The sequence below is a fragment of the Salmo trutta genome, chromosome 19 (assembly GCF_901001165.1).
Source record: "Salmo trutta chromosome 19, fSalTru1.1, whole genome shotgun sequence".
Taxonomy (NCBI): domain Eukaryota; kingdom Metazoa; phylum Chordata; class Actinopteri; order Salmoniformes; family Salmonidae; genus Salmo; species Salmo trutta.
The window spans coordinates 3,087,276-3,222,422 of NC_042975.1; the positions used below are offsets into that span (position 1 = coordinate 3,087,276).

Sequence of the window (135,147 nt, forward strand, 5' to 3'; positions counted from 1 at the left end):
CCATACCCTGACCCATACCCTGATCCATACCCTGATCTATACCCTGACCCATACCCTGACCTATACCCTGACCCATACCCTGACCCATACCCTGACCCATACCCTGACCCATACCCTGAAACATACCCTGACCCATACCCTGACCCATACCATGACCCATACCCTGAACCATACCCTGACGTATACCCTGATCCATACCCTGATCCATACCATGACCTATACCCTGACCCATACCCCGACCCATACCCTGACCTACACCCTGACCCATACCCTGACCCATACCCTGACCTATACCCTGACCTATACCTATACCCTGACCCATACCCTGACCCATACCCTGACCCATACCCTGACCTATACCCTGACCCATACCCTGTCCCATACCCTGACCCATACCCTGTCCCATACCCTGACCCATACCCTGACCCATACCCTGACCTATACCCTGAACCATACCCTGAACCATACCCTGACCCATACCCTGAAATATACCCTGAACCATACCCTGATCCATACCCTGACCCATACCCTGACCTATACCCTGACCCATACCCTGATCCATACTCAATTTAGACTACCTGAAAGCTAGTCCTTGTTTACAATGATCAGAAGTGCAATTCTCACAGTGAGGTTCAAACACATAATTGGACAGGTTTCACAACAACAAAAAACATATTAAATAATTTATCAAACAAACAAAACAATCACGGCAGCAGGTTGTGAAATACAGATGTCATTTAACTTCACCCTGAACCATACCCTGACCTATACCCTGACCCATACCCTGACCCATACCCTGACCCATACCCTGACCTATACCCTGACCCATACCCTGACCTATACCCTGACCCATACCCTGACCCATACCCTGACCCATACCCTGATCCATACCCTGACCTATACCCTGACCCATACCCTGACCCATACCCTGATCTATACCCTGACCCATACCCTGACCTATACCCTGAGCCTATCCCTGATCTATACCCTGATCCACGCCCTGACCCATACCCTGACCCATACCCTGATCCATACCCTGTCCTATACCCTGACCTATAGCTATACCCTGATCCATACCCTGACCTATACCTATACCCTGACCAATACCCTTACCCATACCCTGACCCATACCTATACCTTGACCCATACCCTGACCTATACCCTGTCCCATACCCTGACCCATAACTATACCCTGAACCATACCCTGACCTATACCCTGACCTATACCCTGACCCATACACTGACCCATACCCTGACACATACCTATACCCTGACCTATACCCTGACCCATACCCTGACCCATACCCTCTACCGTACCCTGACCTATACCCTGAACCATACCCTGACCTATATCCTGACCTATACCCTAACCTATACCCTGACCCATACACTGACCCATACCTATACCCTGACCTATACCCTAACCCATACCTATACCCTGACCTATACCCTGACCCATACCCTGAACCATACCCTGACCCGTACCCTGACCTATATCCTGAACCATACCCTGACCTATACCCTAACCCAAACCTATACCCTGACCTATACCCTAACCCATACCCTGACCCATACCCTGACCCATACCCTGAAATATACCCTGACCCATACCCTGTCCCATACCCTGACCCATACCCTGATCCATACCCTGACCTATACCCTGACCCATACCCTGACCCATACACTGACCTATACCCTGACCCATACCCTGACCCATACCCTGACACATACCCTGACCTATACCCTGACCCATACCCTGACCTATACCCTGACCCATACCTTGACCCATACCCTGACTCATACCCTGAACCATACCCTGACCTATACCCTGAGCCATACCCTGAACCATACCCTGACCTATACCCTGACCCATTCCCAGATCCATACCCTGATCTATACCCTGACCCATACCTTGACCTATACCCTGAGCCATACCCTGATCTATACCCTGATCCACACCCTGACCCATACCCTGACTCATACCCTGTCCTATACCCTGAACTATACCTATACCCTGATCCATACCCTGACCTATACCTATACCCTGACCCATACCCTTACCCATACCCTGACCCATACCTATACCCTGACACATACCCTGAACCATACCCTGACCTATACCCTGACCCATACCCTGACCCATACCTATACCCTGCCCCATACCCATACCTATACCCTGACACATACCCTGAACCATACCCTGACCTATACCCTGACCCATACACTGACCCATACCCTGACCCATACCTATACCCTGACCTATACCCTGACCCATACCTATACCCTGACCCATACGCTGCCCATACCCTGACCCATACCCTGACCCATACCCTGACCTATACCCTGACCTATACCCTGACCCTGTCCCATACCCTGACCCATACCCTGACCTATACCTTGATCCATACCCTGACCTATACCCCGACCTATACCATGACCATTACCCTGACCTATACCCTGACCCATACCCTGACCATACCCTGACCTACACCTTGATCCATACCCTGACCTATACCCTGACCTATACCCTGACCATTACCCTGACCTATACCCTGACCCATACCCTGACCCATACCCTGACCCATACCCTGACCTATACCCTGACCTATACCCTGACCCATACCCTGACCCATACCCTGACCTATACCCTGACCCATACCCTGACCCATACCCTGACCTATACCCTGACCTATACCCTGACCCATACCCTGAACCATACCCTGACCTATACCCTGACCCATACCCTGACCCATACCCTGACCTACACCCTGACCCATACCCTGACCCATACCCTGACCTATACCCTGACCTATACCTATACTCTGACCCATACCCTGACCCATACCCTGACCCATACCCTGACCCATACCCTGACCTATACCCTGACCCATACCCTGACCCATACCCTGACCCATACCCTGACCCATACCCTGACCTATACCCTGACCTATACCTATACCCTGAGACATACCCTGACCCATACCCTGAAATATACCCTGACCCATACCCTGACCCATACCCTAACCCATACCCTGACCTATACCCTGACCCATACCCTGACCCATACCCTGAACCATACCTGACCTATACCCTGAGCCCATACCCTGATCCATACCCTGACACATACCCTGACCTATACACTGACCCATACCCTGACCTATACCCTGACCCATACCCTGACACATACCCTGAACCATACCCTGACCTATACCCTGACCCATACCCTGATCCATACCCTGACCTATACCCTGACCCATACCCTGATCTATACCCTGACCCATACCCTGACCTATACCCTGAGCCTATCCCTGATCTATACCCTGACCCATACCCTGAGCCATACCCTGACCTATACCCTGACCCATACCCTGACCCATACCCTGACCCATACCCTGACCTATACCCTGACCCATACCCTGACCCATACCCTGACCCATACCCTGACCCATACCCTGACCTATACCCTGACCTATACCCTGACCCATACCCTGACCCATACAATGACCCATACCCTGAACCATACCCTGACCTATACCCTGACCCATACCCTGACCCATACCCTGCCCCATACCCTGACCTATACCCTGACCTATACCCTGACCTATACCCTGACTCATACCCTGACCTATACCCTGACCCATACCCTGACCCATACCCTGACCCATACCCTGACCTATACCCTGACCTATACCTATACCCTGATCCATACCCTGACCCATACCCTGACCAATACCCTGACCCATACCCTGACCCATACCCTGACCCATACCCTGTCCCATACCCTGACCCATACCCTGACCCATACCTATACCCTGACCTATACCCTGACCCATACCCTGACCCATACCCTGACCCATACCCTGACCTATACCCTGACCTATACCTATACCCTGATCCATACCCTGACCCATACCCTGACCAATACCCTGACCCATACCCTGACCCATACCCTGTCCCATACCCTGACCCATACCCTGACCCATACCTATACCCTGACCTATACCCTGACCCATACCCTGACCCATACCCTGACCCATACCCTGACCTATACCCTGACCCATACCCTGACCCATACCCTGATCCATACCCTGACCCATACCCTGACCTATACCCTGACCCATACCCTGACCCATACCCTGACCTATACCCTGACCCATACCCTGACCTATACTCTGACCCATACCTATACCCTGACCCATACCCTGAACAATACCCTGACCTATACCCTGACCTATACCTATACCCTGACCCATACCCTGACCCATACCCTGAAATATACCCTGACCCATACCCTGACCCATACCCTGATCCATACCCTGATCTATACCCTGACCCATACCCTGACCTATACCCTGACCCATACCCTGACCCATACCCTGACCCATACCCTGACCCATACCCTGAAACATACCTTGACCTATACCCTGACCCATACCCTGTCCCATACCCTGACCCATACCCTGACCCATACCATGACCCATACCCTGAACCATACCCTGACGTATACCCTGATCCATACCCTGATCCATACCATGACCTATACCCTGACCCATACCCCGACCCATACCCTGACCTACACCCTGACCCATACCCTGACCCATACCCTGTCCCATACCCTGACCCATACCCTGTCCCATACCCTGACCCATACCCTGACCCATACCCTGACCTATACCCTGAACCATACCCTGAACCATACCCTGACCCATACCCTGAAATATACCCTGAACCATACCCTGATCCATACCCTGACCCATACCCTGACCTATACCCTGACCCATACCCTGATCCATACTCAATTTAGACTACCTGAAAGCTAGTCCTTGTTTACAATGATCAGAAGTGCAATTCTCACAGTGAGGTTCAAACACATAATTGGACAGGTTTCACAACAACAAAAAACATATTAAATAATTTATCAAACAAACAAAACAATCACGGCAGCAGGTTGTGAAATACAGATGTCATTTAACTTCACCCTGAACCATACCCTGACCTATACCCTGACCCATACCCTGACCCATACCCTGACACATACCCTGACCTATACCCTGACCCATACCCTGACCTATACCCTGACCCATACCCTGACCCATACCCTGACCCATACCCTGATCCATACCCTGACCTATACCCTGACCCATACCCTGACCCATACCCTGATCTATACCCTGACCCATACCCTGACCTATACCCTGAGCCTATCCCTGATCTATACCCTGATCCACGCCCTGACCCATACCCTGACCCATACCCTGATCCATACCCTGTCCTATACCCTGACCTATAGCTATACCCTGATCCATACCCTGACCTATACCTATACCCTGACCAATACCCTTACCCATACCCTGACCCATACCTATACCTTGACCCATACCCTGACCTATACCCTGTCCCATACCCTGACCCATAACTATACCCTGAACCATACCCTGACCTATACCCTGACCTATACCCTGACCCATACACTGACCCATACCCTGACACATACCTATACCCTGACCTATACCCTGACCCATACCCTGACCCATACCCTCTACCGTACCCTGACCTATACCCTGAACCATACCCTGACCTATATCCTGACCTATACCCTAACCTATACCCTGACCCATACACTGACCCATACCTATACCCTGACCTATACCCTAACCCATACCTATACCCTGACCTATACCCTGACCCATACCCTGAACCATACCCTGACCCGTACCCTGACCTATATCCTGAACCATACCCTGACCTATACCCTAACACAAACCTATACCCTGACCTATACCCTAACCATACCCTGACCCATACCCTGACCCATACCCTGAAATATACCCTGACCCATACCCTGTCCCATACCCTGACCCATACCCTGATCCATACCCTGACCTATACCCTGACCCATACCCTGACCCATACACTGACCTATACCCTGACCCATACCCTGACCCATACCCTGACACATACCCTGACCTATACCCTGACCCATACCCTGACTTAATCCCTGACCCATACCTTGACCCATACCCTGACTCATACCCTGAACCATACCCTGACCTATACCCTGAGCCATACCCTGAACCATACCCTGACCTATACCCTGACCCATTCCCAGATCCATACCCTGATCTATACCCTGACCCATACCTTGACCTATACCCTGAGCCATACCCTGATCTATACCCTGATCCACACCCTGACCCATACCCTGACTCATACCCTGTCCTATACCCTGAACTATACCTATACCCTGATCCATACCCTGACCTATACCTATACCCTGACCCATACCCTTACCCATACCCTGACCCATACCTATACCCTGACACATACCCTGAACCATACCCTGACCTATACCCTGACCCATACCCTGACCCATACCTATACCCTGCCCCATACCCATACCTATACCCTGACACATACCCTGAACCATACCCTGACCTATACCCTGACCCATACACTGACCCATACCCTGACCCATACCTATACCCTGACCTATACCCTGACCCATACCTATACCCTGACCCATACGCTGACCCATACCCTGACCCATACCCTGACCCATACCCTGACCTATACCCTGACCTATACCCTGACCCTGACCCATACCCTGACCCATACCCTGACCTATACCTTGATCCATACCCTGACCTATACCCCGACCTATACCATGACCATTACCCTGACCTATACCCTGACCCATACCCTGACCATACCCTGACCTACACCTTGATCCATACCCTGACCTATACCCTGACCTATACCCTGACCATTACCCTGACCTATACCCTGACCCATACCCTGACCCATACCCTGACCCATACCCTGACCTATACCCTGACTTATACCCTGACCCATACCCTGACCCATACCCTGACCTATACCCTGACCCATACCCTGACCCATACCCTGACCTATACCCTGACCTATACCCTGACCCATACCCTGAACCATACCCTGACCTATACCCTGACCCATACCCTGACCCATACCCTGACCTACACCCTGACCCATACCCTGACCCATACCCTGACCTATACCCTGACCTATACCTATACCCTGACCCATACCCTGACCCATACCCTGACCCATACCCTGACCCATACCCTGACCTATACCCTGACCCATACCCTGACCCATACCCTGACCCATACCCTGACCCATACCCTGACCCATACCCTGACCTATACCCTGACCTATACCTATACCCTGAGACATACCCTGACCCATACCCTGAAATATACCCTGACCCATACCCTGACCCATACCCTAACCCATACCCTGACCTATACCCTGACCCATACCCTGACCCATACCCTGAACCATACCCTGACCTATACCCTGAGCCCATACCCTGATCCATACCCTGACACATACCCTGACCTATACACTGACCCATACCCTGACCTATACCCTGACCCATACCCTGACACATACCCTGAACCATACCCTGACCTATACCCTGACCCATACCCTGATCCATACCCTGACCTATACCCTGACCCATACCCTGATCTATACCCTGACCCATACCCTGACCTATACCCTGAGCCTATCCCTGATCTATACCCTGACCCATACCCTGAGCCATACCCTGACCTATACCCTGACCCATACCCTGACCCATACCCTGAAATATACCCTGATCCATACCCTGATCCATACCCTGACTCATACCCTGATCTATACCCTGTCCCTTACCCTGACCCATACCCTGACCTATACCCTGACCCATACCCTGACCCATACCCTGACCTATACCCTGATCCATACCCTGACCTATACCCTGACCCATTCCCTGACCCATACCCTGATCTATACCCTGATCCATACCTTGACCTATACCCTGAGCCATACCCTGATCTATACCCTGATCCACACCCTGACCCATACCCTGACCCATACCCTGATTCATACCCTGTCCTATACCCTGACCTATACCCTGATCCATACCCTGACCTATACCTATACCCTGACCCATACCCTTACCCATACCCTGTCCCATACCTATACCCTGACACATACCCTGACCTATACCCTGACCCATACCCTGACCCATACCTATACCCTGACCCATACCCTGATCTATACCCTGACCTATACCCTGACCCATACACTGACCCATACCCTGACCCATACCTATACCCTGACCTATACCCTGACCCATACCTATACCCTGACCCATACCCTGACCCATACCCTGACCCATACCATGACCTATACCCTGATCCATACCCTGACCTATACCCTGACCTATACCCTGACCCTGACCTACACCCTGATCCATACCCTGACCTATACCCTGACCCTGACCCATACCCTGACCCATACCCTGACCTATACCCTGACCTATACCCTGACCCATACCCTGATCCATACCCTGAACCATACTCTGACCTATACCCTGACCCATACCCTGACCCATACCCTGACCCTGACCTATACCCTGACCCATACCCTGACCCATACCATGACCTATACCCTGACCCTGACCTATACCCTGACCCATACCCTGACCCATACCCTGACCTACACCCTGACCTATACCCTGATCCATACCCTGACCCATACCCTGACCCACACTCTGACCCATACCCTGACCCATACCCTGACCCATACCCTGACCCATACCCTGACCCATACCCTGACCCATACCCTGACCTATACCCTGACCCATACCCTGACCCATACCCTGACCAATACCCTGACCTATACACTGACCCATACCCTGACCTATACCCTGACCCATACCCTGACCCATACCCTGACCTATAACCTGACCCATACCCTGTCCTATACCCTGACCCATACCCTGACCCATACCCTGATCTATACCCTGACCCATACCCTGACCTATACCCTGACCCATACCTATACCCTGACCTATAACCTGCCCCATACCCTGACCCATACCCTGATCCATACCCTGACCCATACCCTGACCTATACCCTGACCCATACCTATACCCTGACCTATACCCTGACCCATACCCTGACCCATACCCTGAACCATACCCTGACCTATACCATGAACCATACCCTGATCCATACCCTGACCTATAACCTGACCCATACCCTGACCCATACCCTGACCCATACCCTGACCTATACCCTGACCTATACCCTGAACCATACCCTGACCCATACCCTGACCTATACCCTGACCTATACCCTGATCCATACCCTGACCCATGCCCTGACCTATACCCTGACCCATACCCTGCCCCATACCCTGCCCCATACCCTGACCCAGCTTTCCATTATATAAGCCTGGGACCTCAAACAAAAAAATATCCGTTTGGTTTTTCTTCTGATTTTTACATGTGGCCTCTACTTTAGCTCCAATATGTGGCCTCTACTTCAGCTCCAATATGTGGCCTCTACTTCAGCACCAATATGTGGCCTCTACTTCAGCTCCAATATGTGGCCTCTACTTCAGCTCCAATATGTGGCCTCTACTTCAGCTCCAATATGTGGCTTCTACTTCAGCTCCAATATGTGGCCTCTACTTTAGCACCAATATGTGGCCTCTACTTTAGCACCAATTTGTGGCCTCTACTTCAGCTCCAATATGTGGCCTCTACTTCAGCTCCAATATGTGGCCTCTACTTCAGCTCCAATATGTGACCTCTACTTTAGCACCAATATGTGGCCTCTGCTTTAGCTCCAATATGTGGTCTCTACTTCAGCTCCAATATGTGGCCTCTACTTCAGCTCCAATATGTGGCCTCTACTTCAGCTCCAATATGTGACCTCTGCTTTAGCTCCAATATTTAGCACTAAAACCAAGCAGTCATTGTGAACAGGTACTGTGTATTATAAGTACTATGTACTACATGACAACAATGCGTGCTTATACTGTACTTACATTGAAACTATCATCCTATACAGAACAATTATGTCTTGGAATATATTTCAATACAATTAAAATATATTGGCAAAATAGATTTATTAAATATATTAACAAATAAAATAGACACATTCACACCTCACAACCTTCTCTAGCCAATGTTAATGTTGAGTCTCTTCATTATGTTCTTGGATTCCCAAAGTGGTGTTTTGCAAAAGTTGAATCATTGAAACTGCAGCTATTGAGGTACATTGCCTTCAGTAAGTTTTCCCAGCCCTTTTCTTCTTCAACATGTTGGTGTGTTACAAGATGTGATTCAAATGGGTTTAATTGTCATTATTTGTCAACAATCTACACAAAATACTCTAAAATGTAAAAAAAAAATCTAACATTTGTAAAAAATGATATAAGTATTCAACCCACTGAGTGAATGCACATTGGTGACACACCCTGATCTGTTTCACCTGCCTTGTTCTTGTCTCCACCCCCCACCAGGTGTCTCACCCTGATCTGTTTCACCTGTCTTGTTCTTGTCTCCACCCCCCTCCAGGTGTCTCACCCTGATCTGTTTCACCTGCCTTGTTCTTGTCTCCCCCCCCTCCAGGTGTCTCCTATTTTCCCCATTATCCCCTGTGTATTTATACCTGTGTTTTCGGGGTTGTCTGTTGCCAGTTCGTTTTGTTTTGCCAGGTCTTACCAGTGTTTTTCCTGTTTTACCAGTTCTCAAGTTATTGTGGAAAAGGTCAAGGGTTCTGAATACTTTTAGAATGCACTGTTTACAACAACACCTCCCCCATAAGCATTCCTGTCTCTTCTATAGATGTTACAGTGGGGGAAAAAAGTAGTTGATCCCCTGCTGATTTTGTATGTTTGCCCACTGATAAAGAAAGGATCATTCTATAATTTTAATGATAGGTTTATTTGAACAGTGAGAGACAGAATAACAACAAAAAAATCCAGAAAAACGCATGTCAAAAATGTTATAAATTGATTTGCATTTTAATGAGGGAAATAAGTATTTGACCCCCTCTCAATCAGAAAGATTTCTGGCTCCCAGGTGTCTTTTATACAGGCAACGAGCTGAGATTAGGAGCACACTCTTAAAGGGAGTGCTCCAAACCGCAGCTTGTTACCTGTAAAAAAGACACCTGTCCACAGAAGCAATCAATCAATCAGAATCCAAACTCTCCACCATGGCCAAGACCAAAGAGCTCTCCAAGGATGTCAGGGACAAGATTGTAGACCTACACAAGGCTGGAATGGGCTACAAGACCATCGCCAAGCAGCTTGGTGAGAAGGTGACAACATTTGGTGTGATTATTCGTAAATGGAAGAAACACAAAATAATTGTAAATATCCCTCGGCCTGTGGCGCCATGCAAGATCTCACCTCGTAGGGTTGCAATGATCATGAGAACGGTGAGGAATCAGCCCAGAACTACACGGGAGGATCTTGTCAATGATCTCAAGGCAGCTGGGACCATAGTCACCAAGAAAACAATTGGTAACACACTACGCTGTGAAGGACTGAAATCCTGCAGCGCCCGCAAGGTCCCCCTGCTCAAGAATACATATACATGCCGGTCTGAAGTTTGCCAATGAACATCTGAATGATTCAGAAGACAACTGGTGAAAGTGTTGTGGTCAGATGAGACGACAATGGAGCTCTTTGGCATCAACTCAACTCGCCGTGTTTGGAGGAGGAGGAATGCTGCCTATGACCCCAAGAACACCATCTCCACCATCAAACATGGAGGTTGGGTGAGAACATCCTTCCCTCAGCCAGGCTCATTGAAAATGGGTCGTGGATGGGTATTCCAGCATGACAATGACCCAAAACACACGGTCAAGGCAACAAAGGAGTGGCTCAAGAAGAAGCACATTAAGGTCCTGGAGTGGCCTAGCCAGTCTCCAGACCTTAATCCCATAGAAAATCTGTGGAGGGAGCTGAAGATTCGAGTTGCCAAATGTCAGCCTCGAAACCTTAATGACTTGGAGAAGATCTGCAAAGAGGAGTGGGACAAAATCCCTCCTGGGATGTGTGCAAACCTGGTGGCAAACTACAAGAAACGTCTGACCTCTGATTGCCAACAAGGGTTTTGCCACCAAGTACTAAGTCATGTTTTGCAGAGGGGTCAAATACTTATTTCCCTCATTAAAATGCAAATCATTTTATAACATTTTTGACATGCGTTTTTCTGGATGTTTTTGTTGTTATTCTGTCTCTCACTGTTCAAATAAACCTACCATTAAAATTATAGACTGATCATTTATTTGTAAGTGGGCAAACATACAAAATCAGCAGGGGATCAAGTACTTTTTTCCCCCACTGTATAACCTTGTATTGCTACTGATGTATCATCAAATTAATTATCCAAGTGAGTCTCAGAAATGGCTAGTATATGAATGTTATCTGATGTTAGCAAGTTATTCATTTCATGAACCTTATTTCTAAGGCTACATATATTAATATGGGCTATTTTCATCCCTTTCCTGGGTAGCTTATCAGAGATAGACACTATATGGAAAATAACAAACAAGCAAGAGAAAAAATATATACATTCAGCAGTCTATTAATCAATTGGTGTGTGTGTGTGTGTGTGTGTGTGTGTGTGTGTGTGTGTGTGTGTGTGTGTGTGTGTGTGTGTGTGTGTGTGTGTGTGTTTGTGCTGAGGGGTTGAAGCTACGAACCAAAAGGCTTGGCTCTCTCATCCCTTCCAGGCTTCTGGGAGGGAGGGTGAACAATGAGCCTGTCATAGCAGATGTAAGCAATGTCCCCACGAGCTCTGGCAGCTTTCATGTCTGGGATCAGTTCTTTCCTCTTCTGGCTCACAGCTTCAGGATAGTCCTCATTGAGGAAGATATACGTTCCTCTCAAGTTCTTGGCTCTTTCCAGAACAGCTACCTTGTCATTGAACCTCATAAACTCAACCACTATCTGCCTGGGCCTGTCACCTGGGCCGGTGGTGGGTTTTCCAGTCAATTCCAACACACCACCTTACTTGACAAAGTGATGTCAATACAATATCTGTTAGTCTTTTGTTTCCTGCACAGAGCAACAAGATGGGTAACAGCCAGCACATGGAGAAGGGGCTGGGGTGGAGCTTCTCTGCCCTGGAGGAGGTGGAGTTATGGAGAAGGGGCTGGGGCGGAGCCTCTCTGCCCTGGAGGAGGTGGAGTCATGGAGAAGGGGCTGGAGCGGAGCCTCTCTGCCCTGGAGGAGGTGGAGTCATGGAGAAGGGGCTGGGGCGGAGCCTCTCTGCCCTGGAGGAGGTGGAGTCATGGAGAAGGGGCTGGGGCGGAGCCTCTCTGCCCTGGAGGAGGTGGAGTCATGGAGAAGGGGCTGGGGAGGAGCCTCTCTGCCGTGGAGGAGAAACGGGGGTCAAGATTCACAACAGTCACAGATCAACATCCTTCCATCCAAATGTTCCTGAGGGAGGAGAAGACTATTATTCAACATTTCTAAGATACAGGGCATGTCGCTAAGATACAGGGCATGTCGCTAAGATACAGGGCATGTCGCTAAGATACAGGGCATGTCGCTAAGATACAGGGCATGTCGCTAAGATACAGGGCATGTCGCTAAGATACAGGGCATGTCGCTAAGATACAGGGCATGTCGCTAAGATACAGGGCATGTCGCTAAGATACAGGGCATGTTGCTAAGATACAGGGCATGTCGCTAAGATACAGGGCATGTTGCTAAGATACAGGGCATGTCGCTAAGATACAGGGCATGTCGCTAAGATACAGGGCATGTCGCTAAGATACAGGGCATGTCGCTAAGATACAGGGCATGTCGCTAAGATACAGGGCATGTTGCTAAGATACAGGGCTTGTTGCTAAGATACAGGCCATGTTACTAAGATACAGGGCATGTTGCTAAGATACAGGGCTTGTTGCTAAGATACAGGGCATGTTGTTAAGATACAGGCCATGTTGCTAAAGGTGTGTAGTTAGTTGCTAATATTGTCTTCACATTCATGTAATTGTTCAGATATTACTGTTATGTACATTTTATAATTTGTAAACATTCCTCAGTCAGTTGATCTTCTCAGGGCTTGGAAAGACAATAGATGCCCTGGCTAAATGGAAGACCTGTGAGCTAGTCGGACCCTGGAGGTGGAGAATACTGAACCACTTGTACTGGGCAACCTCAAACTGGACCTCAAACCCCTGGAGAGGAGAAAGTGACCAAAAGGACGTCTGTGACCAACCATGTGCAGGATGTCCCCACACGATGGTGATGAGTTCCCCAACCGCCAGCATCAACCCCTTCATCGATGAAGAGGTCGGGGTTTAAGTAAGCAGATTTCTGTACTTCTTCTTCTTCTCTTTGTTCATTTGATGCATCACTGAATGTTGAGTCATCGCTGTACATTTCTATTCTATAGGCACTATTGCATGTGAAAAACTGAGACTGGTCAAGGATGTGGACAAGTTTAGTCACTAATACCAAATGTTCTGCATCATAACATTCCACAGTCTGATACTCAAGATTCCAACAAAGAATGTGGTCTACTCATCCCCTGGAATGTTATGCAGGTATGTACCTGGAACGTTATGCAGGTGTGTACCTGGAATGTTATGCAGGTATGTTATTGGAATGTTATGCAGGTATGTACCTGGAATGTTATGCAGGTATGTTATTGGAATGTTATGCAGGTGTGTACCTGGAATGTTATGCAGGTGTGTACCTGGAATGTTATGCAGGTATGTTATTGGAATGTTATGCAGGTATGTACCTGGAATGTTATGCAGGTATGTTATTGGAATGTTATGCAGGTGTGTACCTGGAATGTTATGCAGGTGTGTACCTGGAATGTTATGCAGGTATGTTATTGGAATGTTATGCAGGTGTGTACCTGGAATGTTATGCAGGTATGTACCTGGAATGTTATGCAGGTATGTACCTGGAATGTTATGCAGGTATGTACCTGGAATGTTATGCAGGTATGTGCCTGGAATGTTATGCAGGTATGTACCTGGAATGTTATGCAGGTATGTTATTGGAAGGTTATGCAGGTATGTACCTGGAATGTTATGCAGGTATGTTATTGGAATGTTATGCAGGTATGTACCTGGAATGTTATTGGAATGTTATGCAGGTATGTTATTGGAATGTTATGCAGGTGTACACCTGGAATGTTATGCAGGTATGTACCTGGAATGTTATGCAGGTATGTTATTGGGATGTTATGCAGGTATGTTATTTTCAGTTGTATGGCTTTGTCATTTAGGTACTACAGTGCTTCTTCTCCTTGAATTACCATGCATATTACATACTTCTGTAACATTGCTGACTCCTCACAGCAATGCATTACAATGAGAATGTCAACTGAGCCCAAGCGACCACCGTTACAGGGGTGGCAACGATACTTTGTCTGGTCGTCCAAGTACAAGAGAGAACAATACCCGGTGGGGGAAAACTGATCCTACTTATGGTAAGATTACTGTTGATACAAATCTGTCAACTACAAGGAGTAGGCTATGTGCTAAGTGCTTGTTTTTTGGTCTTGACAGTGTCAAGGACACACCCCAAAAAACCACTCATATCAAACCTCACATCAAAACCAACTTACGTTTTGCTTCTGTCATGACTACCAGCATGTCATTTTATTATTATTTATGTAACTTTTATTTAACCAGGTAGGACCAGTTTAACCCGGTAGGACCAGTTGAACCAGGTAGGGCCAGTTTAACCAGGTAGGACAGTTGAACCAGGTAGGACCAGTTTAACCCGGTAGGACCAGTTTAACCCGGTAGGACCAGTTTAACCCGGTAGGACCAGTTGAACCAGGTAGGCCAGTTTAACCCGGTAGGACCAGTTGAACCAGGTAGGGCCAGTTGAACCAGGTAGGCCAGTTTAACCAGGTAGGACCAGTTTAACCAGGTAGGACCAGTTGAACCAGGTAGGGCCAGTTGAACCAGGTAGGCCAGTTTAACCAGGTAGGACCAGTTTAACCCGGTAGGACCAGTTTAACCCGGTAGGCCAGTTGAACCAGGTAGGCCAGTTGAACCAGGTGGGCCAGTTTAACCAGGTAAGCCAGAACAAGTTCTCATTTACAACTGAGACCTGGCCAAGATAAAGCAAAGCAGTGCGACACAAACAACAACATAGAGTTACACATGGAATAAACAAACGTACAGTCAATAATACAATATGAAAAGTCTATATATAGTGTGTGCAAATGAGGTAAGATAAGGGAGGTAAGGCAATAAATAGGCCGTAGTTGCGAAGTAATTACAATTTATCAATTAAACACTGGAGTGATAGATGTGCAGAAGATGAATGTGCAAGTAGAGACACGGGTGCAAAAGAGCAAAAAATAAATAAAAAATAACAGTATGGGGATGAGGTAGTTGGATGGGCTATTTACAGATGGTCTATGTACAGGTGCAGTGATCTGTGAGCTGCTCTGACAGCTGGTGCTTAAAGCTAGTGAGGGAGATATGAGTCTCCAGCTTCGTTCCAGTCATTGGCAGCAGAGAACTGGAAGGAAAGGTGGCCGAAGGAGGAATTGGGTTTGGGGATGACCAGTGAAATATACCTGCTGGAGCGCGTGCTACAGGTGGGTGTTGCTATGGTGACCAGTGAGCTGAGCTAAGGCGGGGCTTTATTCAGTCCCATTCAAAATCCTATTTTCCTTAACCCCTAATCCGTAACCTAACCAAAAAACCTAACCTTAATCCTAACCCTAAAACCTAGCCTTAACTCTAAACCTAACCTTAACCCTTAAACCTAACCTTAACCCTAAAACCTAGCCTTAACCCTAAAACCTAGCCTTAACCCTAAAACCTAACCTTAACTCTAAACCTAACCTTAACCCTAAACCTAACCTTAACCCTAAAACCTAACCTTAACCCTAAAACCTAACCTTAACCCTAAAACCTAACCTTAACCCTAAAACCTAACCTTAACCCTAAAACCTAACCTTAACCATAAAACCTAGCCTTAACCCTAAAACCTAACCTTAACCCTAATACCTAACTTTAACCCTAAAACCTAGCCTTAACCCTAAAACCTAACCTTAACCCTAATACCTAACCTTAACCCTAAAACCTAACCTTAACCCTAATACCAACCGTAACACTAACTCTAATCTTAGCCCTAAACCTCCTAGAAATAGTTTTTGACCTTGTGGGGACCAACAAAATGTCCCCACTTGGTCAAATTTTTGTTTGTTTATGTGCACAAACACACGCACACACTAACTGTTGCCCTGTATAGCCAGAGACTAATCAGATGAACTGGCGATATGTCGACGTGTGTGTGTAGAATACTGTGTGTGTGTGTGTGTAGTATACTGTGTGTGTGTGTGTGGTATACTGTGTGTGTGTGTGTGTGTGGTATACTGTGTGTGTGTGTGTGTGTGTGTGTAGTATACTGTGTGTGTGTGTGTGGTATACTGTGTGTGTGTGTGTGTGTGTGTGTGGTATACTGTGTGTGTGTGAGTAACCATAAGGCCTTTCAGAAGGTGATTATAGATTAGTGGGTGCTAATACTGACCACTATTAGTCTTATTCTCATCAACGTGACACTGTTTTCTCAACAGAGAGAACAATAAACAAAGAAACAAATGGATAAACAGAGCTGCTGGTACTCACTCTAAACAGATCAACAACACACAGACAGGGAGGAGAAGGGGAGAGGGAGAGAAACAGAGAGAGAAACAGACCAACAGGGAGATCGAGGGGAGGAGAAGGGGAGAGGGAGAGAGAGAGAGAGAAACAGAGAAAGAGAAACTGAAAGAGAGACACAGAGAAACAGAGATAGAGAAACAGAGACCGACAGGGAGAGGGAGGAGGAGAGGGAGGAGGAGAGAAACAGAGGGAGAAACACAGAGACAGACAGACTGACAGGGAGAGAAACAGAGAGAGAGAGAAACAGAAAGAGAGACAGAGAGAGACAGAGATAGAGAAACAGAGACCTGCCCTCCTCTTCGATCCTCAGTCTGCAGTATGCAGCTGACCCCTGCAGCGCTGCCTTCTCATTGGTCAGAATGTTCAGCATCTGCCTCAGTGCATTCTGGCAAATAGAGTCAGACACACGATGACCACCACCTGAACAGGAACAACTCACGGCCCAGATAGAACCAGATCCACAGGGCCCAGATAGAACTAGAACCACAGGGCCCAGATAGAACTAGACCTACAGGACCCAGATAGAACTAGACCCACAGGGCCCAGATAGAACTAGACTGACAGGGCCCAGATAGAACCAGATCCACAGGGCCCAGATAGAACTAGAACCACAGGGCCCAGATAGAACCAGATCCACAGGGCCCAGATAGAACTAGAACCACAGGGCCCAGATAGAACTAGACCTACAGGGCCCAGATAGAACTAGACTGACAGGGCCCAGATAGAACTAGACTGACAGGGCCCAGATAGAACTAGACCTACAGGACCCAGATAGAACTAGACCCACAGGGCCCAGATAGAACTAGACTGTTAGGGCCCAGATAGAACTAGACTGACAGGGCCCAGATAGAACTAGACCCACAGGGCCCAGATAGAACTAGACTGACAGGGCCCATATAAAACTAGACCGACAGGGCCCAGATAGAACTAGACTGACAGGGCCCAGATAAAACTAGACCTACAGGGCCCAGATAGAACTAGACTGACAGGGCCCAGGTAGAACTAGACTGACAGGGCCCATATAGAACTAGACCGACAGGGCCCAGATAGAACTAGACTGACAGGGCCCAGATAAAACTAGACCTACAGGGCCCAGATAGAACTAGACTGACAGGGCCCAGATAGAACTAGACCTGCAGGACCTAGATAGAATGTACTCCACCCTACCTAGGTATGTACTCCACCCTACCTAGGTATGTACTCCACCCTACCTAGGTCCTGGAGAAGGGAAAAGGTAGATCTGCCCATGGGTGTACATTCCCACGTAGATAACCCATTGTTTTATACACTAGGTTAGCTGGGCGGGTGTCACCCTTGTATTTTCTTGGAACCAGGTAGGACAGTGGGTTAGGGTTTAGAGTGTGTTAGGAAGGATTAGGTGTGTAGAAAAGGGTGACCTTTTGCTTATTTTCATTACTTGGACCCCGATCCCAAACATTCCCTTCTCTTACCTTCCCTTGTTGTTTTCTTACTGGTTCTTTATGGGTGTTTGATATTGCTTGTTTAATTGCTTAACTAAACATCCCCTGAGGGATAACATTGAGTTCTGGTTATTTTTGCTCATTACACCCCACATTTCTTCCCCTTTCATCTGTATTACCTGGTGTGTTTAGGCCCAGGCATTTACGTCTCCTCCTCAGACCAGCTACACCCGAGGGGAGAACGTAACAGTCCCTAAAGCGAACAAATCCCTGGGTCGCTCCTCTTTTCAGTTCGCTGCAGCTAGCGACTGGAACGAGCTGCAACAAACACTCAAACTGGACAGTTTTATCTCCATCTCTTCATTCAAAGACTTAATCATGGACACTCTTACTGACAGTTGTGGCTGCTTTGTGTGATGTATTGTTGTCTCTACCTTCTTGCCCTTTGTTCTGTTGTCTGTACCCAATAAAGTTTGTACCATGTTTTGTTATTACCATATTGTTGTCATGTTGTGTTGCTACCATGCTGTGTTGTCATGTGTTACTGCCTTGCTATGGTGTTGTCTTAGGTCTCTCTTTATGTAGTGCTGTGTTGTCTCTCTTGTTGTGATGTGTGTTTTGTCCTATCTACATATATATATATTTTTTTATCTTAGCCCCCGTCCTCGCAGGAGGCCTTTTGCCTTTTGGTAGGCCGTCATTGTAAATAATAATTTGTTCTTAAACTGACTTGCCAAGTTAAATAAAGGTCAAATACAAGAATAAAAAATAAAAGAACAGAAAGAGGTCACTGAGGTTAGACGACAGAAAGAGGTCACTGAGGTTAGACGACAGAAAGAGGTCACTGAGGTTAGACGACAGAAAGAGGTCACTGAGGTTAGACGACAGAAAGAGGTCACTGAGGTTAGACGACAGAAAGAGGTCACTGAGGTTAGACGACAGAAAGAGGCCACTGAGGTTAGACGACAGAAAGAGGCCACTGAGGTTAGACGACAGAAAGAGGCCACTGAGGTTAGACGACAGAAAGAGGTCACTGAGGTTAGACGACAGAAAGAGGCCACTGAGGTTAGACGACAGAAAGAGGCCACTGAGGTTAGACGACAGAAAGAGGCCACTGAGGTTAGACGACAGAAAGAGGCCACTGAGGTTAGACGACAGAAAGAGGCCACTGAGGTTAGACGACAGAAAGAGGCCACTGAGGTTAGACGACAGAAAGAGGCCACTGAGGTTAGACGACAGAAAGAGGCCACTGAGGTTAGACGACAGAAAGAGGCCACTGAGGTTAGACGACAGAAAGAGGTCACTGAGGTTAGACGACAGAAAGAGGCCACTGAGGTTAGACGACAGAAAGAGGTCACTGAGGTTAGACGACAGAAAGAGGCCACTGAGGTTAGACGACAGAAAGAGGCCACTGAGGTTAGACGACAGAAAGAGGCCACTGAGGTTAGACGACAGAAAGAGGTCACTGAGGTTAGACGACAGAAAGAGGCCACTGAGGTTAGACGACAGAAAGAGGACAGTGAAGCTAGACGACAGAAAGAGCAGGTATTGCCTCTCACTCTCTCTCTCTCACACACACACACACACACACACACACACACACACACACACACAGACACACACACACAGACACACACACACACACACACACACACACACACACACACACACACACACACACACACACACACACACACACACACACACACAGTAATCAGTGTATGGTTGAGCGTGTAATCCAGTGATTAGGATATCTGGAGAGTGTGAGTTTTAAATCAGAGCATGTACAGACCAGCTGGCTGGAGTGTTTGTGGACATTTTCAAATCTGTCTTTATCCCAGTCTGTTGTCCCCACTTGCTTTAAGGATGTCCACCATTGTTCCAGTACGCAAGAAAGAGAAGGTAACAGAACTAAATGACTCATGAAGAGCTTTGAGAGACTGGTCAAGGACCATATCAACTCCACCTTACCCGACTGCCTAGACCCATTACAATTTGTATACTGCACCAACAGATCCACAGATGATCCAATCTCTATTGCACTGCACACTTTCCCAACTGGACAAAAGGAACACCTATGTAAGAATTATGTTAATTGACTACAGCTCAGACTTCAACACCATAGTGCCCTCCAAGCTCATCACTAAGCTAAGGACCTTGTATGGCTATGCACGTCTCCAACTCAATCATCAAGTTTACGACACAACAGTGGTAGGCTTGATTACCAACAATGACAAGAGCCTACAGGGAGGAGGTTAGAGTCATGGCAGAGTGTTGCCAGGAAAATAACCTCTCTCTCTCTCTCTCTCAACGTCAACAAAACAAAAGAGCTGATTGTGGACTACAGGAGACAGCAGAAGGAGTATGCCCCCATCCACATCGACGGGCTTCAAGTTCCTAGGCGTGTACATCCCACCACACCGCTTCTTCAACCTCAGGCGGATGAAGAAATTCAACTTTCTACCGATGTACTGCTGGGACCATTCTGTTGGGCATCGCCGCCTGGTACGGCGACTGTACTGCCCTCAACAGCATGTCTCTCACCTGGAGCACGCTGCCTGTCTTCCAGGACATCTACCACACTCGGTGTCACAGGAAGGACAAGAAAATCATCAAGGACCTCAGCCACCCCGAGCCACGACCTGTTCACCATGCTACCAAGCACTTGCGTCTGTGTCTTGGGGTCAGAAAGGACTTTCTTATGGAAACCCTCCCAAAGAGCCTGTGGTTGTGGAGGTGACGTCTGATGGTGCTTTTTTGGGGGGGATTTTGTTGCTTCTCTCACCATCCTCCTCCCTATCCTGGGGAGCAAAATGCATTTGCGTCCTGTACCCATGAGGTTTTCAACTGTTCCATAACTTTTGAATGTTTTAATAATTGGTATAGTGGTATATTCAATCGTTTGTGGATCTTCTTGTAGCCATCACCAGATTTATGAAGGTCTACAACCATCTGTCCCTTTTGAACTGCCAGTTCTTTTCTTCATGGTGTTGGATGACAAAGGGATATTGAATGAGTGTTACCTCATTTTTATACCCTAGTGAAACAGGAAGTGATGTAATGGCTCAATATAGTTCCTTAAGACTTAGATAAACTTAAATAAGTGGAATTTAATTCCTGGTTTAATTTTGGTAGATGTTATTTACAATAATCTGTAAAAGTGTCATTAAATGTGAAACCTTGATTTGGAGGACATTGATTTTAATTAAATCAATAAATTATTTTGGTGGGTTCCATTGCAACATTAATAAAGTACAGTATTTCTCACGTGTTGGTATTTTGAGTTTATCTCTATAATTATATTGTTTATAATGTTTAAAGTGTTGTTTGTGCATTGCCAGTCAGGGGTGCGAGTAATTTTGGAGCCCTACTGTATATACTTTATATATTCTCAAAATAGCTCATACATACCTACTGCTGTGTATATACACCTTCTCCTTTTATATATACTGCCTATATATACTGAGTATACCAAACACGCACACACACACACACACACACACACACACACACACACACACACACACACACACACACACACACACACACACACACACACACACACACACACACGGTGACAGGATCTGGTCTAAAGACATAACCTCATCTGGAACACTAGGGATATACTGTACACATTTATTGGAACTCATTCAATCCTTTTTTTTATCCCAGAGAGTTAAACCAGATACTAACATACAGATGCCATATCTTAATTTGATACAGTTTCACACAGCAGTAAATAATCCTACAGCAAGAGGAAATGTGCATTGTTATGTGGATTTTTTTTTTATAAGTGTTGATACATTTTTCATTACAAACTTTAGAATCCTTTTTTTAAACCTTAAATCAACTATACATTTGCATTTTCTGCTGTTGTCAAGTCCTGGCCAGTATATAAGGTTAATTGTTTTGTAGTTTGGTCAGGGCGTGACAGAGGGTATTTGTTTTATGTGGTTCAGGGTGGTGTGTTTGTTCAAAGGGGGGTTTGATTTAGTATTTCCGGGGTTTTGGTTTATAGTCTATGTTTATGTATTTCTATGTCTAATCTGGTGAGTGTGTTTCTATGTTGGTTAATTGGGGTTGGGACTCTCAGTTGAAGGCAGGTGTTGTCTATCTGCCTTTGATTGAGAGTCCCATATATAAGGGTGTGTTTGTGATTTGTGGGTGATTGTTCTGTGTTCAGCCCTAGGCTTTGCCAGACTGTTTTGTTGTTCGTTCGTTTTCGTGTTTTGTTGTTTTTGGAGTGTTCTTTTGATAATTAAATAAAAGTCAAAATGAGTATAGACGTACCTGCTGCATTTTGGTCCTCTTTCACCGACGACAACCGTGACAGCTGTGCTGGAAAATTTGTGCAACAACAGGATGATCAAATTAAGATACAGCATCTGTAGGAGTAAAAAATCACTAGCCCCCTTTTTCCACTGTGGGCTAAACCTGGTGCTTGTTGGTTCCAGAGTTCCTATAGTCCATTTCCATTGTGTTGTCCTAGGCCATAATAACAGGGTTTATCCAATATCTCTAGTCTAGACCAAGTGCTTAAGTTCCAGGCTGAATGGTTTGGGCGGTATACCGTATATACAGTACCGTATACCGGGGTATCTGGAAATAACCACGGGATGGTTTTTCAAAATTATAAATACCGTTGAAACTATTTATTTCGAAGTTTTTCAATACATTTTAATATTTGTAGCTACTTTTTAAGTAAATATCTGCAGTCAACGTGTGCAATACGTTAGGAGATAAAGCAGATCTCCTTGGCTGGATGTCCTTTGGGTTTGTGGAACATTCTTGATACACACAGGAAACTGTTGAGCATGAAAAACCAAAGGCACTTAAAAATGTTGTCTTGCTCATTCACCCTCTGAATGGTACACAAACACAATCCATGTCTCAACTGTCTCAAGGCTTAAATATCCTTCTTTAACCTGTCTCCTTCCCTTCATCTACACAGTCTGATGGCTTGGGGGTAGAAGCTGTTCAGCAGTCTTATGGCTTGATTTCCGGTTTGGAGCGAGCAGTCGCACTACGCTTCACTCCACAGGTAATATTACACTTCACTACATTACAACGGTTTGATTTGTTTGATCCGAGCAATTCCTTTCTTAGCTAGCTACATAGCCGTCTTTGTATCAAAGATAATCGTGTAGCTTAGAGTAATTATCGAAGTTAGCTATCTTCGTCCTCCTAACGTAGTCATCACTGCTAGCTAGCTAGTCAACACTGCTAGCTAGCCAACTTCCACCGACTAGCAGCACTGTAGAATCTATTACATTACAACGGAACGACTTGACTAGTGTAGTGTTAGTGAGCCAGCTAGTTGTCTTTGCATCTAAGATAATTGTGTAATTTAGAGTAATTATTAGTAACTAGCCAGCCGCGACGCCAGACTTAGTCAACACACCTAGTCTTCATTAACCCACTGCTAGCTAGCTAGCCAACCGTTACCGACTAGCAGCGCTCTAGACACTAATACTTTACAACGGAACGACTTGATTAGTGTAGTGTTAGTGAGCCAGCTACATAGTTGTCTTTGCTGTCTTTGCATCTAAGATAATTGTGTAATTATTAGTAACAAGCCAGCCGCGACGCCAGACGTAGTCAACACACCTAGTCATCATTAACCCACTGCTAGCTAGCTAGCCAACAGCTAGCCAACCGTTACCGACTAGCAGCGCTGTAGATACCAATACTTTACAACGGAACGATTTGACTAGTGCAGTGTTGGCTGGCTAGCTACATAGTTGTCTTTGTCATAGCTTGATAATTGTGTAGTTTAGTAATTACCGAGGTTAGCTAGCCAGCTATTGCAGTCCCCCGCGACGCCATTTTTCCAAACCCAGCCAACTAGTAACACTGTAGAAACTAAATACATTACAAAGGAACGTCTTGATTAGTGTTATGTTAGCTAGCTACAAAGTTGCTTTTGTATCATGATAAGGTGAAGTACTGAAACTGTCGAGGACACCTAGCCAGCTACACCTAGCCAGCTACACGGTCAAACAAAGTCAACAACGCAGCCACTGCTAGCTAGCCTACTCCACCAGCCAGCAGTACTGTATCATTTTTGTCATTTTAGTCAATAAGATTTTTGCAACGTAAGCTTAACTTTCTGAACATTCGAGACGTGTAGTCCACTTGTCATTCCAATCTCCTTTGCATTAGCGTAGCCTCTTCTGTAGCTTGTCAACTATGTGTCTGTCTATCCCTGTTCTCTCCCCTCTGCACAGGCCATACAAACGCTTCACACCGCGTGGCCGCTGCCACTCTAACCTGGTGGTCCCAGCGCGCACCACCCACGTGGAGTTCCAGGTCTCCGGCAGCCTCTGGAACTGCCGGTCTGCGGCCAACAAGGCTGAGTTCATCTCAGCCTATGCTACCCTCCAGTCCCTAGACTTCCTGGCGCTGACGGAAACATGGATCACCACAGATAACACTGCTACTCCTACTGCTCTCTCCTCGTCTGCCCACGTGTTCTCGCATACCCCTAGAGCATCGAGCCAGCGGGGTGGTGGCACTGGAATCCTCATCTCTCCCAAGTGGACATTCTCTCTTTCTCCCCTGACCCATCTGTCTATCTCCTCATTTGAATTCCATGCTGTCACAGTTACCAGCCCTTTCAAGCTTAACATCCTCATCATTTATCGCCCTCCAGGTTCCCTTGGAGAGTTCATCAATGAGCTTGACGCCTTGATAAGTTCCTTCCCTGAGGATGGCTCACCTCTCACAGTTCTGGGTGACTTTAACCTCCCCACGTCTACCTTCGACTCATTCCTCTCTGCCTTCTTTTTTCCACTCCTCGCCTCTTTTGACCTCACCCTCTCACCTTCCCCCCCTACTCACAAGGCAGGCAATACGCTTGACCTCATCTTTACTAGATGCTGTTCTTCCACTAATCTCATTGCAACTCCTCTCCAAGTCTCGGACCACTACCTTGTATCCTTTTCCCTCTCGCTCTCATCAAAAACTTCTCACTCTACCCCTACTCGGATGGTATTGCGCCGTCCCAACCTTCGCTCTCTCTCTCCTGCTACTCTCTCCTCTTCCATCCTATCATCTCTTCCCTCTGCTCAAACCTTCTCCAACCTATCTCCTGATTTTGCCTCCTCAACCCTCCTCTCCTCCCTCTCTGCATCCTTTGATTTTCTCTGTCCCCTATCCTCCAGGCCGGCTCGGTCCTCCCCTCCTGCTCCGTGGCTCGACGACTCACTGCGAGCTCACAGAACAGGGCTCCAGGCAGCCGAGCGGAAATGGAGGAAAACTCACCTCCCTGCGGACCTCGTATCCTTTCACTCCCTCCTCTCTACATTTTCCTCTTCTGTCTCTGCTGCTAAAGCCACTTTCTACCACTCTAAATTCCAAGCATCTGCCTCTAACCCTAGGAAGCTTTTTGCTACCTTCTCCTCCCTCCTGAATCCTCCTCCCCCTCCCCCCCCCTCCTCCCTCACTGCGGATGACTTCGTCAACCATTTTGAAAAGAAGGTTGACGACATCCGATCCTCGTTTGCTAAGTCAAGCGACACCGCTGGTCCTGCTCACACTGCCCTACCCTGTGCTTTGACCTCTTTCTCCCCTCTCTCTCCAGATGAAATCTCGCGTCTTGTGACGGCCGGCCGCCCAACAACCTGCCCACTTGACCCTATCCCCTCTCTTCTCCAGACCATTTCCGGAGACCTTCTCCCCTACCTCACCTCGCTCATCAACTCATCCTTGACCGCTGGCTACGTCCCTTCCGTCTTCAAGAGAGCGAGAGTTGCACCCCTCCTGAAAAAACCTACACTCGATCCCTCCGATGTCAACAACTACAGACCAGTATCCCTTCTTTCTTTTCTCTCCAAAACTCTTGAACGTGCCGTCCTTGGCCAGCTCTCCTGCTATCTCTCTCAGAACGACCTTCTTGATCCTAATCAGTCAGGTTTCAAGACTGGGCATTCAACTGAGACTGCTCTTCTCTGTGTCACGGAGGCTCTCCGCACTGCTAAAGCTAACTCTCTCTCCTCTGCTCTCATCCTTCTAGACCTATCTGCTGCCTTTGATACTGTGAACCATCAGATCCTCCTCTCCACCCTCTCCGAGCTGGGCATCTCCGGCGCGGCCCATGCTTGGATTGCGTCCTACCTGACAGGTCGCTCCTACCAGGTGGCGTGGCGAGAATCTGTCTCCGCACCACGTGCTCTCACCACTGGTGTCCCCCAGGGCTCTGTTCTAGGCCCTCTCCTATTCTCGCTATACACCAAGTCACTTGGCTCTGTCATATCCTCACACGGTCTCTCCTATCATTGCTATGCAGACGACACACAATTAATCTTCTCCTTCCACCTTCTGTCAACCAGGTGGCGAATCGCATCTCTGCATGTCTGGCAGACATATCAGTGTGGATGACGGATCACCACCTCAAGCTGAACCTCGGCAAGACGGAGCTGCTCTTCCTCCCGGGGAAGGACTGCCCGTTCCATGATCTCGCCATCACGGTTGACAACTCCCTTGTGTCCTCCTCCCAGAGTGCTAAGAACCTTGGCATGATCCTGGACAACACCCTGTCGTTCTCCACTAACATCAAGGCGGTGACCCGATCCTGTAGGTTCATGCTCTACAACATTCGCAGAGTACGACCCTGCCTCACACAGGAAGCGGCGCAGGTCCTAATCCAGGCACTTGTCATCTCCCGTCTGGATTACTGCAACTCGCTGTTGGCTGGGCTCCCTGCCTGTGCCATCAAACCCCAACAACTCATCCAGAACGCCGCAGCCCGTCTGGTGTTCAACCTTCCCAAGTTCTCTCACGTCACCCCGCTCCTCCGCTCTCTCCACTGGCTTCCAGTTGAAGCTCGCATCCGCTACAATCAAATCAAATCAAATCAAATGTATTTATATAGCCCTTCGTACATCAGCTGAAATCTCATAGTGCTGTACAGAAACCCAGCCTAAAACCCCAAACAGCAAGCAATGCATGTGAAAGAAGCACGGTGGCTGGGAAAAACTCCCTAGGAAAAACTCCTGAGAAAGGCCAAAAACCTAGGAAGAAACCTAGAGAGGAACCAGGCTATGAGGGGTGGCCAGTCCTCTTCTGGCTGTGCCGGGTGGATATTATAACAGAACATGGTCAAGATGTTAAAATGTTCGTAAATGACCAGCATGGTCAAATAATAATAATCATAGTAATTGTCGAGGGTGCAACAAGCACGTCCGGTGAACAGGTCAGGGTTCCGTAGCCGCAGGCAGAACAGTTGAAACTGGAGCAGCAGCATGGCCAGGTGGACTGGGGACAGCAAGGAGTCATCATGCCAGGTAGTCCTGAGGCATGGTCCTAGGGCTCAGGTCCTCCGAGAGAAAGAGAGAATTAGAGAGAGCATATTTACATTCACACAGGACACCGGACCATGGTGCTTGCCTACGGAGCTGTGAGGGGAACGGCACCTCCGTACCTTCAGGCTCTGATCAGGCCCTACACCCAAACAAGGGCACTGCGTTCATCCACCTCTGGCCTGCTCGCCTCCCTACCTCTGAGGAAGCACAGTTCCCGCTCAGCCCAGTCAAAACTGTTCGCCGCTCTGGCACCCCAATGGTGGAACAATCTCCCTCACGATGCCAGGACAGCGGAGTCAATCACCACCTTCCGGAGACACCTGAAACCCCACCTCTTTAAGGAATACCTGGGATAGGATAAAGTAATCCTTCTAACCCCCCCCCCCTTTAAAAGATTTAGATGCACTATTGTAAAGTGGTTGTTCTACTGGATATTATAGTGGAAAACAGTATTTTTTTTCAAACTGACATTTCAGTGTTTGGAAATATGAACAATTCCACCACACTGGAGCATTTCCAGATCCTGATAACAAGAGCGGAACTATTACCACTCTGTTCACCAGCTACAACACATTAGTATACATCGTCTTGGCCTATTTATTGCCTTACCTTCCTAATCTTACTACATTTCCACAAACTGTATATAGACTTTTCTATTGTGTTATTGACTATACGTTTGTTTATTCCATGTGTAACTCTGTGTTGTTGTTTTTGTCGCACTGCTTTGCTTTATCTTGGCCAGGTCGCAGTTGTAAATGAGAACGTGTTTTCAACTGGCCTACCTAGTTAAATAAAGGTGAAATAAATAAATGTAAAAAAATCTTCACTGTACATATTATACAGATAAACACTGCACCCTAGTGGACAGTTACACCCTTTAAATAGTTCTAGTCTACTTCAGAAAGTTTTCCTAGCCCTCAACTTATTCCACATTTTGTTGTGTTACAGTCAGAATAAAAAATGGATGTTTCTCACCCATCTACAGACAATACACCATAATGTCAAAGTGGACATTTTTTTGTAAATGTATTGAATTGAAATACAGTATTGTGTCAGTCATCTTGGGTATGTCTATCAGCTTTGTCATCTTGGGTATGTCTGTATCAGCTTTGAGGCGTCTTGGGTATGTCTGTACCAGCTTTGAGGCGTCTTGGGTATGTCTGTCAGCTTTGAGTCATCTTGGGTATGTCTGTACCAGCTTTGAGGCGTCTTGGATATGTCTGTCAGCTTTGAGTCATCTTGGGTATGTCTGTACCAGCTTTGAGGCGTCTTGGGTATGTCTGTACCAGCTTTGAGTCGTCTTGGGTATGTCTATCAGCTTTGAGTCGTCTTGGGTATGTCTGTATCAGCTTTGAGTCGTCTTGGGTATGTCTGTATCAGCTTTGAGTCGTCTTGGGTATGTCTATTAGCTTCGCACATCTGGATTTAGGGATTTTTACTCATTCTTCCTTTGCAGATTTTCTCAAGCTCTGTTAAGTTAGATGGGGAGCGGCGGTGAACAGCAATTTTCAAGTCTTTCCACAGATTCTCAGTGGGATTCAAGTCAGGGCTTTGGCTGGGCCACTTAACAACTTTCACGTTCTTGTTCTGAAGCCATTCCAGCGTTGCATTGGCTGTATGCTTGGGGTCATTGTTCTGAAGCCATTCCAGCGTTGCTTTGGCTGTATGCTCGGGGTCATTGTTCTGAAGCCATTCCAGCGTTGCTTTGGCTGTATGCTTGGGGTCATTGTTCTGAAGCCATTCCAGCGTTGCTTTGGCTGTATGCTTGGAGTCATTGTCCTGTTGGAACGTAAATCTTCGCCCCCAGTCTAAGGTTGATCCCATTCTGAAGCAGGTTCTCATCAAGGATTTGCCTGTATTTGTCTCCATTCATTGTTCCCTCTATCCTTACCAGTCTCCCAGTACCTGAAAAGCATCCCCATAGCATGATGCTGCCACCACCATGCCTCACGACAGGGATGGTGTTAGTGGGGTGATGAGCTGTGCCTGGTTCTCCAGATATGGTGCTTTGCATTCAGGCCAAAGAGTTATATTTTTTGTCTCATCAGACCACAGACTATTGTGCGTTATGATCTCAGTCTTTCGCCTTTTACAAACTACAGACGTGCTGTCATGTGCCTTTTTCTCAGGAGTGGTTTCCGTCTGGACACTCTCTCATAAAGCACAGATTGGGGAAGTGAGGTAGAGACTGTTGTCCTTCTGGCAGGTTCTCCCATCTCAGCAAAGGAAATCTGTTGTTCTGTCAGAGTGGTCATTGGGTTCTTGGTCACCTTCTTGACCAAGGTCCTTCTTGCCCGGTTGTTCAGTTTGGTCGGACGGACAGCTCTAGGGAGTCTGGGTAGTTCCATATTTTTTTTCCATTTCCTGATAATGGAGAGCACTGTGCGCTTGGAAATTGGATGTACCTGAGCACAATTTGGAGTGTCTTAGCAAAGGGGTGTGAATACTTAGGTAAATGACATATCTGTATTTCATTTTTAAAAAATGTGCAAATATTTCTAAAAACAATGTTTTCGCTTTGTCGTTATGGGGTAGATGGTGAGAATTTTTGAATTCAGACTAACACAACAAAATGTGGAATAAGTCAAAAGGTGTGAGTACTTTCTGAAAACTCTGTAACTGCAGAGGTGGGACCAAGTCTCTATTATTAAAGGTATGAGTACTTTCTGAAGGCTTTGTAACTGCAGAGGTGGGACCAAGTCTCTATTATTAAAGGTATGAGTACTTTCTGAAGGCTCTGTAACTGCAGAGGTGGGACCAAGTCTCTATTATTCCAGTCACAAGCAAGTCTCAAGGTCCAAATCTCGAGTCCCAGGTAGAACGCGTTGAGTATATATATATATATATGCAATGACTTGTTCAACTATAAATCTTTGTCTATTTTATTGAGGCCACCAGACCTTTTCAATATTTTGTCTACAACATATTTTCATAATGTAATAATGAATTTTAACAAATTCCGAATGCAGGCTTCATAAGTAAATGATCAATTTCAAGCAATTTGGAGCAGTAGGCCTATGATGGGAACTGTTGCTTGTTGCCCCATTGCTGGTCAGCTTGCAAAGTAAACAGTTCATATACTTGTTCACCAAACCATTTTTGGAGCTGCATATGTATTTATTTTTTATGTGTGTGCTACACCCGTTCCTAGAGCTGTTCAGCAAATCAGGGATCTGATCACTAGCTCACCCGACCTGTGTTGATTGACAGTTTGCTGGCCCAATCAGAGAACTGAGTATGCGTTTCACTAACCAATCTGTTGCACGTTGCAAGTGTGACGCTGCGACTACTGTCTCTGGCTGCGTGGAGAATAATCCAGAGACTCTGGATGCGTGGAGAATAATCCAGAGACTCTGGCTGAGTGGAGAATAATCCAGAGACTCTGGCTGCATGGAGAATAATCCTGTCACGATTCCCACCGACGGTGGCGCCCCCTCCTGCTCGGGTGGCGCTCGGCGGTCGTCGTCACCGGCCTATTAGCTGCCACCGATTCCCTTTTGCTTTTCCCTTTTTTTATTTTGTGACACCTGTGGTCAATTAGCCATTAGAGGGGCTATTTAGTTTAGCTGGCCCGCTCCTGTTCGCGCGGGATTAATGATTGTTTCTTTGACAGACGGCTTATGTTCGTGTCGACGTTGTTTTGACGCCGTATGTACTTTCTCCCCTGTGTGTGGGAACATTTGTTTTTTGTGTGAGTGTATATTAAAAACACCACTACCCTGTGTTCGCTGCTTCCTGCGCCTCATTCCTCCTCCACGACTACCAAGCCGTAACAGAATCCAGAGACTCTGGCTGAGTGGAGAATAATCCAGAGACTCTGGCTGAGTGGAGAATAATCCAGAGACTCTGGCTGAGTGGAGAATAATCCAGAGACTGGCTGAGTGGAGAATAATCCAGAGACTCTGGATGCGTGGAGAATAATCCAGAGACTCTGGCTGAGAGGAGAATAATCCAGAGACTCTGGCTGAGTGGAGAATAATCCAGAGACTCTGGCTGCGTGGAGAATAATCCAGAGATTCTGTGCCACAAAATGAGGGACAAAAAGTTAAACAACCTGGCTAGATCATTTCAAGTCAAAGTCCAGTCCCGAGTCTTGAGGCTCCAGGTCCAAGTCTCAAGTCATTCAATCAAGTGACTCGAGTCCTCACCTCTACTTAACTGGATGTCTCTCCCCATAGATACCCATACAATAGCAGCTGGGTCTGATCCACTGAGTTCATGGACTTTCATTGATTCAGAAAAAAAGCAGCGAGTGCAGCGTCTTCAGTCTTTGTGTTACGTATTTAGGAGACTTTCCTTGATCATGTGACCCACCTATCCTGGGCCCGTATCCATAAAGCAGGGATGGGCAACTACAGTTCTCAGGGGCCTGATTGGTGACACACAGTTTTGCCCCCAGCCACAGCTAACACACCTGACTCCATTAATCAACGAATCATGATCCTTAGTTTAGAATACAATTAGTTGAATAAGCTGCGCTAGCGAGGGCTGAGGGGGGGGGGGAGTATGACACCAATCAGGAGTTACCCATCCCTGGCATAAAGCTTCTTGGAGAAGGCCTAATCTAGGATCAGTTTAGACTTTTAAATCATAATAAACATTACAGGGGGACCTGATCCTAGATCAGCACTCCTACTGAGACTCTATGTGAATATGGGCCCAGGTAAAACTGCAGTTATCATTCCCAGCCCAGCTAGTTGCACCGGTATTTGTCATTAGAGCCACCTCATCCAGCCTGGACACATTCCAGTGATCTGTAGACTACTGTAGCTGAGCTGAGCAGGACTAGTATGTTTCCACCCACAATAACAACAAAAATGTTCAACTGTTCAGCTTCTAAAAACAACCATGCTGCTATTCAGGTGGTGAGAAAGAAACACACTACGCCTGTAGGCCAATGTAGGGGACAGGAGTCCCAGGGGGGACCCGGGTTCATATCCCGTCCATGACACCTACAGTACCTGCTACTATATATATGGGTGGTTAGACAAGGGGGGCCCGGGTTCATATCCCGTCCATGACATCTACAGTACCTGCTACTCTATGGGTGGTTAGACAGGGGGGACCCGGGTTTATATCCCATTCATGACATCTACAGTACCTGCTACTCTATGGGTGGTTAGACAGGGGGGACCCGGGTTCATATCCCATCCATGACACCTACAGTACCTGTTAGACAGGGGGGACCCGGGTTCATATCCCATCCATGACACCTACAGTACCTGTTAGACAGGGGGACCCGGGTTCATGGCCCATCCATGACATCTACAGTACCTGCTATGGGTGGTTAGACAGGGGGGACCCGGGTTCATATCCCATCCATGACACCTACAGTACCTGTTAGACAGGGGGACCCGGGTTCATGGCCCATCCATGTCATCTACAGTACCTGCTATGGGTGGTTAGACAGGGGGGACCCGGGTTCATATCCCGTCCATGACACCTACAGTACCTGCTACTCTATGTGTGGTTAGACAGGGGGGACCCGGGTTCATATCCCATCCATGACACCTACAGTACCTGTTAGACAGGGGGACCCGGGTTCATATCCCATCCATGACATCTACAGTACCTGCTACTCTATGTGTGGTTAGACAGGGGGGACCCGGGTTCATATCCCGTCCATGACACCTACAGTACCTGTTAGACAGGGGGACCCGGGTTCATATCCCTTCCATGACACCTACAGTACCTGCTACTCTATGGGTGGTTAGATGATGAGCCATGGTCGGAATTCAAAGCAAACTTGCATTAATGCAGTAGCCATTTTGTCCTCATGTTCACAAAAGGGTTTTGGTTACAATAAAAACACAATGTAAAACGTGTGTGTGTGTGTGTGTGTGTACGACTTCACAGTAATTTGTGAACAAATAGTGCATAACATGGCTAATATGGTGGGTTCTGTTTAAATCCTGTGTGGAGGGACATTGAGGACACTGCCCCTACGGACTCCAGCCAGCCCTAGTCACCACCTGTACAGTGTTGTAGGTCAGTGTACAGTCTTCACCACCAGTACAGTGGGCCCCTGTCGGGCGGGGGGGGGGGGGGTCCATGGTGGTGCCTGTAGCCCTGGCAGGGATGCTGTCTGTGGGGGTAGCCCTAAGTGAGATGGATCAGGGGGTTGGAGGAACCAGGCTGCAGCACCGGTGACACCAACGGCCCCGAGGTGGGGTAGAGGCACTGGGCAGAGAGATCCACCAGCGCTGGGCCTCTGGCCCCACCCCTGCTGCCTCCAGGTTAGCGAACCAGGTGATGTTAGTAAGTCTCATCTTCTGCTGAAGCTGCATGGCCGTGTCCCAGGGGGCTCCCTGGTGACCTGAACCCCGGGAAGGGACCTCCAGGCCCAGGGGGCTCCCTGGTGACCTGAACCCCGGGAAGGGACCTCCAGGCCCAGGGTAAGGTGCTGCCAGACCCTTCTGTACAGTTCTGTGGCCACAATCCGGCCTGGTAGGCCACCAGACCCCTGGTCAGACATGACAACGCACGGTCGTACTGGTCCCTTATCAGCAGCAACTACTGGCTCTGCCAAAGATATGCCTCACTGCAGGCTGGAGATCTAGACAGAAGAGAGAGAAGGAGAGAGAAGTAGAGTTGAAGGGGAGAGAAGTAGAGTTGAAGGGTTTGTGTATGACTTGTGTAGGACTGTTGTAACTGAAACCTGTAGTTAATATACACTACCAAAGAGAATGACATGGTGCTATTTTAAACCACAAGATTCAAATCTCTAATTTGATATTAAAATATCAACACGTAACTCAGGCTACCTACAGCTAGACTTAGGTTAACAGTTTGGGAAGTAAGCTAATCATGAGGCTCCCCATTCAGACAACTGACGAAAGTATCTTGTAGCCCGGGGGAGATCTAACACCTGCTTTAACCATGAACACGCATTACCTGCTGTACTGGTTTGTTAACATAACCAACATATCTTTCATACCAGCGAGAAATAATTAATGCAAACCCAAGGTTAAATTATTACAGACCTATATACGTTTCGGGTTCACAGACATATTGCATGTTTACAGCACTTGTTTACAGAAAACAGATGGAAGACGTCGGACAACCTTAAACCAATACCTGCGCTTGAGGAAACCAGGAAGAGATCTCAACACCCAGAATCCTTCAATTCAAAGTCCGATTAACAAGCTCTGCAAACAGTCAAAATACATTTGGTACCAAAAAAATAGTTTTGCAAAACCACCGTCGTTTTGCCGTTATGCACTTCCAAACAGAAGTTCAGCTTTGAAACCGTAAAGTTCTGGTTGCTTAAAGTGAACTGGTTTTAACGCATTGACCCTGCTATGTATTATAGCCCTCTGGAGGGTAGCACAAGGCTAATCGTCTGAATCCATTTCTTCCCTTCAAATACTCCGTAGAGTAGTGGAACGACCTTTCCATATCTTTACAAGTCTAATACAGAAGGGAAGTATGGGCAAATCAAACATCAATGCTGTGTTTCCAGTGTGAACAGTGACGGCACTATCCAATAAGCAACCACCTATTTGTAAGCGCCAGGACATGAAATGCTGTAGTCCATACAGGACTGGAATATCTGTTTATTTATGTAACCCCTCCACACACACACCAAGTTGGAGAGTAGAGTACACAAGGTGCAATGTGTTTATTCATCAGCTCCTCCTAGTCACTGCCCATGTCTCTTCACTTGGCTAGTAATCTATAACATGTTATCTAAACCTTGAAGTAATCATGGTACTCATGCCCTCGTTGTTAGTCACACCCACTCAGATATCTTATGAACATGGCAAATATGTAAAGGTGAAGGAATTAGCTTTAATTGCCCCATGGAAAAGTGTGTAGAATCACATGAAATTCATTTGAAAACTGCAAATGTTTATCTGCCCCGTGTGGAAAAATGTCAACATTCTATACTGCATTACAAAGTGTGTAGAACTGCAGGACATTAAATACTTAGCCCCCGCTAAGAGGCCAAATACAGGTGACTAGTTTCCTTTAAATCACATGATGCAAACATACACGGTGTAACCGGAGGGCCATGATTGTATGGCAGTGACAGCCAAAACAACTTGGTACAGTGAACAAAATGAATCCATACCGGTTTTAAAATGTCTTGTACAGACATGAGTCAAGTCATGAACTTCAACGAACACTACTACATTTATAAGTATTCATTCAAGAGTTTGAAGTCAAGAAACAAGTTATTGTCATGTTGCTTATGTGACAGCTACCTACACAGACAACTAGCTACCTACACAGACAACTAGCTACCTACACAGACAACCAGCTACCTACACAGACAACTAGCTACCTACACAGACAACCAGCTACCTACACAGACAACTAGCTACCTACACAGACAACCAGCTACCTACACAGACAACTAGCTACCTACACAGACAACCAGCTACCTACACAGACAACTAGCTACCTAGGATGCGTCATTTACAAGATTTAAAATGTATAAAAAATATAAGTCATTGGTTGACCAGTAAGCATCTACAGAGGAAGCTGAGCGCTGTGTTGGTCATTTCCCAGCAGCTTCAGTCTCAGGTGGACAGAGACACGTTGAAAAACCTGCAGAGAGGAGAGATCGTCAGCGTCAGCCGATTCTGTTATAAAAACGTTTTTATTTTTTTTAAACAGAAGGATCTACACAAATTTGTCAAATAGAAACTTGTGGACTAATGATTACACCCAAGGGTAGCAGTCATTTGTACACACCGCATCAAAATGTTTTGCAATTGAAAACAAGTGCATCTAATAAGTTTACATTTTCCATAATCATGTCTCAGCCACAACAGCAATATGGTTAGACACTATGGCAATATTTGAGAAATTATGGTAAATAAAAAAAGTACAGATTCCCAACTCACTTTGAGCTCTTGTACTTCTCCCTGATGGCCTGCTGGGAGCAATGAGATACATATTGTGGAGGTCCTTGATGCAGGGTGCGATCTCTGCCAGGGTGTAACCTGTGAAGATGCACAATGCCTCAGGCTTGGACAACAGAAGCCACAATTAGCTGGGAGAGTCAGAAACCGGTCTAAAAGCGCACTGAAACAAATTACGCCTGAGGGGAAATGTCACCGATTATCAGCATTTAGCAAAATAGAAAAGAGCATAAGAGTCCATTAGAGAGATATTAGTATTCTTGATTTAAGTTCCCTGATTGTTTACAGCAGTCAGCACAGGATGTCTAGCCTCCCTGGGCAAGGTGGGATGCTTGCCCAGGGAGGCTAGTCAACAGCCAGTGGAATCGCGTGGCGCAAAATACAAATACCTAAAAAATGCTATAACTTCAATTTCTCAAACATATGACTATTTTACACCATTTGAAAGACAAAACTCTCGTTAATCCAAACACATTGTCCGATTTCAAAAAGGCTTTACAGCGAAAGCAAAACATTAGATTATGTCAGGAGAGTACCCTGCCAAAAATAATCACACAGCCATTTTCAAAGCAAGCATATATGTCACAAAAACCAAAACCACAGCTAAATGCCACAGCTAAATGCAGCACTAACCTTTGATGATCTTCATCAGATGACACTCCTAGGACATTATGTTATACAATACATGCATGTTTTGTTCAATCAAGTTCATATTTATATCAAAAACCAGCTTTTTACATTAGCATGTGATGTTCAGAACTAGCATACCCACCGAAAACTTCCGGTGAATTTACTAAATTACTCATGATTAACGTTCACAAAATACATAACAATTATTTTAAGAATTATAGATACAGAACTCCTTTATGCAATCGCGGTGTCAGATTTTAAAATAGCTTTTCGGCGAAAGCACATTTTGCAATATTCTGACAACATAGCCCGGCCATCACGGCTAGCTAATTTGACACCCACCAAGTTTGGCCCTCACCAAACTCAGATTTACTATAAGAAAAATTGGATTACCTTTGCCTTTCTTCGTCAGAATGCACTCCCAGGACTTCTACTTCAACAACAAATGTTGGTTTGGTTCCAAATAATCCATAGTTATATTCAAATACCTCCGTTTTGTTCGTACGTTCAGGTCAGTATGCGAAGGGTGACACGCGAGCGCATTTCGTGACAAAATAATTCTAAATATTCCATTACCGTCCTTCAATGCATGTCAAACGCTGTTTAAAATCAATTTTTATGCTTTTTTTCTCGTAAAATAGCGATAATATTCCAACCGGGCGACATTGTATTAATTCAAAGGCTGAAAGAAACAAATTTAAAATTCTCATGAATGCGCTTCTCAGTCTCACTGTTCCTGACCACTCAAAAAATCTCCTGCTGTTCTTCGCCCAGAGACAAGAGACACGTCATTCCACTTTCTGGCGCCTTCTGAGAGCCAATGGAAGCCTTAGAAAATGTCACGTTACAGCAGAGATGCTGTATTTTTGATAGAGATGCAACAGAAGGAGAACAAATTGTCAGACAGGGCACTTCCTGTATGGAATCTTCTCAGGTTTTGGCCTGCCATATGAGTTCTGTTATACTCACAGACACCACTCAAACAGTTTTACAAACTTTAGAGTGTTTTCTATCCAAATCTAATAAGTATATGCATATTCTCATTTCTGGGCAAGAGTAGTAAACAGTTTAAATCGGGTACGTTTTTTATCCAGCCGTGCAAATACTGCCCCCTAGCCCCAACAGGCTAGAGTACAGCAGAAAGACAGGCTCGTCTTACCCAGAGAGCCATGTTGAGGGTATAGTTGGCCAGGCAAAGCTACAGCTGCCACCATAGATGGGATGTACTGCAGGAATGGCGCCACTTTCAACATGCTGAGCTCTGCCACATACTGAGAGTACAATTAGTCAACAGAAGACGCTAGTTGGTCAACTGGTGCAACAAAACACCACTGCACAATAAATTCATGTTTGATTTATTTAAAAAAATATCAATCATTTAGCCAGCATTTTTAACCTTTTAATTTAACCAGGTCAGTTACTGAGAACACATTTTACAATAATGGCTGTGGACCCCAGGGCAACTCAGTTTCTACCTCATTCTATGGGCAGTGTGCACATAACTTGGCATCTCAGTGCTAGAGGCGTCACTACAGACCCTGGTTTGATTCCAGGCTGTATCACAACCGGTCATGATTGGGAGTCCCATAGAGGGTCCCATATGGTGGCGCACATTGTAAATAAGAATTTGTTCTGACTTGCCTAATTAAATAAAGGTTAAATAAAATAAATAAAAATCTTGTCTTCTCTTGAGAGCCAAGTCTGCCTACGACAGCCTTTCTCAATAGCAAGGCTATGCTCACTGAGCCTGAACATAGTCAAAGCTTTCCTTAATTTTGGTCAGTCACAGTGGTCAGGTATTCTGCCACTGTGTACTCTCTGTTTAGGGCCAAATAGGCACTCTAGTTTGCTTTGTTTTTTTGTTAATTCTTTCCAATGTGTCAAGTAATTTTCTTTTTGTTTTCTCATGATTTGGTTGGGTCTAATTGTGTTGCTGTCCTGGGGCTCTGTGGGGTCTGTTTGTGTTTGTGAACAGAGCCCCAGGACCAGCTTGCTTAGGGGACTCTTCTCCAGTTTCATCTCTCTGTAGGTGATGGCTTAATTATGGAAGGTTTGGGAATCGCTTCCTTTTAAGTGGTTGTAGAATTTAACGTCTCTTTTCTGGATTTTAAATATTAGCGGGTATCAGCCTAATTCTGCTCTGCATGCATTATTTGGTGTTTTACGTTGTACACAGAGGATACTTTTGCAGAATTCTGCATGCAGAGTCTCAATTTTGTGTTTGTCCCATTTTGTGAATTCTTGGTTGGTGAGCGGACCCCAGACCTCCCAACCATAAAAGGCAATGGGTTCTATTTCTGATTCAAGTATTTTTAGCTAGATCCTAATTGAGATGTCAAATTGTATGTTCCTTTTGATGGCGTAGAAGACCCTTCTTGCCTTGTCGCTCAGATTGTTTACAGCTTTGTGGAAGTTACTTGTGGTGCTGATGTTTAGGCCAAGGTACATTTGACTACAGATTCTAGTAGGGTGAGGCCAGGGGCTGCAGACTGTTCTAGTGCCCTCGCCAATTTGTTGATATATTTGCTGAAGAGGGTGGGTCTTAAGCTGCATCCCTGTCTCACCCCATGGTCCTGTGGAAAGAAATGTGTGTTTTTCGCCAATTTTAACCGCACACTTGTTGTTTGTGTCCATGGATTTTATAATGTCATATGTTTTTCCCCCAACACTACTTTCCATCAATTTAGATAGCAGATCATCTCTCATCCTCCAACACTTAGAGATAAAGCTCTCCAACTACAACCAGGATCAAGTTTGCTGTCATGTTTGTTTATCAAACAGCTTTGTTCTATCCCCTTCCCCTCTTATTTCTAGACCCCACAGTTGTTTTGAATTACTCTAACTTTCTACATTATATTTTAGTCATTTAGCAGAGACTCTTATCCAGAGAGACTTACAGTTAGTGCATTCATGTTAAGATAGCTAGGTGGGACAACCACATATTACAGTTATGGTACATTGTTCCTCAATAAAGTCGCTATCAGCCAAGTCAGAGCTAGTAAAAAAGAAAAGGGAGGGGCAGTTCCTCTTGCTGCTCTGTAGGTAACCACCATGGTCTTTTAGTGGATGAGAGCTTAGCCTGGAAGCCAGTGGGGTTTGCAGAGGAGCGTGGTGACATGAGAGAACTTGAGAAGGGTGAAAACAAGGCGGGCTGCAGAATTCTGGATAAGTTGCTAGGGGGGACCTGGGGGACCCAGCCAAGAGCAAGTTGCAGTAGTCCAGACGGGAGAGGACAAGTGCCTGGGACTAGGACCTGTGCCACTTCCTGTGTGAGGTAGGGTCGTACTCTACGGATGTTGAAGAGCATAAACCTGCAGGAGCGAGTCACTGCTCTGATGTTGGCAGAGAATGACAGGGTGTTGTCCAGGGTCACGCCAAGGTCTTTGCACTCTGGGAAGGGGACACCGTGGAGTTGTCAACCATGATGGAGAGGTCTTGGAGCGGTTAGGCCTTCTCTGGGAGGAAGAGCAGCCCCGTCATGTCGAGGTTGAGCTTGAGGTGGTGGGCCGACATCCAAACTGAGATTTCTGCCAGGAATGCGTTTTGCCACCTGAGTGTCAGAAAAGGGGAAGGAGAAAGTAGTTGAGTCTTATCCGATGTCTGCTACTGTCTGCTACTGTCTGCTGTACGGTATTGGTCAGATGTTGACTTTTAACAATCTTCCCTGTACATGTAACATTGTAAGATGTTACGTACAGTGGCTTGAGAAAGTATTCACCCCCTTGGCATTTTTCCCATTTGTTGTTTTACAACCTGCAATTAAAATTGATTTTTGGGGGGTTTATATCATTTGATTTACATAACATGCCTCTTTGAAGATGCAAAATATTTTTTATTGTGAAACAAACAAGAAATAAGACAAAGCAAACTTCAGCGTGCATAACTATTCAGCCCCCCAAAGTCAATACTTTGTAGAGCCACCTTTTGCTGTAATTACAGCTACAAGTCTCTTCGGGTATGTCTCTATAAGCTTGGCACATCTAGCCACTGGGATTTTTGCCAATTCTTCAAGGCAAAACTGCTCCAGCTCCTTCAAGTTGGATGGGTTCCGCTGGTGTACAGCAATCTTTAAGGCTTTGACTAGGCCATTCCAAGGCATTTAAATGTTTCCCTTTAAACCACTCAAGTGTTGCTTTAGCAATATGCTTAGGGTCATTGTCCTGCTGGAAGGTGAACCTCCGCTCAGTCTCAAATTTCTGCAAGACTGCAACAGGTTTCCCTCAAGAATTTCCCTGTATTTAACTCCATCCATCATTTCTTCAATTCTGACCAGTTTCCCAGTCCCTGCCGATGGAAAAACATCCCCAAAGCATGATGCTGCCACTACCATGCTTCACTGTGGGGATGGGGTTCTCAGGGTGATGATAGGTGTTGGGTTTGCACCAGACATAGCGTTTTCCTTGATAGACAAAAATCTAAGAAGCACCTTCTTCCATATTTTTGGGGAGTCTCCCACATGCCTTTTGGTGAACACCAAACATGTTTGCTTATTTTTTTCTGGCCACTCTTCCGTAAAGCCCAGCTCTGTGGAATGTACGGCTTAAAGTGGTCCTATGGGCAAATACTCCAGTCTCCACTGTGGAGCTTTGCAGCTCCTTCAGGTTTATCTTTGTCTCTTTGTTGCCTCTCTGATTAATGCCCTCCTTGCCTGGTCCGTGAGTTTTGGTGGGCGGCCCTCTCTTGGCAGGTTTGTTGTGGTGCCATATTCTTTCCATTTTTTAATAATGGATTTAATGGTGCTCCATGGAATGTTCAAAGTTTTGGATATTTTTTTATAACCCAACCCTGATCTGTACTTCTCCAGAACCTTGTCCCTGACCTGTTTGGAGAGCTCCTTGGTCTTCATGGTGCCACTTGCTTGTTGGTGTTGCAGACTCTGGGGCCTTTCAGAACAGGTGTATATACTGAGATCATGTGACAGATCATGTGACACTTATATTGCACAGAAGTGGACTTTATTTAACTAGTTATGTGACTTCTGAAGATACTTGGTTGCACCATATCTTGTTCAGGGGCTTCATAGCAAAGGGGGTGAACGCACCACTTTTACGTTTTAAATTTTTTTAGAATTTTTTTAAACAAGTTTTTTTTTTTATTACACTTCACCAATTTGGACTATTTTGTGTGGGTCCATTACATGAAATCCAAATAAAAATCAATTTATATGACAGGTTGTAAGTCAACAAAATAGGAAAAACGCCAAGGGTGTTGAATACTTTTGCAAGGCACTGTAAGTTGTTTATTATTGTAATGATCTGTTTTTTTATGTTGTGTTTGTGATGAATCTATGTAATGCAAAGTTTGCAACAAAATAAAGTGTATTTTTTATGGAATTCCTGACTGTGTTCCAGGACCCTGCCACCTCCCACTGGGCACAGACGTCAATTCAAAGTCGTTTCATTGAACCAATGTGGAAACAACGATGATTCAACCGGTGTATTCCCAGTGGGCTGCCAGGATACCTTCAAGGAATCCTGCCTTGAATCTGACTCATCATTTCACTTTTCAAGTGACAAACAACAATCTTTACCAGACCGGGATTCCATTGTCTGTCTGGTGATTAAAACAGGTTAGTGTACTTCTGAGTGTGACTCATAACGCGCAGTGGGAGATGCTTCTGTAAATATGTGTGTGTGTGTGTGTGTATATGTGTTTGTACATAACTACAGGTGTGTAGATGGGTGCATGTGTGTGTCAGAGCAGGCTGGTGGGAGGAACTATAGGAGGACTGGCTGGAATGGAATAGATGGAAAAGACTCACTGTGGTTTCCATGGATACCATATGTTTGATGTTTTTCATACCATTCCATTAATTCCATTCCAGACATTAAAATGAGCCCGTCCTTCTAGCTCCTCCCACCAGCCTCCACTGGCAGGTGTGTGTGTGTGTGCTAACGTTCTTACATGCGTGTGTGTGTGGAGGCAGTTCAGTGTGCTTGCAGGTTAATGTGCGCATGTGCCTCTACTGTACATGTGTCTATTAAAGCAGAGTCAGTTGTCAGAGACAGACAGAGAGACAGAGAAAGAGACAGCTTGAAAAAGAGCCTGGGAGACAGACAGACAGACAGACAGACAGACAGACAGACAGACAGACAGACAGACAGACAGACAGACAGACAGACAGACAGACAGACAGACAGACAGACAGACAGACAGACAGACAGACAGACAGACAGACAGACAGACACCATGTTTCCCTCCCAGTCCTCACTACTGCTACTGCTGCTGATGGTCTCCTGCTCCTGGGCCTCCCACTTCTTAGGAGGAACCATGACCTTCATCCCCAGAGGGACCAACCCAGATGGAACCTACAGGGTAAGACCAATGACAATGATGATGCTTCCTATTAAAGCTGCACTATGCAGAAATCACTCTGTCATTTCCTGGTTGCTACAATTCTAATAGTTTGTCTAATTTCAGTTTGTGACAAAACAAGCATGTATAGTGTAGATCTAAACTGCTGTGAAATATATTTTCAATAACCAACAATATAGTATTTTCAGCTATTTGAAGCTGGTGTACAAAACAGAAAGTAAAAGACACAAAAAGACAGATCTTTAACTATAACTCCCAGTAAACCACCAGAATGTACCAGTTAACTACCAGAATGTACCAGTTAACTACCAGAATGTACCAGTAAACCACCAGAATGTACCAGTAAGCTACCAGAATGTACCAGTAAACCACCAGAATGTACCAGTTAACTACCAGATTGTACCAGTAAACTACCGGAATGTACCAGTAAATCACCAGAATGTACCAGTTAACTACCAGAATGTACCAGTAAACTACCAGAATGTACCAGTTAACTACCAGAATGTACCAGTAAACCACCAGAATGTACCAGTAAGCTACCAGAATGTACCAGTAAACCACCAGAATGTACCAGTTAACTACCAGATTGTACCAGTAAACTACCGGAATGTACCAGTAAACCACCAGAATGTACCAGTTAACTACCAGAATGTACCAGTAAACTACCAGAATGTACCAGTTAACTACCAGAATGTACCAGTAAACTAGTTTACAGATAGATAAATAGATCTAAACGGCTGTGAAATATCTTTTCAATAACCAAAAATATGATATTTCAGCTGTTTGAAGCTTATGGATCCAAGATGGCGCAGCAGTCGGACGTGTGTTTTTCTTGTCCTGTGTAAATAGTCTGCTTTCCATTTCTTTCGCATATATTGTAATCTCACTTTCCATCTACGAACTAATTAAGCTTTCCTGCAACCCGCCTCACTCAATGTGGTATCTTCATCTTTAGCTCAGACACCAGCCAGCTTTAGCTCGGACAATACCTTCCAGTCTGCACAGCGCGATATCAACCCAGAGCATATCGGAGTGCTTTTCTCTACCACATCACCGGACTCCTGCCGCAAGCTCTGGACCATTACTCTGGATCATCACAGCTTGCTAGCTCCAACCGAGTGGCTATTGTACCCTTATCCTACTCCTCTGTTCCTCTGGTGATGTAGAGGCTAACCCAGGCCCTGTAGCCCCAGTACTAGACCTATTCCCCTGGCGCTGTCACGACTTCCGCCGAAGTCGGTCCCTCTCCTTGTTCGGGCGGCATTCAGCGGTCGACGTCACCGGCCTTCTAGCCATCGCCAATCCACTTTTCATTTTCCATTTGTTTTGTCTTTGTCTTACACACCTGGTTTCAATTCCCCAATTACTCTGTTCCCCCATGTTTGTTTGTGAGTAATTGTTTATTGTATTGCTGTCCATATCGTGTGGCCTTGTATTTATAATACGTGTATTGTGTTTATATTGAGTAAATTGCTTTCTTTACTCATAAATCTCCTGGTAAACGCAGCACTTCCCAGGAGTCACGTGTATCCTCTGTCACAGGAGGAGACGGGGGCTATGGAAACATATGTCTCCGAATCCCTGGGGCTGGGATACATTTGGCCCTCCACTTCACCTGCCTCCTTGAGTTTCTTTTATGTGAAGAAGAAGGATGGAGGTCTGCGCCCATGTATTGACTATTGGGGTATCAATCAGATCACTGTGAGGTACAGCTACCCACTGTCTCTTATCGCCAGTGCGATCGAGTCAATGTACGGGGCGCGCTTCTTCACAAAATTGGATCTCAGGAGCGCTTACAACCTGGTACGTATCCGGGAGGGGGACGAGTGGAAGACGACATTTAGTACCACCTCAGGGCAATATGAGTAACTCGTCATGCCGCACGGGTTGATGAATGCTCCATCAGTCTTCTAGGCTTTGTTGACGAGATTTTCCGGGACCTGGACGGGCAGGGTGTAGTGGTGTATATCGACGACATTCTGATATACTCCGCTACACACGCCGAGCATGTGTCCCTGGTGCACAGGGTGCTTGGTGGACTTCCTGACCTGTACGTCAAGGCTGAGAAATGTCTGTTCTTCCAACAGTCCATCTCCTTCCTAGGGTATTGCATTTCCTCTTCAGGGGTGGAGATGGAGAGTGACCCCATTACAGCCATGCGTAATTGGCCGACTCCCACCACGGTAAAGGAAGTGCAGCGGTTTCTAGGGTTTGCCAACTACTACCGGAGGTTTATCCGGGGTTTTGGTCAGGTAGCGGCTCCCATTACCTCACTGCCGAAGGAGGGACAGGTGCGGCTGCAGTGGTCGGCTGAGGCGGACAGGGCTTTTGATCATCTGAAGGCTGTTTACCTCGGCTACCATGCTGGCCCATCCGGATCCCTCTTTGGCGTTCATAGTGGAGGTGGACGCTTCTGAGGCTGGGATAGGAGCCGTGCTCTCTCAGCGCTCGGGCATGCCACCAAAGCTCCGCCCCTGTGCTTTCTTTTCGAAGAAGCTCAGCCTGGCAGAGCGAAACTATGATGTGGGGGACTGGGAGCTGTTGGCTGTTGTCAAGGCTCTGAAGGCGTGGAGACATTGGCTTGAGGGGGCTAAACACCCTTTCCTCATCTGGACTGACCACCGCAATCTGGGATACATCCGGGCGGCGAGGAGACTGAACCCTCGCCAGGCAAGGTGGGCCATGTACTTTACCCATTTTGTTTTCACTCTGTCTTACAGACCAGGTTCCCAGAACGCTAAGGCAGACACACTGTCCCAGATGTATGACACAGAGGAGCCATACTTCCGGCCTCTTGCCTAGTGCCTAGTGGTACCGGTGGTGTGGGAGCTGGACGCGGACATTGAGCGGGCGTTACGCACAGAGCCCACTCCCCCCCAGTGTCCAGCTGGGCGCCTGTACGTTCCGTCTGCTGTCCGCGACCATTTGATCTATTGGGCCACAACACGTCACCCTCTGTTCACCATGCCATTGGTCGGACGGTGCGTTGCCTTAGTGGGAAGTACTGTTGGCCCACCTTGGAAGGACGTGAGGGTTTATGTTTCCTCCTGCTCGGTGTGCGCCCAGTGCAAGGCTCCCAGGCACCTACCCAGAGGGGAGTTACAACCCCTACTCATTCCACAATGCCCGTGGTTGCACCTGTCGGTGGACTTCCTGATGGATCTTCCTCCCTCACAGGGTAACACCGCGATCCTGGTCATTGTGGATCGGTTTTCTAAGTCTTGCCGTCTCCTCCCTTTGCCCGGTCTCCCTACGGCCCTACAGACTGCGGAGGCCCTGTTCCCTCACATCTTCTGGCACTACGGGGTGCCTGAGGACATAGTCTCTGATCGGGGTCCCCAGTTCACGTCCAGGGTCTGGAGAGCGTTCATGGAACGTCTGGTGGTCTCGGTCAGCCTCACCTCAGGTTTTTACCCCGAGAGTAACGGGCAAGTGGAGAGAGTAAACCAGGATGTGGGTAGGTTTCTGCAGTCATATTGCCAGGACGGGCCGGGGGAGTGGGCAGCATTCATCCCCTGGGCAGAGATGGCCCAAAACTCACTCTGCCACTCCTCCACTAACCTCTTTCCCTTCCAGTGCGTCCTGGGGTATCAGCCTGTTCTGGCACCTTGGCATCAGAGCCAGATCGAAGCTCCTGCGGTGGACGAATGGTTTAAGCACCGCAGTGAGGCGCCGGTGTTCACGTATTAGGGTACCTAATGTTTGATTATAAACGGTGTTTGACTGGTTTGGAAAAGTTTATTAGTAAAGTTTGGGATTCATTTTGTATGCATTTTGATGGAGGGAAACTGGGTGGATTATTGACTGAAGCGCGCCAGCTAAACTGAGTTTTTATGGATATAAAGAAGGACATTATCGAACAAAAGGACCATTTGTGATGTATCTGGGACCTTTTGGAGTGCCAACAGAAGAAGATCATCAAAGGTAAGGCATTTATAATATCGCTATTTCTGACTTTAGTGGTGCACCTGCCTGGTTGAAATATGTTTTTCATGCTTTTGTATGCGGGGCGCTGTCCTCAGATAATCGCATGGTGTGCTTTCGCCGTAAATACTTTTTGAAATTTGACACAGTGACTGGATTAACAAGAAGTTAAGCTTTATTTTGATGTATTACACTTGTGATTTCATAAAAGTTAAATATTTACAATTCTGTAGTTTGAATTTCACGCTCTGCAATTTCACGCTACTGTCCCACCTGCCCATAAGAAGTTAACCATTTCCGTCCGTGTATCCAATTCTCCACGTGATTAGGAATTCAACAACCATTACAACCTTAGCTTATACTGACTTTAAAGGTAATACAATTCTCTCACTTTAACATCATTACATCATTTCACAAACTCATTCATTTTATACAATAATTAGATGCAAACCTCATAACGGAGGCTCCTGTATAAACAGAGTTATGGTAATGTGGTTGTATTGTCTTTCATGAGGTCACAAACATGAAACAAAACGGACCGGGTCGTAGCTGGCTTCTCCACCGACCGTTTACACATTCTCCAAAACATGGATATTGTTCAGTTCTCAAGTTCTATGTGTCTCTTTCTGCATGGCCAGGGGGATAGGGTCTCCTCCAGGAATTTATGACCTGAGATTACAGAACCTGGGTGTAGGAGAGGGAGAGAGGAATGCAACGATCTATACCCAGAAAGGGCCACGTCATTTTAACTGCTTTAGCACACTCCGCCAACCCGGACGTCCTAGCCGTGTCTGATTCCTGGCTTAGGAAGGCCACCAAAAATTCTGAAATTTCCATCCCCAACTACAACATTTTCCTCAAAGATAGAACTGCCAAAAGGGGTGGAGTTGCAATCTACTGCAGAGATTGTCTGCAGAGTTCTGTCATGCTATCCAGGTCTATGCCCAAACAGTTCCAGCTTCTACTTTTAAAAATACACCTTTCCAGAAATAAGTCTCTCACTGTTGCTGCCTATTATAGACCCCCCTCAGCCCCCAGCTGTGCCCTGGACACCATATTTGAATTAATTGCCTCCATTTATCTTCAGTTTGTACAGTTAGGTGACCTAAACTGGGATATGCTTAACACCCTGGTCGTCCTACAATCTAAGCTAGATGCCCTCAATCTCACACAAATTATCAATATTAATAAATCCGTAAACATGGGCACCATTATAGATATCATCCTGACCAACCTGCCCTCTAAATACACCTCTACTGTCTTCAACCAGGATCTCAGTGATCACTGCCTCATTGCCTGCATCCGTAATTGGTCCAGGGTCAAACGACCACCCCTCATCACTGTCAAACGCTCCCTAAAACACTTCAGCGAGCAGGCCTTTCTAATCGACCTGGCCTGGGTATCCTGGAAGGATACTGACCTTATCCCGTCAGTAGAGGATGCCTGGTTGTTTTTTAAAATACCATCTTAAATAAGCATGCCCCATTCAAAACATTTTGAACTAAGAACAGATATAGCCCTTGCTTCACTCCAGACCTGACTGCCCTTGACCAGCACAAAAATATCCTGTGGCATTCTGCATTAGCATCGAATAACCCCTGTGATATGCAACTTTTCAGGTAAGTCAGGAACTAATATGCACAGGCAGTTAGGAAAGCAAAGGTTAGCTTTTTCAAACAGAAATTTGCATCCTGAAGCACTAACTCCAAAAGGTTTTGGGACACTGTAAAGTCCATGGAGAATAAGAGCACTGCTTCCCAGCTGCCCACTGCACTGAGGCTAGGAAACACTGTCGATAAATCTACGATAATCGATCATTTCAATAAGCATTTTTTCTACGGCTGCTTTCCACCTGGCTACCCCAACCCCAGCCAACAGCTCCGCACCCCTCACAGCAACTTGCTCAAGTCCCCCCCCTCCCCCCGCTTCTCCTTCACCCAAATCCAGACAGCTGATGTTCTGAAAGAGCTGCAAAATCTGGACCCCTACTAATCAGCTGACCTAGACAATCTGGACCCTCTCTTTCTAAAATTATCTTCCGCAATTCTTGCAATCCCTATTACTAGCCTGTTCAAACTCTCTTTCATATCGTCTGAGATACCTAAAGATTGGAAAGCTTCCGCGGTCATCCCCCTCTTCAAAGCGGGAGACACTCTAGACCCAAACTGTTACAGCCCTATATCCATCCTGCCCTGCCTTTCTAAAGTCTTCGAAAGCCAAGTTAACAAACAGATCACCGACCATTTTGAATCCCACCGTATCATCTCCACTATGCAATCTGGTTTCCGAGCTGGTCATGGGTGCATCTCAGCCATGCTCAAGGTCCTAAAAGATATCATAACTGCCATCGATAAAAGACAATACTGTGCAGCTGTCTTCATTGACCTGGCCAAGGCTTTCGACTCTGTCAATCACAGCATTCTTATCGGCAGACTCAATAGCCTTGGTTTCTCAAATGATTGCCTTGCCAGGTTCACCAAGTACTTCTCAGATAGAGTTCAGTGTGTCAAATCGGAGGGCCTGTTGTCCGGACCTCTGGCAGTCTCTATGGGGGTGCCACAGGGATCAATTCTTGGGCCGACTCTCTTCTCTGTATACATCAATGATGTCGCTCTTGCTGCTGGTGATTCTCTGATCCACCTCTACGCAGACGACACCATTCTGTATACATCTGGCCCTTCTTGGACACTGTGTTAACTAACCTCCAGACAAGCTTCAATGCCAAACAACACTCCTTCCGTGGCCTCCAATTGCTCTTAAACGCTAGTAAAACAAAATGCATGCTCTTCATCCGATCGCTGCTTGCACCCGCCAGCCCGACTAGCATCACTACTCTGGAAGGCTCTGACTTAGAATATCTGGACAACTACAAATACCTAGGTGTCTGGTTAGACTGTAAACTCTCCTTCCAGACTCACATTAAGCATCTCCAATCCAAAATTAAATCTAGAATTGACTTCCTATTTTGCAACAAAGCCTCCTTCACTCATGCTGCCAAACATACCCTCGTAAAACTGACCATCCTACCGATCCTTGACTTCGGCGATGTCATTTACAAAATAGCCTCCAACACTCTACTCAGCAAATTGGATGTAGTGTATCACAGTGCCATCCGTTTTGTCACCAAAGCCCCATATACTACCCACCACTGCGACCTGTATGCTCTTGTTGGCTGGCCTTCGCTACATATTCGTTGCCAAACCCACTGGCTCCAGGTCACCTATAAGTCTTTGCTATGTAAAGCCCCACCTTTTCTTAGCTCACTGGTCACCATAGCAACACCCACCCATAGCACGTGCTCCAGCAGGTATATTTCACTGATCATCCCCAAAGCTAACTCCTCTTTGGCCGCCTTTCCTTCCAGTTCGCATCTGCCAATGACTGGAACGAATTGCAAAAATCACTGAAGCTGGAGTCTTATATCTCCCTCACTAACTTTAAACATCAGCTGTCAGAGCAGCTTACCGATCACTGCACCTGTACACAGCCAATCTGTAAATAGCCCATCCAACTACCTCATCCCCATATTGTTTTTTATTTTTGCTCTTTTACACCCCAGTATTTCTACTTGCACATCATCATCTGCACATCTATCACTCCAGTGTTAATGCTAAATTGTAATTATTTTGCCACTATGGCCTATTTATTGCCTTACCTCCCTACTTAATTTGCACAAACTGTATATAGATTGTTCTGTTGTGTTATTGACTGTACGTTTGTTTATCCCATGTGTAACTGTGTTGTTTTTGTCGCACTGCTTTGCTTTATCTTGGCCAGGTCGCAGTTGTAAATGACAACTTGTTCTCAACTGGCCTACCTGGTTAAATAAAGGACTTGTTCTCAACTAGCCTACCTGGTTAAAGAAAGGACTTGTTCTCAACTGGCCTACCTGGTTAAATAAAGAACTTGTTCTCAACTGGCCAACCTGGTTAAATTAAGGTATATTTATTTATTTTTATAAAAAAGTCTACAAAACCAAAAGTAAAAGACACAAAAAGACAGATCTATAGCTCACATTTCTACATATTGCAGCTTCAAGTGTTCTTAAGTGTTTTCTTTAACTGAGGGTAATGCTTTTTTGTTCTTGTTGTCATATTTTAATTTTAATAATATGTTCTTCATAGGGTTGGAGATTTACTGGTAACTTTCTAAATGTACCAGTAAACTACCAAGATTTACCAGTAAGACATTCAAGGAGTTTTCCAAACACGGAAAAATATTAAATAATAAAAAAATGTACATCACAAATTTTTAAAACAAAGCTGTAAAACGTGTTCCTTAATATAACCCATCAATATGTAAATTACCGGGGGTTTTGGAAACCTATTCTTAGCTCAACAGGCTTGTAAAATAGACTCCAGACAAGAGACTTGTAGAAATGTAAGGCACAACGTTTCCCTTTGGTCTGCGGTGCATGTCTGCTGCCCTCTAGTGTTTAATGTCATGTCATTTATGGCTCTCCTTTTCTCATTTCTTATACCCACTCCTATTCACTTCTTATACCCACTCCTATTCACTACTTATGCCCACTCCTATTCACTACTTATACCCACTCCTAATCACTACGAATACCCACTCCTATTCACTACTTATACCCACTCCTATTCACTACTTATACCCACTCCTATTCACTACTTATACCCACTCCTATTCACTACTTATACCCACTCCTATTCACTACTTATACCCACTCCTATTCACTACTTATACCCACTCCTATTCACTACTTATACCCACTCCTATTCACTACTTATACCCACTCCTATTCACTACTTATACCCGCTCCTATTCACTACTTATACCCGCTCCTATTCACTACATATACCCACTCCTATTCACTACGTATACCCACTCCTATTGACTACTTATACCCACTCCTATTCACTATGTATACCCACTCCTATTCACTACTTATACCCACTCCTATTCACTACTTATACCCACTCCTATTCACTACTTATACCCACTCCTATTCACTACGTATACCCACTCCTATTCACTACTTATACCCACTCCTATTCTCTACGTATACCCACTCCTATTCAAGTCATCTCAGTATTTCAGGCTTTAATATGCATTATGATAATATAGTGCCTATTGAGAGTCTACACACACCTTGTACAGTCTTCATAATGTGCTGCCTTAAAATTACTTCTACAAGGGACTACATTAGATTACCACCCCCCAAGTCATCTAGTTTGTTTTTCTGCTGTGTTTTGTTATGAATTTGAAAATGTTTCAACAATTTATCGATGTCTAAGTTGATAGGGAAAAAATCTAATTTAATCCATATTTAGATGCAATTATAAGGCATCAAACTGTGCAAGGAAGGGATGTGTAGACTTTAACTAGGCATTATATATCTATTTCACCATTTTTAATTGATTTTGCCTGTTGTTGATAACTAAGTGTTGTTTTGAATTGATATTATCTATTGTTGATAACTAAGTGTTGTTTTGAGAGGAATTTGCCTGTTGCCTATTTCGTCCACCAATGATTATGTTGTGCCTAACCAGTCCCTCTTCAATCAGTCTTTGTTGGAACATGGTTTGCTCTCTACATAAGGCTTGTTGTATCATTGTAATCCCTGACAAAGGATGAAATGAATCGGAGTTTAGAATGTTCTGTACTATTGAATGTACCATAATGATAAAGGCATTTAGCTATATGAAGAATGCCTTGCTCCTCCTTGTTCTCTTACCCTCCTTACCAAAGAGAACATTTGTCTTTGTTCCACACTTGTTAAAGACAGCAGTCTAGCAATGTGTCTGAAATGGTGGTTTAATGAAGTGTGTTGTTGCAGGTGGACCTTCGTTACAAGACAGCCATTCACCTATCCATAAACTTTCCCGGCTGTTTTTCTGGTACCTGGTGGTGTGTCAGTGGGGACTGTGGGAATGAGATCAGTCTAGTGGTTAACACAGTGGACCAGGAGATATCTGAGGACTGGTGTCAGACAGAAGGAGTCATGACTAGACACATCTCCAGTAATACACAGACTTTTGATCTGCGGTGAGTGTTTATTTTATATTCAAATCTTCCATCCGTTACCAGTGTGTTTATGAACCTGATTTGTATTAACAGAGAACAGCTAAGTTATTGCATCCTGGTTACCTAAGTAGTTATAGAGAATATGTCCAACATGTCCATTTACAACAGCAAGGAGAAAACACACATTAGTTAATACACACAGTACTGTACATGATGAACACCATAACAACAACAGTGTTTAGGATGTGTTTTTGGGACTCACCTTTGTCTCTAAATCATTACAGATTGGATGGCGGAAACTGGATATACAATGATAATTCTGTTTCTAATTGGAGGCTGTTGACTCATGTGGATCTTGGGGTCAGGTCTGACACGGGGACAGTCAACCGATCTCCACAGACCACTGTAATACCACTGATGCGGTAAATTCTCCTACTGATCAGTGTTAAGTGATTTAGTTCAATGAACAAGAGATTTTATAAATCTGTGTGTTGCATTCAGTCAACATAAAACAGGTCTGAAACACTGCAATATAACAGTCTCTCTCTCTCTCTCTCTCTCTCTCTCTCTCTCTCTCTCTCTCTCTCTCTCTCTCTCTCTCTCTCTCTCTCTCTCTCTCTCTCTCTCTCTCTCTCTCTCTCTCTCTCTCTCTCTCTCTCTCTCTCTCTCTCTCTCTCTCTCTCTCTCTCTCTCTCTCTCTCTCTCTCTCTCTCTCTCTCTCTCTCTCTCAGTGTACCTGCTAATTGTCAAAGAGATTTCAACCTGTTGCTGTTTGATCCAGATGGGGATCAGGTCAGATGCAGATATGCAGTACCAACGGATGAGTGTTACACATCAAGTGACCTTCCTAATGACTTCACTCTACGAGAGGTTAGTATCCAAGTAGAACAACACAGACAACGATGGACTGTGATGAAGATGAAAGGGAACAGCTAATTAAAACTTAAACTGCCAGTCCTCGCTGCCCCCTTACTATGCCAATGAGCAACCATTTTGACTGTGATATTCTAACAATCCATTTTGGAAGACCACATTAATTATTCCGACAACAACAGCAGCTAAGTGGCTACCCCAAAATGCATGAAAATGTTCACAGATTCCCCGCAATCATGAAACACCATTGGTGACACAAAGGAGATAAGACTCAAGAACTGTCTGAAAAGTGAAGAAACCTTTTTAGACTGGTAGAATTGTAGAGTTAAAATGGCATTAACATGCCAAGGCAGCAACCAGCTGGCCAAAGCAGGATACTGTCATTTAACATGCCAAGGCAGCAACCAGCTGGCCAAAGCAGGATACTGTCATTTAACATGCCAAGGCAGCAACCAGCTGGCCAAAGCAGGATACTGTTATTTAACATGCCAAGGCAGATCTCTATCACGTATCAGGTATGACCCAGATGCAGTCAACATCGAAGTAACGACAGTATATAAATCCAACCGGGGCAAAAGACATGTCAAGGGCAGGCAGGGTAAGTAATCAGTAATCCAAATAGGTGTGGCAAAGGTACAGGACGGCAGGCAGGCTCAGGGTAGGTAGAATGGTCAAAACCAGGAAAACAAGAAAGCATGAACAAACTAGAGGAAAAACCGCTGGTAGGCTTGACGAAGCAAAACAAACTGTCAGACAAACAGAGAACACAGGTATAAATACACAGGGGATAATGGGGAAGATGGGCGACACCTGGAGGGGGGTGGAGACAATCACAAAGACTGGAGAAACAGATCAGGGTGTGACAGCCAAGGCATCAACCAGCTGGCCAAAACAGGTTACTGTCATTTAACATGCCAAGGCAGCAACCAGCTGGCCAAAACAGGTTACTGTCATAACGGCAATGTTAGATTAACATAAATATGACTTTCTGAATTATTACCATATAGACGGGTTGGTTGTTTAGCAACAAAACTGATAGGTTGGTTGTTTAGCAACAAAACTGATGGGTTGGTTGTTTAGCAACAAAACTGATGGGTTGGTTGTTTAGCAACAAAACTGATGGGTTGGTTGTTTAGCAACAAAACCGACGTGGTTGGTTGTTTAGCAACAAAACTGACGGGTTGGTTGTTTAGCAACAAAACTGACAATACACAGCTATGGGGCAAAACCGACGGGGTTGGCTTAGCTTATTGACAACATGTAAACTATATTTACTCTCCAATGTTTATTGAAAACATAAATACACTTTCTCAATGAGCGCTTGTTGTCTCTCAAATTATCCTTACAGTTGTTGGTTAGATAGCTAGCAATTATTTGCCATATTAGCATATACATGACATCAGTCAAAACACCTCAAAACATGACATCGTATTTATAACAATGATGCAACAACCTTAAACAAGCTTTTTGCGATACGTGCATCATTTCTGTGAAATTGTCAGCCAACCTGTCCATATTTTATCTGAGAAATAATAATTAGGGTTTGTTAATGAAGGTCTTGGGTGACATTAGAATACAAAAATATATATATTTCAAAGATAACAGTAGCATTTTCATTAGTTTATGTATCTGCTGCCTTGTGCTCACTTCTGGAATGCAGGTGAACAGTGGTTCAAAATGACTGGCTCGGCACGTCGAGTGTTAAATGCAGAGGAACAGTGGTTCTTCTTGGAAAAAGTGATATTTCGAAATAGAGCTCATCTTTTAAAATGTTAAGAGTTGGCTAATGTATATGTTCTGATAACCTCAATCTGCTCTTCTGATACTATATAGAAAAAAATCAAAACGTCTTACCTGCATGTGACTAGTTTAATTTAATTACATTTATTTTTTGCTAAAAAAAATGTGCCATGACTTAAAAATTGCTGACATATTTCACAATGTAAATGCAGACAAAATGACTGACTCGGCACGTCGAGTGTTAAGCGTTATATAGTATATCGTTAGTTGTTATGTTGTTGTTGACGGTTGAATGAAAATCATGTGATTGCTATAATGTTCCAGGCTGAGGTGGCGGTTCCAAGTTAGTTTCCAAAAAGTATTTCTGTTGCAAACCACTAATTAGGGTAAATGCTGCATTTTAGAGTCAAATCCCCAGATTATCAGTAAACTGATTCAAATCCCCAGATTCTCAGTAAACTGATTCAAATCCCCAGATTCTCAGTAAACTGATTCATATCCCCAGATTCTCAGTGAACAGATTCAAATCCCCAGATTCTCAGTAAACTGATTCATATCCCCAGATTCTCAGTGAACTGATTCAAATTCTCAGATTCTCAGTGAACTGATTCATATCCCCAAATTCTCAGTAAACTGATTCAAATTCTCAGTAAACTGATTCATATCCCCAAATTCTCAGTAAACCGATTAAAGAAAATGAAAGTTAAGTGATACCTGCAATCTGCAGGTCAGGGTAATCCCTACTGGGCACACACTGGTTGAATCAATGTGTTTTCCACATCAGTTCAATGAATTTACATTGAACCAACGTGCAATTGATATCTGTGCCCAGTGGGTCTGCAGTTCAAACAATAACAAAGCGGTGATCCCACAACTTTCGGTAAACTATATATACTGCTCAAAAAAATAAAGGGAACACTTAAACAACACATCCTAGATCTGAATGAAAGAAATAATCTTATTAAATACTTTTTTCTTTACATAGTTGAATGTGCTGACAACAAAATCACACAAAAATAATCAATGGAAATCCAATTTATCAACCCATGGAGGTCTGGATTTGGAGTCACACTCAAAATTAAAGTGGAAAACCACACTACAGGCTCATCCAACTTTGATGTAATGTCCTTAAAACAAGTCAAAATGAGGCTCAGTAGTGTGTGTGGCCTCCACATGCCTGTATGACCTCCCTACAACGCCTGAGCATGCTCCTGATGAGGTGGCGATGGTCTCCTGAGGGATCTCCTCCCAGACCTGGACTAAAGCATCTGCCAACTCCTGGACAGTCTGTGGTGCAACGTGGCGTTGGTGGATGGAGCGAGAGATGATGTCCCAGATGTGCTCAATTGGATTCAGGTCTGGGGAACAGGCAGGCCAGTCCATAGCATCAATGCCTTCCTCTTGCAGGAACTGCTGAAACATTCCAGCCACATGAGGTCTAGCATTGTCTTGCATTAGGAGGAACCCAGGGCCCACCGCACCAGCATATGGTCTCACAAGGGGTCTGAGGATCTCATCTCGGTACCTAATGGCAGTCAGGCTACCTCTGGCGAGCACATGGAGGTCTGTGCGGCCCCCCAAAGAAATGCCACCCCACACCATGACTGACCCACCGCCAAACCGGTCATGCTGGAGGATGTTGCAGGCAGCAGAACGTTCTCCACGGCGTCTCCAGACTCTGTCACGTCTGTCATGTGCTCAGTGTGAACCTACTTTCATCTGTGAAGAGCACAGGGCGCCAGTGGCGAATTTGCCAATCTTGGTGTTCTCTGGCAAATGCCAAACGTCCTGCACGGTGTTGGGCTGTAAGCACAACCCCCACCTGTGGACGCCGGGCCCTCATACCACCCTCATGGAGTCTGTTTCTGACCGTTTGAGCAGACACATGCACATTTGTGGCCTGCTGGAGGTCATTTTGCAGGGCTCTGGCAGTGCTTCTCCTGCTTCTCCTTGCACAAAGGCAGAGGTAGCGGTCCTGCTGCTGGGTTGTTGCCCTCCTACGGCCTCCTCCACGTCTCCTGATGTACTGGCCTGTCTCCTGGTAGCGCCTCCATGCTCTGGACACTACGCTGACAGACACAGCAAACCTTCTTGCCACAGCTCGCATTGATGTGCCATCCTGGATGAGCTGCACTATCTGAGCCACTTGTGTGGGTTGTAGACTCCGTCTCATGCTACCACTAGAGTGAAAGCACCGCCAGCATTCAAAAGTGACCAAAACATCAGCCAGGAAGCATAGGAACTGAGAAGTGGTCTGTGGTCTCCACCTGCAGAACCACTCCTTTATTGGGGGTGTCTTGCTAATTGCCTATAATTTCCACCTGTTGTCTATTCCATTTGCACAACAACATGTGAAATTTATTGTCAATCAGAGTTGCTTCCTAAGTGGACAGTTTGATTTCACAGAAGTGTGATTGACTTGGAGTTACATTGTGTTGTTTAAGTGTTCCCTTTATTTTTTTGAGCAGTGTATATACAAATCTACATATCCCCAGTTAACCTGTTAGGGTATAGGGGGCAGTATTGAGACTTTTTTGAAAAAAGATGTGCCCATTTTTAAATGCCTCCTACACCTACCCAGTAACTACAATATGCATATACTTATTATATATGGATAGAAAACACCCTAAAGTTTCAAAAACTGTTTGAATGGTGTCTGTGAGTATAACAGAACTCATTTGGCAGGCAAAACCCTGAGACAGATTCTGACAGGAAGTGGATACCTGATGTGTTGAATTGACTTTGAGCCTATGCCATTGAAAAACAAAGGGGGTGAAGTATATTCTGGCACTTCCTATTGCTTCCACAAGATGTCCCCAGCCTTTACAAAGTGTTTTGAGTGTTCTACAGTGAGATCTGACCGAATAAGAGCCATGGAACGTGATGGTCCATCATTCACCCTGGCGCGCGATTTGATGGTGGGTACTCTCATTCCGAAACGTTTTAAAAGAAAACCCAATGGTCCGCCTTGAATTTTATTCATGTTCTGGTTAAAAAAGGCCCTAATGATTTATGCGATACAACGTTTGACATGTTTGAACGAACGGAAATATATTTTTTCCGTTCTTGAAGTGAAGTGAAGTCCGGCTGGCTTAGATCATGCGCTACAACACGGAGGTTTTTCGACATAAATGATGAGCTTTTTTGAACAAAACTACATTCGTTATGGACCTGGGACTCTTTGGAAGTGACATCTGATGAAGAGAATCAAAGGTAATGGATTATTTATATAGTATTTTCGATTTTAGATTCCTCCAACATGGCGGTTAGTCTGTATCGCGATGCGTATTTTTCTGGCGCAGTGCTCAGATTATTGCAAAGTGTGATTTCCCAGTAAGGTTAATTTAAAATCTGACAAGTCCATTGCGTTCAAGAGATGTAAATCTATAATTCTTTGAATGACAATATAATATTTTAGCAATGTTTTCTAATATTAATTAATTATTTTGTCGTCATGACTTGACTGCCGGTATTGGAGGGAAACGATTTCCTGAACATCAACGCCATAGTAAAACACTGTTTTTAGATATAAATATGAACTTGATAGAACTAAAAATGCATGCATTGTCTAACAAAATGTCCTAGGAGTGTCATCTGATGGAGATTGTAAAAGGTTAGTGCATAATTTTAGCTGATTGTATGGTTTTGGTGACGCATGTCTTTGAATCGACAATGCATTGCACACAGCTATTGTCAATGTACTCTCCTAACATAACCTAACTTTATGCTTTCCCCGTAAAACCTTTTTGAAATCGGTAAACGTGGTTAGATTAAGAAGATGTTTATCTTTCAAAGGCTGTAAGTTAGTTGTATGTTTGAGAAATTTGAATTTGTACATTTATTTGGTTTCAAATTTGCCGCTCTTGAAATGCACCTGCTGTTGATAGGGTGCGCCACAGGTGGCACGCTAACGTCCCAGGTAGCCTCAAGAAGTTTTAAGCCCCCTCAAGACTTTTTAGTGTAATTTTATTTTTAAACAAAGAAATATGCAAAAGTTAATAACCAGCCATTCTGTTCCCAATCCGACCCCTGGCTGTGTGCTTGTGCCGCGCATGTACCCTATGACTTGTTGGTGTGTGTGTGTGAGGTGCGGGGGGGGGGGGGTCTGGTGTGTGTGCTCGCGCATGTTAGGCTATGTTATGTGAGCTAACTTCTATCTAGCTATTCACCCATCTCGCCCCGTTGCGATGGACCGTTTTCTGATTAAGAGAAGAGTGCGGGTAGAAAATGAATATCCAGACCCAGACCCTGTCTCTGAGGACATAAAAGAAGAACAGGGAGATTAGAAAGATGAGTGGGGGGTGGGGAGAAACTCGTGGGCCGTGACGTGAAGGAGCACCAGAGCAGTTTGTCGTTTCTAGCTGCTCCACAGGCACTTTTAGCTGCACTCTCAGCACAGCCACCGCTCCCTCTGATTTAAGCCAGTCACCTGTTGAAGAACCAAGGCGCCCTCTTCTTCGGCGTTATCCAGCCACAAAAGTAGGACAGCTACTTCAATCGTAGATGGTATGAGGATTACAAATGGCTGGAATATTCTATTTCAAAGGACCGTCCTTTCTGCTTTGCATGCCGCCACTTTCTTCGTCCAGGAAACCATGGTGGAGAGAAGGCGGCATTTACCCACGATGTCTACCAGAACTGGAAGAAGTTCGTTCAAGACACACAATGCTAGTGTGGAGCATAAATATGCAATGACAACGTGGAATGAGTGGACTATTCAGAAAGTCTGGCTCAATAATATGCAATGCTCTAAGTGATGGACATTCGAAAATAGTCAGAGAGAACAGAGAGAGAATGAGAGCAGTTGTGGAGTCATTGCATGACACTGCATACCAAGGACTTTCACAGAGAGGAGACATAGAAAACGACATGACCAGGGAAACCAGAGGATGCCTGGTCGTTCTTTAAAAGTAATTGCCTCACCATCTTAAATAAGCATGCCCCTTTCAAAAAAATTTAGAACTAAGAACAGATATAGCCTTTGGTTCACTCCAGACCTGACTGCCCTCAACAAGCACAAAAACATCCTGCACTATCATCGAATAGTCCCCACGATATGCAACTGTTCAGGAAAGTCAGGAACCAATACACTCAGTCAGTTAGGAAAGCAAAGGCTAGCTTTTTCAAACAGAAATTTGCATCCTGTAGCTCTAACTCCAAAACGTTCTGGGACACTGTAAAGTCCATGGAGAATAAGAGCACCTCCTCCCAGCTGCCCACTGCACTGAGGCTAGGAAACACTGTCACCACCGATAAATCCACGATAATCGCGAATTTCAATAAATATTTCTCTACGGCTGGCCATGCTTTCGTCCTGGCTACCCCAACCCCGGCCAACAGCTCCGCACCCCCCTCAGCTACTTGCCCAAGCCTCCAATCTTCTCCTTCACCCAAATTCAGATAGCAGATGTTCTGAAAGAGCTGCAAAACCTGGACCTGTACAAATCAGCTGGGTGAGACAATCTGGACCCTCTCTTTCTACAATTATCCGCTGCTATTGTTGCAACCCCTATGTAACGGTTGTCGTCGGGAATAGAGGACCAAAACGCAGCAGGAATGTGGATGCTCATCTTGTTATTTATTTTAAATAAAGAGAACACCAAAATAACAAACGAAGAACGCACGAACAACAAAACAGTCTTGTCAGGCTCACACAGGCAAAACAAGAAACAATCTCCCACAACACCAAACCAAACAATTACCCATATATAGGACTCTCAATCAGAGGCAACGAGAAAGCACCTGCCTCCAATTGAGGGTCCAACCCGCCATCAACCTAAACATAGAAATACAACAAACCAGAAAGAACATAGAAATACAAAACATAGAACATAGACCAAAACCCGTAAATAATAAATCAAACACCCTACTACATACACCACCACCCCGAAACACATAAACAAAATACCCTCTGCCACATCCTGACCAAACTACAATAGAAAATGTCCCTAAACTGGTGACACCCTATTACTAGTCTGTTCAACCTCTCTTTCGTATCGTCCGAGATCCTTAAAGATTGGAAAGCTGCCGTGGTCATCCCCCTCTTCAAAGGGGGTGACACTCCAGATCCAAACTGTTACAGACCAATATCCATCCTGCCCTGCCTTTCCAAAGTCTTCGAAAGCCAAGTTAACAAACAGATCACCGACCATTTTGAATCCCACGGTACCTTCTCCGCTGTGCAATCCGGTTTCTGAGCTGGTCACGGGTGCACCTCAGCCACGCTCAAGGTACTAAACGATATCATAACCGCCATCGATAAAATACAGTACTGTGCAGCCGTCTTCATCGACCTGACCAAGGCTTTCGACTTTTGTCAATCACCACATTCTTATCGGCAGACTCAATAGCCTTGGTTTTTGACTGCCTCGCCTGTTTCACCAAGTACTTCTCATATAGAGTTTAGTGTGTCAAATCGGAGGGCCTGTTGTCCGGAACTCTGGCAGTCTCTATGGGGGTACCACAGGGTTCACTTCTCGGGCTGACTCTCTTCTCTGTATATATCAGTGATGTCTCTCTTGCTGCTGATGATTCTCTGATCCACCTCTACGCAGCTGACACCATTCTGTATACTTCTGGCCCTTCTTTGGACACTGTGTTAACTTCTTTGGGATAGGGGGCAGTATTTATCAGTGTGAATCAGTGTGGATGACGGATCACCACCTCAAGCTGTACCTCGGCAAGACAGAGCTGCTCTTCCTCCTGGGGAAGGACTGCCATTTCCATGATCTCGCCATCACGGTGGACAACTCCATTGTGTCCTCCTCCCAGAGTGCTAAGAGCCTCGGCATGACCCTGGACAACACCCTGTTGTTCTCCGCTATCATCAAGGCGGTGACCCGATCCTGTAGGTTCATGCTATACAACATTCGCAGAGTACGATGCTGCCTTACACAGGAAGCGGCGCAGGTCCTAATCCAGGCACTTGTCATCTCCCGTCTGGATTACTGCAACTCCCTGTTGGCGGGGCTCCCTGCCTGTGCCATTAAACCCCTACAACTCATCCAGAATGCCGCAGCCCATCTGGTGTTCAACCTTCCCAAGTTCTCTCACGTCACCCCGCTCCTCCGCACACTCCACTGGCTTCCAGTTGAAGCTCGCATCTGCTACAAGACCATGGTGCTTGCCTACGGAGCTGTGAGGGGAACGGCACCTCCGTACCTTCAGGCTCTGATCAGTCCCTACACCCAAAGAAGGGCACTGCATTCATCCACCTCTGGCCTGCTGGCCTCCCTACCTCAGCGGAAGCACAGTTCCCGCTCAGCCCAGTCAAAACTGTTCGCTGCTCTGGCACCCCAATGGTGGAACAAGCTCCCTCACGACGCCAGGACAGCGGAGTCAATCACCACCTTCCGTAGACACCTGAAACACCACCTCTTTAACCTCTTACATCTAGACGTTCTGCTAGCAGAACACCTGCTCCAATATCCAATGATGGGCGTGGCGCGAAATACAAATTCCTCGAAATCCGAAAACTTCAATTTTTCAAACATATGACTATTTTACACCATTTTAAAGACAAGACTCTCCTTTATCTAACCACACTGTCTGATTTCAAAAAGGCTTTACAGCGAAAGCAAAACATTAGATTATGTCAGCAGAGTACCCAGCCAGAAATAATCAGACACCCATTTTTCAAGCTAGCATATGTCACAAAAAACAAAACCACAGCTAAATGCAGCACTAACCTTTGATGATCTTCATCAGATGACACTCCTAGGACATTATGTTATACAATGCATGCATGTTTTGTTCAATCAAGTTCATATTTATATCAAAAAACAGCTTTTTACATTAGCATGTGACGTTCAGAACTAGCATTCCCACCGAACACTTCCGGTGAATTTACTAAATGACTCACGATAAACGTTCACAAAAAACATAACAATTATTTTAAGAATTATAGATACAAAACTCCTTTATGCAATCGCAGTGTCCGATTTTAAAATAGCTTTTCGGTGTAAGCACATTTTGCAATATTCTGAGTAGATAGCTCGCCATCACGGGCTAGCTATTTTGACACCCACCAAGTTTGGTACTCACCAAAGTCAGAATTGCTATAAGAAAAATTGGATTACCTTTGCTGTTCTTCGTCAGAATGCACTCCCAGGACTTCTACTTCAATAAAAAATGTTGGTTTGGTTCCAAATAATCCATAGTTATGTCCAAATAGCGGCGTTTTGTTGTGCGTTCAAGACACTCTCCGAAGGGTAACGAAGGGTGACGCGCCCGGCGTCTTTCGTGACAAAACAATTCAAAATATTCCATTACCGTACTTCGAAGCATGTCAAACGCTGTTTAAAATCAATTTTTACATGATTTTTCTCATAAAAAAGCAATAATATTCCAACCGGGAGTCGTTGTTTTCGTTCAAATACTGAAAATTTAAACAAGGAGTCGGCTCATGCATGCGCGCAAGTCTCATTGCTCTCAGATCGACCACTTACCAAATGCGCTACTGTTTTTCAGCCATGGCCTGCAAAGTCATCATTCAACGTTCTGGCGCCTTCTGAGAGCCTATGGGAGAGTTAGAAAATGTCACGTTACAGCAGAGATCCCCTGTTTTGGATAGAGATGATCAAGAAGGCCAAGAAATGGTCAGAGAGGGCGCTTCCTGTTTGGAATCTTCTCAGGTTTTGGCCTGCCAAATGAGTTCTGTTATGCTCACAGACACCATTCAAACAGTTTTAGAAACTTTGGAGTGTTTTCTATCCAAAGCTAATATTTATATGCATATTCTAGTTTCTGGGCAGGAGTAATAATCAGATTAAATCGGGTACGTTTTTTATCCGGCCGTGAAAATACTGCCCCTATCATAACAAGTTAAGGAATACCTGGGATAGGATATAGTAATCCTTCTAACCCACCCTACCCCCCAAAAAGATATAGATGTAATATTGTAAACTGGTTGTTCCACTGGATATCTTAAAGTGAATGCACCAATTTGTAAGTCGCTCTGGATAAGAGCGTCTGCTAAATGACGTAAATGTAAATGTAAACGATTCTCAGACCGAGAAACAGACTCATACATTTGCAATATGTTCAATTCATTTTGACATCACGAAAATTACAACATTTATAAATGTCCCAGAGTCGCAAGACTAGGTGCATTGAAACCGCCTTGGCCCGTAGAGACGGTCCCCAATGTTTCTGTCCGATAGCTCATTCAAGGACCCCGTAGCAACGCCCGGAAAAAGTGGATTTTCAGCACCAATCAAGGTCGTTGCTCGGGCACCGAATGACCTATCGAGCCGAAACATGGGATTCGGTGTTGCCTCACATAGGCCTACACATAATGTCAGAGCTGGACCCACAGCTAGAACGTAACTATGTGTTTTACGTTGTTATTATGGTTTAAACTGAAAGCACTTTGAATTATGGGCCTGCTCTGAAATATGTGATAGTTGGCTACTAAACGAGTTGGAAAAAGTAGATTTGGTGTCAGATGGTATCAGTTTGGTGTCAGAATGACATCTAATTGAGTCCCACGTCTCTCATTTCACCATCGAGCAATGGAGAGGAACCACAGTCACTGCCCGGCCATCCGAGTTCATCGGGCCAGTCAATTATGCATTTCTGCAGTATTTTTGAGCATGTCAAATTCGTGATGCTAAATGCCCATTGAAACATATTGCAAATGTAACGCGCATTTGCAATATGATTCAACAGTGAAAAAAACATCACCAAATGGACATGATGAAATCAACACTACGAGCGATGGAGAGGGACCACAGTCACTGCCTGGCCATCCCGAGTTCATCGGGCTAGTCAATTATGCATTTCTGCAGTGTTTTTGAGCATGTCAAATCCGTGATGGTAAATGCCCATTGAAACATATTGCAAATGGACAGCCGTGCACCTGGAGATTGGAATAGGTTATCAGAGGGACATTTTTAAAATGGTTTTTAATGCCTTTAGGGGGGAGCAAGGGGTCTACGGTTGGGTAGGGAGCACCCCTCACCCATGCCCATCCCTGGTAATTTTGGACATTTTTCAAAAAATCCCAGAGTCCCACTTCTCCCTCACCACACATGAAACATATACCATCTAGGTTGATTCATGGCTTAACATAGTGCTATATATCATTTGGGCAGTATAAATGCCATTTGGACATGGTTCACTGACTTTTGGGTTTGGAAACCGACTTCCTATGGTCGTACATGGCAACTGGACAAACATCCTGATTTGGCACATTCAATACTTTCATATTGCATTTGGACATTCCTTATGGCATTTGGAAACAAAAAAAAAAATCATTTTTGACTTCGACTTTTGACTTCCTATGAAATCATAATGCAAATGGACAAAACATATGCCTTATGGATGGGCAAACAATAATAAATATGTCAATAAAATATGACAAAAGTATGTTCATACAATTCTTATACATGTCTAATTGACAAAAAAAATCGAAAGAATTTCGAAAAACGGTCCAGAAAGCACTTTTTTAAGGGGGTGATACTTTTTCGAAAAAACTTTCAAATTTTCAAAATTATACTCTTGGGTCTTGACTTGTGTTACATTTGCAATAAGAAAATCTGGTTTTGGCCTGCCATATGAGTTTTCTTATACTCACAGATACCATTCAAACAGTTTCAGAAACTTTAGAGTGTTTTCTATCCAAATCTACTAATTATATGCATATTCTCGTTTCTGGGTAAGAGTAGTAACCAGTTTAAATCGGGTACGTTTTTTATCCGGCCGTGAAAATACTGCCCCCTAGCCCCAACAGGTTAAAGAAAAACACCTTTAGGGGGAATTTAACCACTTCCGGTTGCTCCAGGAAGCTTAGAATCGACATAGGTAGACCTCATAGTGGCCTGATGGTATGTCATTGAAGACAGGTTCATAAGGCATTCATAACCCACATAGGCTTCAGGTTGAATTTAGGGTTGCAATGTATTCCTTTGGGGAGAGAAGTCATTGCAAACTGTTTGATGTAAACACCTTCTTTTAACTGTTAAGGGTTAATGCCACACGGTCAAGGTTAGGCTTGCACAGATCGGGAGGACCTCAGGAACATTCCTGAGGTCAAATTGTCCTTCTAACCCTAACGGTTCCGCCGCTGTCCCCCAAAAGCACCTGAAATTTAGAGCCAGGCTTCATTTTGGGCCTACTCTTTTCACGGTCACTGCGCTTTTTCACGGTCAAGCGGGGCGTCTCATTGAACTCAGCACAGCCTAGAGATAATGATAATGCCATTGCAGGCTCTGTGTGTCTTTAAGCACCGCACTCTGTCACTCCATCCTTGCTGTGTGTGTGTGTGTGTGTGTGTGTGTGTGTGTGTGTGTGTGTGTGTGTGTGTGTGTGTGTGTGTGTGTGTGTGTGTGTGTGTGTGTGTGTGTGTGAGAGAGAGAGCTTTTCTGTGACATCTGTTGGGAGAAACAACTTATTTACAGTTCATGAGGGTTGCCTAATCACACATTTGAAGTTTTGGAAAGATCTGACCTTTATAACCCTTTGAAACAGCCACTATGACACCATTTTAAGGCACTTCTGGTTGACACAGGAAGCTGAAAGTGAACACATATCCTCCTTGGATTAGGCTCTTATAGAATATTGAGTTTTAGGTCTTAACGTTAAGAACTGACTTAATTACAGAGGGTTGAACGAGTCTGTGTTATTTCAGAAAATCACAGAAGTCTCGCAGAGCTCCGAAACTCACCTTAACGGATTCATCTGAACACGCGGCAACTGGATCTGTAACTTTTTTGAAAAAGAAACTCATTTTTTTGAACATCACCAATTGTATATTGTATGATTTCTCTTATATTACAATAGGTAAATGTCTGATTCTTTTTTTCCTGACACCGTAGGTTCATGTACTTTGATGTGAAGCGGTCAAATTAGTGCTCTATTTTCATTTTTGACCTTTAATCCAAGAAAATCGGCCTTAACTCAGAAAGCATTGAGGCCTCGACTCCATCTTGTTCGGGGCCAACTGCCCATTATGCCAAACCTATGCTCGCCAAGTTTCGTCTTCCAAGTCTTTTCCATTTAGGAGAAAAGGCCACGTCGTGAATCGTGATGTTTTGTACATTTGCAATAGGATTCCATTAGCTTCGCCTTCTTGTGGTATTTTCCGGGACAGGTGAAAAAATGACCAAAATCTGAACATTTTATAAAATGGAAACCGATTGTCCGAGAGACTCCGTTCGATGACTTCCCGGAAGATCCAGCCCTGGTGCACGGCCCGACACCGTCCGCGAATTTGACAAACATTTGCGGATGTCTAGTAAGGGACCGTACATTTGCAATATGGACTTTCTCATCAACCATACAGCAAATGCCGAAATGTTCCCTTCATGTATGGCAAGGCCCTGCTATTCCCCGGATTCAACTTCACCATCTCCTACCGCCCAAGGTCCAAGAAGGTGAAGCCGGATGCGCTGTCACGCATCTGTAGCCCCACTGCTACATCGTCGGACCCCGAGACCATCCTCCCTACCTCTGGTCTCGTGGCTGCATTCATCTGGGGTATAGAGAACCAGGTCTGTGAGGCGCAGCCTTCCCAGACGGACAATGGTGGGGGCGGCTAACCCGGATGCTTGTCCCGACTCTGCCTGTTCCTCGAGCCAGGACTCCTCAGAGCCAGGACTCTGCCCGTTCCTCTGGAATGGGCTCATTCCTCTCAACTGGCCTGGCATCCTGGTTCCTGTCGGACTCTGGCCTTTGTACGACAACGTTTTTGGTGACCCACCTTGGTTCCTGAAGTCTCCGCGTTCGTCGCCGCCTGCATCATGTGTGCCCAGAATAAGACTTCTCGGCAAGCTCCGGCTGGCCTCCTTCAACCACTTCGCATCCCTCAACATCCCTGGTCACATATATCCCTGGACTTCGTCACTGGTCTCCCCCATCTGATGGCAACATGGTTATCCTTACTGTCGCCCATTTCATTCCTCTCCCCAAGCTACGCTCGGCCAAGGAGACAGCCCAGTTCATGCTGCAGCACGTTTTCAGGATCCATGGACTTCCGGTGGACATGGTCTTCGACCGGGGTCCTCAGTTCTCATCCCAGTTCTGGAAGGCATTCTGGAAGGCCTGGTTTCTCGGCCAGCCTGTCCTCTGGGTCCCACCCCCAGTCTAAGTGCCAGTTGGAGCGAGCCAATCAGGACCTGGAGACAACTCTTCGCTACCTGGTCTCCACCAATCCCACCACTTGGAGCCAGGGGAGAGTACGCCCGTAACATCCTTCCCTGCTGGTCTCTCGCCTTTTATCAGCCCCCACTCTTCCTGGAGCAAGAGGTCAGCATACCTTCGACCAAGATGTTCGTCCGCCGCTGTCACCGTACCTGGAAGAGAGCCCAGTTGTCTCTTCTCAAGACCACCTCCATGTATTGACGACAGACGGATTGCCACTGGACCCCTGCTCCCAGCTACCGTCTTAGCAGAGGGTATTACTTTCCACTCAGGATCTACCCCTCTGGGTAGAGTCCCGCAAACTGTCACCTCATTTTCTCGGCCCTTTCCCCATCTCCAAGATTCGATTCAAGATTTAAACCTATGTCTCACAGCCCTTTGTCTCCTGCTTCCAAAAGAAGCAGTCACTAGATATACTGTCCATTGTGTTTAATTTCTCATACAACTGCATACTGACCTTTAACCTTAACACTGTTATATATGGAGCTAGATGTTGTCATGTTTCCACATGTTAAATCATGCTAAATCATGTGAAATCCATGTGTTTTTTTCCCATAAGGGTCTATATTTGGTTATCAATGAAAACACTTTATTTCAGATGCAGATCAGGTTAGCTAGTTAAAGCTAGCAGTAGACTTCCATTCTGATAGGAGAACCAGGTAGCAGCAGGCTTCCATTCTGATAGGAGAACCAGGTAGCAGAAGGCTCACATTCTGATAGGAGAACCAGTTAGCAGCAGGCTTCCATTCTGATAGGAGAACCAGGTAGCAGCAGGCTTCCATTCTGATAGGAGAACCAGGTAGCAGCAGGCTTCCATTCTGATAGGAGAACCAGTTAGCAGCAGGCTTCCATTCTGATAGGAGAACCAGGTAGCAGCAGGCTGCCATTCTGATAGGAGAACCAGGTTGCAGCAGGCTTCCATTCTGATAGAAGAACCAGCTAGCAGCAGGCTTCCATTCTGATAGGAGAACCTTGGATTACAGAGTGACTTTCCTGTACATTTCATAAGGGATTTACAAGGTATATTCTTTAAGAATCTATGGGTTTATATCATTAATTTAAAAGACAAAAAGTGATGTAGCAATAACAGATTGCCACTTTAATCTTGTTTTTATCTTGTCTCCCTCAGAGCTGCACCTTGTCATTTTGGGGCAACAGTAATACCACTGGAACATATGCAGTTCAGATGGTGATGGAGGATTTCCCTACTCAGTCCATCTCTCTCTCCTACACTGACGGATCTCAATCTAACAGGACCTCAAACAATACACTCTGCAAACTGCCTGTTCAGTTTGCAGTGAGAGGTACATATATATTATCTATATAGTTTATCTTTATATCTAGGTAGTTTATCTTTATAACTAGGTAGTTTATCTTTATATCTATATAGTTTATCTTTATAACTAGGTAGTTTATCTTTATATCTATATAGTTTATCTTTATAACTAGGTAGTTTATCTTTATAACTAGGTAGTTTATCTTTATAACTAGGTAGTTTATCTTTATATCTAGGTAGTTTATCTTTATAACTAGGTAGCTTATAATAAGTTGTTTCTCAATAGAGAATAAGATGATGCCTGTGCCTTGTTTCCAGTAGTAGTAGAAGTAGTGAATTTGATTGTCATTTCATTTTATGCAGAGTTTCCAAACCTGTAGCATAGTAGAGGTGTTGTGGTAATGATTTATACTGAAAAACATGACGCTATGTGTTGTATCTCAATACTCCATGGTTTGTCTTTCAGTGGATCCCCCGGTGACATCCTGTATGGAGGGGTTGTACCTACCCATGTTCCTGTCTCCAACACCAGCCCAGGGTGCACTGCTGAACGCCTCTGCAGACCAATCCCTGGAAATCACTGTCAGAGCACAGGCTACCAACTCCACGTAAGAGAAAGGAAACGTGGAAACACATAGCAGATAGGTATAGCCTAAATCAGGGGTTTTAAATGCAATAGTTACATGAACAGGTGTGTTGATCAATTAAGTTCATTAATTAGTTAGTAACTCCTCTCACCTCGTTGTCTAGGTCTTAATTGATTAGATAGGACCTCCTCTCACCTGGTTGTCTAGGTCTTAATTGATTAGATAGGACCTCCTCTCACCTGGTTGTCTAAGTCTTAATTGATTAGGTAGGACCTCCTCTCACCTGGTTGTCTAGGTCTTAATTGATTAGGTAGGACCTCCTCTCACCTGGTTGTCTAGGTCTTAATTGATTAGGTAGGACCTCCTCTCACCTGGTTGTTTAGGTCTTAATTGATTAGGTAGGACCTCCTCTCACCTGGTTGTTTCGGTCTTAATTGATTAGGTAGGACCTCCTCTCACCTGGTTGTCTAAGTCTTAATTGATTTAGGTAGGACCTCCTCTCACCTGGTTGTCTAGGTCTTAATTGATTAGGTAGGACCTCCTCTCACCTGGTTGTTTAGGTCTTAATTGATTAGTTAGGACCTCCTCTCACCTGGTTGTTTCGGTCTTAATTGATTAGGTAGGACCTCCTCTCACCTGGTTGTCTAGGTCATAATTGGACACAAATTGAAAGGAAGCAACAAAAAAACAGGAGACAACTGACCCTCCATGAAAAGAGTTTGACCCCCCCGGCCTAATACATTATGACAGTGAGAGAAACTAAAACTATGTTTCACTACTGAGTGTCAGCACTGACTGTGGACCTGGAACTTTGAGCTAGAGGTCTGCACTGTCCCACAGTGTTATTTTAGAAGTTGTGAAGCAGCTCACTTGCCAGCAAAGGCTTCAGCAATTTTGCGCCCTATTGCCAATATACAACACAACATTTTGATAAAGAAAATGGATGACATTTCCTGAGATTCTCAGGTGTCCCATTTTTTTAGGCTATCTGTATTACTGGGCAATATCAGCCAATATAATAGATGTAGTATAAAGAGAACAGAGTTGGAGAGACTTACACTTTCCCTTGAGATATTTTTATAGCCTACCTTGTAGGAGCGGGAAGATTTTCAGATGGAGAAATATGGGTGATCAATATTTATTCTAGGCAATGTAGTAAACTATAGCCTAATTATTTTAGTACATTAGGCTAATTATATTAGTACATTTACTAGGAAAGATAACTGCCCCGTGCATCTCCGTCCAGCCTTGTTTGTTTCAACCACACGCTCACCTGATCTTGCAGGTACGGCTACTGAACTTGAAGCAGCAAGAATGATGACAGCGACACTTGCTATGTTTTTCATATAGGATATAGCTAATTAGCATATAGCCTATCTTTTAGGAGGACGATTAGCATATAGCCTACCTTTTTAGGAGGACGATTAGCATTTAGCCTACCTTTTTAGGAGGACGATTAGCATTTAGCCTACCTTTTAGGAGGGTGATTAGTATATAGCCTACCTTTTAGGAGGACGATTTGCAGATTGAGACAAATGAATGGGTAATCAATACTAATTGAAAATTAAAAGGCGCAAAGCTCGCACACCATACATAGTAGCCCAACCTATGATCACCATGGTAACCTAACCTATGGTCACCATAGTAACCTAACCTATGGTCACCATGTTAGCCTGACCTATGTTCACCATGGTAACCTGACCTATGGTCACCATGGTAGCCTGACCTTTGGTCACCATAGTAACCTGACCTATGGTCACCATAGTAACCTGACCTTTGGTCACCATAGTGGCCTGACCTTTGGTCACCATAGTAACCTGACCTTTGGTCACCATAGTAGCCTAACCTATGGTCACTATAGTAGCCTTACCTATGGTCACCATAGTAACCTAACCTATGGTCACCATAGTAGCCTAACCTATGGTCACCATAGTAGCCTATGTGGCATTGTGCTTTTTTCTTTTCAATGTTGATTTAGTTTTTTAATTGCACTTGGACTCACATTGGTTGAGCTCCCCTGTAAGGTCTGTCGTCAGGAATGGACCAAATTGCGGCGGAGTTAGGGTTCGTCATATTTAATCAAACGAACACTTTACAACTACACAAAACAAGGAAAAACTGACAGCCAACACAGTCCTGTCAGGTGCAACCACAATGACAAGAACAATTACCCACGAAACACAAAGGAAACGTAGGCAACTTATGTGTGACTCCCAATCAGCCACAACCCTCTACAGCTGTGTCTGATTGGAAGTCACACAGCCAAAATCAACGAAACAATCCAAAACACACACTCTCTTCTGCCACATCCTGACCTAACTACACCCTCTACTGGTCAGGATGTGACAATACCCCCCCCTCAAAGGTGCATACCCCGAAATGCACCTACACAAAACACGGAAAAAAAGAAAAAAAACGACTACAAAAAAAAATCCCCTAAACAAAAAGGGAGGGAAGGGAGGGTGGCTGCCGTCAACGACGGCACTGTGCTACACCCTCCCTCCCCCAACCCACCTATCCTGGAGGTGGCTCAGGTGCAGGACGTAAACCTCGCTCCACCTTCGGCGTCGTCCATTTTGGCGGCGCCGAGAGCTGCGCCGGGCAGACGGGCCACTCGGGCTGACCCTGGCAGACGGACCACTCAGGCTGGGCCGGAGGACAGGCGGGCCACTCGGGCTGGGCCGGAGGACTGGCGGCCCACTCGGGCTGGGCCGGAGGACAGGCGGGCCACTCGGGCTGGGCCGGCGGAGAGGCGGGCCACTCGGGCTGGGCCGGAGGAGAGGCGGGCCACTCGGGCTGGGCCGGAGGAGAGGCGGGCCACTCGGGCTGGGCCGGAGGAGAGGCGGGCCACTCGGGCTGGGCCGGAGGACAGGCGGGCCACTCGGGCTGGGCCGGAGGACAGGCGGGCCACTCGGGCTGGGCCGGAGGACAGGCGGGCCACTCGGGCTGGGCCGGAGGACAGGCGGGCCACTCGGGCTGGGCTGGAGGACAGGCGGGCCACTCGGGCTGGGCCGGCGGAGAGGCGGGCCACTCGGGCTGGGCCGGAGGAGAGGCGGGCCACTCGGGCTGGGCCAGAGGACAGGTGGGCCACTCGGGCTGGGCTGGAGGACAGGCGGGCCACTCGGGCTGGGCCGGAGGACAGGCGGGCCACTCGGGCCAGGCCGAAGGACAGGCGGGCCACTCTGGCTGATCCGGCACGGCGGGCCACTCTGGCAGATCCGGCACAGCTGCCTCAGGTGACATCATTTCATCAACACGCTCCGTAGGGCGAATGCCGTGCCTTATGCACCAAACTAGCAGCTCTCTCATCTCTCTCTCCTTTAATCTTCCCATTAACTCCTTCACAGTCTCTGCCTCGTACCCCTCGCTCACCTCCAATGTCAGCCCGACTGGCTCTGGTTCCGACCTCGGCTCCACCGACTGCCCCGTGTGCCCCCCCCAAAAACAATTATTGGGGCTGCCTCTCGTGCTCGTTGCACTCTCTCTCCTCATAGAATCGCCTCTCTGCTCTCGCCGCTTTAATCTCCCACTGCGGGAGGCAATAATCCCCAGCCTGAGTCCATGGTCCCTCTCCGTCCAGGATTTGTTCCCATGTCCACGAGTCCATAATGCTGTACTCCTGTCGCTCCTTCCTCCTCCGCCGCTTGGTCCTGGTTTGGTGGGTAATTCTGTAAGGTCTGTCATCAGGAATGGACCAAAATGCGGCGGAATTAGGGTTCATCATATTTAATCAAACGAACACTTTACAACTACACAAAACAAGGAAAAACTGACAGCCAACACAGTCCTGTCAGGTGCAACCACAATGACAAGAACAATTACCCACGAAACACAAAGGAAACGTAGACAACTTATGTGTGACTCCCAATCAGCCACAACCCTCTACAGCTGTGCCTGATTGGAAGTCACACAGCCAAAATCAAAGAAACAATCCAAAACACACACTCTCTTCTGCCACGTCCTGACCCAACTACACCCTCTACTGGTCAGGACGTGACATCCCCCCACTTCTTTCCATTCAAATGATTTATTTACAGACACTGTGGTAAACTACAGTCTAATCATATTTAATTTAATATTTAAAATAACTGCCACGTGATTCTCTGCCCATGTAGACAGACTACTTTCAATGAGACCACATGCCCAACTAGGAGAAGAAAAGTAGGCGACTGAAGTTGAAGGAGCGAATTCTGAGTATGTGTGACTAATGCGAAAAATACAGGATTTTAATACAAATGGTAGACAGATGACTGTAACAAAATAATATTAGGGACAACAAAATATTAATCCCAAAGTCGCCTGTCTGACCACCGGTTCCTGCATGAAAAATGACGACAGCACCGCAATGATATGTCATCTTTATTCAAGACATTTTTAGCTACAACATTTAACACATTCTATTTCAAGAAAGGAGATTTTTGTTTATTTTATTCAGATTTTGAAGTGATGCAGTTCTGTCCTTGAGCTTTTCTTGACTATTAATGTTACGTATAATGTCATGTTTTATGTTTTGTGTGACCCCAGGAAGAATAGCTGCTGCTGAAACAACAGCTAATGGGGTTCATAATAAATAAAAAAAAATTACTGTATTTTTTTCTCCCTGTGTGTTTAAGGGTTTCAGAGCTGTTGGTGAGTGGACCTTCCGGTATCACAAAGAACACCACTGATCCAGGAGAGTACCTTCTAAGATGGACGCCCACTGAGGATGAGGAGGGAGGGTACTATCCTGTGTGCTTCATCGCTCTGGGAGTGAACGACAGGTCAGTCTGCAGCCTCTTCAACTAGAAACTTATAGCACAACATAATGACTAACCTGATTAAATAAAGGCACAAAATTAACTAGCATGACTAACCTGATTAATTAACTAGCATGACTAACCTGATTAACCTGTTGGGGATAGGGGGCAGTATTTGCACGGCCGGATAAAAAACGTACCCAATTTAATCTGGTTACTACTCCTGCCCAGTAACTAGAATATGCATATTTGGATAGAAAACACGCTAAAGTTTCTAAAACTGTTTGAATGGTGTCTGTGAGTATAACAGAACTCATATGGCAGGCCAAAACCTGAGAAGATTCCAAACAGGAAGCGTCCTTTCTGATCATTTCTTGGCCTTCTTTGTCATCTCTATCCAAAACAAAGGATCTCTGCTGTAACGTGACATTTTCTAAGGCTCCCATAGGCTGTCAGAAGGCGCCAGAACGTTGAATCATGACTGTGCAGTTACTGGCTGAAAAACAGTAGCGCATTTGGTAAGTGGTCGATCTGAGAACAATGAGACGGGTGCGAGCTTGCACGAGACGACTCCATTTTCAACTTTGAGTCTTTGAACGAAAACAGGGTTTCCCGGTCGGAATATTATCGCTATTTTACGAGAAAAATCGCATAAAAATTTATTTTAACCTCTTGGCGTTCCCCTAGGATAGGGGGCGCTACAGCGATTTTTGAAAAAAATTCGTGCCCATTTTAAACGGCCTCCTACTCAAACGCAGAAGCTAAGATATGCATATAATTAATACTTGTGGATAGAAAACACCCTAAAGTTTCTAAAACTGTTTGAATGGTGTCTGTGAGTATAACAGAACTCATATGGCAGTCAAAACCCCGAGACCGATCGTAACAGGATGTGGAATTCTGAATTGTGGACTCAACTTCACATCTTTGCCTGTAATTCATACAGTGAGCAATGGTTCATTGAGCACTTCCTATTGCTTCCACTAGATGTCCCCAGTCTTTACAAAGTGGTTTGAGTCTCCTACTGTTAAAACTGAATGAATGAGACGCTGTTGAAATTGGTCACATGAGGAGGGCCATCACCATTATGACGCCCTGGCTTCCCTCCCCTTTCGAAACGTTTTGAAACACAATGCAATCGTCCCCCTCAAATCTTATTGGCTCTCTTGTTGAACAAGGCTTCCCTCCCCTTTCGAAACGTTTTGAAACACAATGCAATCGTCCCCCTCGAATCTTATTGGCTCTCTTGTTGAACAAGGCCCTGAAGATTTATGTTATACAACGTTTGACATGTTTGAACGAACTTAAATGGAAAAAAAAATGCATTTTCTCGAAATAGCTGTCTCACGGCCGACGGAGCATTTGGATCAGCCTTCAGACGCGCTAACAAGAACAAGCTCTTGGAACATAAAGGAGTAATTTTTTCGAACGAAAATACATTTGTTGTGGACCTGGGATTCCTGGAAGTGCTTTCGGATGAAGACAACCAAAGGTAAGGGATTATTGACAATAGTATACAAGACTAGATGTGATATGCGATTGTTCCAAGATGGCGCAGACCTATATTTACTATGTAATTTTCTGAGTATCGCATCCCCTTTTATCGCAAAGTGTGATTACCCAGTAAAGTTATTTTTAAATCTGGCATTACAGGTGCTTTCAAGAGATATTCATCTATAAATCTTAGAATGACAATATTACATTTTAAAAATGTTTTCGAATAGTAATTTAGTAAATTGTAGCACTGTTTCACCGGATGCATTTGAGGGAAAATAGTTAGTCAACGTTACGTGCCGATGTAAAATGCTGTTTTATATATAAATATGAACTTTATCGAACAAAAGAATGCATGCATTGTGTAACATGATGTCCTAGGTGTGTCATCTGATGAAGTTTGTAAAAGGTTAGTGCTGCATTTAGCTGTTTTTTGGTTATGTGTGATGGTTGGTCGGAAAATGGCTATGTGGCTACTTTTACAATATACTCCTCTAACATAATCTAATGTTTTGCTTTTGCTGTAAAGCCTTTTGGAAATCGGACAACGTGGTTCGATTCAGGAGAGGTGTATCTATAAAACGATACAATTTGAAAAAAAAAATGAAAAAAAAAGTATTACATTTTGTTATGCTAATGGCGAAAGGATTTTTCGCTGGATGTCCGTCCCGAGGCCGCACAGGGGTTAAACAGCGTTTGACATGCTTCGAAGTACGGTAATGGAATATTTAGAATTTTTTTGTCACGATATGCGCTAAGCGATAAGCATATACGCGATAAGCATATATGCGATAAGCATATATGTCACATAAACCCAAACCACAGCTAAATGCAGCACTAACCTTTGATAATCTTCATCAGATGACACTCCTAGGACATTATGTTATACAATACATGCATGTTTTGTTCAATCAAGTTCATATTTATATCAAAAAACAGCTTTTTACATTAGCATGTGATGTTCAGAACTAGCATACCCATCGAAAACTTCCGGTGAATTTACTAAATTACTCATGATAAACGTTGACAAAATACATAACAATTATTTTAAGAATTAAAGATACAGAACTCCTTTATGCAATCGCTATGTCCGATTTTAAAATAGATTTTCGGCGAAAGCACATTTTGCAATATTCTGAGTACATAGCTCGGCCATCTATTTTGACTTCCGCCAACTTCGGGGTCACCTAAACTCAGAATTACTATTAGAAAAATTGGATTACCTTTGCTGTTCTTCATCAGAATGCACTCCCAGGACTTCTACTTCAACAACAAATGTTGTTTTGGTTCCAAATAATCCATAGTTATATCCAAATACCTCCGTTTTGTTCGTGTGTTCAGGTCACTATCCGAAGGGTAACGCGCGAACGCATTTCGTGACAAAAAAATGCAAAATATTCCATTACCGTACTTAGAAGCATGTCAAACGCTGTTTAAAATCAATTTTTATGCTATTTTTCTCATAAAATAGCGATAATATTCCAACCGGGCAACGTTGTATTCATTCAAAGACTGAAAGAAAAAAATGGAGAAGTCTCATGAACGCGCATCTCCAGTCTCACTGTCACCAGGCTGACCACTTACAAACTCTGCTCCTATACTTTGCCCATAGACAGCAGACACCCCATTCCACTTTCTGGCGGCTTTAGAGAGCCTATGGAAGCCTTAGAAAGTGTCACGTTACAGCACAGATGCTGTAATGTTGATAGAGATGTTACAGAAGGATAACAAATTGTCAGACAGGGCACTTCCTGCATGGAATCTTCTCAGGTTTTGGCCGGCCATATGAGTTCTGTTATACTCACAGACAACATTCAAACAATTTTAGAAACTTTAGAGTGTTTTCTATCCAAATCTACTAATTATATGCATATTCTGGTTTCTGGGCAGGAGTAGTAACCAGATTAAATCGGGTACGTTTTTTATCCGGCAGTGAAAATACTGCCCCCTATCCCAAAGAAGTTAAACCAATGGTTTGTGGTTGGTTTGGTTTTGACATGTTTCATTAAACCAATGGAATGTGGTTGGTTTGGTTTTGTAATGTTTCATTAAATGCTGTTTAACAAAGATCTGAACAGTGTAACAGTTGTTCTGTTGATCTTCTCAGTTCCAAGTATCAGTCTGAGCTGCGCTGTGTGATCGTCAGGGTTGGAAACACAAGCGGTGGGTACAGTTTCACTACAGGAAGAGGTTAATGATCCCCTTCCTGGTGTTCTGCTAGTCTCATTGTTACTTACAGATGCTAGTTGTTGCTTCAGTATCACTACAGGAAGAGGTTAATGATCCCCTTCCTGGTGTTCTGCTAGTCTCACTGTTACTTACAGAGGCTAGTTGTTGCTACAGTATCACCACATTATGAGGTTAATGATCCCCTTCCTGGTGTTCTGCTAGTCTCACTGTTACTTACAGATGCTAGTTGTTGTTACAGTATCACTACAGGAAGAGGTTAATGATCCCCTTCCTGGTGTTCTGCTAGTCTCACTGTTACTTACAGATGCTAGTTGTTGCTACAGTTTCACTACAGGAAGAGGTTAATGATCCCCTTCCTGGTGGTCTGCTAGTCTCACTGTTACTTACAGATTCCAGTTGAAATGCATGTTTGAGATAATTACCAATCAACCAATCAACACATCTCTGACTGTTTGTCTATCTGTTTGTCTGTCCTTTGTGCTACAGCCATCATAACCACAGAGCCAACAACCTCCCCTCCTCTGACAATAAACCTCACGACCACAGAGGAATCAATAACCTCCCCTCCTCTGACAATAAATCTCACAACCACAGAGCCAACAACCTCCCCTCCTCTGACAATAAACCTCACGACCACAGAGGAACCAACAACCTCCCCTCCTCAGACAATAAACCTCACGACCACAGAGGAACCAACAACCTCGCTTCCTCAGACAATAAACCTCACAACCTCAGAGGAACCAACAACCTCCCCTCCTCAGACAATAAACCTCACAACCTCAGAGATTGTACCTGAACTTCCAACCACACCCACAACTTTAAGTACAAACCCAACCACCGATCTCACAACCCATATTGTGGACAGTACAACAAAGAGCAGTGGGCCTGGTAAGTACAAAATTAACTTTTGTTCAAATTAAAAAAATATATATTTGTTTATGTGTGTTGTAATAATGTGGACTAACTGTTTCCACAGGATACGTTGTTGTACTGAGGATGAAAGTGTCCTCTCTGATCCCACTGACAGATTATTACATCAGAAACGGGCTGTTTCAGCAGGTCAGTGTCACTGTCAGATCAGACAGGTTTCTCCTCAGCTCTACCTGATAATCACTGTGTGTGTTCTGTTTCCAGCTCCGTGTGGAACTGATCAGACTAGGGCTGCCAGGGGACTTCACGCTACGCCTGTTAGCCACTCATGACATCAGTCCCTGAGGGAGGAACAGGAAGTCAGCTCAACTTTCTTCACTTCTACTTGTCTTTTCTTCCTGGTTCTGATTCTGCAGATAGTTCTTTTGAAGAAGGAGTGGTTCCTTATAATGACAGAATACGGTTGATTTGTAATAATCTCTCGTGGGTTGCCAAGATTAGTTGAATGAACTGACACTACGTCTTTCTGGATGTTAGTTGAATGATTTAAAAGTAAATGATTTATGTCTACAAGAAGAAATGCAACATAAATATTGTTGGTAATATACAGAGGTAGACTGAGGTTCTTTCCTGTTTGGTAATGTACAGAGGTAGACTGAGGTTCTTTCCTGTTTGGTAATGTACAGAGGTAGACTGAGGTTCTTTCCTGTTTGGTAATGTACAGAGGTAGACTGAGGTTCTTTCCTGTTTGGTAATGTACAGAGGTAGACTGAGGTTCTTTCCTGTTTGGTAATGTACAGAGGTAGACTGAGGTTCTTTCCTGTTTGGTAATTTACAGAGGTAGACTGAAGTTCTTTCCTGTTTGGTAATGTACAGAGATAGACTGAGGTTCTTTCCTGTGTCAAGAATAGTTGGTTGAGGCTCAGTTTTCTGTGACATTTTAGTGACAAAGGACACAGGTTCCACCCACTCACACACTCAGGAAGAAGTTTCACTTTCACTCACACATGGAGCATAAAGAAGAATGAACACTGATGGAGAATTGACATTGACTAAATAGAAGAAGAAATTAATTGACGTTGACTAAATAGAAGAAGAAATTAATTGACATTGACTAAATAGAAGAAGAAATTAATTGACATTGACTAAAGAGAAGAAGAAATTAATTGGGACTGGAATTTATTGAAATACTAATTAAAAGTTAAATATATGAAATGTTAAATGTTTAAAACATTGGGAGATATACATTGAGAAATATTAACGGTGTGTTAAAATAATGCAGTTAAAGGTTAGGAGTGTTATAATGTGGTTTTCTTTAAGGTGTGAATTATATAGACTGTGTTTGATTAGGCTTAGAGGACAAGGCCTTAGGAGGTTGATAATGAAACATTAAAATGGTAAAATGGTATAATGTTGAAATGTTTAAAATATTGATGTATTGAGATATAACTGGAGTAATAAATTAGGTTGTAGAAAGACTATAATTTAGTTAAAGGTAGGAGGGTGAAGGGAATAGGAAAGTTTCATGTTTGAAAAATGTATGTTTTAAGAAGTTGATGTTCATGAAGTATATTAAGGGTGCTAGCTTGATCTGGAAATCCCCAGGTCAGAGTAGCAAGTAGGTTGAAGCGTACGTCCTGCCTAGGTGGGAAAATGTGGAGGTTAGTGGGGGCTGAAAAAGCACCTTTTGAGAAGATGGATGCATTAGGTGTTAACCACCGAAGGCATCAGTGGAGCAGGTGGTAATCCTGATGGGTTATCAGAAGAGGCATTAAGGGTATAAAGGAAGCAGGATTAATGGGAAGGGAACGACTCTCTTTGAGTTTGCTAGAAGAATCTGTCGTCTGCTGGAGAAAGACTTTACTGAAGCTTTTTAACTTCAGATTCATTTAGATTTTTAATATACTTGGTTTTTCATTCTGAAAGTGTTCTAGTACCTTCTAGGAGGAACCCTTAAGGTTACCTCATTGATAGGAGTGTTCTAGTACCTTCTAGAAGGAACCCTTTAGGTTACCTCATTTATAGGAGTGTTCTAGTACCTTCTAGGAGGAACCCTTAAGGTTACCTCATTGATAGGAGTGTTTTAGTACCTTCTAGGAGGAACCCTGAAGGTTACCTCATTGATAGGAGTGTTCTAGTACCTTCTAGGAGGAACCCTTAATGTTACCTCATTGATAGGAGTGTTCTAGTACATTCTAGGAGGAACCCTTTAGGTTACCTCATTGATAGGAGTGTTCTAGTACCTTCTAGGAGGAACCCTTAAGGTTACCTCATTGATAGGAGTGTTCTATTACATTCTAGGGGGAACCCTTAAGGTTACCTCATTGATAGGAGTGTTCTAGTACATTCTAGGAGGAACCCTTTAGGTTACCTCATTGATAGAAGTGTTCAAGTAGCTGTTAGTTTTTTAGACACCAACTGAGGGACTGAGCATCCTGAAGGGGGAGACAAAAATCTGTTTATAATTTGTAGAAGGTAAGAACTTGTTTTTCTTGTTATTGAACACTGTGCTTCTCATAAAATTGTTATAGACCAAACATATTTTATTGACACACACTAATAAGGGTTTAGATAAGGGTTTAGATAAGGGTTTAGATAAGGGTTTAGTTAAGGGTTTAGTTAAGGACGCTGAAGGCATCTCTCAATTTAATCCAAGGTATATTTTTGCTTATCATCGATTGGGGATATTGATTTTTGATTGATTGATCTGGGTTTTTTTTATGCCTGTTTCTGGAAATTTGAATAAACTTGTTTTATTGTTCTGAAACTCTGTGTCATCAAAGAGTCATAGGAGTGCATGTCGTTGTACTCCTGGTTTCTGAAACACACTGGATTAATTGAGGATTTATAGCATCTGGTTAATTTGTCCATCGGGAACCTGAATTGCTGGTGTGAAGGAACCTGAGACCCAACTAAAGGTACTGAGTGCATTGGTAGGAGACGTATGAGGGGTGATTCTGGGCTAAACCAACCCAGGAGAGAGTATCCACTCATAGTGTCCTAAGGTCGACAATCTGGCCTGGACGATCCTGAGAAGGTGCTGGGTTGCAGGGTGAGGTAGTATAGGAGCTTGACTTAGGGGATAGCCCACTCTACTGTAAGACCCTTGAGTTTGAGGAACAGTCCCTAGTTGTATACTAGTTCAGTGGTAAGGCAGAGCGGATTCTATCAGATCTGTAGGGATTATGGACAATAAATAACAGAACTGCCATTGGATAGGCAGAGCCCAGTAGAATTGTTAATCCTGCAAGGTAGGTATTTTAGCTTTGACAACTTGTGGGTTTGTATGGGATTGATTCGTGGAAATCAGGAAAATCCTGGGAATATTTTGGGATATAGGGAAACTTAAAATATACCCTATGCAGTACGCAATGCAAGAAATACAATTAGGTACGCAAAAGATGATCCTGAATATTTGCACACAAAATAATTGCAAGGTTAGCATTTAATTACGTTCTTGCTTTGCAAACTAAATGTAACGACTTTCGTTGGAATAAGAAGGGGACCAAAGCGCAGCTTGGGAAGTGTTCATGATTTTTTTTATTTAATCAATGAAACAACCGAACAAAGGAACAAAAACGAAATGCCAACAGTTCTGTCAGGTAACAGAAAATACTAAACAGAAAATAACTACCCACAAACACAGGTGGGAAAAGGCTGCCTAAGTATGATTCCCAATCAGAGACAATGATAGACAGCTGCCTCTGATTGAAAACCATACTCGGCCAAAATATAGAAATAGATAGCATAGAATGCCCACCCCACATCACACCCTGACCTAACCAAACAGAGAAAAACGGCTCTCTCAGGTCAGGGCGTAATAGTACCCCCCCCAAAGGTGCGGACTCCCGGCCGCAAACTTGAACCTATAGGGGAGGGTCCGGGTGGGCATCTACCCATGGTGGCGGCTCCGGTTCGGGGCATAGCCCCCGCTCCGCCCGTTGATCCCTCTGCTTTTGTATCACCGGACCGTGGATCGTCGTCGTCGGAACCAGAACGCAGATCATCCCTGGAGGCTCTGGACTGCAGACCGCCGCCGTTCACTCTGGACTGCGGGACCGCCGCCTGAGGCTCCGGACTGCGGGGCCGTCTCAGGAGGCTCCGGACTGTGAAACTGCTGCCTCTATCTCCTCCCTTGTACGGCAATTCTCCCCGGCCTGCCTCCTGGGTCCTTTCCCGTCCAGGATTTCCTCCCAGGTCCATTGGTCCTGACCACGCTGCTTGGTCCTTTGGTGGTGGGTAGTTCTGTAATGACTTTTGTCGGAATGAGAAGGGGACCAAAGCGCAGCTTGGGAAGTGTTCATGATTTTTTTATTTAATCAATGAAACAACCGAACAAAGGAACAAAAACGAAATGCCAACAGTTCTGTCAGGTAACAGAAAATACTAAACAGAAAATAACTACTCACAAACACAGGTGGGAAAAGGCTGCCTAAGTATGATTCCCAATCAGAGACAATGATAGACAGCTGCCTCTGATTGGAAACCATACTCGGCCAAAACAAAGCAATAGATAGCATAGAATGCCCACCCCACATCACACCCTGACCTAACCAAACAGAGAAAAACGGCTCTCTCAGGTCAGGGTGTGACACTAAATGTATTGGTTTCCACATACCAGGCTTTGAATTCAGCTTACTGTAACAACCTATTTCTCCTCTCCCTCAGATCCATCTAATTTTCCATATGATGTCTGATAAGCTACCCAGGAAAGGGCTGAACATAGTCCATTTTAATATATGTAGCCTTAGAAATAAGGTTCATGAAATCAATATCTTGCTAACATAAGATAACTTTCATATATTAGCCATTTCTGAGACTCACTTAGATAATTCATTTGATGATACATCAGTAACAATTCAAGGATATAACATCTATAGAAGAGACAGAAATGCTTACGGGGGAGAAGTTGCTGTCTATATTCAGAGCCATATCCCTGTAATGCTTAGAGAAAATGTCAAGTGTTATTGAAGTGTTGTGGTTGCAGGTTCACTTGGCACATCTAAAGCCTTTTCTTTTGGGGTGTTGCTAAAGGCCACCAAGTGCTAACAGTCAGTATCTAAATAATATGTGTGAAATGCTTGATAGTGTATGTGATGTAAACAGAGAGGTCTGCTTTCTTGGGGACCTGAATATTGACTGGTTTTCATCAAGCTGTCCGCTCAAGAGGAAACTTCTGACTGTAACCAGTGGCTGTAATCTGTTTCAGGTTATTAATCAACCTACCAGGGTGTTTACAAACACTACAGGAACAAGATTATCCACATGTATCGATCACATTTCTACTAATACTGTAGAACTTTGTTCTAATATATAATAATAATAATAATATTAATAATCTAATAATGTGTCCATACCCATTGGATGCAGTGATCACACTTGATGAATTTATGACATTTCTTCTTCCAATTATTGATAAACATGAACCTGTTAAGAGACTGACTGACTGTTAGAACTGTTAAGGCTCCATGGATTGATGAGGAATTTAAAAACTGTATGGTTGAAAGAGAGCAAAAGGATAATGAGTCTGGCTGCACATCTGACTGGCTGACTTACTGCAAATTGAGACATTTTGTGACTAAACTCAAAAAAGAAGAAGAAACTGTATTATGAAGCCACGATCAATGATATAAGGAATGACGGAAAGAAAACTTGAGTACTTTAAATTAAATTATGGGTAGAAAGACAAATACAACTCCATCTTTCATCGAATCTGATGGCTGATTCATCACAAAACCATTTTATTTAACTAGGCAAGTCAGTTAAGAACAAATTCTCATTTACAATGACATCCTACCAAAAGGCAAAAGGACGAATCATTCACTAAGGTATAGACCTCAAATTAATCTGGTAATGAATGGTGTGGCTGTTGAACAAGTTGAGGAGACTAAATTACTTGGTGTTACCTTAGATTGTAAACTGTCATGGTCAAAGCATATAAACTCAGCAAAAAAAGAAACGTCCTCTCACTGTCAACTGTGTTTATTTTCAGCAAACTTAACATGTGTAAATATTTGTTTGAACATTACAAGATTAAACAACTGAGACATAAACTGAACAAGTTCCACAGACATGTGACTAACAGAAATTGAATAATGTGTCCCTGAACAAAGGGGGGGTCAAAAAGTAACAGTCAGTATCTGGTGTATTAATTAACTTCATAAGGCTAGGGGGAAGTATCCTGAATTTCGGAGAGTCTGGCATGCCCAAAGTAAACTGCCTGTTACTCAGGCCCAGAAGATAGGATATGCATATAATTGGTTTATTTGGATAGAAAACACTCTGAAGTTTCTATAACTGTTAAAATAATATCTGTGAGTATAACAGAACTGATATGGAAGGCAAAAGCCCGAGGAAAATTCATCCAGGAAATGGCTTTTTTTACCGCCCTGTCCATTCACATGCTTTGCTATAGAATAATGAATTGAATAGCTCCCAGATTGCAGTTCCTATGGCTTCCACTAGATGTCAGCAGTCTTTAGAAATGGTTTCAGACTTGTTTTTTGAAAACCGATGAAGAATAAGAAGTTTTGGGAAGTGGTCTATTGACACGTGCACTACTGTTTTGCGCGCGTGACTGTGTGCGCGCTCTACGTTATTTTTCCTTTCTATTTAATACGCTATTGTCTGGCTGAAATATTATCGATTGTATAGATATTTGACAGCCTGAGGATTAATTAAAAACATTGTTGACTTGTTTCGACGAACTTTACCGGTACTACTAGGATGTATTCGTCTGCATTTTTTGAACACCTTTGAGCCAGTGGATTACTGAACAAAACGCGTCAACAAAACAGAGTTTTTGGGATATAAAGAGGGACTTTATCGAACAAAACAACCATTTATTGTGTAGCTGGGACCCTTTGGATTGCCAACAGAGGAAGATCTTCAAAGGTAAGTGATTTCTTTTATCGCTATTTTTGAGTTTTATGACATCTGTGCAGGTTATGAATTCATGTTAATGCAGGAAGTAGGTGAGGCGCTGTCCTCAGACGATCAAATGCTATGCTTTCACCGTAAGGCCTATTGTAAATTGGACAAAGCGTTTCGATTACCAAGATTCTAAGCTAAAGAATCATGTATGACACTTGTATTTTCATGAATGTTTAATATTACGAATTTTGTATTTTGAATTTCGCGCTCTGCAATTTCACCGGATGTTGTCGAGGTGGGACACTAGCGTGGACTGCACCAGATTTGCCAGTTCTTGCTGTGAGATGTTACCCCACTCATACACCAAGGCACCTGCAAGCTCCCGGACATTTCTGGGGGGAATGGCCCTAGCCCTCCGATCCAACAGGTCCCAAACGTGTTCAATTTGAATTGAGATCCGGGCTCTTCGTTGGCCATGGTAGAACACTGACATTCCTGTCTTGCAGGAAATCACGCACAGAACGAGCAGTATGGCTGGTGGCATTGTCATGCTGGAGGATCATGTCAGGATGAGCCTGCAGGAAGGGTACCACATGAGGGAGTAGGATGTCTCCCCTGTGACGCACAGCGTTGAGATAGCCTGCAATGACAACAAGCTCAGTCCGATGATGCTGTGACACACCGCCCCAGACCATGACGGACCCTCCACCTCCAAATTGATCCTGCTCCAGAGTACAGGCCTCGGTGTAACGCTCATTCCTTCGAGGATAAACGAGGAATCCGACCATCACCCCTGGTGAGACAAAACCGCGACTCGTCAGTGAAGAGCTCTTTTTGCCAGTCCTGTCTGGTCCAGCGACGGTGGGTTTGTGCCCATAGGTGATAATGTTGCCGGTAATGTCTGGTGAGGACGTGCCTTACAACAGGCCTACAAGCCCTCAGTCCAGCCTCTCTCAGCCTATTGCAGACAGTCTGAGCACTGATGGAGGGATTGTGCGTTCCCGGTGTAACTCGGGCAGTTGTTGTTGCCATCCTGTACCTGTCCCACAGTTGTGATGTTCATATGCACCGATCCTGTGTAGGTGTTGTTACACATGGTCTGCCACTGCGAAGATGATCAGCTGTCCGTTCTGTCTCCCTGTAGCGCTGTCTTAGGAGTCTCACAGTACGGACATTGCAAATTATTGCCCTGCCCACATCTGCAGTCCTCATGCCTCCTTGCGTAATGTCTAAGGCACATTCACCCAGACGAGCAGGGACCCTGGGCATCTTTCTTTTAGTGTTTTTCAGAGTCAGTAGAAAGGCCTCTTTAGTGTCCTAGGTTTTCATAACTGTGGCCTTAATTGCCTACAGTCTGTAAGCTGTTAGTGTCTTAATGACCGTTCCACAGGTGCATGTACGTTAAAGTTTTATGGTTCATTGAACAAGCATGGGGAAACAGTGTTTAAACCCTTTACAATGAAGATCTGTGAAGTTATTGGAATTTTTACAAATTATCTTTGAAAGACAGGGTCCTGAAAAAGGGATGTTTCTTTTTTTGCTGAGTTTACTTGTCTTTATGTAAGTACATCTTATTAAATAGGAATAAAGAATTTGAGCTGTTTTTGGATTGACGTTGCTAGCTACTGTACTTACACACCTCAGCCTGCCTAGTCAGATAGCCAGCTAGCCAGACAGTTGTATTTAGCTAAAATTAGTTAGCTAGCAAGAAAGCTCCTGTAACTGTTATTGCAGCTCTCTGTTTGTATGAAGCTTGCACTCTAATAGCATCCCTCGAGGAGATTTTATTGTATCTTTCCAACCAGGTGAAGTACTATGAAGACAATAGACAAGAGGTGCAACATTCAGAGAAATTCACAATTCAGGTAACGTTAAGCAGTTAACTTCTATTAAATAACTGGACGGATGTAACTATGTACAGTCATTTTTCAACAACCATTTTCCATCTAACGTTAGCTAGTTGCTAGCTATACATATAGTTCAGTGGAGGCTGCTGAGGGGAGGAAGGCTCATATTAATGGCTGGAGAAAATGGAATGGTATCAAACATGTGGTTTCCATGTGGTTGATAACTACCATTCAACTGATTCCATTCCAGACATTTTTATGAGCCGTCCTCCCCTCAGCAGCCTCCACTGATATAGTTATTTGTCTGTCATATTGAGGTGTCTAGCTATAAGTTAAACCTGATCAATCAAATGGATAGGTGTAAGCAATTATGGTAATTCCAAATGCCCTTAACTAGGTGTCTTCGCTAGACAGACACAGAGAGGGTGGGGGGGAGAGAGAGTGAGAGAAACAGAGAGAGAGAGAAACACAGAGAGAAAGACAGCAGTGCAAATTTACTTAGACATGAGTATTTCAACAACTCTTCTCTTCCAATTTGTTAGCCAATCATATGTAACTACGGGGGAAGGATGGCCAGCCACACAGGAGGATGATTTTCACTAAGGAGGAGAAGGAGGCCGTGCTGACAGAGATGCATGCTGGTCATTTCGGAGTGAAGCGCACGATTGCCAAAATCAACCTAAGCTTCTTGTGATGGGGAATTGTCAAGGAGGTGGACAGCTGGGCAACTGAAAACATTTTGTTTATTAATCACATTCTTTTATATCTGAAATTATTGTGATTTCAATGAATGTCATATCAGAGACCACACAATGTTTCAATCTGTCACTTTTTGCTTAAAAACTTCTTCGAGTTCTTGCTACACAGCGCGTTTTGGAAAAAAATCGTGCCCATTTTAAACGGCCTCCTACTCAATCTCAGAAGCTAGGATATGCATATAATTAATACTGGTGGATAGAAAACACCCTAAAGTTTCTACAACTGTTTGAATGGTGTCTGTGAGTATAACAGAACTCATATGGCAGTCAAAACCCCGAGACCGATCGTAACAGGATGTGGAATTCTGAATTGTGGACTCAACTTCACATCTTTCCCTATTAATCACACCGTGAGCTATGGTTCATTGAGCACTTCCTATTTCTTCCACAAGATGTCCCCAGTCTTTACAAAGTGATTTGAGGCTTCTACAGTCAAAATTGGCTGCAAGAGAGGCTGTGGAACGTGATGACATGGGGAAGGCCATCACCATTATGACGCCGGCGCGCCACCTTTCCAAACGTTTTGCAAGACAATGCAACCGTCCGTCTTGAATGCTATTGGTTCTGTGGTCGAAAAAGACACGAAATATTGATGTTATACAACGTTTGACATGTTTGAATGAACCTAAATCCCTTATAGTCAGAGAGGTAGACTGCGCACTCTGTAGTTTCGGTTTAGGCTTCAGAACGCACTAACAAGAACAAGCTATTGGGACATATTGGAGTAACTTTTTCGAACGAAAATACATTTGTTGTGGACCTGGGATTCCTAGAACTGCATCCTGATAAAGATAATCGAAAGTAAGGGAATATTTTCAAAAATATACAAGACAAGATTTGAAATGCGGTTGTTCCAAGATGGCGCTGAACTGTAACGTTAGCCTATTTTTCTGAGTATCGCATCCCCTTTCATCGCAAAGTATGATTACCCAGTAAAGTTATTTTTAAATCTGGCATGACAGGTGCTTTGAAGACATGTTAATCTTTAAATCTTAGATTGACAATATTACATTTTAAAAATGTTTTCGAATAGTAATTCAGTAAATTGTAGCGCTGTTTCAAATGACACATCTGAGGAGAAATAGTTAGTCAACGTCACGCACCGATGTAAAATGCTGTTTTTATATATAAATATGAACTTTATCGAACAAATGAATGCATATATTGTATAACATAATGTTCTAGGACTGTCAACTGATGAAGATTGTCAAAGGTTAGTGCTGCATTTAGCTGTTTTTTGGTTATTTGTGATGCATGTGGTTGGTCGGAAAATGGCTATGTGAATACTTTTACGATGTACTCCTCTAACATAATCTAATGTTGTGCTTTTGCTGTAAAGCCTTTTTGAAATCGGACAACGTGGGTAGATTCAGGAGAGATGTATCTATAAAACGACATAACACAGTCCTATTTTGAAGAAAGAAAAATCTGACATTTTGTTATGCTAATGGCGATAGGATTTTTCGCTGGATGTCCATCCCGCAGACGGGATGGGACCGCACAGGGGTTAAAGGTCAGTACCCTGTCTAGCCTGGCAGAAGTTTGAGAGGGTGAAGACTGTGGCGCCGGAATTGAAGCCCATCAAAGCTGTTTCACCATGGAACATGATCGGTAAGTGTCCCAATTCACATTCTGCCCTGATAAGTTGTTTTGTACTGGTTTCTTTATTTGACCACAGCAGAGTTCAAGGATAAAAGGAAACCTTGCTGCTCTTTCTCTCCTAGCTGGGGTCACCATCTGTTAAAATGAATATTAAAAAAATCACAGATAATAACTAGTTGCATTTGCACACAAAATAACCTGAAGCTAGTTTTAGTTTCTTTAACTCTGATATTTTTCTCTTTTGTCTTCCTAGGGTTACCTCGGCTGGCCTTCCCTGTGGCTCAGTTGGTAGAGCATGGTGTTTGCAACGCCAGGGTTGTGGGTTCGATTCCAACGGGGGGGCCAGTACAAAATTTAAAAAATATATATATATAAAAATGCATGAAATGCTGTAAGTCTCTCTGTAAGTCTCTCTGTAAGACTCATTACTGTAAGTCTCTCTGGATAAGAGTGTCTGCTAAATTACTAAAATGTAAAAATGTAAGCAACAATCTTCTAAAGTTGGAGCAGTTGTACGGTCGACCACTGGAAGCGGCAGGTAGCCTAGTGGTTAGAGCATTGAGCCAGAAAAACCGAAAGGTTGCAGGACCAATTCCCTGAGCTGACAAGGTAAAAATCTGTCGTTCTGCCCCTGAACAAGGCAGTTAACCCACTGTTCCTAGGCCGTCATTGTAAATAAGAATTTGTTCTTAACTGACTTGCCTAGTTAAATAAAGGTAAAAAAAAATAATTAAAAAAGCAATGACACCCTACAAAGTATGTTAAGCTTTGGTTTGAGAAAGCAAGAAATGGTAGTAATGCTCTTCAATATACCTCTCCAAATGAATTTAGGATCATCGACTGTACTAGCCCACAAGGAAGTATCCCGTCCTCCAGAACCAGTGAGATCTGATCAGTCTGATTTTTTTGTGCTCTGAGTCTGAGGGGGACCAGCTTGAGGAAGGCTATACCTTCCAAATGTGTTGAAAAGTACATATCTCCCATTTATAACACAGCACTAATCCATCACATTTTCTCCCAGTAAAGTATAACCTGTGTGTTTGTTTGTTTACAACTCTGTCTCCTTCTGTCTTCCCTTTAACTCCTGTTCTCCAGGACCTATGGGGTTCTGCTCAACACCCAGATGTGGATTCACCTGACGTCCTCCATTACCAACCATCCTCCAACTTTTCATTACATCATCTACAGCTACTGTTATTGTCATGTTGTCATTATCTGATAAGAAAGTGTTCTTGCTCTATCATACTGGGCACATAATATGTGAGATAAACCGATGAACTAAAAACACTAGCTCTGCAAACACAAAGAGAGCAGCAGTGTCTGTACTTTGCCGTCTCCCTCTTCAAGTCCCCCTTCCGATACTGGCTGTCTGTTAAGAACAAGTGACAGGCAGAACCTCCCACCCACACAGCAACCACCTCCTCTCTATTCCACACACCAGAATTCACTATTTCAGTCTATGATTACCATGTGAGTACACAAAAAAAATGTACCAAAAAAACTATCAAAGTTTATGTATTAAAATCTTAAATATTGTCAGGTTGGTTTTCACAGCTGTTTCACAAGGTGTTCATTATTATAAGTTGTAAGGTGTTCTTTGATGGTATTTATTTGTTCCACATTTTTCATTGTTGTATCCTGGGACCTACAATAGATACATATATATTAAACCACAAGGTGGTGCTAGTGAGCTATGGGAGATAGAAGAAATGAACCATAATGAAGGACTACTGAATAGAGGACTACAAATCAAACAGATTTGCATATGAATGGAGTGGAAATTAGCTGACGTGGTGACCTGTAAGGTAAGTAACTTTAATGTGTAAAGCAGATTAAACGTTTTTCTTTGTCATTAAACGTAGCAACGTTTAAGACATGGATTTTATATTGTGACGTTAACAAGGTACCCAAAAGTAGTTAGAATTTATATTTACATTTTATTAGCTAAACAAAACTTGTTTATACAGCAAAATTGTCTCGGAAATCAGCCTTGCTTCCATAGCGATGATGAAAAGAACGTAATTTAGGCTGTGATGATCTCCAAAATTCAAATCATAAGGTTGTCACACCGTTGATATAGCAATGGACACTTATTGTTTATCGAATCCCGTTGTGACGTAGTGGGGGACACTATTTGGCTTGACAGGCCCCCCCGACCAAATCTCAGTTAGGGCCCCAGAAAGGCATGTTAAGATCCAAATGAACATCATGGACAGAGGAGGGACCTGGGACTTCATCCACAAATCATCTCAGAGTCAGAATGCTGATCTAGAACCTGTTCTATCATTTTATTATTGATGTAAACGGCAAAACTGATCTGAGAGCAAATCTCCTACTCTGAGACACTGGATACGTAAGGCCCCAGGTTTGATTGAATGTTGACACTTGGCCAATGGGGTTGAGTGGGGTATTATGGGTAGCAAACTTCTTGCTAATTACAGTTTTTTACAATTGCTGACAAGTGTTTACCTGTACTTAAGATACTTTTGATAAACTCTTAACCTGTTGGGGACCCCTTCCCGCTCTGATCCAGTTGACAAGATACCATGGCGGGAAATTCAAAACTGCAAGAATCTAATAATTTCAATTTCTCAAACAATCAACTATTTTACAACATTTGAAAGATAAACATCTCCTAAATCCAACCACATTGTCCGATTTCAAGGAGGCTTTACTGCGAAAGCATAAAGTTAGGTTATGTTAGGAGAGTACATTGAAAATAGCTGTGTGTAATGTTTTGTCAATGCAAAGACAGGCGTCACCAAAAGCAGAAAACCAGCTAAAATTATGCACTAACCTTTTGACAATCTTCATCAGATGACACTCCTAGGACATTATGTTAGACAATACATGCATTTTTTTGTTCCATCAAGTTCATATTTATATCTAAAAACAGCATTTTACATCGGCGCGTGACGTTCAGAAAATGTATCTCCCCCAAAAACTGCCGGTGAATTTTCAAATATACTCAGGATAAAATATTAAACTGTTATTCAAAGAATTATAGATTAATATCTCGCGAATGCAACCGCATTGACAGATTTCATAATAACTTTACTGGGAAAGCACACTTTGCAATAATCTGACTACTGCGCTCAGAAAAATACACTAGGCAATACAGTTAGCCGGCATGTTGGAGTCATCTAACATCATAAATAACATTAGAACTATTCCCTTACCTTTAATAATCTTCATCAGAAGGCACTTCCAGATATCCCAGGTCCACAACAAATGTTGTTTCTTTCGACAAAGTTCATAATTTATGTCCAAATAACTCCAAGTTGTTCCATGTTGTTAGCGTGTTCAGTAGGCTACTCAAAATGTAGGACGGGGGAGGGAAAAGTCACGACGAAAAGTTTTTAAAAAAATCTATTTACGTTCGTTCAAACATGTCAAACGTTGTTTAGCATCAATCTTTAGGGCCTTGAGAACGTGAAACGGATAAATATTTCAACAGGACCTCTCCTGTGTCTTGATAAACGTTTGAAATACAAAGTCTCATCTCACATGAACGCGCATGTGCGCGCAATAATGAAGTGACGACATCCCAGGGACGTCAACTTCCTTTCCTTCTCATCCGGTCTCTGTTCATCATAGACGCTTCAAACAACTTTATAAAGATCGTTGACATCTAGTGGAAGCCGTAGGAAGTGCAAAATGAATCCTTTGTCACTGTGTGTTCTATTGGCAATGACTCGAAAATAGTACAGCCACAAAATTCTCATTTCCTGCTTGTATTTTTCTCAGGTTTTTGCCTGCCATATGAGTTCTGTTATATTTACAGACACCATTCAAACAGTTTTTAGAAAATTCAGAGTGTTTTCTATCCAAATCTGTTAATAATATGCATATCCTAGCTTCTGAGTTGGTGTAGGAGGCAGTTAAAAATGGGCACATATTTTTTTCAAAATGCTCAATACTGCCCCCTAGCCCCAACTACAGCAACACACCTACATCACACAATTAGGCAAAGAAACAAAAAAGAAACATTCTCTACATACACTAACTCTATAAAAACACAGCAAACCCAAATCAATATCTAATCATCCTGTCAAAACATAGCAAACCCAACTCAATATCTAATCATCCTGTCAAAACACGACAAACCCAAATCAATATCTAAACATTCTGTCAAAACACGGCAAACCCAAATCAATATCTAATCATCCTGTCAAAACACAGCAAACCCAAATCAATATCTAATCATTCTGTCAAAACACGGCAAACCCAAATCAATATCTAATCATCCTGTCAAAACACAGCAAACCCAAATCAATATCTAATCATCCTGTCAAAACACAGCAAACCCAAATCAATATCTAATCATCCTAGGACGTGTTCTCTATCCAAGAGGAACATCTAGTCAATCACAGCACAATGACTTTCAAAATACTAACAGTTGATGTCATTACAAAAACTGCATTACTTGTCATGTTTCAGTTCTACCTGCAGACAATAGACAATATGACGTCCAGTGTTTTTTATAACTCAGTTTCCTGTTACTGTAAACCACTATACATTATTGGGTTGAGTGTCGAAGGTGTGTGTTTTTGCCAACAAACTATCTAAAAGTGAATGAGTCATCTTTACTTTATAGAATGTACAGTGGAAAGAAAAAGTAAGTGACAGAATTCCTGCAGTAAAAGCTTTATTAGCAAAATGAAACTGCTGCCAGGGATCAACAACAAATCCAACACACATGGCCTTTGGTTCCAAATGTGTAAAATTAAAACACAATTACAGTTAAAAAAAAAGGCACAGAAGGGAAAAAAACACAAAAACGCCCAGTTCTGTTCTAATCTATATGATCTTCAGCATTTGGCCACATGTTCTCGTCCACATCACATATTATGTCGTCTCTTGCTATGCACCTTGTGGGACATAGCAACAGCAATGATGGAAGAAGCCCTTGTGAAATGCATTACTTACCTGTTGGTTTGTTGAAAATTCTGGATAAAGGAAGCCACAGTTGACCATCTGAGATTAGCCTGGACTCTTTCACGAGCCTCTCTCAGTGATAGACCATGGTATTAGACTGGACTCTTCACCAGCCTCTCTCAGTGATAGACCATGGTATTAGACTGGACTCTTCACCAGCCTCTCTCAGTGATAGACCATGGTATTAGGCTGGACTCTTCACCAGCCTCTCTCAGTGATAGACCATGGTATTAGGCTGGACTCTTCACCAGTCTCTCTCAGTGATAGACCATGGTATTAGGCTGGACTCTTCACCAGCCTCTCTCAGTGATAGACCATGGTATTAGGCTGGACTCTTTCACCAGTCTCTCTCAGTGATAGACCATGGTATTAGGCTGGACTCTTTCACCAGCCTCTCTCAGTGATAGAACATGGTATTAGGCTGGACTCTTTCACCAGTCTCTCTCAGTGATAGAACATGGTATTAGCCTGGTCTAGCTACTCCTCTGCCTGGTCCAGCTACTCATCTCCCTGGTCCAGCTATTCCTCTCCCTGGTCCAACTACTCCTCTTCTTGGTCCAACTACTCATCTCCCTGGTCCAACTACTCCTCTCCCTGGTCCAACTACTCCTTTCCCTGGTCGAACTAGTCCTCTCTCTGGTCCAACTACTCATCTCCCTGGTCCAACTACTCCTTTCCCTGGTCGAACTAGTCCTCTCTCTGGTCCAACTACTCATCTCCCTGGTCCAACTACTCCTTTCCCTGGTCGAACTAGTCCTCTCTCTGGTCCAACTACTCATCTCCCTGGTCCAACTACTCCTTTCCCTGGTCGAACTAGTCCTTTCCCTGGTCCAACTACTCATCTACGTTCCACAAATTACACCCACCCCAGTAGTGCTGTGTAGTTTCACTCCTCTGATCATTCATTAGTGAAGTCACAGCCATGCTGTTAGGTTGTATTGCCCTGTGCAGCAGAGAACCAATTGAAGCCATATTATTTATAGCTTATGTAATTGGAGGTTGTATAAAGCTTATACCTTCCATTTACTATTGTATTTCATTTCCTCCTAATCAGAACCACACACACTCTTTGTTAACACAATTGTCAAGCCGTACACTGTGCTGTGCTGTGCTGTGCTGTGCTATGCTGTGCTGTGCTGTGCTGTGCTGTGCTGTGCTGTGCCGTTACTGCTCTATGTGAATCAGCGTCATTAAACAACCTCAACTGGAATCCTGCCCGTCTGTCATCTGTGCTCTTACAAGCAGCTGGGAGAGAGCACATAGTGCTAAGTAGTGCTCTTATCTGTCGGAAAGATATCAGTTTGTCTCTGTGAATGGTTCGTCTTCTGACAAATCAATTGTAAATTTCGGTGTTCCTCAAGGTTCCGTTCTAGGACCACTATTGTTTTCACTATATATTTTACCTCTTGGGGATGTCATTCGAAAACATAATGTTAAATTTCACTGCTATGCGGACGACACACAGCTGTACATTTCAATGAAACATGGTGAAGCCCCAAAATTGCCCTCGCTAGAAGCCTGTGTTTCAGACATAAGGAAGTGGATGGCTGCAAATGTTCTACTTTTAAACTCGGACAAAACAGAGATGCTTGTCCTAGGTCCCAAGAAACAAAGAGATCTTCTGTTGAATCTGACAATTCATCTGGATGGTTGTACAGTCGTCTCAAATAAAACTGTGAAGGACCTCGGCGTTACTCTGGACCCTGATCTCTCTTTTGAAGAACATATCAAGACTGCTTCAAGGACAGCTTTTTTCCATCTACGTAACATTGCAAAAATCAGAAACTTTCTGTCCAAAAATGACACAGAAAAATTAATCCATGCTTTTGTTACTTCTAGGCTCGACTACTGCAATGCTCTACTTTCCGGCTACCCGGATAAAGCACTAAACAAACTTCAGTTAGTGCTAAATACGGCTGCTAGAATCCTGACTAGAACCAAAAAATTTGATCATATTACTCCAGTGCTAGCCTCCCTACACTGGCTTCCTGTTAAGGCAAGGGCTGATTTCAAGGTTTTACTGCTAACCTACAAAGCATTACATGGGCTTGCTCCTACCTATCTTTCCGATTTGGTCCTGCCGTACATACCTACACATACGCTACGGTCAAAAGACGCAGGCCTCCTAATTGTCCCTAGAATTTCTAAGCAAACGGCTGGAGGTAGGGCTTTCTCCTATAGAGCTCCATTTTTATGGAATGGTCTGCCTACCCATGTGAGAGACGCAGACTCAGTCTCAACCTTTAAGTCTTTACTGAAGACTTATCTCTTCAGTAGGTCCTATGATTAAGTATAGTCTGGCCCAGGAGTGTGAAGGTGAACGGAAAGGCTGGAGCAACGAACCGCCCTTGCTGTCTCTGCCTTGTCGGTTCCCCTCTTCCCACTGGGATTCTCTGCCTCTAACCCTTTTACAGGGGCTGAGTCACTGACTTACTGGTGTTCTTCCATGCCGTCCATGGGAGGGGTGCGTCACTTGAGTAGGTTGAGCCACTGACGTGGTCTTCATGTCTGGGTTGGCGCCCCCCCCTTGGGTTGTGCCGTGGCGGAGATCTTTGTGGGCTATACTCGGCCTTGTCTTCGGACGGTAAGTTGGTGGTTGTAGATATCCCTCTAGTGGTGTGGGGGCTGTGCTTTGGCAAAGTGGGTGAGGTTATATCCTGCCTGTTTGGCCCTGTCCGGGGGTATCATCGGATGGGGCCACAGTGTCTTCTGATCCCTCCTGTCTCAGCCTCCAGTATTTATGCTGCAGTAGTTTATGTAGCTCAGTTGGTAGAGCATGGTGTTTGCAACACCAGGGTTGTGGGTTCGATTCCCACGGGGGGCCAGCACAGAAAAAAAATGTATGATATGTATGAAATTGTATGAAATGTATGCATTCACTACTGTAAGTCGCTCTGGATAAGAGCGTCTGCTAAATGACTAAAATGTAAAAAAAAAAATGTAAATGTGTCGGGGGGCTAGGGTCAGTCTGTTACATCTGGAGTATTCTCTTGTCTTATCCGGTGTCCTGTGTGAATGTAAATATGCTCTCTCTAATTCTCTCTTTCTTTCTTTCTCTCGGAGGACCTGAGCCCTAGGACCATGCCTCAGGACTACCTGGCATGATGACTCCTTGCTGTCCCCAGTCCACCTGGCCATGCTGCTGCTCCAGTTTCAACTGTTCTGCCTGCGGCTACGGAACCCTGACCTGTTCACCGGACGTGCTTGTTGCACCCTCGACAATTACTATGATTATTATTATTTGACCATGCTGGTCATTTACGAACATTTTAACATCTTGACCATGTTCTGTTATAATATCCACCCGGCACAGCCAGAAGAGGACTGGCCACCCCTCATAGCCTGGTTCCTCTCTAGGTTTCTTCCTAGGTTTTTGGCCTTTCTCAGGAGTTTTTCCTAGGGAGTTTTTCCCAGCCACCGTGCTTCTTTCACATGCATTGCTTGCTGTTTGGGGTTTTCGGCTGGGTTTCTGTACAGCACTTTGAGATTTCAGCTGATGTACGAAGGGCTATATAAATAAATTTGATTTGATTTGATTTGAAGTAAAACCTAACCCTAAAGAACATACAGTCCACCATGTCCTCAACTACAGACATGCCAACGCACAGTCATACTCATCCATTATCAACAGCAACTCTGCTGTCAAAGACATGCCTCACTACCAGACCCCTGGTCAGACAAGTCAACGCATAGTCAAACTGGTTCCTTATCAGCAGCAACTCTGCTGACTCTGCCCAAGACATGCCTCACTGCAGGCTGGAGATCTAGACAGAGGAGAGAGAGATAAGAGGAGAGTTGAAAGGGAGAGAAGGAGAGACAGGAGCGTTGAAGAGAAGAGAAGGATACAGAAGGTGTCACGTCCTGACCAGTATAAGGGGATATAGTTTGGTCAGGGCGTGGCAGGGGTGTGTTTGTTTTGTATGGCTCTCAATCAGGACCAGTTGTACATCGTTGTTGCTGATTGGGAGCCATACTTAGGTAGCCATTTTTCCACCTGTCTTTTGTGAGAAGTTGTTTTTGCACTGCTGTATATAGCCTGCAAAACTGTTTCGCTGTCGTTCATTCGTTTTCTTGTTTTGTGTAATGTTCTAATAAAAGTAACATGAGCATTCACGTACCCGCTGCATTTTGGTCTACTCAGTACGACGGCCGTGACAGAAGGAGAGAGAGAAGTGAGAGAGAGTTGAAGGGGAGAGAAGGAGAGAGAAGGTGTGGAGGCTAATTTCTGCATTACCAAATGAGGAGAAACAAACTTCACACACCAGTCAGAGTTATTCTTAAAATACATTTTTAGAGAGTTGAATTAGAAAAGAAGAAAGAAATCAGCAGTAACTGAAAGCTGTGGTCAGCAGTAAGACTTTTACTGATACTGTCTGCTACTGTCTGCTACTGTCTGTTACTGTCTGATACTGTCTGCTACTGTCTGATACTGTCTGCTACTGTCTGCTACTGTCTGATACTGTCTGCTACTGTCTGCTACTGTCTGTTACTGTCTGCTACTGTCTGCTACTGTCTGCTACTGTCTGTTACTGTCTGTTACTGTCTGTTACTGTCTGTTACGGTCTGTTACTGAATGTTACTGTCTGTTACTGTCTGTTACTGTCTGTTACTGTCTGCTACTGTCTGCTACTGTCTGTTACTGTCTGTTACTGTCTGTTACTGTCTGCTACTGTCTGTTACTGTCTGATACTGTCTGCTACTGTCTGTTACTGTCTGCTACTGTCTGTTACTGTCTGTTACTGTCTGCTACTGTCTGCTACTGTCTGTTACTGTCTGCTACTGTCTGATACTGTCTGCTACTGTCTGTTACTGTCTGCTACTGTCTGCTACTGTCTGTTACTGTCTGTTACTGTCTGCTACTGTCTGCTACTGTCTGCTACTGTCTGTTACTGTCTGTTACTGTCTGTTACGGTCTGTTACTGAATGTTACTGTCTGTTACTGTCTGCTACTGTCTGCTACTGTCTGCTACTGTCTGTTACTGTCTGTTACTGTCTGCTACTGTCTGCTACTGTCTGCTACTGTCTGTTACTGTCTGCTACTGTCTGCTACTGTCTGCTACTGTCTGTTACTCTGCTACTGTCTGTTACTGTCTGCTACTGTCTGTTACTGTCTGTTACTGTCTGCTACTGTCTGTTACTGTCTGTTACTGTCTGCTACTGTCTGTTACTGTCTGCTACTGTCTGTTACGGTCTGTTACTGTCTGTTACTGTCTGTTACTGTCTGCTACTGTCTGTTACGGTCTGTTACTGTCTGTTACTGTCTGTTACTGTCTGCTACTGTCTGTTACTGTCTGCTACTGTCTGCTACTGTCTGTTACTGTCTGTTACTGTCTGCTACTGTCTGTTACTGTCTGCTACTGTCTGTTACTGTCTGCTACTGTCTGTTACTGTCTGCTACTGTCTGCTACTGTCTGCTACTGTCTGTTACTGTCTGCTACTGTCTGCTACTGTCTGTTACTGTCTGTTACTGTCTGTTACTGTCTGCTACTGTCTGCTACTGTCTGTTACTGTCTGCTACTGTCTGCTACTGTCTGTTACTGTCTGTTACTGTCTGCTACTGTCTGCTACTGTCTGCTACTGTCTGTTACTGTCTGTTACTGTCTGTTACTCTGCTACTGTCTGCAACTGTCTGCAACTGTCTGCTACTGTCTGTTACTGTCTGCTACAGTCTGTTACTGTCTGTTACTGTCTGCTACTGTCTGCTACTGTCTGTTACTGTCTGCTACTGTCTGCTACTGTCTGTTACTGTCTGCTACTGTCTGTTACTGTCTGCTACTGTCTGCTACTGTCTGTTACTGTCTGTTACTGTCTGATAATGTCTGTTACTGTCTGTTACTGTCTGTTACTGTCTGTTATTGTCTGCTACTGTCTGTTACTGTCTGCTACTGTCTGTTACTGACTGCTACTGTCTGTTACTGTCTGCTACTGTCTGCTACTGTCTGTTACTGTCTGCTACTGTCTGCTACTGTCTGCTACTGTCTGTTACTGTCTGTTACTGTCTGCTACTGTCTGCTACTGTCTGTTACTGTCTGCTACTGTCTGCTACTGTCTGTTACTGTCTGCTACTGTCTGCTACTGTCTGTTACTGTCTGTTACTGCCTGTTACTGTTACTGTCTGCTACTGTCTTTTACTGTCTGCTACTGTCTGTTACTGTCTGTTACTGTCTGTTACTGTCTGCTACTGTCTGCTACTGTGTGTTACTGTCTGTTACTGTCTGTTACTGTCTGCTACTGTCTGTTACTGTCTGTTACTGTCTGCTACTGTCTGTTACTGTCTGCTACTGTCTGCTACTGTCTGCTACTGTCTGTTACTGTCTGTTACTGTCTGCTACTGTCTGTTACTGTCTGTTACTGTCTGTTACTGTCTGCTACTGTCTGTTACTGTCTGTTACTGTCTGCTACTGTCTGCTACTGTCTGCTACTGTCTGCTACTGTCTGCTACTGTCTGTTACTGTCTGTTACTGTCTGCTACTGTCTGCTACTGTCTGTTACTGTCTGCTACTGTCTGCTACTGTCTGTTACTGTCTGCTACTGTCTGCTACTGTCTGTTACTGTCTGTTACTGTCTGCTACTGTCTTTTACTGTCTGCTACTGTCTGTTACTGTCTGCTACTGTCTGTTACTGTCTGCTACTGTCTGTTACTGTCTGTTACTGTCTGCTACTGTCTGTTACTGTCTGTTACTGTCTGTTACTGTCTGCTACTGTCTGCTACTGTCTGTTACTGTCTGCTACTGTCTGCTACTGTCTGTTACTGTCTGCTACTGTCTGCTACTGTCTGCTACTGTCTGTTACTGTCTGCTACTGTCTGCTACTGTCTGTTACTGTCTGTTACTGTCTGTTACTGTCTGCTACTGTCTGCTACTGTCTGTTACTGTCTGCTACTGTCTGCTACTGTCTGTTACTGTCTGTTACTGTCTGCTACTGTCTGTTACTGTCTGTTACTGTCTGTTACTGTCTGCTACTGTCTGCTACTGTCTGTTACTGTCTGCTACTGTCTGTTACTGTCTGCTACTGTCTGTTACTGTCTGTTACTGTCTATTACTGTCTGTTACTGTCTGCTACTGTCTGCTACTGTCTGTTACTGTCTGTTACTGTCTGTTACTGTCTGCTACTGTCTGTTACTGTCTGATACTGTCTGCTACTGTCTGTTACTGTCTGCTACTGTCTGCTACTGTCTGTTACTGTCTGTTACTGTCTGCTACTGTCTGCTACTGTCTGCTACTGTCTGTTACTGTCTGATACTGTCTGCTACTGTCTGTTACTGTCTGCTACTGTCTGTTACTGTCTGCTACTGTCTGTTACTGTCTGTTACTGTCTATTACTGTCTGTTACTGTCTGTTACTGTCTGCAACTGTCTGCTACTGTCTGCTACTGTCTGCTACTGTCTGTTACTGTCTGCTACTGTCTGCTACTGTCTGCTACTGTCTGTTACTGTCTGTTACTGTCTGTTACGGTCTGCTACTATTTGTTACGGTCTGTTACTGTCTCCTACTGTCTGTTACGGTCTGTTACTGTCTGTTACTGTCTGCTACTGTCTGCTACTGTCTGCAACTGTCTGTTACTGTCTGCTACTGTCTGCTACTGTCTGTTACTGTCTGCTACTGTCTGCTACTGTCTGCTACTGTCTGCAACTGTCTGTTACTGTCTGCTACTGTCTGCTACTGTCTGCTACTGTCTGTTACTGTCTGTTACTGTCTGTTACGGTCTGCTACTATCTGTTACGGTCTGTTACTGTCTCCTACTGTCTGTTACGGTCTGTTACTGTCTTTTACTGTCTGCTACTGTCTGCTACTGTCTGTTACTGTCTGTTACTGTCTGCTACTGTCTGCTACTGTCTGTTACTGTCTGTTACTGTCTGCTACTGTCTGTTACTGTCTGTTACTGTCTGCTACTGTCTGTTACTGTCTGTTACTGTCTGTTCCTGGCTGTTACTGTCTGTTACTGTCTGCTACCGTCTGCTACTGTCTGCTACTGTCTGTTACTGTCTGTTACTGTCTGTTACTGTCTGCTACTGTCTGTTACTGTCTGCTACTGTCTGTTACTGTCTGTTACTGTCTGTTACTGTCTGCTACTGTCTGCTACTGTCTGTTACTGTCTGCTACTGTCTGCTACTGTCTGTTACTGTCTGCTACTGTCTGCTACTGTCTGTTACTGTCTGTTACCGTCTGTTACCGTCTGTTACCGTCTGCTACCGTCTGCTACCGTCTGTTACCGTCTGTTACCGTCTGCAACTGTCTGTTACTGTCTGTTACTGTCTGTTACTGTCTGCTACTGTCTGCTACTGTCTGTTACTGTCTGCTACTGTCTGTTACTGTCTGCTACTGTCTGCTACTGTCTGTTACTGTCTGTTACTGTCTGCTACTGTCTGCAACTGTCTGCTACTGTCTGCTACTGTCTGTTACTGTCTGTTACTGTCTGTTACTGTCTGTTATTGTCTGTTACTGTCTGTTACTGTCTGCAACTGTCTGTTACTCTGCTACTGTCTGCTACTGTGTATTACTGTGTATTACTGTCTGTTACCGTCTGTTACTGTCTGTTACTCTGCTACTGTCTGCAACTGTCTGCAACTGTCTGCTACTGTCTGTTACTGTCTGCTACAGTCTGTTACTGTCTGTTACTGTCTGCAACTGTCTGTTACTGTCTGCTACTGTCTGTTACTGTCTGTTACTGTCTGTTACTGTCTGCAACTGTCTGCAACTGTCTGTTACTGTCTGTTACTGTCTGCTACTGTCTGTTACTGTCTGTTACTGTCTGCAACTGTCTGCAACTGTCTGTTACTGTCTGCTACTGTCTGTTACTGTCTGTTACTGTCTGTTACTGTCTGCAACTGTCTGTTACTGTCTGTTACTGTCTGCTACTGTCTGCAACTGTCTGCAACTGTCTGCAACGGTCTGTTACTGTCTGCTACTGTCTGCTACTGTCTGCTACTGTCTGTAACTGTCTGTAACTGTCTGTTACTGTCTGCTACTGTCTGCTACTGTCTGCAACTGTCTGCAACTGTCTGTTACTGTCTGCTACTGTCTGCTACTGCCTGCTACTGTCTGATACTGTCTGTAACTGTCTGTTACTGTCTGCTACTGTCTGCTACTGTCTGCTACTGTCTGCAACTGTCTGCAACTGTCTGTTACTCTGCTACGGTCTGTTACTGTCCATTGTGTCACACACTCCACTGGCTTCCAGTTGAAGCTCGCATCTGCTACAAGACCATGGTGCTTGCCTACGGAGCTGTGAGGGGAACGGCACCTCCGTACCTTCAGGCTCTGATCAGTCCCTACACCCAAAGAAGGGCACTGCGTTCATCCACCTCTGGCCTGCTGGCCTCCCTACCTCTGCGGAAGCACAGTTCCCGCTCAGCCCAGTCAAAACTGTTCGCTGCTCTGGCACCCCAATGGTGGAACAAGCTCCCTCACGATGCCAGGACAGCGGAGTCAATCACCTGTGTGAGGCAGGGTCGTATTCTGCGAATGTTGTAGAGCATGAACCTACAGGATCGGGTCACCGCCTTGATGTTAGTGGAGAACGACAGGGTGTTGTCCAGGGTCACGCCAAGGTTCTTAGCACTCTGGGAGGAGGACACAATGGAGTTGTCAACCGTGATGGCGAGATCATGGAACGGGCAGTCCTTCCCCGGGAGGAAGAGCAGCTCCGTCTTGCCGAGGTTCAGCTTGAGGTGGTGATCCGTCATCCACACTGATATGTCTGCCAGACATGCAGAGATGCGATTCGCCACCTGGTTATCAGAAGGGGGAAAGGAGAAGATTAATTGTGTGTCGTCTGCATAGCAATGATAGGAGAGACCATGTGAGGATATGACAGAGCCAAGTGACTTGGTGTATAGCGAGAATAGGAGAGGGCCTGGGGGACACCAGTGGTGAAAGCACGTGGTGCGGAGACAGATTCTCGCCACGCCACCTGGTAGGAGCGACCTGTCAGGTAGGACGCAATCCAAGCATGGGCCGCGCCGGAGATGCCCAACTCGGAGAGGGTGGAGAGGAGGATCTGATGGTTCACAGTATCAAAGGCAGCCGATAGGTCTAGAAGGATGAGAGCAGAGGAGAGAGAGTTAGCTTTAGCAGTGCGGAGCGCCTCCGTGACACAGAGAAGAGCAGTCTCAGTTGAATGACCAGTCTTGAAACCTGACTGATTTGGATCAAGAAGGTAATTCTGAGAGAGATAGCAGGAGAGCTGGCCAAGGACGGCACGTTCAAGAGTTTTGGAGAGAAAAGAAAGAAGGGATACTGGTCTGTAGTTGTTGACATCGAAGGGATCGAGTGTAGGTTTTTTCAGAAGGGCTGCAACTCTCGCTCTCTTGAAGACGGAAGGGACGTAGCCAGCGGTCAAGGATGAGTTGATGAGCGAGGTGAGGTAAGGGAGAAGGTCTCCGGAAATGGTCTGGAGAAGAGAGGAGGGGGTAGGGTCAAGCGGGCAGGTTGTTGGGCGGCCGGCCGTCACAAGACGCGAGATTTCATCTGGAGAGAGAGGGGAGAAAGAGGTCAAAGCACAGGGTAGGGCAGTGTGAGCAGGACCAGCGGTGTCATTTGACTTAGCAAACGAGGATCGGATGTCGTCGACCTTCTTTTCAAAATGGTTGACGAAGTCATCCGCAGAGAGGGAGGAGGGGGGGGGGAGGGGGAGGAGGATTCAGGAGGGAGGAGAAGGTGGCAAAGAGCTTCCTAGGATTAGATGCAGATGCTTGGAATTTAGAGTGGTAGAAAGTGGCTTTAGCAGCAGAGACAGAAGAGGAAAATGTAGAGAGGAGGGAGTGAAAGGATGCCAGGTCCGCAAGGAGGCGAGTTTTCCTCCATTTCCGCTCGGCTGCCCGGAGCCCTGTTTTGTGAGCTCGCAATGAGTCGTCGAGCCACGGAGCAGGAGGGGAGGACCGAGCCGGCCTGGAGGATAGGGGACATAGAGAGTCAAAGGATGCAGAAAGGGAGGAGAGGAGGGTTGAGGAGGCAGAAGCAGGAGATAGGTTGGAGAAGGTTTGAGCAGAGGGAAGAGTTGATAGGATGGAAGAGGAGAGAGTAGCGGGGGAGAGAGAGCGAAGGTTGGGACGGCGCAATACCATCCGAGTAGGGGCAGAGTGAGAAGTGTTGGATGAGAGCGAGAGGGAAAAGGATACAAGGTAGTGGTCGGAGACTTGGAGGGGAGTTGCAATGAGATTAGTGGAAGAACAGCATCTAGTAAAGATGAGGTCAAGCGTATTGCCTGCCTTGTGAGTAGGGGGGAAGGTGAGAGGGTGAGGTCAAAAGAGGAGAGGAGTGGAAAGAAGGAGGCAGAGAGGAATGAGTCAAAGGTAGACGTGGGGAGGTTAAAGTGACCCAGAACTGTGAGAGGTGAGCCATCCTCAGGAAAGGAACTTATCAAGGCGTCAAGCTCATTGATGAACTCTCCAAGGGAACCTGGAGGGCGATAAATGATAAGGATGTTAAGCTTGAAAGGGCTGGTAACTGTGACAGCATGGAATTCAAAGGAGGCGATAGACAGATGGGTCAGGGGAGAAAGAGAGAATGTCCACTTGGGAGAGATTTGGATCCCAGTGCCACCACCCCGATGACCAGAAGCTCTTGCGGTGTGCAAGAACACGTGGGCAGACGAGGAGAGAGCAGTAGGAGTAGCAGTGTTATCTGTGGTGATCCATGTTTCCGTCAGCGCCAAGAAGTCGAGGGACTGGAGGGTAGCATAGGCTGAGATGAACTCTGCCTTGTTGGCCGCAGACCGGCAGTTCCAGAGGCTGCCGGAGACCTGGAACTCCACGTGGGTCGTGCGCGCTGGGACCACCAGGTTAGAGTGGCAGCGGCCACGCGGTGTGAAGCGTTTGTATGGCCTGTGCAGAGGGGAGAGAACAGGGATAGACAGACACATAGTTGACAGGCTACAGAAGAGGCTACGCTAATGCAAAGGAGATTGGAATGACAAGTGGACTACACGTCTCGAATGTTCAGAAAGTTAAGCTTACGTTGCAAAAATCTTATTGACTAAAATGATTAAAATGATACAGTACTGCTGGCTGGTGAAGTAGGCTAGCTAGCAGTGGCTGCATTGTTGACTTTGTTTGAAAGTGTAGCTGGCTAGGTAACCTCGATAGTTTCAGTACTACACCTTATCATGATACAAAGGCAACTATGTAGCTAGCTAACATAACACTAATCAAGACGTTCCTTTGTAATGTATTTAGTTTCTACAATGCTGCTCGTCGGTAATAGTTGGCTAGCCTGTTATGACTAGGTGGCAGTATTTTCACGGCCGGATAAAAAAACGTACCCGATTTAATTTGGTTATTACTCCTGCCCAGAAACTAGAATATGCATATAATTAAAAACACTCCAAAGTTTCTAAAACTGTTTGAATGGTGTCTGTGAGTATAACAGAACTCAAATGGCAGGCCAAAACCTGAGAAGATTCTGTACAGGAAGTACCCTGTCTGACCATTTCTTGGCCTTCTTTGCCATCTCTTTCCACAACAAAGGATCTCTGCGGTAACGTGACACTTTCTGATGCTCCCATAGGCTCTCAGAAGGCGGCAGAACTTTGAATTATGACTCTGCTGTCTCTGGCTGAAAAACAGGAGCGCATTTTGTAAGTGGCCATCTGAGAGCAATGAGACTGGTGTGTGCGTGCACGTGAAGAGTCCATTTTACTTCTTTCAGTCTTTGAACAAAAACAACAACTCCCGGTCGGAATATTATCGCTTTTTTACGAGAAAAATAGCATAAAATATGATTTTAACCTCTTGGCGTTCCCCTAGGATAGGGGGCGCTACAGCGATTTTTGAAAAAAATTCGTGCCCATTTTAAACGGCCTCCTACTCAAACTCAGAAGCTAGAATATGCATATAATTAATACTTGTGGATAGAAAACACCCTAAAGTTTCTAAAACTGTTTGATTGGTGTCTGTGAGTATAACAGAACTCATATGGCAGTCAAAACCCCGAGACCGATCGTAACAGGATGTGGAATTCTGAATTGTGGACTCAACTTCACATCTTTGCCTGTAATTCATACAGTGAGCAATGGTTCATTGAGCACTTCCTATTGCTTCCACTAGATGTCCCCAGTCTTTACAAAGTGCTTTGAGTCTCCTACTGTTAAAACTGAATGAATGAGACGCTGTTGAAATTGGTCACATGAGGAGGGCCATCACCATTATGATGCCGGCGGCCCTGGCTTCCCTCCCCTTTCGAAACGTTTTGAAACACAATGCAATCGTCCCCCTCGAATCTTATTGGCTCTCTTGTTGAACAAGGCCCTGAAGATTTATGTTATACAACGTTTGACATGTTTGAACGAACTTAAATGGAAAAAAAATGCTTTTTCTCGAAATAGCTGTCTCACGGCCGACGGAGCATTTGGATCAGCCTTCAGACGCGCTAACAAGAACAAGCTCTTGGAACATAAAGGAGTAATTTTTTTGAACGAAAATACATTTGTTGTGGACCTGGGATTCCTGGAAGTGCTTTCTGATGAAGACAACCAAAGGTAAGGGATTATTGACAATAGTATACAAGACTAGATGTGATATGCGATTGTTCCAAGATGGCGCAGACCTATATTTACTATGTAATTTTCTGAGTATCGCATCCCCTTTTATCGCAAAGTGTGATTACCCAGTAAAGTTCTTTTTAAATCTGGCATTACAGGTGCTTTCAAGAGATATTCATCTATAAATCTTAGAATGACAATATTACATTTTAAAAATGTTTTCGAATAGTAATTTAGTAAATTGTAGCACTGTTTCACCGGATGCATTTGAGGGAAAATACATTTTTACATAAAATAGTTAGTCAACGTTACGTGCCGATGTAAAATGCTGTTTTTATTTATAAATATGAACTTTATCGAACAAAAGAATGCATGCATTGTGTAACATGATGTCCTAGGTGTGTCATCTGATGAAGTTTGTAAAAGGTTAGTGCTGCATTTAGCTGTTTTTTGGTTATTTGTGATGCATGTGGTTGGTCGGAAAATGGCTATGTGGCTACTTTTACGATATACTCCTCTAACATAATCTAATGTTTTGCTTTTGCTGTAAAGCCTTTTGGAAATCGGACAACGTGGTTCGATTCAGGAGAGGTGTATCTATAAAACGATATCATTTGAAAAAAAAATGAAAAAAAAAGTATTACATTTTGTTATGCTAATGGCGATAGGATTTTTCGCTGGATGTCCGTCCCGAGGCCGCACAGGGGTTAAACAGCGTTTGACATGCTTCGAAGTACGGTAATGGAATATTTAGAATTGTTTTGTCATGATATGCGCTAAGCGATAAGCATATACACGATAAGCATATATGCGATAAGCATATATGTCACATAAACCCAAACCACAGCTAAATGCAGCACTAACCTTTGATAATCTTCATCAGATGACACTCCTAGGACATTATGTTATACAATACATGCATGTTTTGTTCAATCAAGTTCATATTTATATCAAAAACTAGCTTTTTACATTAGCATGTGATGTTCAGAACTAGCATACCCATCAAAAACTTCCGGTGAATTTACTAAATTACTCATGATAAACGTTGACAAAATACATAACAATTATTTTTAGAATTATAGATACAGAACTCCTTTATGCAATCGCTATGTCCGATTTTAAAATAGCTTTTCGGCGAAAGCACATTTTGCAATATTCTGAGTACATAGCTCGGCCATCTATTTTGACATCCGCCAACTTCGGGGTCACCTAAACTCAGAATTACTATTAGAAAAATTGGATTACCTTTGCTGTTCTTCATCAGAATGCACTCCCAGGACTTCTGCTTCAACAACAAATGTTGTTTTGGTTCCAAATAATCCATAGTTATATCCAAATACCTCCGTTTTGTTTGTGCGTTCAGGTCACTATCCGAAGGGTAACGCGCGAGTGCATTTCGTGACAAAAAAAATCTAAATATTCCATTACCGTACTTAGAAGCATGTCAAACGCTGTTTAAAATCAATTTTTATGCTATTTTTCTCGTAAAATAGCGATAATATTCCAACCGGGCAACGTTGTATTCATTCAAAGACTGAAAGAAAAAAATGGAGAAGTCTCATGAACGCGCATCTCCAGTCTCACTGTCACCAGGCTGACCACTTACAAACTCTGCTCCTATACTTTGCCCATAGACAGCAGACACCCCATTCCACTTTCTGGCGGCTTTAGAGAGCCAATGGAAGCCTTAGAAAGTGTCACGTTACAGTACAGATGCTGTAATGTTGATAGAGATGTTACAGAAGGATAACAAATTGTCAGACAGGGCACTTCCTGCATGGAATCTTCTCAGGTTTTGGCCTGCCATATGAGTTCTGTTATACTCACAGACACCATTCAAACAGTTTTAGAAACGTTAGAGTGTTTTCTATCCAAATCTACTAATTATATGCATATTCTGGTTTCTGGGCAGGAGTAGTAACCAGATTAAATCGGGTACATTTTTTATCCGGCAGTGAAAATACTGCCCCCTATCCCAAAGAAGTTAAACCAATGGTCTGTGGTTGGTTTGGTTTTGACATGTTTCATTAAACCAATGGAATGTGGTTGGTTTGGTTTTGTAATGTTTCATTAAATGCTGTTTAACAAAGATCTGAACAGTGTAACAGTTGTTCTGTTGATCTTCTCAGTTCCAAGTATCACTCTGAGCTGCGCTGTGTGATCGTCAGGGTTGGAAACACAAGCGGTGGGTACAGTTTCACTACAGGAAGAGGTTAATGATCCCCTTCCTGGTGTTCTGCTAGTCTCATTGTTACTTACAGATGCTAGTTGTTGCTACAGTTTCTCTACAGGAAGAGGTTAATGATCCCCTTCCTGGTGTTCTGATAGTCTCACTGTTACTTACAGATTCCAGTTGAAATGCATGTTTGAGATAATTACCAATCAATCAACCAATCAACACATCTCTGACTGTTTGTCTATCTGTTTGTCTGTCCTTTGTGCTACAGCCATCATAACCACAGAGCCAACAACCTCCCCTCCTCTGACAATTAACCTCACGACCACAGAGGAATCAACAACCTCCCCTCCTCTGACAATAAACCTCACGACCACAGAGCCAACAACCTCCCCTCCTCTGACAATAAACCTCACGACCACAGAGGAACCAACAACCTCCCCTCCTCAGACAATAAACCTCATGACCACAGAGGAACCAACAACCTCCCTTCCTCAGACAATAAACCTCACAACCTCAGAGGAACCAACAACCTCCCCTCCTCAGACAATAAACCTCACAACCTCAGAGATTGTACCTGAACTTCCAACCACACCCACAACTTTAAGTACAAACCCAACCACCGATCTCACAACCCATATTGTGGACAGTACAACAAAGAGCAGTGGGCCTAGTAAGTACAAAATGAACTTTTGTTCAAATAAAAAAAAAAAATATTTGTGTATGTGTGTTGTAATAATGTGGACTGACTGTGTTTCCACAGGATACGTTGTTGTACTGAGGATAAAAGTGTCCTCTCTGATCCCACTGACAGATGATTACATCAGAAACGTGGTGTTTCAGCAGGTCAGTGTCACTGTCAGATCAGACAGGTTTCTCCTCAGCTCTACCTGATAATCACTGTGTGTGTTCTGTTTCCAGCTCTGTGTGGAACTGATCAGACTAGGGCTGCCAGGGGACTTCATGCTACGCCTGTTAGCCACTCATGACATCAGTCCCTGAGGGAGGAACAGGAAGTCAGCTCAACTTTCTTCACTTCTACTTGTCTTTTCTTCCTGGTTCTGATTCTGCAGATAGTTCTTTTGAAGAAGGAGTGATTCCTTATAATGACAGAATACGGTTGATTTGTAATAATCTCTCGTGGGTTGCCAAGATTAGTTGAATGAACTGACACTACGTCTTACTGGATGTTAGTTGAATGATTTAAAAGTAAATGATTTATGTCTACAAGAAGAAATAGAACATAAATATGTTTGGTAATGTACAGAGGTAGACTGAGGTTCTTTCCTGTTTGGTAATGTACAGAGGTAGACTGAGGTTCTTTCCTGTTTGGTAATGTACAGAGGTAGACTGAGGTTCTTTCCTGTTTGGTAATGTACAGAGGTAGACTGAGGTTCTTTCCTGTTTGGTAATGTACAGAGGTAGACTGAGGTTCTTTCCTGTTTGGTAATGTACAGAGGTAGACTGAGGTTCTTTCCTGTTTGGTAATGTACAGAGGTAGACTGAGGTTCTTTCCTGTAGACAGGTTATTAAACATTGGGAGATATACATTGAGAGATATTAACGGTGTGTTAAAATAATGCAGTTAAAGGTTAGGAGAGTTATAATGTTGTTTTCCTTAAGGTGTGAATCATATAGACTGTGTTTGATTAGTTTTAGAGGACAAGGCCTTAGGAGGTTGATAATGAGACGTTATAATGGTAAAATGTTATAATGTTGAAATGTTTAAAATATTGATGTATTAATATATAAGTGGAGTAATAAATTAGGTTGTAGAAAGACTATAATTTAGTTAAAGGTAGGAGGGTGAAGGGAATAGGAAAGGTTCATGTTTGAAAAATGTATGTTTTAAGAAGTTGATGTTCATGAAGTATATTAAGGGTGCTAGCTTGATCTGGAAATCCCCAGGTCAGCGCAGCAAGTAGGTTGAAGCGTACATCCTGCCTAGGTGGGAAAACGTGGAGGTTAGTGGGGGCTGAAAAAGCACCTTTTGAGAAGATGGATGACTTAGGTGTTAACCACCAAAGGCATCAGTGGAGCAGGTGGTAATCCTGATGGGTTATCAGAAGAGGCATTAAGGGTATAAAGGAAGCAGGTTTCATGGGAAGGGAACGACTCTCTTTGAGTTTGCTAGAAGAACCTGTCGTCTGCTGGAGAAAGACTTTTACTGAAGCTTTTTAACTTCAGATTCATTTAGATTTTTAATATACTTGGTTTTTTATTCTGAAAGTGTTCTAGTACCTTCTAGGAGGAACCCTTAAGGTTACCTCATTGATAGGAGTGTTCTAGTACCTTCTAGGAGGAATCCTTAAGGTTACCTCACTGATAGGAGTGTTCTAGTACCTTCTAGGAGGAACCCTTAAGGTTACCTCATTGATAGGAGTGTTCTAGTACCTTCTAGGAGGAACCCTTAAGGTTCCCTCATTGATAGGAGTGTTCTAGTACCTTCTAGGAGGAACCCTTAAGGTTACCTCATTGATAGGAGTGTTCTAGTACCTTCTAGGAGGAACCCTCAAGGTTACCTCATTGATAGAAGTGTTCAAGTAGCTGTTAGTTTTTTAGACACCAACTGAGGGACTGAGCAACCTGAAGGTGGAGACAAAAATCTGTTTATAATTTGGAGAAGAACCTGTTTTTCTTGTTATTAAATACTGTGCTTCTCATAAAATTGTAATAGACAATTAAGGGTTTAGTTAAGGGTTTAGTTAAGGGCACTGAAGACATCTCTGAATTTAATCCAAGGTACGTTTTTGTTAATCATCAATTGGTGATATTGATTTGTGATTGATTGATTGATCTGGGATTTTTAATGCCTGTTTCTGGAATTTTGAATAAACTTGTTTTATTGTTCTGAAACTCGGTGTCATCAGAAAGTCATACAAGTGCATGTCGTTTTACTCCTGGTTTCTGAAACACACTGGATTAATTGAGGATTTGTAGCATCTGGTTAATTTGTCCATCGGGAACCTGAATTGCTGGTATGAAGGAACCTGAGACCCAACTAAAGGTACTGAGTGCATTGGTAGGAGACGTATGAGGGGTGATTCTGGGCTAAACCAACCCAGGAGAGAGTGTCCACTCATAGGGTCCTAAGGTCGACTATCTGGCCTGGACGATCCTGAAAAGGTGCTGGGTTGCAGGGTGAGGTAGTATAGGAGCTCGACTTAGGGGATAGCCCACTCTACTGTAAGACCCTTGAGTCTGAGGAACAGTCCCTAGTTGTATACTAGCTCAGTGGTAAGGCAGAGCGGATTCTATCAGATCTCTAGGGATTAGGGACAATAAATAACAGAACTGCCATTGGATAGGCAGAGCCCAGTAGAAATGTTAATCCTGCAAGGTAGGTATTTTAGCTTTGACAACTTGTGGGTTTGTATGGGATTGATTCGTGGAAATCAGGAATATCCTGGGAATATTTTGGGATATAGGAAAGCCTGAAATATACCCTATGCAGTACGCAATGCAAGAACTACAATAAGGTATGCAAAAAGTTGATCCTGAATATTTGCACAAAAAAATTCAAGTTTAGCATTTAATTACGTTCTTGCTTTAAAAACTAAATGTTTCCACATACCAGGCTTTGAATTCACCTTACTGTAACAACCTATTTCTCTTCTCCCTAAGATCCGTCTACTCCGATCGTCAGGATGTCAGGGATGGACCTCCCATTGGACGAGCTCCAAGGATCCGGAATCTCCCCTGACAACGGAACCTTCCGTAAGTTCTCCCCCACCTCCGTTTCCATGGAGCCTGCTGGTGTTCCTGCTCGTCATCACCCTCCTCAGGCTGGAGAACGTCATTACATCCTCCTCCTCTGTAGCTGACTGCAGCAGTGAAGGGGGCACACACACACACACACACACACACACTTTCTCTTGCTATGTCCAGTATGGCACCGTATCCCCTATATAATTGGCACTGGCAAACAGTAGTGTTCTATTCAGATTTCCCCCCGTTCTGGTTAAATTGGACTAACCTGGTTAAACTGGACTAACCTAGTTAAACTGAACTAACTGTGAAGTACTGTATATCGTAAACCAGAACTCATATATTTGATTATCATGGAAGTATTGAACTATAATAGATGGTTATTGGATTGGTTAAACACCTCCTTTTTTAAATTGTATTTTTATAACCTTTATTTAACTAGACAGGTCAGTTAAGAACATATTCTTATTTACAGTGACAGCCTACCCCGGCGATGCTGGGCCAATTGTACAGCCACCGTATGGGACTCCCAATCACAGCCTAGATGTGATACAGCCTGGATTCCAGGGACTGTAGTAACACCTCTTGCACTAAGATGCAGTGCCTTAGACCGCAGAGCTCCTTTGAAGAGATGAACAGCCACTTTAGTAGGTTGTAACAATAATGTTTTGTTTAAAATGATCTCTCTGTTGCAAACACAAGAGCAATTATCATTTAAGTAGTGAAGGAAAAAGGATATTAGTGATGGAAAAACAAAAAAACGTCATAACAGAATTATATTTTTATTACATTTCAATACAAATAGGTTAGTGTCTTTTCAAATGGAGAAAAGCTATATCGTGTAATTATTTGTCATTTCAACATTAAAACACTGTAGAATGCACAGTCAATTACCATACGTGTGTTTACAGCATTAATGCTATAGATTGCACTGCATTATGGGTAAAATGCTGAAAAATACTGTTATTAACTGTAATTGGAAGCCTCCTGTAGGAATTACTCAAAACATTCTGTATTAATTTCTTTACAGTAATAGATTATGCCCCCTGTAGATTTGTAGTTAAGTACGTACACACAACACAAGCTTGATATGTCCCTTGTCCTGTCTTTTTACCCACAGAGCAACAGCCCTGGTGCTCTCTGTCTCTCTTTTTACCCACAGAGCAACAGCCCTGGTGCTCTCTGTCTCTCTATCCCCCCCCCCCAGAGTAACAGCCCTGGTGCTCTCTGTCTCTCTATCCCCCCCCCCCAGAGTAACAGCCCTGGTGCTCTCTGTCTCTCTATTCCCCCCCCCCAGAGTAACAGACCTGGTGCTCTCTGTCTCTCTATTCCCCCCCCCCCCCTCCCCCACAGAGTAACAGCCCTGGTGCTCTCTGTCTCTCTATCCCCCCCCCCCCCCCCAGAGTAACAGACCTGGTGCTCTCTGTCTCTCTATCCCCCCCCCCCCCCCCCCCAGAGTAACAGCCCTGGTGCTCTCTGTCTCTCTATTCCCCCCCCCCTCCCCCCCAGAGTAACAGCCCTGGTGCTCTCTGTCTCTCTATTCCCCCCCCCCTCCCCCCCCGAGTAACAGCCCTGGTGCTCTCTGTCTCTCTATTCCCCCCCCCCCCCAGAGTAACAGCCCTGGTGCTCTCTGTCTCTCTATTCCCCCCCCCCTCCCCCCCAGAGTAACAGCCCTGGTGCTCTCTGTCTCTCTATTCCCCCCCCCCCTCCCCCCCAGAGTAACAGCCCTGGTGCTCTCTGTCTCTCTATTCCCCCCCCCCCCCCCAGAGTAACAGCCCTGGTGCTCTCTGTCTCTCTATCCCCCCCCCCTCCCCCCCAGAGTAACAGCCCTGGTGCTCTCTGTCTCTCTATTCCCCCCCCCCCCCAGAGTAACAGCCCTGGTGCTCTCTGTCTCTCTATCCCCCCCCCCCCCCCCAGAGTAACAGCCCTGGTGCTCTCTGTCTCTCTATTCCCCCCCCCCCTCCCCCCCAGAGTAACAGCCCTGGTGCTCTCTGTCTCTCTTTTCCCCCCCCCCCCCCCCAGAGTAACAGCCCTGGTGCTCTCTGTCTCTCTATTCCCCCCCCCTCCCCCCCAGAGTAACAGCCCTGGTGCTCTCTGTCTCTCTATTCCCCCCCCCCCCAGAGTAACAGCCCTGGTGCTCTCTGTCTCTCTATTCCCCCCCCCCCCCAGAGTAACAGCCCTGGTGCTCTCTGTCTCTCTATTCCCCCCCCCCCCCCCCAGCGTAACACAGCCCTGGTGCCTCTGTCCTCCTCTATTGCCCCCCCCCCCCAGAGTACAGCCCGGGTGCTCTCTGTCTCTCTATTCCCCCCCCCCCCCCAGAGTAACAGCACTTGTGCTCTCTGTCGCTCTATTTTCCCCCCCCCCCCACCCGCTAGAGTACAGGTCCTGGTGCTCTCTGTCTTCTCTATTCCCCCCCCCCCCCCCCCAGAGTAACAGCCCTGCGTGCTCTTCTGTTCTCTATTCCCCCCCCCCCCCAGAGTAACAGCTGTGCTCTTCTCTTCCCCCCCCCCCCCAAGATAACAGCCCTGGTGCTCTCTGTCTCTCTATTCCTCCCCCCCCCCCCCAGAGGAACAGGCCCTGGTGCTCTCTGTCTCTCTATTCCACCCCCCCAGAGTAACAGCCCTGGTGCTCTCTGTCCTCTCTATTTCCCACCCCCCCCCCCCCCAGATAACAGACCTGGTGCTCCCCCCCCCCCCCAGAGTAACAGACCTGGTGCTCCCTGTCTCTCATTCTATTCTTTCTTTTTCTATGCTTGTCCTAGGGTTGAGAAGAGCTGACCAATCAGAACCCGAGGACGTTTGTTACGGAGCCCCATGAGGAACACATGATGCCGACTTTCCGCTGTGTGTTTCACCGCCTCTGAACCCCCATAACCCCGAATAGAGTTGCCCCTGATCATAGATCTAGGATTGTACCCAATCCCAATTTAATCTAAATCTCCCTCTCTTTCTCTTTTGCCCCCCCCCCCCACACACACACACAATATAGTTTTAAATTAGTGTTGTAATGATGCTCTTATTTGGTTACATACGTGTTAATTGCTGTTACTTCTATTGTCAATTATGTTGTTCCTTTGTAGTTAATGTTGTTAGCTATTTGAATACACGTATTTTATGTACAAATGTATATATATATTTCTTTGTATTTAGATTTCCGGGAGTTTTTCACTGTAAATATTCAGCATTTTAATGGCACCAGAGTTGCCAGCGTAATACTGTAATTTTGCTTTACAGCAGATATGCTGTAATATATTTTACAGTACTATTTTCCTTACTGTAAAACAGTGGTATTTAAACCTTTTCAGCAGGGACCCCATTTTTTTCGCAAGAATTTCCAAATATAATGACACAACCTTAAAATTAGCTACATTTCGATTTTTACATAAACAAATAAGAATTCATTACATTTTAATCTGTTATCAAACTGAAAAGAAAGCAATAAACACATGTAGTATAATACATTTTTTTTAAATTAAAAATTCAGATGATCTTTTCTCAAAAATGTTTCTATATTGTCTAATATATTATTCTTTTGTTCATAAAAAAAGAATAACACTAAATAATAATATTAACAATTTAAAATAAAATTGTTGGCAACACGACTGCAGTTGTGGGGGTCACGAACCTCAACGTTGAATACCACAGCTGTAAAACCTTACAGCTGTAAAACCTTACAGCTGTAAAACCTTACAGCTGTAAATTTAAAGTAGGGATGCTGTATGCTGTAATATGTTTTACAGTAAGGAAAATAAGTACTGTAAAATATATTACAGCATCTCTGCTGTAAAGCAAAATTACAGTATTAAGCTGGCAACTCTGGTACCAGTATAATGCTGGTAAATTTACAGGGAAAAGTTTTACAACAATAAACCCATCGTCCTTTTCTTCCATATAATCAGTTAGCAGTTTAAAGCTAACTTCACAACATATCATTTTACAACTGATAGTAAAATCTACTACACTTATTATGGCATCAATAAACGGGGCATAAACCTATAGATGTGGTCAACTCAGTAAAATAATTCATTTAAAAAAAGTTGTTAAATTTCTGGGAAAAGGTATTTAGCTGCATCCAGTGATTCTCCAACACTGCATAAAAGCAATCAATCACTTATTACTATAATAAAATCCTTTAATTAAGTCTAAACTTTTTTCAACACAAAATCCACCAAATGAGCAACAACGCCGAAGACAACAAACATAGAAATGAACACCAAAAGAGATCCGGACACCTTGGCTGCATTTCCTGACATCGTTACAGACACATTTTCCACACAAGGAAGGACAACATAAGGAAGAACAGAAATAAAGCAAAAAAAAGCCATAATACCAAAAAGTATACCCTCCTGACTAGTGGTCAGAGAAGACTTCCGCTTCCTCTCTGTCTGTCTGACAGCCAGGCTTTCCTTCATATAGGACTTTGATATTTTAACATTTTTATTCTTCTTCTTGTAGCTTTCCCAGATATTCACATCAACGTCCTCATTCCCCTTCAACACTCTGAGATCAACTCTTCTCTGTCTCACTTCATCTGCCATGTCCCTTAGTATTCCGTTGACTCTGAAGTTCTCCGACGTGATTGGATCCCCGCACACTGGACAGATAACGCGACCAGCGTCCATACTCTTCTGGAGGCATCGACTACAGAAGATGTGTTGGCAGCTCAGCGATATATGTCCGGTGAAAATCTCGGTACAGACGGAACAGATGAAGACTGTAGCCATGTTTCTCTGTGTTCCTCAGAAGACTTGGTTACACCTTTCATAAAGAATAAGAATAATAATAATATCCGTTATAGATCGAGGTCTTCTCATTGAAAGCAAGTCTGAGAAGCGGTAGATCTGATATTTTTATGCTTCTTTGCGTCGTTTACTTTCGGTTTTGTACACCGGTTTCAAAACATCTGAAACCATAATATTTGTGGTTATTTAAAATAGGATTTCACAGCGGTTTAGATAATACAATGATTCACTACACTCAGAGGGCTTGTTTTGTCACATAACCTGAAATTAGGCCAACTATTAGCATTATTGCAACTAGGAAATGCATATTGTACCTTTAATTACATGTTGTTGTCGTCCGATCAAGATCTGGTCGATATTTGTTCCGTTTCCACCACCGAGGTATAATACAAACCGGAGATGTCCGGCCGTTGTTTTCAAGGTAATCTACTCATGTTCACATAGAGAAGTAGTTAGCTGCAGCTCAATATGGAGACTGGACTATGGTCAACTGGGTGTGTCGAGAGGAAAATACTGGGCGTGTCGACAGGGTTTAGTTTCGGTTCATTATAATAAATACAAAAATCACGGTTTTCGATTCATGTTTTGATTATTTGGGTTGAATTCTGTGTGGAAAGCATCAGTGCTATCAGGGGCCCTTGGCACGTCCCTAAACCCTAAACCCCAAACCCTAACCTCAAACCCTAAACAGCAAAACCCTACCCCCTACCCTAAACCCTAACCTCAAACCCTACCCTAAACCCTAACCCCAAACCCTACCCTACCCTAAACCCCAAACCCTATCCCCTACCCTAACCTCAAACCCTAAACCCTAAACCTAAACCCTAACTTTAACCCTAACCTAAAACTAACCCTAAACCCTAACCTTAACCCTTACCTTACCTAACCCTTACCTAACCTTAACCCTAACCTAACCTTAACCCTTACCTTAACCCTAACCTAAAACTAACCCTAACCTTAACTTAAAACTAACCCTTAACCCTAAACCCTAACCTTAACCCTTACCTAAAACTAACCCTAACCATTTAAAATGTAAACTTCAATGGGGTAAGGCCATCCCAATAATTCTGGATAGCATGGACAATGTGAAAATGGAGTGGGGGTGGGAAAGAGCTCTGTTATAGGTAGTGCTGAGCAATTATATTATAATTAGTGCTTTGAGTCGGTTTGGGGGTTTCGGTTAATCATTTATTTTTGTAATCACAGTTTCGGTTTTGATTATTTGAGTTGAATGTTGTAACGACACAGAATAAAACAATTAATACAATTCCCATGATAGTTAGTGACTTCCGATTACTGCTCATTAACCATCATTTATTTACATTCATTTAATACGATATTTCAGCTGTGTTTTTATTCAATTTTGTTTTATTTGCTGACTTTATTATTTCATTCCAAGTCATCCGCTCATCTCTGCTGCTGTAAACGCTGTCTGACAACATCTCTATTTTCTACTTATTCAAAGTAAATAAGGCGCACTTTTATGACCGCTGAATGTCAACTATCAATCACTTTGATCATGTGTTTTCAGGTACAGATTAATCACGAAGCAACAGCTGTTCTCTATATCCACTCACGATCCACTCACGATCGCGCATTCTTGTCTCTTCATTAGCAGGCCAAATAGAAACTCAGATAAGAACAAGGAGATACGCAATGGATTATGGTCATTGTAGTTCATTACCACGTTTTATCTACTAAACTATGTAGATTATTGTCCTGTAGGAAACTACAAGTTCCTACTACGTTACACATCTAGAGAAACTGTGTGACTGAGTTTACTGAGTTCACAGAAGAAGAAAAGAGAAAGAAAATGGAATTCAAGTAATTGAACCCGAAATACATCAATTAGTTGTTTAATTAAAACCGATAAAAAAAATAAAAAAATAACTGAAATTCCAGTCAATATCTCAGCAGTAGGTTAGGTTAGACCGGAGATGAGCAACTTTGATAGTGGCCACAAAAAAATGTGAACTCATCTGGAAGGGCTGTAGTTGCTAACGGGTGTGCACCTAACTACATTACATTAACTCCCACATACCCACACCAAGGTGACATCTACTGGAGATGGTTCTCATTGGAATTTATTTGTTGTGTAGGTTGTTATCTTACTTGAAATAAAATAATGGGAGAACAACAACAAAAACAAAATGGCCACGTTAGTTACCACCGGCGACACAACCGGAAGCTTCCAGCTGGGTATACTGGTTGTGTCACGTCCTGACCATAGTAAGTGGTTATTTACTATGGTAGAGTAGGTCAGGGCGTGTTTTCTGTTTTTCTATGTTTTGTATTTCTATGTTTAAGTTCTAGTTTTTCTATTTCTATGTTTTTTTTGGGGGGGGGGGTTGATCTCCAATTGGAGGCAGCTGGTCCTCGTTGTCTCTAATTGGAGATCATATTTAAGTAGGTGTTTTTCTTCCTGGGTTTTGTGGGTGATTATATTTTGAGTAGTGTTTGTTTCTCTCTGCGTCACGGTTTGTTGTGTTTGTTAATTCAGTTATTTATGTTTTGCAAAGTTTCACGGATTTAATAAAATGTGGAACTACAACAACGCTGCACTTTGGTCCGATCATTTCGACAGCCGTGACAGGTTGTGTCACCTAATGTGGCCATTCCCCCCCCCCCCCTCCTCCCATGATTTTATTTCATGTTAAGTTCTCAGGTCGGCAGGCAATGCTCATACACACCGGTGCACTGGTCGCCGGGTTAGTGACTTTTCATGCAGCGCAATCAGCAACGCAAAACGGTCAAAGTGGCAACAATTTCACCCAATTAGCCGACTCACTTTCCATACTCTTTTCCACACCCACTCGCCGGTCGCCATATTGGGCTGCAGCTACCCGTATCTGTTTGCATATGCTGATTCATGGACCATCTACAAAAAGAAAATAAAAAATTCAGACCGCTTCACTTTTTTTACACATTTTGTTACGTTACAGCTTCTAAAATGGATAGAATTATTATTTTTCCTCGTCAATCTATACACAATACCCCAAAAATGACAAAGCAAATTTTGACAAATGTGTTAAATATAAAAACAGAAATACCTTATTTACATAAGTATTCAGACCCTTTGCTATGAGACTCGAAATTAAGCTCAGGTCCATCCTGTTTCCATATTATTGTCCTTGACATGTTTCTACAACTTGATTGGAGTCCACCTGTGGTAAATTCAATTGATTGGACATAATTTGAAAGGGACACACCTGTCTATATAAGGTCCTATATTTGACAGCGCATGTCAGAGCAAAAACCAAGCAATGAGGTTGAAGGAATTGTCCGTAGAGCTCCGAGACAGGATTGTGTCGAGGCACAAATGTGGGGAAGGGTACCAACAAATGTCTGCAGCAAAAACACAGTGGCCTCCATCATTCTTAAATGGACAAAGTTTGGAAGCACTAAGACTCTTCCTAGAGCTGGCCGCCCAGCCAAACTGAGCAATCGGGGGAGAAGGGCCTTGGTCAGGGAGGTGACCAAGAATCCGATGGTCACTCTGACAGAGTTCCAGAGATCCTCTGTGGAGATGGGAGAACCTTCCAGAAGGACAACCATCTCTGCAGCACTCCACCAATCAGGCCTTTATGGTAGAGTGGCCAGATGGAAGCCACTCCTCAGTAAACGGAACATGACAGCCTGATTGGAGTTTGCCAAAAGGCACCTAAAGACTCTCAGACCATGAGAAACAAGATTCTCTGGTCTGATGAAACCAAGATTGAACTATTTGGCCTGAAAGACAAGCGTCACATCTGGAGGAAACCTGGTTCCATCCCTATGGTGAAGCATGGTGGTGGCAGCATCATGCTGTGGGGATGTTTTTCAGAGGCAGATTTAAGAAAAAGATTTAAGAATAATGTTTAAAGCTTAATGAAACATTCATACCACCTTTATCCTACCAGTTCTACATACAGGCCTACATCATATATAGACAAAACAAAATCCCTTCAATGGTTCTTGTTGGAAGTTGTCCTCTGTTGTCCCGCCCAGCCATAAATCCATTTACAAGCATTTCGCTAAACCTGCAATAACATCTGCTAAATATGTCTATGTGACCGATACTATTTTTATTTTCTGCTGTATGGTCATAATGAAACGCCGATCACAGGAACGCCTTGGAAAATCTAAAATCAAACGTTCCTTACCAAAGATTAACAGATAAAGGCGATGAGTATGAGGTAATGAAGATAATTGCTTTACTGCCCTGCCATTTGCTTACACTGACCCATATTTACAGAACAAAATGGCAACAAACCTGAAATGTTTTATTTTGTTAACAAAATAAAAAAAATCTATCAAATCGTTACAAATGAAAAGGCAGATCAACAAATTCTTTGCATATTTTATTTGTATTTTCTTGATTTTTTTTTTCTTCCAACTTTCATGGTCATATTTTACATCTTTGCAATAAAACATGAATACATTTTTTTTTGGGGGGGGGGGGGTTATTTCATAGATCCAAAAATATTTGACCTTTTCTTTGGATCCATAAATTGAACCTGTTGTTAGAGTTTGTGTGAGTGTATTTGACTGAGATGGCTTTAACACACAATAACGGTACATCTCATGTTTTACCTTTGTACTTCCTTCCCTCTCTCTTGCTCCTCCCTCTCTCTCCTCCCCTTCTCCCTCCCTCTCTCTCCTCCCTCTCTCTCCTCCCTCTCGCTTTCTCCTCCCTCTCTCTCCTCCCCCTCTCCCTCCCTCTCTCTCCTCCCTCCCTCTCCTCCCTCTCCCTCCTCCCTCTCTCTTGCTCCTCCCTCTCTCTCCTCCCCCTCCCCCTCCCTCTCTCTCCGCCCTTTCTCTTGCTCCTCCCTCTCTCTTGCTCCTCCCTCTCTCTCCTCCCCCTCTCCCTCCCTCTCTCTCCTCCCTCTCTCCTCCCTGTGTCTCCTCCCCCTCTCCCCTCCCCCTCTCCCTCCCCCTCTCTCCTCCCTCTCTCTCCTCCCTCTCTCTCCTCCCCCTCTCTCCTCCCTCTCTCTCCTCCGTCTCTCTCCTCCCTCTCTCTCCTCCCCCTCTCCCTCCCCCTCTCCCTCCCCCTCTCCCTCCCTCTCTCTGGTCTTAATTAACTTAATTAATTAAATCACACGTGATTTCATTGTCTTTAAATACAAAACATCAAATAATCCTGCAGAAGAAAAAATTATTCCGGAAAAGAAAAACCCGAAACGGTCATGTGACAGGAAATAATCACCAGGCTAACGAATAATGATACGTGATTGGTGCAAAGTGTGAATACAAAAACAAAACGTTTGACACCGATTCAATTCTTTTTTTTTCTTATTTTCTTTAAATAATCTGACAAATGTGAGTGAAGGTTTCGTTATCAGTCTTATTCAGTTGATTAAACTCGGAACGTCTGTCCGTCGAAGCCTGAAACCTATATGTACATATTTGACAAAACAATCACCAAATATACAAAGAAAATCAGACTTGTCTTGTAGATGTCATCGTTTGATGGCGTTAGCAAAACATTTCTTCATCATCATCATCGCTATTATTACACAGAAAGTCATTAATAAATGAAAGGTGATAGGCATGGTCTGTGTGGTGATAGAACTGTGATCTATTCCTGCTTGTCAATCATTGACACAGAGAGTAGGAAACAGAACAGTATTTACAGAAATCATATTCACTCTCCTGGGGGTAAAAAAAAAAAAGACTAAAATTTGTAAAAAAATAAATAAAATGAACTGAAATAAAATAAATCAAACGTAAGAAATTAAATCAAAACAAAACAAAATAATATGAAACCAAAAAATATATAATTTACTCGATATGAGTTTAAGCCAACAGCATCTGTTTTCTTCAATGGGAAGTACTGCTTCAGACCAGTGCAAACCAGGGTTAAACCAGTTCAATACAGTTTTAAACCAGTTCAATACAGTTTTAAACCAGTTCAATTCAGTTTTAAACTAGTTCAATTCAGTTAACCAGTTCAATACAGTTTTAAACCAGTTCAATACAGTTTTAAACCAGTTCAATACAGTTTTAAACCAGTTCAACTCAGTTTTAAACCAGTTCAATTCAGTTAACCAGTTCAATACAGTTTTAAACCAGTTCAATACAGTTTTAAACCAGTTCAATACAGTTTTAAACCTGTTCAATTCAGTTTTAAACCTGTTCAATTCAGTTTTAAACCAGTTCAATACAGGTTTGACCAGTTTGAACTTTCTGTGGTAGTCTGGACCACATCTCCCACCCTTTAAAATTATAAACAAAAGAGAAAAAAAAAAAAAAAACATAACAAAATAACTAAACCAAAGCAACAAAACCCATTTTTAGTAATGTTACTTTGTCCTGTGAAGCGATAAGCGTTCTAGCCATTAACACTGAATGTTCTCAAACATTAAAAGTCCTAATATGGATCTGTTCAACCCCAGTCAAAGTCTAGCGGTAGATTTGATACTCTCCTTAATTCATCTTAGTTCATTATTATAAGGATTCCTTCGGGGTGTTGTGTGGCTGTAGTGTTAGGGTTGAAATGGCAGACATGATGTCCTACAGTAGCTGTGATGCGCTCTCTCTCTCTCTCTCTCTCTCTTCCTTCTCAAGTGAAATCATCACAGGAAGTAGATCATCACAGGAAGTAGAGATTTAGTGGCTTTCCAACCTCTTATTCTTCCTTTCTGTTGTTTACAGCTTGACCTCTCAACCTCCTCTCTCTCTCTCTCTCTCTCTCTCTCGCTCTCCTCGTCTCGTGCTTGTCCTCCTCAGTACCTGTTCTGGTGTTCGTAGTGCCAGCGGTTGAAGTCGATGTTGAAAGCTACGATGCTGCCAGACGCCATGCCTGTGATCAGAGTCCTACAGACACAGACAGACAGACAGACAGACAGACAGACAGACAGACAGACAGACAGACAGACAGACAGACAGACAGACAGACAGACAGACAGACAGACAGACAGACAGACAGACAGACAGACAGACAGACAGACCACGTCAAACCATAATATAGTTAGCAGATGCTTTTAATCCAAAGTGACTTCCAGTCATGTGTGCATACATTTTACGTATGGGTGGTCCTGGGAATCTAATCCACTATCCCGGTGCTGCAAAGGCCATGATCTACCAACTGAGCAACAGAGGACCACATAAATATACATAAGAGACCACATCAGACCACGACAGATCACGACAGACCAGCATGACCCGGTCAGTCTGGATCAGAAACAAAACAGAAACACCAAGAGACTGATAACCTCCCGTCCTACCCACCTCTGGTCATGAGACAGGTCCATGGCGCGGATGCCAGCGTCGCAGCCTGGGTAGATGTAGAGCTGTTTGAAGTCACAGGCCTGCCACACCTCCACCACCCCGTTGTCTCCTCCTGTCACCAGGTTCTGACCGTCACTACTCAACAGGATCGCCTGGAGGGAGGGAGGGAGGGAGGGAAGGGGGAAGGGTGAAGGGAGAGAGGGAAAAAGGCAGGAAGAAGAGAGAGAGAGCGAGAGAGAGAGCGAGAGAGAGAGGAAAGCGATGGAGAGAGGGGAAGGGAGGTAGAGAGAGAGGAAAGCCATCAAGTTTGCAGACGACACTACAGTGGTAGGCTTGATTACCAACAACGACGAGACGGCTTACAGGAAGGAGGTGAGGGCCCATGGAGTGTGGTGTCAGGAAAATAACCTCTCACTCAATGTCAACAAAACAAAGGAGATGATCGTGGACTTCAGGAAACAGCAGAGGGAGCAGCCCCCTATCCACATCGACGGGACAGTAGTGGAGAAGGTGGAACGTTTTTAGTTCATCGGTGTACACATCGCAGACAAACTGAAATGGTCCACGCACACAGACAGTGTGGTGAAGGAGGTGCAACAGCCCCCTCTTCAACCTCAGGAGGCTGAAAAAAATGTGGCTTGTCACCGAAAAACCCACACTAACTTTTACAGGTGCTCAATTGAGAGCATCCTGTCGGGCTGTATCACCGCCTGGTATGGCAACTGCACCGCCCGGAACCGCAGGGCTCTCCAGAGGGTGGTACGGTCTGCACAATTCATCACCGGGGGGCAAACTACCTGCCCTCCATGACACCTACACCACCCGATGTCACAGGCAGGCCAAAAAGATCATCAAGGACAACAACCACCCGAGCCACTGCCTGTTCACTCCGCTATCATCCAGAAGGCGAGGTCAGTACAGGTGCATCAAAGCTCGGACCGAGAGACTGAAAAACACTTTCAATCTCAAGGCCATCAGACTGCTAAACAGAAATCACTAACTCAGAGAGGCTGCTGCCTACGCTGAGACCCAATCACTGGCCGCTTTAATAAATGGATCACTTTATACAATGCCCCTTTAATAATGTTTACCTATCTTACATTACTCATATCACATGTATATACTGTATTTTATACCATCAGATTGTTAAACAGCCATCACTAGCACAGAGCGGTGGCTGCCTACCTACAGACTTGATATCATTGGCCGTTTTAATGAATGGAACACTAGTCACTTAAATAATGTTTACATATCTCGCATTACTCATCTCATATGTATATATACTGTATATACTGTATCCTTCACTCTCTATTCTTTACTATATATTGCATCTTAGCATCTCTGTCACTGCTCATCCATATATTTTATACTTATATATTCTCATCCCATTCCTTTACTAGATTGTGTGTATTAGGTTTTGTGGAATTTGTTAGATATTAGGTTTTGTTGTGTAATTTGTTAGATATTACCTGTTAGATAATGCTGTACTGTCGGAACTAGAAGCACAAGCATTTCACTACACTCGCAATAACATCTGCTAACCATGTGTATGTGACCAATAACATCTGCTAACCATGTGTATGGACCAATAACATCTGCTAACCATGTGTATGTGACCCATAACATCTGCTAACCATGTGTATGGACCAATAACATCTACTAACCATGTGTATGTGACCCATAACATCTGCTAACCATGTGTATGTGACCCATAACATCTGCTAACCATGTGTATGGACCAATAACATCTGCTAACCATGTGTATGGACCAGTAACATCTGCTGACCATGTGTATGGACCAATAAAATTTGATTTGATATATATATACTGTATCTGTGGTCGTACCCGTGTTGAGTCGTTGACCTCCATCTGAGCCAGTAGTTTCCCGTTGATGCTGAAGTTACAGAAGCGTCCTCTCTCATAACAGATGATACAGTGGCCCTCGCTGGACACAGAGATGAGGCGGGGCCTCAGGCACAACTCTGGGCCCTCCAGAGCCCGCAGCAGATCGCCTGTTATAGTATGGACCAGACATGGACCCTCTGGAGGAAGGGGGAGGGGGAGAGAAGGGATGGAGATTTAGAAACACACACACACACACACACACACACACACACACACACACACACACACACACACACACACACACACACACACACACACACACACACATACACATACACACACAAACACACACACTGACCTTTGGCCCCACTAATGACCAGTCCCAGCTCAGCGCAGACAGACACACACACCACCTCATGGTCGTGACCCGTCAGCACGGCTCTCGGAGCAGGGTAGTCACCTAGGAAACATATTTATTCATTAAAATGTTCTCTGTAAAGTGTCTCGAGACTAAATACACTTTAAATAAAATGTGAAACACGAAGAGCAGATTAAAAATGGGGAAAGTATCTCGTTCATGGAGATCAAAATGATCTTTGGGGATCGTTGGGGGATCGTTGGGGGATCGTTGGGGGAACGTTGGGGGATCGTTGGGGGAACGTTGGGGGATCGTTGGGGGATCGTTGGGGAATCGTTGGGGATCGTTGGGGATCGTTGGAGGATCGTTGGGGGAACGTTGGGGGAACGTTGGGGGAACGTTGGGGGATAGTTGGGGATCGTTGGGGGATCGTTGGGGGATCATTGGGGAACATTGGGGATCGTTGGGGATCGTTGGAGATCAAAATGACATACAAATCATTAAAATCCAGACGGAAAATATTTACACAAGAAGCAACCTAATATCACACAGTCAACCTAGGGGATCGTTGGGGATTGTTGGGGAACGTTGGGGAACGTTGGGGATCGTTGGGGGATCGTTGGGGGATCGTTGGGGGATCGTTGGGGATCGTTGGGGATCGTTGGGGATCGTTGGGGATCGTTGGGGGATCGTTGGGGATCGTTGGATATCGTTGGAGATCATTGTACAAGGCAAGAGATGAATGTGCTGATAATATTGTAAAAAGGACAGGAAATGTAGATGAAGCATATTGCTATGTACCGCACAAACACACACACACACACACACACACACACACACACACACACACACACACACACACACACACACACACACACACACACACACAGACACACACACAGACACACACAGACACACACACACACACCCCTCCACACACACAGACTTACTGTTGTTGGGGTTGTCTCCTATGATGTGATGGCGTCCGCTCCAGTACCACAGCAGCAGGGTAGCGTCTCTGGACCCCGACACGATGTAACAGTCCCCCCCGATGTAGCTCTCTGACCGGGCCAGGCACGTCACCACGTCCCAGTGGCCAAACACTATCTGGGTCAGCTTACCTACAGGCAGGAGGTAGAGGAGAGATGTAGACCTATTGAGGAATAATGTAGTCCTATTGAGGAATAATGTAGACCTATTGAGGAATAATGTAGACCTATTGAGGAATAATGTAGACGCATTGAGGAATAATGTAGACCTATTGAGGAATAATGTAGACCTATTGAGGAATAATGTAGACCTATTGAGGAATAATGTAGACGCATTGAGGAATAATGTAGACGCATTGTAGTAGTAAAGTAGTAGTATTTTATCTTGTCCGCATCACCTCAGGGTTGTTGCATATGAAGAACTGTAGTGGTGTTATACCTCTCACTCAAGTAGAAATAAATGAAGAGTGAATATGTGTGGCATAGTATTGTTTAGTAACACCTGTCTTAGTGGAGTAGACTCTGAAGCTATTGTCCCAGTATAGATAGTATATAGTATAGTAGTACTATGGCAGTATTACCTGTCTCGGTAGAGTAGAGTCTGAAGCTATTGTCCCAGTATAGATAGTATATACACTGCTCAAAAAAATAAAGGGAACACTTAAACAACACAATGTAACTCCAAGTCAATCACACTTCTGTGAAATCAAACTGTCCACTTAGGAAGCAACACTGGTTGACAATAAATGTCCCATGCTGTTGTGCAAATGGAATAGACCACAGGTGGAAATTATAGGCAATTAGCAAGACACCCCCAATAAAGGAGTGGTTCTGCAGGTGGTGACCACAGACCACTTCTCAGTTCCTATGCTTCCTGGCTGATGTTTTGGTCACTTTTGAATGCTGGCGGTGCTTTCACTCTAGTGGTAGCATGAGATGGAGTCTACAACCCACACAAGTGGCTGAGGTAGTGCAGCTCATCCAGGATGGCACATCAATGCGAGCTGTGGCAAGAAGGTTTGCTGTGTCTGTCAGCGTAGTGTCCAGAGCATGGAGACGCTACCAGGAGACAGGCCAATACATCAGGAGACGTGGAGGAGGCCGTAGGAGGGCAACAACCCAGCAGCAGGACCGCTACCTCTGCCTTTGTGCAAGGAGGAGCAGGAGGAGCACTGCCAGAGCCCTGCAAAATTACCTCCAGCAGGCCACAAATGTGCATGTGTCTGCTCAAACGGTCAGAAACAGACTCCATGAGGGTGGTATGAGGGCCCGACGTCCACAGGTGGGGGTTGTGCTTACAGCCCAACACCGTGCAGGACGTTTGGCATTTGCCAGAGAACACCAAGATTGGCAAATTCGCCACTGGCGCCCTGTGCTCTTCACAGATGAAAGCAGGTTCACACTGAGCACGTGACAGACGTGACAGAGTCTGGAGACGCCGTGGAGAACGTTCTGCTGTCTGCAACATCCTCCAGCATGACCGGTTTGGCGGTGGGTCAGTCATGGTGTGGGGTGGCATTTCTTTGGGGGGGCCGCACAGCCCTCCATGTGCTCGCCAGAGGTAGCCTGACTGCCATTAGGTACCGAGATGAGATCCTCAGACCCCTTGTGAGACCATATGCTGGTGCGGTTGGCCCTGGGTTCCTCCTAATGCAAGACAATGCTAGACCTCATGTGGCTGGAGTGTGTCAGCAGTTCCTGCAAGAGGAAGGCATTGATGCTATGGACTGGCCCGCCCGTTCACCAGACCTGAATCCAATTGAGCACATCTGGGACATCATGTCTCGCTCCATCCACCAACGCCACGTTGCACCACAGACTGTCCAGGAGTTGGTGGATGCTTTAGTCCAGGTCTGGGAGGAGATCCCTCAGGAGACCATCCGCCACCTCATCAGGAGCATGCCCAGGCATTGTAGGGAGGTCATACAGGCACGTGGAGGCCACACACACTACTGAGCCTCATTTTGACTTGTTTTAAGGACATTACATCAAAGTTGGATCAGCCTGTAGTGTGGTTTTCCACTTTAATTTTGAGTGTGACTCCAAATCCAGACCTCCATGGGTTGATAAATTGGATTTCCATTGATTATTTTTGTGTGATTTTGTTGTCAGCACATTCAACTATGTAAAGAAAAAAGTATTTAATAAGATTATTTCATTCATTCAGATCTAGGATGTGTTATTTTAGTGTTCCCTTTATTTTTTTGAGCAGTGTAGTATAGTATAGTAGTACTATGGCAGTATTACCTGTCTCGGTAGAGTAGACTCTGAAGCTCTTGTCCCAGTATAGATAGTATATACTATAGTAGTACTATGGCAGTATTACCTGTCTCGGTAGAGTAGACTCTGAAATTATTAGTATAGTACAGTATAGTAGTACTATGGCAGTATTACCTGTCTCGGTAGAGTAGACTCTGAATCTCTTGTCCCAGTTTAGATAGTATATAGTATAGTAGTACTATGGCAGTATTACCTGTCTCGGTAGAGTAGACTCTGAAGCTCTTGTCCCAGTATAGATAGTATATAGTATAGTATAGTATAGTAGTACTATGGCAGTATTACCTGTCTCGGTAGAGTAGACTCTGAAGCTCTTGTCCCAGTATAGATAGTATATAGTATAGTATAGTATAGTATAGTAGTAAAGTATAGTATATTAGTATTATGGCAGGTACCTGTCTCAGCAGAGTAGACTCTGAAGCTCTTGTCCCAGTATAGATAGTATATAGTATAGTATATAGTATAGTTGTACTATGGCAGTATTACCTGTCTCGGTAGAGTAGACTCTGAAGCTCTCGTCCCAGTATAGATAGTATATAGTATAGTAGTATATAGTATTATATTCGTACTATGGCAGGTACCTGTCTCAGTAGAGTAGACTCTGAAGCTCTCGTCCCAGTATAGATAGTATATAGTATAGTAGTATATAGTATTATATTAGTACTATGGCAGTATTACCTGTCTCGGTAGAGTAGACTCTGAAGCTCTTGTCCCAGAAGCCACAGACCAGGATGTAACGGTTGTCGGCGGTAACCACGAAGCAGTGTGTGTTGATCTGGATGCTCTGGTCCACCAGGTCTGTGATCTGACGCTTACTCACACCTGAGTTGTTGGCTACACACACACATACACAAAATAACAATGCTAATAGAAACTATAATGATCTATGATCTGATGCCTAACAACCTATGGACTCTAATTTGGGCAAAACGTGTTACCAAAAGTGTGACCACCAGGGTATCACATGACCAAGGCAGATGATGTGTTCTGACCTATGAGAGGGTCCATCTCAATGGGCAGGTGATGAGCCTGTTCTAGGGAGTAACCTGGAGCGCCACGGAGACCTGAGAACACACAATGCATGGTCACACCTCACACACAATGCATGGTTACACCTCACACACAATGCATGGTCACACCTCTCTCTCTCTCTCTCTCTCTCTCTCTCTCTCTCTCTCTCTCTCTCTCTCTCACACACACACATACATACACACACACACATACACACACTCACCGACGGTGTTATGCCAGCGGTTGACAGCGAACAGCCTGCTGCAGGTGACGGTGACAGCGGCAGGGACAGAGAGGTGGGGCAGGGTGTTGGCTGCTACGTGGGTCACAGGGGAGTTGGAGGGAAACTTCAGCACCATGATCACATCCTGCTGCATCTGGTCCTTAAACATCAGAGGACTCTGAGGAAGAAAACACTGATGAGACAGAAGAGAGAGAGAGAGAGAGGGAGGGAGAGGGAGAGGGAGAGAGAGAGAGGGAGGGGAAGGGA

At 44.4% G+C, this 135,147-nt stretch overlaps 2 protein-coding genes and 1 long non-coding RNA gene across 8 annotated transcripts; 1 reads left to right on the forward strand and 2 right to left on the reverse strand.

Annotated features, from left to right (window-relative positions):
• Nucleotides 1–43,877: 43,877 nt before the first annotated feature.
• Nucleotides 43,878–116,953, forward strand: LOC115153833 (location of vulva defective 1). Of its 5 annotated transcripts, none has more exons than XR_003867768.1 (12): nt 43,878–44,025; nt 53,753–53,961; nt 54,225–54,362; nt 54,672–54,810; nt 70,823–70,997; nt 71,436–71,577; nt 76,170–76,316; nt 79,894–79,949; nt 80,463–80,864; nt 80,953–81,035; nt 81,111–81,572; nt 113,789–115,375. XR_003867768.1 is itself a non-coding variant. In XM_029699437.1 (12 exons), exons 1-12 carry the CDS (start codon nt 43,900–43,902, stop codon nt 116,703–116,705), a joined length of 1,713 nt encoding a protein of 570 aa, XP_029555297.1. In that variant the 5' UTR covers nt 43,878–43,899; the 3' UTR covers nt 116,706–116,953. The 5 variants fall into 5 exon arrangements, 4 of the variants coding, with proteins under 4 accessions (XP_029555297.1, XP_029555296.1, XP_029555299.1 ...); XM_029699437.1 differs by lacking the exons at nt 79,894–79,949; nt 80,463–80,864; nt 80,953–81,035; nt 81,111–81,572; nt 113,789–115,375 and adding exons at nt 112,473–112,528; nt 112,791–113,192; nt 113,283–113,365; nt 116,144–116,236; nt 116,703–116,953; XM_029699436.1 differs by lacking the exons at nt 79,894–79,949; nt 80,463–80,864; nt 80,953–81,035; nt 81,111–81,572; nt 113,789–115,375 and adding exons at nt 112,473–112,528; nt 112,791–113,192; nt 113,283–113,365; nt 116,144–116,637.
• A 2,008-nt stretch (nt 116,954–118,961) lies between these two features.
• On the reverse strand, nt 118,962–121,670 carry LOC115153835 (uncharacterized). Of its 2 annotated transcripts, XR_003867770.1 has the most exons (3): nt 121,283–121,666; nt 119,913–120,984; nt 118,962–119,880 (listed from the first exon to the last, which is right to left on the reverse strand). It is a non-coding gene; the product is annotated as an uncharacterized LOC115153835 (long non-coding RNA). The 2 variants fall into 2 exon arrangements; XR_003867769.1 differs by having other exon boundaries at nt 118,975–120,984; nt 121,283–121,670.
• A 4,572-nt stretch (nt 121,671–126,242) lies between these two features.
• On the reverse strand, nt 126,243–135,100 carry LOC115153836 (neurobeachin-like). Its single transcript, XM_029699440.1, has 8 exons — nt 134,881–135,100; nt 134,639–134,710; nt 134,325–134,480; nt 131,331–131,501; nt 130,381–130,482; nt 130,023–130,219; nt 128,178–128,329; nt 126,243–127,763 (listed from the first exon to the last, which is right to left on the reverse strand). The coding sequence occupies exons 1-8, from the start codon at nt 135,047–135,049 to the stop codon at nt 127,673–127,675; spliced, it is 1,110 nt and encodes a 369-aa protein (XP_029555300.1). The 5' UTR covers nt 135,050–135,100; the 3' UTR covers nt 126,243–127,672.
• Nucleotides 135,101–135,147: the final 47 nt, after the last annotated feature.

What these genes read in the sequence shown, in the direction of transcription:
- LOC115153833 (XM_029699436.1), top strand. Translation starts at nt 43,900, where the DNA reads ATGTTTCCCTCCCAGTCCTCACTACTGCTACTGCTGCTGATGGTCTCC. An exon ending in GCACAGGCTACCAACTCCAC is followed by an intron (nt 71,578 to 76,169) that starts GTAAGAGAAAGG and finishes TGTGTGTTTAAG; the next exon opens with GGTTTCAGAGCTGTTGGTGA. An exon ending in AACAAAGAGCAGTGGGCCTA is followed by an intron (nt 113,193 to 113,282) that starts GTAAGTACAAAA and finishes GTGTTTCCACAG; the next exon opens with GATACGTTGTTGTACTGAGG.
- LOC115153836 (XM_029699440.1), bottom strand. Translation starts at nt 135,049, where the DNA reads ATGTTTAAGGACCAGATGCAGCAGGATGTGATCATGGTGCTGAAGTTT. An exon ending in AGGTCAACGACTCAACACGG is followed by an intron (nt 128,330 to 130,022) that starts GTACGACCACAG and finishes CCCTCCCTCCAG; the next exon opens with GCGATCCTGTTGAGTAGTGA. An exon ending in GACCTGTCTCATGACCAGAG is followed by an intron (nt 127,764 to 128,177) that starts GTGGGTAGGACG and finishes CTGTGTCTGTAG; the next exon opens with GACTCTGATCACAGGCATGG.